The sequence below is a fragment of the Pongo pygmaeus genome, chromosome 4, assembly GCF_028885625.2.
Source record: "Pongo pygmaeus isolate AG05252 chromosome 4, NHGRI_mPonPyg2-v2.0_pri, whole genome shotgun sequence".
In the NCBI taxonomy this organism is placed as follows: Eukaryota; Metazoa; Chordata; class Mammalia; order Primates; family Hominidae; genus Pongo; species Pongo pygmaeus.
The window spans coordinates 30,749,460-30,893,638 of record NC_072377.2 but is presented as its reverse complement, the minus strand read 5'-3'; positions in this window follow the sequence as shown (position 1 = coordinate 30,893,638).

Sequence of the window (144,179 nt, the reverse complement as noted above, 5' to 3'; positions counted from 1 at the left end):
GGAGTGCCATGAGCCTGCTAGAACCCAGTGAACACAAGCTGGGAACCCCACCATCACTAGCAGCAATGCAAACAGCATGAGGTAGAAGCCTGGGAGGGCAAGTTTTCATCTATGTCAGCCTTGTTGCCTCTTCCTTGTAGAGCTGAACATATGTGCTTCTAGTTGAGGTGTCAGAGAAAATGAAGAAAGAGTGAGTGCGAAGGGAGAGAGAATTGCCGGCCCTACTGATGCTTTATGCTAATGAAGTGAAACCAGCAACAAGGTGTTTGTGCCAGAAAATGGCTGACACCTTCCTTCTAGTAGTTTCCTTGACAAGATTATTATGCTTTAGCCAATAGACTATTTTTTAAAATTCTATGCTGTCTCTCTGGAACCTTGTTTCATATAGCAAATGTTCAGCTTTCTTAATATGCTGCATTTGTATCTAAATATATGCCTCATTTTCTAGTTTTAGTCTAAAAAATAGGATAATGTAAGTCACCTAATTACTCTAGCAGATTTGTAGTTTGCTTTTCATTAGATGGAATGAAGATGTTAATAGAGCCCTTGATATTTCTACTCATTTTATTAGGTTTTAAAAGTATATTTATAAACATAAATATCTAACAGAATGCGTTGAATATTTATGCATTGCTTTGCTGCCAAAGTCCATATACATATATCCATGGATTTTGAGATAATTTTCTGAATTGATGGATTTATCCTTATAACACAAGGACTCTTTCTGCATTACTAGCCTTTTAGTTACTAATAGCTGTAAGCTATTAAGCATGAGGAATTAACTCTAGGATGAATTTTGAACACAAAGAAATGCTGGCAGTGCTTAAGATGTATTGTGAAATGTTTTGATGATATACCATTAAATTTATTCCAATGTATATTTATAAAATTGCCAGTGGAAATCTAAGACTGCTTTTTTTTTTTTCCTTTTTAATCATGAAACTTGCCCCAGGTTGCCAAAAATGCAGCCATCAGCATTCCTTCGTGAAGGCAGCTTAGTGCTGTCAGCCATCTTATCTCCCCTGTTGTATGGTTGATTTTCTTCTTGTATCAGTGAATACAAACATTAAAATGGACCCATAATCTTACCTTAGTTACCTAGAAGTTCTCCAGCTGCTTCTGTGATATTTGGAAAGTATCTGCTAAAGAAATTAGGCCCATATGCATAAGAGAACACACTCACAAATTATACATATTGCAAAGTAATATAATTATAATAGATGAAAATAAAATGATGAAGGAAAAAAGTCCAATTAAAGGAAAAATAATTTAAAAAGACTAATATTTTAGTAACTTTAGAAACAGCAGATTAGATCTTGGGAGCTGAACCAAAAATATAATACCTACCTTAGTTCTTAAATCAGGTTATTTTCCACAAGTATATCATTAGCTCATGTTACAGTGTGATCATGTGCATACATTGACTTCTTAAACCATACATAAAAACCTCGGGATATTTTATTGTGATCTTTATACAAAGAACCGGAAGACATTATTTTAGGCACAAAATGACAAAGAGAGGAATAGCAGCTATAATAGTTATGAAATCCTAAAACTTACAGTATATAAATAGGTTTTAACTTTGCTTCTAAAGCAAAGGGAACTTCATAAAAATTTCACAAATACTGTATTGCTGTATTGAAGCAGAAAGTTATTTTTACGTAGTTGAACAAAAGAGAATAGATGAGGATAAAAACCTGAAGTTTTATAACAATATCTTATATACAGCTATATCAATGTGTACCTTATAGTTGCACCTGCTTTAAAAGCCAGGATCCTAATGATGAACAATGAAATTTCTCTGCCTTTTATGAGCTCACAGACTAGTGAGGTAGCACACATGCATAGCTAATTATAAACTTGATTTTACTGTCCTTTTTTTTTTTTTTTTTTTTTTTTTGAGACAGGGTCTCACTCTCTTGCCCATGCTGGAGGGCAGTGACACAATCTTGGCTCACTGCAGCCTTGACCTCCTGGGCTCAAGTAATCCTCCTGCCCTGTCAGCCTTCCAAGTAGCTGGGACTACAGGTGTAAGCCATCACACCTGGCTAATTTGTGTACTTTTTTGGAGAGACAGGGTTTCACCCTGTTGCCCAGACTGGTCTTGAACTCCTGAGCCTTGGCCTCCCAAAGCTCTAGGATTACAGGCATGAGCCACCACGCCCTACCTGTCCTCTCCTGTCCTCTCTTAAACTCAGCAGTGAGCACATGGGTGATTTTATGATTATTTGTTAAACCACCCATATACATCACACACACACACACACACACTGTTTAATATATATGATGTATTTCATAGTACAAACTAATATTGAAAATGCAGATTCTTCCAGAACAGAGCCATGATAGCTAAGTTCTCCATATTTTAATTTGGGAAGAACTACAAATTAGAAAAAAACAACAAACAACAAACAAACTCCTACAGCATACTGTGTTCAGTTACTTACCTATGTCTGCTTAACATCACTGTATGCTAAATTATACATAACTAAATGTCACCCTTATTTTCCATGCACTTATTAATATAATTTATAATTGTCAAAATAACTAGGTTTGGACTTACCAAAATGTACTTGTGTGTGAACTCAGACAGTTATTTGAATTGACTGTGTTTTTTTATCCTTAAAATATCTAGGTGATAACAACTATTACACTGCTGCCTCCTCCCTTGCCCTTCCATCCCTCACTAAAATTACACAGCTTTTTGTTCTCAAATACTTTTCTCAAAGATTGCTACCACAACCTCCTCCCCTAGTGTCTAACTCAAAGTTCCAGGGAGACTCTTCTAGACCTTAAACATTGAGTCCAAACTCCAACTTACCATCACCCTATCATATTACCATTTTAATTTCTTATCAGAGAAGTTAGCACAATCTGAAATTACTTTGCAGTTTATTTATTAATCCTTTATTTCTCCATGGGGCCCCTAAACTCTGCAAGAGTGAGTAACTTGCCTGTGTTGCTTTTTACTACATTACCAGCTCCTAGCCTAGTGCCTGGTACAAAATGGGGCCATGAATACTCAATGAATGAAAGAGTAAACATATGCAACACATACTAAACATTTAACTTGACACAACAAAATTAAATACATGTTATTGTCCTTGCTGGCAAATCCATTCTCCCCAATTCCAGGTTAATCTTCTTAAAATATGATTTTTTTTACATTATTTTATTCCAAACAGATGTTTTGATAGGAAAAACTTAAAACTTTTTATTATGAAAGGTTTTCCAACATGTAAATCTGAATTTCCATCCTCACTTTATCTTTGGTCATGTTCCCTAAGGCTGTGCTCTCCACCAAATTAATCTCTACCTTTTTGCTTCCCACAGTCCCTCTACTTGAAATGCTACTTTCTTATCTCTACTACCTTATAACTCCTTTAATTCCAGCCTTAATCTGATCATGGGAAAATTTTCCTTAGGGGAAGGACCGCTAGAAAATAAGTGGTGTATAGAAGTTTCTCTCCTCTCAAGATAATGCCTAGAATTTGTCCTGAAATAAACAAATGAAGAGTAAAATTTATGTCATCAATTTGAAGCTTAAAAATGTCTAAAGATATTAACATAAAGCACAATTAAAATTTTATAATTTCATCTAAAAGCGTGCCCTAATTATCTGGTACCCTTGGTCATATCCCCATTCTAAATGTCTTCCACTGTCCTCTGAACTTTTCCCAACCCTTACTCCACAGCAATTTCTATCCACTCTGCAATCTTAAAGCATTATTGCTTACAGCAATTGTTTTGACAATTTATTTCTCTATAACTGCTTTCGAGGAATATCCTCTTCTTTTGTATATTCTAAATTAGGCCTTGTACGTAATAAATGCTTAATAATTTGGGGTTAATTAGATGAATTCTATGCCACACCATGGAATGCCAATTCAGTTTTGTAACCTGTCTTTACAAGACAGATACTGATCCCATTAACAATATTGCTTATGTGGCAATTAGCATCATTAAGATAAATTAATGAATCAGATGTCCATTTCTTTAATCTATAAAACTGGCATTAGTGATTAGAAACATTTTTACCAAATTAACCACACTCATCAAATTATTATTCCTATGTTTTTATTCATCCAAAACATATTTATGTAAAAAAAAATTAGATCAGTCTAGGTGATATTAAACTTGTTTCCACTATTAAATTCACTTAAATAAAACCTTCTGTAAATTAATTCCAAAGAAAATATTTCCTAGAGATAAAGTAAACTCCTGCTTATATTAGTATGCTATGAGTTTTTATTAATTTATTTGCTAATTTAATTTGATCAGTAACCACTGGGATTAAACTAATATAAAAATACAGATATATCAACTTGAATATTAATGTTATGTTTTGGTTTAAAAAACGAAAATATTTACAAGGAATTTTTTGACATGAATAACGGACAAAGCTTATCCTGAATTATTGATGGAGATTCATAGCTTCTCTCTACCATAAAAGTCATAACTAACTGAAGAAAATTTTTCTCCCATTACTGTTTTCAAACGTGCCATGTTTGAGTTTCTTTCTCTTGCCACTAAACATTTTAAGCAGTTTCCATGATTTTTTGGTTAATTTTATCATTAAGAGGAAACCTAATTTTGCCTAACAATTGTTAACAACCTAATTATATTCATTGAAAACGCATGTTGTATCTGATTCTACACAGATTTTTCTCCTAATTTCAGTACAGACGGGCTCAAAAATTCCTCTTGAGAAGATGAATAAACTTGTGTTTTGTCACCTTTTGGCTTTTTCCTTTGTGTCTGCCCATAATCTTTTAGGCCTTCTTCTGGGGAAGGTTTGGACCAGAGAAAAAGAGGCAAATATCAATTTGCATGCTATTTCTATTAATATTCCTTTCTTAGCTAGTGTGGATGGGAGGTTATGCTCCATTTTGTGCCAAGCATACAATCAGCTCTATCACAGATTGCCTTTGTTCATAGTTACACGGCCACTCAGGAGCACAGCAATGCCCGGTTCTCAGCCTTCTGTCATTGGTGATACAGATTTCAATTAATTTCCTTACATTTCCCTTCATGCTATGGCCGTTCTTAGTGGTCCATTTCATAATAGGCAACCTCTCCTCTCCAGCAGATGTAACATGTGATTGCGGTGTTGTTAGCAGTATTATTATTGTTAGGCTAGTTTTATATAATGAATTGAGGCATATTTTATCTTTTTCTGTTTTCTGGAATACTTTGTAAAAAATGAAGATGATGTCTTGAAAGTTTGGTGGAATGTATTTGGAAAAAACAACCTGAATCTTGTGTGTCCTTGTTGAGAAGATACAAATATAAATGTAAAGTATCTCTTTTATTTTGTTAAAAGTCAGAGCTGTGCTTGAGCTTTATGTTTTCCTTGACACCATTTTGGTGTCTAACTCTGTTATGAAAGAAATATTTTATCTCTACTTTAATTCTGTCATGTTGTCTTACCTTTCATTATTATTATTTTAAAACCAAAGCTGGGCTCCTAAAGCAATCATCTTTAAGGGTATTTTTCCTGAGTAAGTTTTAAATAAGTTTGAAATTCTTTTGTATGTATGCACAACTTCTGAGGCTTGTATTTCTCTATTCCTGAGAACATTTTCATCATGATTTCATATTTGAGTAACAGTTTGGCTGGCTATAAAATTCTAGTTTCAAAGATATTTTCCTCCCATACTTTGAAAATACTGTCTTCTTGTACCAAACGTTGCTGTGTAAAAATACATTATCGGCTGGGCGCGGTGGCTCACGCCTTTAATCCCAGCACTTTGGGAGGTTGAGGCGGGCAGATCACCTGAGGTCGGGAGTTCCAGACCAGCCTGACCAACATGGGGATATCCCGTCTCTACTAAAAATACAAAATTAGCCGGGCGTGGTGGCACATACCTGTAATCCCAGCTACTCAGAAGTCTGAGGCAGGAAAATCGCTTGAACCCAGGAGACGGAGGTTGCAGTTAGCTGGGATTGTGCCGTTGCACTCCAGCCTGGGCAACAAGAGTGAAATTCCATCTCAAAAAATATATATATATATATATACACACACACATTATCATTCTATGTGCAATCTTTTTTTCCTCTGAGAGCTTCTAGAATTTTCTTTCTCTTTTATATTCTCAAATTTTAATAAAATTGCAAGTGAGGTTTTTTCATTGCTCCCGTTTATTATTTATGGGCGCTCTTAGTTTTATTTGATACATCTGAAAAATTTATCTCTATGATTATTTTTCAAATATTTATCATTTCATTTGTATTTTTACTCTTTCTGGGACTTATATTACCTGACGTTTAGTATTTCAACTCTCTTCTCTTTTTTATTATACTCACTATATGTTTATTCTTCTCTTCTTTTGGGAGTGATTTTCTCAATCTTCTTTCAAAATGAACTAATTTATTCCTCAGATGTATTCATGTTATTATTTACTTCAGCTGTTAACCCCTAAGCACTACAACCTACATAAGGTGCACAAGTAAAACTAGTTTATTTGAGGAGTTTGGAGGAAAATGGTCAAGAGAATGCGTATAGTTCTCTAAACTCCTGCCATCACACTGAAAGGACTCCTTGGACCTGCTTTTTGTTTGTTTGTTTTCTATGAACTGTTATACTCCAGAAAGACACATTAGTAGAAAGAGTAGAGAGAGATCATGCAGGATATTTGGAAATGTCTAAAATTTACAATCTGTGTTACCATCTTGCTGTTCTGCAAAACATTCTTTTCTTGGTTTCAGTTGACTGCTGAGTCAACATCTTCCAAGAACAGTTGCGACTGAGTTACAAACATCACTCAGAGATAGAGTGGCTTGTCTTTCCACACTATCTGTTACGTTCTTTGTTTCAACTATTATATTCCTTTCAGCTAAATCTTTTTAAAATTTCTCTTTTTGTTTCATTTTGCTAAAATCATCTCAGTTTTTAGTACGTTAGATAAATTATACTGAATCTTTGATCCATCTATTCTAATATGTCTGTGTCAGATGGCATGCGTCGTTTGTTCTTTTTCATTTGATGGAGTGAGCTCCTCAAATTCAGATTACTTAGTCCTGTGTGTTTACATTTCCATTGAGGATATTGAGACCCATGCTCAGTATTCAATAATGTGTATAAGAAAAGATCCCAAGGTCAGATTTTAGTAGAGTGGGTTATACATACATTTTTCATTTACTTAAAATTTATTGTTTATCAACTTTAAAAGTTAAACAAGTATTCTAGATTTTCTAGTACAATAGCGTCAAACTCAATTATAATCTATCAATACATCTTCCTGAAACTCAAAAATCAAATCAAGAGAAAATAAAATCACCTGTAGACCATGATTTCATGTTAGTAGGAGACAGGGACTTTCATTTTATTTATGTAACTCTTATTTACATGTAAGTGGGAAAACCGTATCTGAGACTTACAAAAATGTGTACAGAGCCCACGTTACACTCCCATGCATGCTAAAGGCAGCAGGGAAGACAGCATAGTATATTAAGAAGATCCTAGAGGTGAAAATGAGTATCTCACCAATGCCGTTTTATTCCCAGAAGAAGAAGACTTTTCCATGAGTGGAAATACTGCAAGCCGGTCTGAATTCTAATGAATCAAAGTGTTAGGTACTGGTGATTAGAAATTTGGAGAGTCTTCGAGACCACAGGTGGTAGTCTTAGAAAGATGCCGTTTCATGATGACAAACACATTTTGGAGAGGAGAAATGTTTTCTTGTAGGCTTAGTGCTAAAATAGAGAAGGCAATGTTGAATGACCATAATAAAACAAGATTGAAGAAGCAGAAGGTGAGATGCAAAAAAGAAAAGCACTATACATTGAAGAAATGGTGCTTTGTTGTAGCAACAGAAGTGTCTGCTCTTAAACTACAAAAGCTTTCATAAGCTCCCCGGCTACTGCTAGTTTAAAAATCTTAAAAATGAATATAAACACCACCAGAAAATTCATTAACAGCACAGTTGTTATAAGAAAAATGAAAATAAGAATAAAAAATCATTAGCAGAAAATACACAAACATGCACATATGCACATACATACAATATAAAACCATGAAGCAAATTATAATAACAAAACAAGCAAATTTACATAGGAAAGCAAATATAGATACAGAGTAATTTAAACCAAGCCAAGTAAATTTTAGGAAAGATACTTAAGAATAAGAAAAAAAATCATTTCAGAAAATAAGAACAAATTGCAAAGTATGAATGCATATGCTGAGAATTCAATAATAAAAACAAAGAATTGCACAAAAAGATTCAAGAAAATGACACAGGAAAAGAAGTATTTAAAAATAGAAATAAAGTGATAGATGTCGAAGGCAGAAATGATTCAACATAAATATGATTGGACATTCTGAAAAATAGAAATAATCACAATGTAAAAAGAACTAATTTTCATCTTTTTATTTTTATGAATACACAGTAGGTGTATATATTTATGGGGCACATGAGATATTTTGATACAGACATACAATGTGTAATGTTTGCAACAGGGTAAATGCAGTGTCCATCATCCCAAGCATTTATAATTCCTTTGTGTTACAAGCATTCTAATTATATTCTTTTAGTTATTTTTAAATGTACAACAAATTATTTTTGGCTATAGTCACCCTGTTGTGCTATGAAATACTAGATCTTACTTATTCTATCTAAATGTATTTTTGTACCCTTTAACCCCTTCCAGCCACGACTCTTCCCAGCCTCTGGTACCCATTATTCTACTCTTTATTTCCATGAATTCAATTATTTTATTTTTTAGCTCCCACAAATGAGTGACAACATGAAAATTTGTCTTTCGGTGCCTGGCTTATTTCACTTAGCATAAAGATCTCTGGTTCCATCCTGGATACTGAAAATGACAGGATCTCCTTTTTTGGCTTTATAGTACTCCATTGTGTATATGCACCATATTTTCTTTATTCATTCGTCTGTTGATGGGCACTTAGGTTGCTTCCACATATAGGCTACTGTGAATAGTGCTGCAATAAACACGGGAATGCAGAAATTTCTTCAATATACTGATTTACCTTCTTTAGGGTGGATATCTAGCAGTGGGATTGCTGGATCATATGGCAGCTCTAGTTTCAGGTTTTGAGGGACCTGTCTACTGTTCTTGATAGTGGCATTATTAATTTACTCTCCCACCAACAGTGTAAAAGGATTCCCTTTTCTCCACATTTTTGTCAGAATTCATTATTGCATGCTTTTTGGATAAAAGCCATTTTTACTGGGGTAAGATGATACTTCATTTTAGTTTTGATTTGCATTTCTCTGATGATCAATGATGTTGAGCATCTTTTTTATATACCTGTTTTCCATTAGTATGTTTTCATCTAAGATATATCTGTTCAGATCTTTTGCCCATTTTTAAATCAGATTATTAATTTTTTCCTATTGAGTTGTTTGAGCTGTTTACATGTTCTGGTTATTAATACATTGTTAGATTAATAGTTTGCAAATATTTTCTTCCATTCTGTAGGTTGTTTCTTCACTTTATTATATTCTTCATTATGCAGAAGCTTTTTAACTTGATGTGTTCCCATTTGTTCATGTTTGCTTTGGTTGCCCATGCTTGTGGGGTATTACCCAGCAAGTTTTTACCCAAACCGATGTCCTGGAGAGTTTCCTCAATGTTGTCTTTCAGTAGTCATAGGTTGAGATCTTAGATTTAAGCCTTTAATTCATTTTGATTTGATTTTTCTATATGGTGAGAGATAAGGGTCTAGTTTTATTCTTCTGCATATGGATATCCAGTTTTCCAGAACCATTTACTGGAAAAATTGTCCTTTTTCCAATGTATGTTCTTGGCACCTTTGCCAATTTATTTTTGGGTTCTCTACTCTGTTCCATTGGTCTATGTGTCTGTTTTTATGCTGTGCTGTTTGCTTCCTATAACTATATAGTATAATTAGAAGTCAGGTAATGTGATTTCTCTAGTTTTGTTTTTTTTTTCCTCAGGATGACTTTGGCTATTCTGAATCTTTTGTAGTTCCATATAAATATTTGATTTTTTTTTTTTTGGCCGGATGTGGTGGCTCACACCTGTAATCCCAGCACTTTGGGAGGCCGAGGTGAGGATCACCTGAGGTTGGAAGTTCGAGACCAGCCTGGCCAACATGGAGAAATCCTATTTCTCCAAAAAATACAAAAAAATTAGCCGGGAGTAGTGGTGCATGCCTGTAATCCCATTTACTCAGGAGGCTGAGGCAGGAGAATCACTTGAACCCGGGAGGCGGAGGTTGCGGTGAGCCGAGATTGTGCCATTGCACTCCAGCCTGGGCAACAAGAGCGAAACTCCATGTCAAAAAAAAGAAAGTAATGGAATTATTTTTCTATTTCCATAAGAATGTCATTTCCATTTTTTTTGGTGTCCTCTTCAATTTCTTTCATTTGTGTTTTATAGTTGTCAGTATAGAGATCTTTCACTTCTTTGGTTATGTTAATTCCCATGTATTTTATTTTATTTGTGGCCATTATAAATTTGATTACTTTTTAAGTTTCTTTTTCAGATTGCTCATTGTTGGCATATAGAAATGCTGCACACTTTTGTACATTGATTTTATATTCTGCAAATTTACTGAATTTGTTTATCAGTGCTAATAGTGTTTTTGGTGGAGTCTGTAGGGTTTTCCAAATATAAGATCATATCATCTGCAAATAAGGATAATTTAACTTTATCTTTCCCAATGTGGTTCTTCATTTTTTTCTCTTGTTAAATTGTTCTAATTAAGACTTCCAGTAGTATGTTGAGCAATGAAAGTGGGCATCCTTGTATTGTTTCAGTGCTTAGAGGAAAGGCTTTATTTTTACCCAATTCAGTATGATACTAGGTGTGCATGTGTTGTATATGGCTTTTATTGTGTTGAGGTATGTTTCTTCTGTACCCAGTTTTGTGAAGTTTTTTTAATCATAAAGGGATACTTAATTTTTATCAAATACTTCTTTAGCATCAATTGAAAGGATCGCATGATTTTTGTCCTTCATTCCATTGATACGATATATCATGTTGATGGATTTGTGTAAAACTATCCTTTCATTCCTGAGATGAATCCCACTTGGTCATGAGAAATGATCTTTTTAATGTGTTGTTGAATTCAGTTTGCTAGTATTTTCTTGAAGATTTTTGCATCAGTTACATCAGGTATATTGGCCTGTCGATTTCTTTTTTTTAATGTGTCTTTGTCTGATTTTGGTATCAGGGTAATACTGGACTTGTAGAAGGAATCTGGAAGTATTCCTTCCTCCTCTATTTTTTGGAGTAGTTTTAGCAGAGTTGGTTTCTTCTCTAAGTGTTTGGTAGAATTCAGCACTGAAGCCATCAAGTTTCTTTGTTGATTTTCTCTTTGGATGGTATGTCCAGTGCTGAAAGTGGGGTGTAGAAGTCTCCAGCTAATAGTGTAGCTCTAAAACTGTTTGCTTATATGTCTGTGTGTTTCTATGTTGTATGTGTATATATTTACAATTATTGTATATTATATATAATTATATATTATATAACAAATATTATATTCTTTTGCTGAATTGACTCCTTTATCATTATATAATGACCTATTTTTCTCTGTTTATAGTTTTTGTCTTGAAATCTATTTTGTGTGATATAAGTATAGCTACTCTTGCTGTTTTTTGGTTTCCATTTGCATGGAATACCTTTTTCCATCCCTTTATTTTCAGTGTATGTATGTCTTTATAGTTGAAGTGTGTTTCTCATAGGCAACAGACTGTTGGGTCTTGTGTTTAATTCATTCAGTCACTATGTCTTTTGGCTGGAGAATTTAGCCCATTTACGTTCAATATTATTATTCATAAGTGAGGACTTACTCCTTCCATTTTGTTATTTTGTTGTTGTTGTTTTGTGTTTTTCTCTTCCTCCATTCTTTCCTTCCTGTCTTCGTTTTTGTTTTTTTTTTTTATATATGTAGTCTTGCTCTGTTGCCCAAGCTGGAGTATGGTGGTGTGATCTCGGCTCACTGCAACCTCTGCCTCCCAGGTTCAAGCAATTCTACTACCTCAGCCTCCCAAGTAGCTGGGATTACTGGCACATGTCACCATGAATGGCTAATTTTTGCATTTTTAGTGGAGATGGAGTTTCACCATGTTGGCCAGGCTGGTCTTGAACTCCTGACCTCAAGTGATCCACCCACTTTTCCCCATCAAGTGCTGGGATTACAGGCATGAACCACCACACCTGGCCCTGTCTTCCTTTAAATGAAAGTAATTTTCTCTGGTGCTATGTTTAATTTTAGTTAAATCTGCTTAGTGTCCTACAACCTTCTTATAGTTGAGTATTGATATCTTTTTCTAGGTTTGGTACATTCTATTCTCTATTATCATCCCTTTGAATAAAGTTTCTACCCTAATATCTCTTCTCCTCCTCTTTAAGGCCAATAACTCTTACATTTACCCTTTTAAGGTTATTTTCTATATTTTGCAGGCATTCTTTATTCTTTTTTATTCTTCTTTCTTTTGTCTGCTATAACTGTATTTTCAAATAGCCTGTTTTCAAGCTTACTAATTCTTTCTTCTGCTTGACCAATTCCGCTGTAGAGACTCTGATGCATTCTTTAGTGTCAATTGAATTTTTCAGCTCCAGAATTTCTGCTTAATTTTTAAAAATTACTTCGATCTCTTTGTTATCTGATAGGATTCTAAATTCCTTCTCTGTGTTATCTTGAATTTTGTTGAGCATCCTCAAAACAGCTATTTTGAATTATCTGTCTGAAAGATCAGACACCTCTGTCACTCTGGGATTGGTCAGTGGTTTCTTATTTAGTTTGGTGAGGTCATGTTTTCATGGATGCTTTTGATGCTTGTGGATATTTGTAGATGTCTGGGCATTGAAGAGTTGGTATTTACTGCAGTGTTTGCAGTCTGTGCTTGTTTGTGCCTATCCTTCTTGGGAAGACTTTCCAAGTATTTAAGGGTATTATGTGTTGTGATCTAAATCTTTGGTTACTGGAGCCATATCTGCATCAATGAGCACCCCAAGCCCAGTAATGATGTGGCTCTTGAAGCCTCATTGGGGTACCACCTTGGTGGTCTTGGGTAAGATCCAGAAGAATTACCTGAATTACCAGGCAGAGGCTCTTGTTTTCTTCCGTTCCCTTAAGCAGATTACTCTTTCCATGCTGAGATACCGGGAGGTGGGTTAGGGATGACACAGGCACCCCTGTGGTCACCATCACTGGAACTGCAATGGGTCAGACTCAAAGACAGCATAGCACTGGGTCTCACCCAAGGAACATGGTGGCCACTGCTTGGCTACTGTCAGTGTTCATTCAAGGCCCAAGGACTATGCAGTCAGCAGTTGGTAAAGCCAGCCAGACTTGTGTCTTCCCCTTGGGGGTGGCGAGCTCCCCCTGGTCTAGGGCAGGTCCAGAAATGCTGTCCAGGAGCACAGACCCACAGTTGGGAACCTTAGGAATCTATTTGGTGCTCTATTCTATTGTGGCTGAGCTGACAACCAAGTGACTTTGTCACTCTTCCCTCTTCCTTTTTCATGCAGACGGAATCTCTCCCTGTGGCCACCACTGCCCCAGACCTGTAGTGAGCACTGCCTGGCCACCACCAGTGTTCTTCAATGTCCAAGGGCTCCTCAGTCAGCTTTTGGTGAATGCTTTTAGGCATGGGTTATCCCTTCAGGGAAGTGCTCCCTTCTGGCCCAGGGCAGATCTAGAAATGCCACCCAGGAGCCAAGCCCTGGAATTAGGGACCCCAGGAGACAAGCCCTGCAATTAGGGACCCCAGGAGCCTGACTCATGTTCTACCCTACTGTGGGCAAGCTGGTGCCCAAGCTGGAAGACAAAGTTCTCTTTATTCTTCCTTCTCCTTTCTTCAACAAGGAGTCTTTCCCTGTATGCACACACTGCTGGGAGTATGCTCTGTCACACCTGAAGCCAGCACAGCCTTGTGTCTCACCCAAGCCTGCACCGAGTGCTGCCTGGCTACCATTGCAGATTATTCACAGTCCTAGGGCTCTTTAGTTAGCAGGTGATGAATTCTGCCAGAACTGGATCCTTCCATTCAAGGCAGTGGGTTTCCTTCTGGCCCAGGGTGTGTCTAGAAATGTCATCAAGAAGCTAGAGGCTGGAATGCGGGCCTCAACACACTGCCTGGTGCCCTAAGTTTCAGTCACCTCTCTCTAGGTCTGGTCTAAAGACTTTCTCTGTGGGCACAAGCTGAGTTCTTCTCTGTATTTCTTTCTGCTGTGAGAGGGCAGTACTGAGTTTCAATGCAGTCTCACAAGCCCTCTCTCCCAAAACACACAGATTATCTCCCTGCACTATACACTGCTGGGGGAGGGATGGTGAAGGATGGCATTGGGAATTCAAGACAGTCTTTCCCCTCCGTCTTCAGTTTCTCTTTCTTTGCAATGATGTTAAAACCAGGTACTGTGATTACTCATTTGATTTTTGGTTCTTATCAAGGTGCTTTCTTGTGTAGATAGTTGTTCAATTTTGTGTTCCTACGGCGGGGAGAGGAGATGTTTAGAGAGTTCAGTTTGTCCATCTTGCTCCACCTATCAATAGTACCAATATTTAATATTAAATGAATTTCTATGTTTCAGAAATAAAAAAATAAGAAACTTCATTTTGAATGGAGATAGTTCTTCCTTTTTTTTTTTTTTTTGACAGTCTCACTGTGATGCCAAGGCTAGATACAGTGGTACGGCCTTGGCTTACTACAACCTCTGCTTCCTGGGTTCAAGCGATTCTTCTGCCTCAGCCACTTGAACAGCTGGGATTACACGTGTGCACCACCCACCTGGCTAATTTTTGTATTTTTAGTAGAGACACGGTTTCACTGTGTTGGCCAGGCTGGAATTAATGGAGGTAGTACTTAACTAGAAAATTTATCTAGAAAGATCAATTCTGAAAAACAGTTTTTCTATCATTTAACTTGACATGAAGTAAAACGTCCTTTTGGGTGTTCATGCAAAACATCAAAGAAAAGAAAAAGTCAAAAGAAACAAAAAATAAAAACGCCAAACAAGTTTAGTGTAAAATGTCTTAATGATATCCTTCATAATTTATAACTTTGGAGTAACAATTTTTAAAAAATTCAAGACAAACATTTTAAGAATCAAGAATATAGAAAACTATTTTCAACATGCAATAATTTGGTGGATATTATACTCATGAGCTGTTCAGGTAAAATTTATTATAGATGATTTATTACAGAAGAGAATTTCTTTTAACCAAAGGATATTTGGGAAAATAATTTTAAAGGATTGGTGGTGAGAAATTCTTTTCACAGGCATACACATGTTAATTCTATGATTATAACAAAGATTGAAATGAAGATGAAAGAGCAATCTGTAAAAATTCTATAATTTGAAAAAGTAAACCTTACGATCTGTTTTTAACTAGGGAAAGATGCTATTAAAAAGAGAAATTTAATATTGTAGTTTCACTAGAACAATCTGTCTCAACTTTTATGTAAGAAACTTGTGAGTTATTTTTTAGTAGCTATGAACCCCCAGGTTGAAGGTCACATGAACTGAGCATGTCCAGATAAGCCAAGCACATAACCACTTAGGTGAAACCCAAGTGCTCAAATCAAGGAGTGGGGACTGAATTAAGAGGTGGATACTGCATGGCAGGATCTAATATTCAATCAGATCAAGTCCTTTCTTGTGTTGCCCTAGGGAATGTTCCAGTTAGATTATGTCTCCTGGCATCACCTCATTGCAAGATCCAATCAGCTCACACCTCATAACCTTGCTTATAAATCCCAATTCATCCTTCAGTTTGGGGAGACAGATTTGAGAGTTTCGTCTTGTCTACATGCCAATCAACTTGCAATAAAGCTTCTCCATTCTCAAAATCTAGTGCCATGATATTCGCTTCTATGTGCAAATATTGCTTGGCAACAATATTGCTTGTTAACAATATTAGTCTATTGATACTATTTAGATACCATCAATACAATATTAGCATATTGATAATATTCAGATACTAAGTAGGAATAAAATAAGAATAAATAGGAATAAAATAATAATTGATATGTCAAACCAAATATTATAAGTCTAAAAAATAAAAACAAAGGGACGAAAGACATGAAAGATCAGATATAAACTGGTTATATAAAGTGTGTATAGATTTAACTCAACTAAAGCTGAGACTCAGTAATTTATAGAGAAAAGAGGTTTAATTGGCTCACAGTTCTGCAGGCTGTACAGGAGGCATGGCTGGGGAGGCCTCAGGGAAATTACAGTTATGGCAGACGGAAAGGTGAAGCTGCCACATGTTCAAATGGCAGAGCAGGAAAGAGAGAGAGCAAAAGGGGAAGTGCTACACAGTTTCAAACAACCAGATCTCGTGAGAACTCCATCATGAGACAGCACTAGGAGGATGTGCTAAACCATTAGAAACCATCTCATGATCCAATCACTTCCTACCGGGCTGCAGCTCCAACACTCAGGATCAGGATCGCGATTCAACATGAGATTTGGGTGGCGACAGAAACCAAACCATAAAATTCTGCTCCTGGCCCCTCTCAAATCTCATGTCCCTCTGACATTTCAAAACATGATCATGCCTTCCCAACAGTCCTCCAGAGTATTAACTCATTCTAGAATTAACTCAAAAGTCCAAGTCCAAAGCCTCGTCAGAGACAAAGCAAGTCCCTTTCACCTATGAGCCTGTAAAATAAAAAAAACAAGTTAGGTACCTCCAAGACACAATGGAAGTACAGGCATTGGGTAAATTCTTCCATTCCAAGAGGGAGAAATTGGCCACCCCCATGATCCAATCACCTCCCAGCAGGCTCTACCTCCAACACTCAGGATCACAATTCGATGTGAGATTTGGGTCAGTACACAGAGCCAAACCACATCAATGATCTTAGAGGAATATTTACATGTCATCAGAGAATTGTCAGCAAATAGGAGAAAGATGCACACTGGACTGTATTTCCAGATTTTGGTAAGGAAGATCAATTGCTGCTAAGTCTCTAAATGGGAAAGTGTTAGAGCAGTACTGGCAGGTTTTGAAAATAAATAATTCTGAATGCATAATTATGAATGACTCATTGAGGAAGAATTTTGGAATGTATTGAAATATAATCACCTTAAATGTTTGGTGGGGAAAAGCAAGGCATAAATCATAAATATGTAAAGAGACTGATCTGATTTTACAAACAACAACAACACCACCACCACCACCACTAGGTTTAGCTCAGATTGAATTTTTTTGTATAAAACCTGAAAAAGATATAATCAAGAATCAGTCACATCCCAAATGATAAACTGGCATTTATAGGAAATGATGGAAACTAATCAAGAATTTAAAAAGATGATTTTAGCAATGCTAAGAGAAAGAGGAGCCAAAAAGCTGTCAGCCCACTCCTTGAGAAAGTATTAATAATGACACTGGGGAAAGAAATATTATTTCACTCATGTTGTGCCCTCTTTTTATGTTGTTAAAGAAAATATTTTACACTAGAATAGAAAATGTAGCAGTGGCTATAAGTAAGAGGAATTTGAGTCAAAAATAAAGAAATTGTGAGAATGACAAAATTGTTTTTCATATTCTGCACTGGACGAATTAAATTTTGAGGCACTAAAAGATATGGCAGTTAAAATGTGGAATTTTTACTACTAAAAATTAGTCGAGTAGCATAGGAGAAATTAGACTGTCAAAGGCATTTGCAAGCTTTGAGACCAAAAAGAAGGCATATTCTGCAAACCAGAGATCTTGATGCCAGTTTGAATAATTTCCCAGAGTCTATTAATAAAACAACAGTGTTAGAACACCTATAAAGGAGAGTGGTGATGATAAGGAACTAATATAAGCCATTAAATAAGTCACACTAAGCTAGTTCAATTGTCTTTTTTAATATGGTTATGAGACTATAAGCTCAGGGATGTGCTGCAGAGAAAATGAAAATGGCTTTCAGAAAGCTGCCTGACAAACCCTCACATGATATCCTGTTGTGTAAAATGGAGAAATGTACACAGTATGGCAAATTGAGCAAATGAATATAACCAAAGACCCATCAACAGGGCTCAAGTTCAACTCATTTTGACATGTTCTGTGATTTTTCCCTGACTCTCTTCTTTGCCATATCTCTATGAATTGGACGCAAACTTTGATAAGATCCTTACTAAACTTGTGCAGACATGGAGTTGGAAATAATAATAAATATTATGGATAACAAATTAAGCATTCAGAGACAGGTCAAATGTAAAAGTTTGAAATAAAAAAATGGGTAGCGACGGGCAGACAAAAGCAGCAGAGATAAAAGTAGAAGGAGGAGGAGGAAAGAAATGAGAATATTAAAGGCCAAGAGAAAAACAAATTTTAATAACATAATGCTGGAAAAATAAAAATTTTAGTTAGGGGAAAGATTAGCATAAACGAAAACTATACTCTAGACATGCCAACTAAAGCAAAACTATTTTTAAAATAAATTTACCCAAAGATAGATACCCAATGAACCATAACTCCCAGTACTTATATAAATCTCTTCCATATGAATTTGGGCTGGCTCTATGACTCATTTGCAACTGATAAAATGTAGTCAATGTAACATTGAGATGATAACTGGGGCTAGTCAGAAAAAGTCTTGCAGGTTCTCACTGGTCTCTTGGAATGCTCACTCCGGAAGAAGCAATCTGCCATACAAGTCAGCCTGCCTTGGGACCACTATGCAGTGAGGGGTGTACACTAGCCGCATTGAGAGAGAGATGAGTAGACAGGCCTGCCATGAGGCATAAATGGAGAAGCCTCCAGTTGACTCCAGCCTCAGCTGCCGCTTGGTTACAACATACGTGATACCCCAAGCAATAACTGTTCAGTTGAGTCTGTCAATATCTAGAACCAGGACACATCATAATATATTGTTGTAAATTGTTCTATTTAGGCACTCAACATTGGAGTAGTTTCTACACAGAAAAAGATAATTGGAATGATCCAAAACTTGATTTGGACTTAGGCCACATTGATACAATTATGTTCTCATTTAGAGCAAAGATGGCAGGGAGGGGAGCTGTTTCCTATTCTTCTTACTTCAGGTGACACGACACTCAGAGTGTGGTGCTTCATTTTGATGACTCTCCTTTAACAAATTTACTCACAAACTGGATTTCACCAGAAGAAAAGAAAAGAATGGTGAAATGAGCTATTTTGTATAAGAATTGCCAAGCCACCAAGGGTGTTTAGCTTGGAGAAAGAACAAACACAGATAAGGTAAAAACGAATCCCCCACTTTATCCAGGTCTATTGCCTCAATGCCTCTCTTATTTATCATTGAATCAATTCTTCATTGCATTAAAATAAATCTGGATGAACTTATTTTTCTCACTTTGTACTTCTGGTTTCTATCATGGCCTCTTTTGGTAGAGTATGAGACCTCTGCATTAAACAGAATCCCTACTGCAGTTTAATTTGAACAGTAACCAGAAATCACTTGGATATTTTCTCAACCTTTTCTATATAGAACATAACCAATATCTTCCTTCCAAAAACATAGCATACTGCACTAACAAAACTAAATGCTTTCAGACACAGGTACCTAAGAAAAGCTAAGTCATTTGGACTCAGACTGTGATCAGAGAAATAACTCAATGTGCACTGATCCTGCCAGCAGTGAAGTTGAGGTCTGAGATATCGGTTATTAGGTTGCAGTCAGCAGTATCAATTGAAAACAAAATGAATTGCAGGTTACAGTTACCCAAGATGTGTACGAGAAATAGAAGATGAGCAACCCTATTGAGGAATGAATATAGGGAGAGAAGTTTGAATGTCTTTGATGTGTTTTTTCATAGATTGTATTGAACATTATGGTTTGATATGTGCAACAGCAAATGTTGTCATTACGTATCACACTGTAAAGCATGACTTTCCATTTAGATCAAGTGCCTGGTTTCCCAAATTAGTCTTGCTCCATTTTTATTCCAAATTGTCTTGCACTTGTAAAAAGAAATGAAAACAAAATTAGTATGTTGACTCTGTTAGAAGAAGTTCACAAATTCTTCGTTGACACCAGTGACATCAGATTCTTCAAAACTAATTCCAGTAATGGTTTGACTTTTTATCATCCAATTCATTGAATAGAGATTTTATAAGTTAATTCTGTCAATGATAAAATATCCAGTATTATTGTGAATGCTATTATAAATTTATTTAAAATATTAAGTATTGAAGCTACATTTTTTTCCTGGCAATAATAAAAATAGAAAATTTGGAGTACTATTATGATTAAAACTATGATCTTAGAAGAAACAAAGAAAACCAAGAAGACTAAAACCCCAAAACTTTGAGACAGGCATGTATTTGAAGCTGGTTGAATGCTCACATATTTCCTAATTGTATCCAGAAATTTCAATATTCTGGAAATAGAAACTCTGATTTCAGCTCTAACACATAAAGAGCTTAGCAATTGTTATCTCCATCCTTACAACAAGAACATAGTTAAGCAAAGTGAAAATCAGCTTCCTTTAAACTCATCAGATAACTGAGGTGACAGGACAAATTATTCCACTGAACACTGGAGAAACTGGTGTTTTGGTCTATTTGAGCTAATGTAACAAAATACTGTAAGTAGATGGCTTATAAGAAACAAAAATTATTTCTCACAGTTCTGGAGACTGGAAAGTCTAAGATCCAGGCAAAGGAAGATTTGGTGTCCAGTGAGGGCCCACTTCCTGGTTCATAGAAGGCTGTCTTCTCTCTGTGTCCTCACACAGTATAAGGGAGAAGGGAGATCTCTTTCATTAGGACACGAATATCATTCATGAGAATTACAGTCTCATGACCTAATCACCCCCCTAACACACCACCATCAAATAACACCACATTGGGAATTTAATTTCAACATATGAATTTTGGATGAATACATTCAGTCTGTATAATCTGGCTAATAAAGTCAGAGTCAGAATCTACTTACCTGGAGTAGAAGATGCTGGAGCCATAAACTGGTAAGAACATCTAAATAATAATTTTGAACAATTTTCTGGAGGGTAATTATGGACTAGCATGAGAGTGAGAAACCCCTGAAGAATGTATTCTTAGATGGTCTCCACACTTTTGTGAGTTTTAAGCTCAATAACCTAACCATGTCCTTATGCTGTGGAGTCAAGAAAAATCCTTCATGGCTCTACCAGAGGGCTGGGAGAGTAACAATTTTAACATAAGGTCAGAATATTCCAGACAAAACAAGTCTACTCTAAAGGGGAAACATTTTGCCAGACTTATTCCACCTTCAGGAAGAGTAGATACAACACTCCTCCTACACCCCTCTAGAATTCTTGTCTCTCCTAAGGGAATGAGAATAAGAAACTCTCGTGAAGATCACAGCCCAGGGACACAGACTAAAAGACTGAGACTAAATCAAATGATTATGGAGCACATTTTCTTCCAAACATCTTACAACCACATCAAAAGAACTACAGTATAACAACACTGAATAATAGTAAACACAGCTACAAGGTATAGTATTTATATAAGAGGAATGCTTAGTGAAGCCAAAGTTAAGAGGAGAGATACAAATACATTGGAAGTAGTTGAAACCTTAGGCATTTATACTTAGAGCAAACCTCAACAAAGCCCAACTCCTACTCATGTTAACATAAAATTTTAACTAAAGGCCTATTTACTCCAGTTTCTATTACTTGATAAAACATCCCTGAATATCAATAACAATTTACAAGGCAAGCTAAAAGACAAGACAAAACAGTCTGAAAAAAACAAAGCTAAGATCAGAACCAGATTCAGGTATAAGTTACATTTTGGAATTATCAGGCAGGAATTTAATATAGCTATAATTGATATGTTAAGAAGCCTAATGAAAAAAGTAAACAATATGCAAAAGAGATTGGTAATATAAGCAAAAAGATGGAAACCCTAAGAAAACCAAAAAGAAATGCTAGACATGAAAATGACAACAGAAATGAAGAATACTTTTCATTAGCTCACAATTAGATAGGATATGGCTGAGGAAAGAGTCAGTAAGCTTAAAGACATGTCCACGAAAACTTCCAAAACCCAAAAAGAAAAGGAAAAAGAAAAGAATTAAAGAGATAAACAGGAGAAAACATTCAAGAACCATGGGACAAACTCAAAAGGTGTAGCCTAGGTACAATTGCATAATTGAGATCCAAGAAAAAAAAGTAGAAATGAACACAGCCAAAAATATATGTATGTATTTGAAGTGATAATGGCAGACTAATTTTAAAAATTAAGGACACACAACAGCATCAAGCAAGATAAATACCAAAAAATCTACACTGGGAATATTGTTTACACTACAGAAAACCAAAAAGAAAGAAAACATGTTGAAAGGAACCAGGGTGAAGGAAAGACGCCTTATAGAGGAACAAGATAATAATTTTTGTCTGAAACTATGCAAGCAAGAAAAGAATGAAGTAAAATATTTACCATGTTAAAAAAGAAGCTCACTAAACTTGAATTCTATATCCAGCAGAAATATCTTTTAAATGTGAACTAGATTTTCTCAGATAACAAACACTGAAAGTATTCGTTACCAGCAGATCTGCCCTATAAGAAATTTCCAAATACGCTTCTCATAGAGGAGGAAAATGATATAGGTCAAATAGTCAAATCCCTATAGAGAAAGAAAAAGCTTTGGAGAAAAATAAATGAAGTCAAAATAAAATGTTTTATTATTCTTATTCTTAATTGACCTAAAAATCAACTGTTTAATAAGAGAAATGATGTATTAACGGATTACAGCATATGAGTTGATTAGATGGACAAACTAAACTTATGAGGCACAGGAAGTAGGATTTGAACTACTCTGTCATAAAGTACTTCCACTGGATATGAAGCATCATGGTGTTATTGGAAGGTGGACTTAGATTAGTTGTGAATGAATATTGCAAACTCTAGAGCAACCAGTGTTTTTTTTTTTTTTAAGTTAGGAGATAAAATGGAAATATAAAATGGTCAATTAAAACCATGAAAAACAGAAAAAAAGAGTGGGAATAAGGACAAGAACAAGTTCAACAAATAGAAAACGTCCTAAACTTTATAAATATTACAATAGTTAATTTTGTATGTCAACTTGACTGTGCCATGGAGTTTCTAGATATTAGATTAAACATTCTCAGTGTTTCTGTGATGATGATTTTGGTAAAATGAACAAAATTAGCATTGAAATCAGTAGATTGAGTAAAGCTGATTGTCGTTCCTCTTATGGGTGGGCCTAATTCCTTCAATTGAAGGCCTGAATAGATCCAAAATCTAACCCTCCCTTGAGTAAGAGGGAATTATTTTGTGCCTTACTGCCTTTGAATTGAGATATCAGCTTTTCCCCTGACTTTGAACCAGAGCTGAAACTTCAGAAGCTCACAGATCTCAAGCCTGCCAGCCATCAGATGGAAGCTACAGAATCAGCTTTCCTAGTCCACAGGCCTTTGGACTCTGACTGGAACACCACAATCAGCTCTCCCGGGTCTTCGCCTTGCCAGTTCACTCTGTGGTTATTGATACTTGTCAGTCTTCATAATCACTTGAAACAAAACCTTATAATAAATATTTTTGTGTATGTTTGTGTGTGTATGTGTGTGTGTATCTTATTGGTTCTTTTCTCTGGCAATAGAAATGTAATGAAGTTATATCAGTAATCACTTTAAATATGAATTATCTAAATGTACCAATTAAAAGAGAGGTTATCAGAGTGTATTAAAGAAAAAGCTACATTAATTTCAGACAAAGTGGACTTTGGAACAGGAAGATTGTCAGTGATAAAGATGAGCATTATATAATGATAAAGGAATAAATTATTTAAGGAGATATAACAATCCTCAGCTTAAATGTTTCTAACAAGTGATCATCAAATGTGAGACAAAAACTGACGGAACTGAAAAGAGAAATAGACAAATCCAGTGTTACAGCTGGAAATGTCAAAACCTCTGATTTAGTAATTGATAGATCAAGGCAGAAAATCCATAAGGATATATATAGTTGACATGAACAGCACAATCAATCAACTTGATTTAACTGACATTTACAGAATATTCCTCCAACCACAAAATATATATTCTTCTTAATATCACATAAAACATTCATCAAGAAAAACCAAAGTTTGGTGCATAAAAACACTTTAACAAATTTTAAAGAATAGATACCATAGAATGTATAGTCTCAGGCCACATTGGAATTAACCTAAAAATCAATAACAGAAACATAGCTGGAAATTACAAATATTTGATAACTTAAAATATAATTGTAAATAGTAAAATGGTCAAAAAGAGTGCTCAAGAGAAGTTAAAAAATATTTTGTTCTAAATAAAAGTAAAAGGCAACTTATCAAAACGTGTAGTATGCAGTAAAAACAGTCAGTAGAGAGGGACATTTCTAGTGTTTAATTAACATATTAGAAAATATCTAAAATCAACACCCCAAGCTTTTAGTTTATGAACCTAGAGTAAGAAGAACAATGTAAGCCTAAATTGAGCATAAGGAAGAAATGAAAATTAGAGGAGAAATCAATGAAATTGAAAACAGAAAATAGCACAGAAGTAAATGAAGCTAAATGCTGGTTTTTTGAAAAGATTAATAAAGCTGATAAACTTCAATCAAGAATAACCAAGACAAAAGACAAAAAATGCCATACCATGAATAAAAGAGGGGCTATCAAAACTGATTCCATAGACATTAAAAGGATGATAAAGAAAGACTTTGAATAACTCTGTGCCCCTAAATTTAATAATGTAGATGAAAGGGACCAATTCTTGGAAAGATACAAGCAACTCAAACTCATACAATGGGAAATAGATAATTTTAATTGCCCTATATGTATTAACTAAATTAAATTAAAAATTAATAATCTTCAAAAACAAAAACAAAAACAAATCCCCAGGCCCAATGGTGAATTCTAAGAAACATTTAAAGAAGAAATGACACTAATTTTCCACAATCTATTTCAGAACATAGGATGAGGGGGAACACTTCCTAAACTCATTATAGAAGACCATCATTATCTGAATATCAAAATTAGGTATAGTAATTACCAAAGGAAAAGTTTGGGTCAATATTTCTTTTGAATATAGGTGTAAAAAAACTCAACAAAATATTAACGAATAGAATCCAACAATATATGGAAAGAATTATACACCAAGACAAAGTACAATTTGTTCAGAATACACAAGACTAATTTGATATTTGAAAATGAATTGGTATTTTGCACCAAACCAAAAAGCTAAAGAAGAAAATTTATCTATCATATCAATACAGAAGAAATATTGAACAAAATCCAAAGCATGTACACATTAAAAATCTCAGCAAACCAGAAATAGAAAACTTTCTAAATTTGATAAAGAATATCTACAAAAAATCTTACAGCTAGTACCATTCTTGATTCTGAGGAACTGGATGCCATGATCGAGAATAAGGCAGATTGTCTTGTCTCACCACTCCTATTCAGTATCATATTGGAAGTCCTTACTAGTGCAATAAGACAACAAATAAATGATATATAAATAGATGAAGAAGAAAGAAATAAAACTTTCTTCACAAATGATATGATTATTTAGGCAAAAAATTCCAAATCAGCATTTCTTTAAGATACAAGATGATATAGAAAAGCCAATTGCTTCTTTAGGAGCAATGTACAATTAAAATATAAAATTAAGAAATTATATTATTTACCATAACATTCAATAGAATAAAATACCTAGTATTAAATTTAACAAAATATGTAGAAAGCACAGATGTGGAAAGCTATGAAAACCCTTGTCAAAGACATTAAAGGGGATTGAAATAAATGGACACCATGAATTGGAAGACCCAATTTTGTAAAGATGTTAATTCCTACCAAGTTGACCTATAGATTCGATGCAATCTTAGTTAGAATCCCAGGATGCTGTTTTGTAGATAGTGCCAAACTTATTCTTCTAAGGGTTATATGGGAAGACAAACAACCTAGAAAAACCTAGACAATAGTAAAAAAGGAACGAAGTCGGAGGGCTCATATTACCTATCTATATTTACCATAAAGCTACAGTATTTATACTTAATATAAAGGTACACTAATCAAGATAGCAAGGCATTCACAAAATAACAGACATATCAATTAGAGTAACAGAATAGAGAGCACAGAAATAGGTTACCATAATTGCAGGTAACTGATTTTTTGACAGAGGAGCAAAATCTTTTGAACAAATAGTGCTGGAACAATTGAACATCCGTATGTGGGAGGGGAAAGGGTGGGATCTATCTATCTATCTATCTATCTATCTATCTATCTATCTATCTATCTATCTATCTAACCTTTCTCAAAAATTAACTAAAAATGTATTATAGTTCTAAGTGTAAAACCCCAAACTGTAAAACTTCTTGAAGAAAGCATATAAGCACAAAACTAAGTGATCTTGAATTTAGCGGTGAGCTTCCTCCCCAGAAACACATAACTCCAGAGTAATCATAAGTAAAACATCAGACAAATCCAAACTGAGTAGCATTCTACAAAATACCTGACCAGCACTCCTCAAAACTATCAAGGTCATCAATCAAAAAAAGAAGGACAGTCTGAGAAAATGTCACAGCCAGAAGGAGCCTGAGGAAATATGACAACTAAATGCAATGTGGCATCCTGAATAGGATCCTGGAACAGAAAAACAACAGCAGGAAAAAACTGAGGAAATAGAAAAAAAGTATGGAATTTAGTTAATTATAATGTATCAATATTTGTTTATTATTTGTACCAAATTTACCATACCAATGTAAGATGATAGTAATAGGGGAAATTAGGTTAGGCCCATATGAGACCTCTCTGTATTTTGTTTCTAACATTTCTATAAATCTAAAACTGCTCTGGAAATATCAATTATGTTTTAAAATTATAAAAATATGGAAGCTTTCATTGTGAAAATATATAAATGACTATGTGAATATTAATAAGCTGCAACATTTGTCAAAATGCTGATGTAGAACACACAAAAAAATTGTGAAAGCAGTTTGTTTTTTTCCATTATTAATCAGATCTTTACAATTTTGAAACCTATTTTCCGAATGAATCTGAGGGTCCTACAAAGTATAAATATTGCTGTGAGCTCTTGAAATTTGGTTATAATTTCCTCAAAATCAGTTGAGAATTTTTAATCATGGAAGTCAAATGCTATAGCCCCAAAGATTTGGGTTTTGAAGCTTTTCGAGAATTACAATTGTTTTGAAAACAAACCTTGAAATAAAAAAAACTTTCAAATATATCTCTACAAAACCAATAAAATAATTAAATAGATTAAAGAATGAAAACTAAAGAGCAGCAGAATTAATTCTGGATATGTGTAACTGAATTAGGAGGACGCTGTTTGATAAATTAAATTTATGCTTTGTATTACACTAGAATGAAATTGAGAAGATTCATAATTGTGCCCCATTTACTTTTGGTAAAATATATAAAAGAATCATAAATAGATACAGTAATGTCTTTGATTAGTTTTGTCTTATGAAAGTATTTTTGAAATCATTATTTTACATGTAGACAAAAGATATAATCTGTGAAAATATATAAATTATTCTGTGATTTAAATTACGTGTAATAAATGATTAATTGTATGACTATATGCTTCATGGGGGCCATAACGACCAACTTGAGATAACTGAAATAATGTGAAGTGTTTAGAATTAACTATTTGTGGCCAAAAGATGATTAATATTGTTTTTAAACAGTGACATATACATCAGGAAGACATATATTGCATTTGATGTCTTTCATAAAAATAATATTACAGCTGTCATAAAATGTGTTAATGAATAAATATCTTTAATATCTTCTTTAAATCTAAGTTCTATAATTTTATGAAAACAATTATTGTGAATAGATTGATACACTGTGGTTCTAAGTGGATGTACACTTTGGGTGTGAGGAGGTAGAACTCATAATTTTCTTATGAATAGATTTTATTTTTTTATTACTGTCTCTGGATGTTTAACAGTTGGAATGATTTATGATGAGATTACCAACATTCTCAATTCTAGTGGTGTTCACAGCAAGAAAGCTAGCCAGGATTGTGGTTACATATGTGTACAAAATATACAGTCCAAAATATATGTGTACAAAATATATGTGTACAAAATATACAGTACAAAATATATGTGCACAAAATAAGCAAGATTCTGATATCAATGGGGTGAGAAAATAACAATCTCTATTCTGAACAATAGGAAAATTTTCTCTGGCAGTGTCTATATAAAGCTTACAAAATTACTACTGTACAATACAGTAACAGACCTATTTAGGCAAAAATGTGACTTCACATTTGCTTGACTTTTAGTAATTTAAATATTTCTCTAAATGAGTTAAAATGACAAATCCAATTAAATTATTCAAACATTATTTTTTTCTACATTCTTTAAGATCTCTTTCTCTTTGAGTGACCTTGTGAAGACAGGTCCTATAAAAATTGGCTGCAACTTTTTTTACTAAGATGGTGGAATCTGATGACACATAAGATGAGTGTAACTGGAGTAGAAAAAGAAGGAAAAATTGACAGAAGACTTATCTCTTGTTATCACTAGTTTACTGAATCTAGTCTTATAGGAACAAATGAAATATAACAAATTTAAAAAGAGATGAAGATGATAAGTAAAAAGGAAAGAATACAAAAAATAGATGCAGTATTTCAAAGTAGAGAGATTATCATCTCATTGTGATAATGGAGAATACTATTTTAAAAAAGGAATATAAGCTAACTGAATATTGAGAATTTTATAGAATTAAAAAACTGATTAGAATAAATTACTGAAGTAATGAATAGTAAGTTAGAAAAGAGTATGAGAGTAAAAAGTAGGATTTTTGTATAAATAATGGAAAACATTCATTTGATATATAGAAACATTCCAGTAATTCCACATTAAGAAAGAAACAGAAGGAAAAATCAGTGTTCTTTTGAAGGTAGGTCTTGAGGCAAGCATAGCAGAAAAAATAAAAGTGTAGGACCATACATATAACTGTTAGTTAATTAGGATCATCACCAAATAAGATTATAAAAAAATACTTCTAGGAATTTTTCAAAACATTAATAAATAATGTAAATTATTTAAAGAGCAATGACATATCTTTCTAAAATTTGAATTCCCTTTATTACAATAAAACCATTTGGACCTTCATGCAGTGATAGACTTTTTGAGTGTTTGTTTAAAATTATGCATTAAAAATTTTGCTTTAATATTTTTGTTTAAATAAAAACAATTAAGTGTTCACTTTCTACCAGGAAAAGTTAATTGATTTAGTGACAATAACTAAAGGTTAACAAAAGTGACAGTAACTAAAAATGCACAAATGCATATTAAAAAACATGTAAATTGACTACATATGATGTTAAATTTGCTTTTATACACATCTCTTTTTAATCTCAGATGTGTAAGAAATATATCATAGCAATATCCTGTATATAAAAAATATATATTTAAATTTTTCTTTCTCTTATGTTGCTTTTTTATTAATAAAAAAGTATACACACAATGGATATTACAGTGTTCACATTGTCATAATATAAATGGAGAATAAATATTTCATTTAGTGACCAATTAAAAATATTATTAAATATAATTTTCAAATCCACAAGTCTCTTGCACAGAGTATCCACAAAGAAGTCACTTGTGTACCAACTTTGTTGCCTAGTTTGTATCTTTCCAAACTCTGGCCACTGAATCCGTCATTACACATTGTTCAGCCACGGACACTAGAGTTGATGTGACTGGCTATTCCTTCCCCAGGCTAACTCCCTGTTCTATCCTAGTTCTATCTTACTCAGAGCCTTATATCCAAGTTTCTATTGGTGCTCAAAGAATAATGCTGGCCTACTTGCTCAGAAGTGTCCTGTCATGATTTTATGTAAATAGTGGATGCACAGAAATGATTTAGACTATTATAAAGTATTTTATAAATTATAGCTATTTAGTAGTGTCTTTAATTATAGAGGACAAATATAAAATATTGTTTTTAAACTTTTTCTGATTAGTGATCTTGAAGAGGTGTAACACTGCTTATTTTGTCAAATCACGTAAATTTGAATCAAGTAAACTCTATGACTGGTAAATTACTTTTTTCTCCAGATCTGAATCGTATGCCTGTCTTTCTTGCATCCTCAGAAACTGGCGGTTTTTTGCTTTGTTTTTCTTTCCTTTTTTCTCTTATTCACCCAAAGCTTTGGTGATTACCTCTAATTCAATCTTGGAACACCACACCACACTGCAGCTCTTTCAGATTGAGAATCTAATGCTAACATTTCTACATTGGCTGTATGAAAGCACATTGAAAATCAGGCCACCTGTAAATAGAACTGTATAGAATAGACCTGTTGATCTGTGGAATGAATATATGAGTAAAAGAAGGACAAGGTGAGGAAAGTTAAAACAGTGTGGAAGCAGGAAGGATTTCTACAAATACAAAAGTGATAATGAAATTTTCCCCCCTTAAAACTAGGACTTAATTATTTAAGAGTGGGAAACCATAATCAAATAAACTGATTTTTACATTTCTCCTGTATCATTTTTAAGCACAAACTTTTTTATCTTAGAAAAGCTTTAGATATAGGGAATTATTGCAAAGATAGTGCTGACAGATCCCATATACTCCACACCTGTTTCTTATTCATAATTTACATTTGCATGGTACGTCTGACATCATTAATAAACAGATACTGATTCATTGGGATTAAAGTTCACACTTTCCCCAGATTTCCTCATTTTTTTCCCCTAATGGCCTTTTTCTGTTCCAGAATCCAATCCAGGATGCCACATTACATTTAGTTGTCACCTCTCCCTAGGTTCCTGTTGGCTATGACAATTTCTCAGTCTTTCCTTTTTTTTGATGATATTGACAGTTTTGAGGGGTGCTGGTCAGGTATTTTGTAAAACATTCCTCAACTGGCATTTATTTGGTGGTTTTGTTATACACAGGCGAGATAAAGTGTTACCCTCATTACATTATATCTTAAATATGATTTATCACTGTGGATGCTAATCTTTATCACTCAGGTTGATGTTAGGCCCCTCAACTGGAAAGTTACTAATTTTCTTCTCCCTTTCCATACTCTACTCTTTGGAAGAGCTCTACCAAAAATCCACAAGTCTAACAAAAAGTAGAAGTCTTCTGAAGAGTAGAGTATGGAAAGGGAGAAGAAGTAGTCATTGTGTGAAGCCCATATTTAAGGAGTGGGAATTTATACTCCATCATTCTAAGAGAGAAAAACCTACAGAAGTTAGAATTCTTCTGCACAGGGAAATTTTCTATTTCCCACCCATTGATTTCTTTAGTCATCATTTATTTTTATTGGCATACAATCACAGATGTTTAGTTTCTACTTTGTATTAAAATCCTATACAATGTCATTTATTTTGTTGCTCAACTTGTTACAGCTTTGGCCATTGGGTATGCTTTCAGATGGCTCCTGTATATCTTTAGCAAACCCTCATCATTGAAGGGAGGTTTTTTTTGTGGTGGGAAGGGGAAGACTTTCCTAATTCTTGAAGCCAGATGTTGTTCCAGGCTCATTGTGTAAATTTCTTGCATCAGGCCTAGAATCACCTGTTTCTCCAAAGAGCCCTTGTTACTTTTACTGTGGAATGGTATTAGAAACCAAGATTTGGGGACTAGGTGTGCTTGCGACTTCTGGGGTGTGCTTGTTATTATGCTGTCAAGGGGACATATGTGTGTATCCTAATCCACGTAGATACAGATTTCTATAAATATTTCTGTATATAACCATTTGTTTTTGGTATTTATCCTGCTTAATGTTCTCTTCACTTCTTGAATCTGTGGTTTGGAATCTGTCATGAAATTTTGAAAGCTTTCTGTCATTATTACTTCAAATATTTCTTCTGCTGTGTTCTCTTACATTTCCTTCTGGGATCCCAACTTTGTTTGTGCTATACTTTTTCAGATTGTCCTACAGTTATTTGATGTTTTCTTCTACTTATTTTTTTTTCATTCTTTTTTTCTCTTTGTATTTCAGTTTGAGAAGTTTCTATTGATGTATCTTCACCTACTCCTCAGTGATGTCCATTCTACTGCTGAGTTGATTGAAGGCATTCATCATTTCTGTTATAGTAGTTTTGATTTCTAGCATTTCCTTTAGATTATTTCTTAGGTTTTCCATCTCTTTGCTTATATTACCAATCTGTTGTCTCCTTTTTCCATTAAGGCCTTTAACATATTAGTCATGTTTTAAATTCCTGTCTGATAATCCCAAAATGTGAGTCTTACCAGTCTAGTTCTAATACTTGCACTGTCTCTTCGGGCTGTTTTGTTTTGCCTTTTAGATTGCCTTGAAACTTGTTCTTGATATCCAGGCAATGGGATCTAAGGTTAATAGGCCTTTAGTTGAAAATTTACGTTCATATTGGTAGGAGCTTTGTTGAATGTTTGCTGTGGGTAGATCTAAAGGCTTCAACCACCTCTAGTGACCTTGTATTTGTCGTTCTTTTTATCTGTGCCTTACAACTCTTTCAGCTGTTTTCCATTATTATTATACTGGAGCCTTGATAAATTGAGCTAGGTGTTGTGGAGGGCAAGTTTTACATATTTATTTCAGTTAAATCTCAGTCTTTTATTTGTCAGTTGTGTGTTACTTTCACCAGTGTTTCCAGTTTGATGAGACAGAAAGCTTAGGGACTAGTGGAGGGAGAGAATGCTCTTCCTTCATCTGACTGGGGCAAGTCTCTGGCAGCCTTTTCCCCTGGAGAGTCAGCGTTTTAAATGGAAAAGGCTCTGGGTGCACTTCCCAAGGATTGCTCTTCCTTTCCTCCTGCTCCAAGCACAAAGGACTATTTCCTGGATCTTCCCTACAAAAACCTGGTATATTTCCTGAAGATAACTCATAAAAGTGTGGGGACTCTGCTTCACCTGCGCCTTTCAGGATTTTTCATTTATACAGCAGTTCCTACTTAGCATCCAGAAATCTTGCAAATTTACAACTTATGTATTATTACCAGTCTATGTCTCCAGGAGCTTCTCTTTCAGATAATCAGATTTTGAGTGTGACTTTTCTGGATTCATTTGTCTTTCCAGATTTCAGGGTGGTAATTTGCCCTGCAAACTCATTTCTCTGTGTCCAACAACAACAAAAAAAAAACCATTGGTTTTCAGTTTGCTTGCTTTTTTTCATGTCATAAGAATGAAAGTGAGAACGTCTAACCTTGTTACATGTTGGAGCTAAAATGGGAAGTTCCAACTAGCTTTAAAATTCTTTTTTGTTTTCTTCTTTTTCTATGAGATTGCTCAGTTGATAGTGGCTTCTAGTGGAAATAACTATTTCCTCTTCCCTCTACTTACGCTTTATCTTCATCTTCTTTGTGAAAGTTTTTACGTGGTTACTTGAATTTTTAAAAGTATTGCTTTAGTATTATTTTATATTTGACATTTGTACTTCCTTCTTTCTCCTGTTTTGCTGTTGGAAATCTCTGAATTGCATCATGGCAACTTCCCTATTCAAGTGTCCTTTCTTCCAGCCTATAATATGGTAGCTGGGCACTGATTTAAAATAGAAAATTTTAACTCAGGTCTTTAAGTAAAATTAATTCTGTTGATTATTTCCAGGCTTTCTTCAGGTGAATTTCTTGAAATATTCTAATTATGAGGTTTAGGTTTATTTATTTATTTATGCTTGCTTTCTTTTCATTCCTTATCACCATATTTCCATGTGTATAAATCACATGAATGGAAAAATTACTAACACAAATCCTTTCTTGAAATCTTCTTTGATACTTCAACTTAACATTTTCAAAATTATGCTTATAAATAAGCACAAAGTAATTTTTAAAAGACATAAAGTTCTGATCTTTTGTTTCTTTTGGGTCACACTCATATATTTATATTCTATTCCATTAATTAAAAAATATAGAAAAAGAGATTTGAAAATTCATAAGCTCTGATAAGATTTATGCATGTTTTTGAAAGGGACAATGGATATAAAAGTGAATTGTTGCAAAACTTTGAAAAAGTGTCACATTTTTATGGGGCTAAAATTCTTTAGATACTGAAGGAAAAGAAGATTCCAGGCTTGTCCTGTCATGTGTTGTATGGCATCTGCAGTGTGCTTTGTTAGTAAGCTTGTAAGTGAGTAAAACATGCGTTTTTTTTAATCCTCTGGGTAGTACTTCATTACTGCAGTAATGATTACATTGAATCTGTGGTGGCCTGAAAGGGGCAGTACATAGTCTATATTATCTCTGAAAGCAACATATAGAGAATATGTGAATTAATTTCGTTTGGTGGAGATTCTGGGTAAGTTCCAAATGTGGATTAGTGAAATAATTAATTAATCTTTTCAAAAAAATGTTTAAAAATATACAATACAAGCGTATCATTTCAGGTTACTAGTACTTTAAAACTAAATGAAAATGTTGCAATATAATGATATTTCAATAAGAAAAAAGTCTATCTGCAAACTAATGCAGTAGAAAACATACATCCTTATTCTACTTTGTATATCACCTGTAAGAAGGTTAATCACAAAGTACAAGGGATTAATTATATTCAGATTACCTGATACATTGTTCTAGGCAATTACTTTTAAAATCTTTGCAAGAAAGCCCTCAAAATGCAAATAATTTATATTCAGCTATGGTTTTTAAAAATGAGAACACTTAAAAAGTATATTTTATTTTAAGACTTGATATATTTATATTCTGATATTTGACACTTAATTATCTCAGTTGTTGGTAGATTTCACTAAATTTGGTATTGAAATGAAAAAATAAAGCAAATACAAAACTGTGCATAGACACTAAGAAGAAATCAGGTAAAGAAAAATAATATTTTCCAAGTCCATATGTTTTAAATATATTATGTCTGATATAGCAAATATAATGTTAGTGTTTAAAACCTGAGATAAAATTTTCTTAGAGATGTAGTAATATTTTTATAACATACAGATATGAACATAAAATACAACATTCTAAAGAAAAACTCAAAGTTAAGAAGTTAAACTTTTTTAAATAAAAAATGCCAGAAAAGTATAATATCATTCTCAGTGAAACACATCAAATCTAGTATAGAAAAAATCATTTTTCACGAGTTCAATTTTAAAAATTGGAAAATTAATTAAATTGTAATTTCTTTAAAAAGAAAAACTCAGATATTGACAATCAGGCTAGGTTTAGTTCCTAGATTAATATAGTAAATGCTTATGTCAAGTATTATTTTCATTGGAAAATTTTCATTCAATTATTTCCATGTGTTTAGTGAATTATAAAAATAATCTAATTATCTATTCAAACTACAACTGGGCCAGCCAAAATCAATCATAGCAGTAGGAGAGAAAAATGACAATAAATAGGAATTAACTCACACTAAGACTTAATTGAGCTGACTCCAGGGGTTAGATATATATCTCTACATGTAATACGTTAATTTTATATTGCAGTAGCCTTGTCAGGGATGAAAGTCTTGGACCCAGTATTGACTTTTGAAAACAAAAACTTTTGTTTTCTAAATTATAGTAGCAATAAGCAACAAAATATTTATAGTCAGTTGGGGAAAATTTACAGTAATAAAATAAAGTTTTCTCATATTTTAAATAGTTTTCCTTCTAGGAATGCTAGAATAATTGTAGCTCATTTCAACTGGGTTATTCTAAGACTTTGGAATGGGATAATATAGAGGTCCTTTACAAAGAGTATGTAAGTTAATCTTTTAGATATTTCATGGAGTTACTTGTGTATGTATCAGTAATCCAAGACATGATTATATGTGTGTTTGCACATGTGCGTGTGCATGCATGCATGAGATAGAGATATTATCTAGCCTTGAAAAAAATAGTAAATTAGAATTCTAAGTATTACTCAATTTTCCTTTATTGTTTTTTAATTTAATTACCCAATCAAGGAAAATCGAGTAATACTTAGAATTTTATTTTATTTATTTATTGTTTTGAGACAGGGTCCCACTTTGTCACCCATGCTGGAGTGCAGTGGCCTGAACATGGCTCACTGCATCCTCGACCTCCCAGGCTCAAGAGATTCTCTTGCCTCAGACTCCTGAGTAAACGGGACTTCAGGAGCGCATGACCACACCAGGTTAATTTTTTAATTTTTGTAGAGGCGGAGTCTTACCATGTTGCCCAGGCTGGTTTGGAACTCCTGAGCTCAAGCAATCTCCCGTCTGAACCTCCTGAAAGGCTGGGATGATAAGTGTGAGCCACTGCACCTGGCCCAGTACTTAGAATTTTAGATTCATCATCTCATTTTGGCAAGGCCAGAGTGAGGCTGTTTTCAGCTGCTAATCCTGTTACTGCACTTTATTCTGAAGTTTCTCTAAAATAGAGAAGGATGTTTACACATTCTATAGCCAAGAATGCTACATCCATTTTATATCCGCATTCCTTCTAATAGGGAATGCATAATGACCTTTGAATCATTTTAACATTTTTCTGTTTCTTCCTTCAGATCTAAATATCAAAGGATGTTGTAAAGTTATAATCCCATCTTACTGGGTGAAGTAACAAAACTCTTGAGAAGATTCGCTGAAGAGATGTCCATAAACACCTTTGACCACTGTGATGCATTTTTTTACTAGAAAATACTTGTGCAAAATCAGGAAATCAAAACTTACTGCGTTGAATGCCATACCTGTGGAAACATACATTTTGGTAAGAAAAAATTATCCCTAAACAAAAAATGTTTTTTTTTCTTCTAAAATACTAATTAGGTCACAACATCCATTGTAGATAATGTAAAGATATTTGGGACAATTGTTTGCTAATGATCATTTTTCTTAAATGACCTAAATATCTAAAACCTGTGCTATTATGCTTTAATTTACAATAGACAATGATGATCAGTGCAGAGTAATTTGCAGAAAGTCAACTTAATACGAATACAGAACTCAAGAATACACACAGAAATAGTTTGTGTACTCACTGATGCATTTACAGAATCTTGTGTTGACTTTCTGAGATATTCTAGCATAATCATATTTATCATTTGGAATGAAAATAGGAAATTATTGCATATAACTTTCTATTCAATGTGAAATCCTCATATTAATAATATATATAACAGATTTTATTGTTTGTTTAATTTTTATATGGCAAACAAGTAAAAGATTCAAAATGGTATGATTGAAATAAAATTCTATAAGTAATCAACTGCGTAAGTTTAATTAACATTGGCACATATTTACCATATATACAATCCACATCCTTCTAGCATAAACTCATTCATACTTTCATGTTATTCATGCCCCACCTTTTCTAGGAGTTCATTCTTTTCTATCTCTATCTGATTTTTTTTTTTTTTTTTTTTTTTGAGACGGAGTCTCGCTCTGTCTCCCAGGCTGGAGTGCAGTGGCGCGATCTCCGCTCACTGCAAGCTCCGCCTCCCGGGTTCACGCCATTCTCCTGCCTCAGCCTCCCGAGTAGCTGGGACTACAGGCTCCCGCCACCACGCCTGGCTAATTTTTTGTATTTTTAGTAGAGAGGGAGTTTCACCGTGTTAGCCAGGATGGTCTCGATCTCCTGACCTCGTGATCCGCCCACCTCTGCCTCCCAAAGTTCTGGGATTACAGGCTTGAGCCACTGTGCCTGGCCTATCGCTTTCTGATTTCCAACTCCTTCCCTATCAACTCCAAATATGCATAGGCCCATCCTTATTTTAGCAATGCCTTTCTGATTTGCAGGTCTTTTTTCTTTTTTTCTAAACTCTTCAGATAACAGATCATTTTTGCTTCTGCAACATTTTTTTCATCTATCACATTTTAATAATCTGTAAATCTGGATTTAATTTTACATGTCACTCTTAACTTCATTTATTTGGTTCATTTCAAAATTTAAAGAATTTCCTATTGTATTTGAAAATTATCACAACTTCTCTAATAATTGAAATTTTATAGTCTTGTTTTTATTACTCTGCACAATAGTTCCTCTTCTATTCACTGAACTAATTATTTTATTATGATTTACCCAAAGTCTTTGTCCATGGTCCTATGATTCCTAAACCTCCACTATTAGACAAAATGTATACCTGTCTCCGCTCATATTCTCTAATCTCCACAGTTGAGTACTGTTCATCTTGTATACAGATCCAGTCCTCCTGATCTATTAGCTCAATGCAGCTTGTGGGGAAGATAAATGTGTGAAATTGGCTTCATTCATTCATTTATTAATCTACTTATTTTTTCAATGAGTAAATATTTATTGGATGCTTTTTATGAGACAAATGGTTTGTGGTAGGGGGTTACGTTTCAACAATGAACAAGACAAGCACATTCTCTGTCCCTGTAGATGTTTACACATTCGAGGAAAAGAGCCATTTTCCATGAATGGCAAATGTGAAACTTTACTCAAAAAGAAAAATTCAGAGTGAATTACCCCAGGAGCCAAACTTACTAAGAAATCTTAGTTAGCTTAGGCTTCCATAAGAAGATACCTTATACTGGGTTGTTAAAAAACGAAAATTTATTTTTGCACAGTTCTGAAGGCTATAAATTCCAAGATCAAGGTATCAATCCGTTGGTTCCTGATGAGGGCTTGCTTCATGGCTTGCAAACTGAGACATATTTGGGGCTGGGAAAACAGTGGGCCTGTGGTCAGGTAGGGTGTGAAAATAAGTGTTACTCTTTGTATAACATCTATATTTCTGGGTTGAGCATTCCCTGGTGTGTTACCACCAAACAATAAGACAGGGAACATTTGGAAGGGCATGAACACAAAATCCATTTCTGAACATTTTCCTGGTTTTAGTAAGAATGTTTCTATCTTTATCTTGGGCTATATCACTGGATAGTATTGGAAACTAGCTCCCCAGATTTTGTCAGGATTGAGACCCTGATTTGTCATTTTTGACCACTTTTGAAAGGAACTGCTAGAGTTCCATCCTTGACTCCCAGCTCTGAAACTGATTCCTTGCTTTTGCCTATGTGGGGAGTTCAGTAACTGAACCAGAAGTATAAAAATAGAGTAGGTTACTGAGTGTATATCACATTTTGTAGTTATTGTAGATTTACAATAGATCTACAAAAATATTTACAGAAAGATGTAAAGTTAAATTATTTTACCCAGCCCCCAGCCCTAAATATCAGATTATTGCATTTTCATAAACTTTCTCTCCTTGGAACATTTTATACTTCCTGGGTTGTTCCTCTCATTTCTTGATGATTTGGGGCTTCTAAATCACTATCACACCCTCCAATACTACTCTTGCATTAATTTTTGAAAATTTCGGTATTTAATACTTTCAGTACTTTGTTCCTAATTTGTTCTTCTTCAATGATATTATCCCCAAACCCAATTCAACCACTACCTACCAAACTCAAGTACCTACCATCACCATACTATAAAGTTTGTCATCACCAATAAATGCAACCCTGCCATAATCCCAAGTTCATGTGTGTGATGGTTAGGTTTTTGCATCAATTTGGCTACACTCTAGTGCCCAGTTATTTAACCAAACACTAATCTAGGTGTTGCCACAAAGGTATTTTGTAGATGTAGTTAATATCTATCATCAGTTTACTCTATGTAAAGGATAGTACCTTGATAATATGGGTGGACTTCATCGAATCAGTTGAAAAGTCTTAGGAGAAATAATGAGGTTTTTCTAAGGAAGAAGAAATTTTGCCTTAAATCTTCAGCATCAGTTCTTGCCTGAGAGAATTTCCATTCTGCTAGCCTGCCCTGAGGATTACAGATTCCAGGCTTGCCAGAGGCAGTAATCACATAAGCCAATTTCTTGAGGTAAATTTATCTCTCTCTCTCTTTCTATATGTGTGTATGTATATGTATATATTTGTGTGTGTATATGTATATCCATATGTATGGATACTATAGCCATATGTATGTATGTGTATGAGTGTGTGTATGTACACACACAGCCCTATGAGTCATATGAGTGTATGTGTATATATATGTATACACACACATATATATACACACATATATACACACATACACATATATACACACATACATACATATGGCTATAGTATGTGTGTGTTTATATATATGTATAATGTATTATATATACACATAAAATACATATATGTATGTATTTTTCTTCTCAAATATCAACCACCTCCTTTTTCATCCTCTTTCATTTAATGACCTTGCTTCATACTTCGCAGAGAAAACTGAAATAATCAGATAATTCTGAAAGCATAGCAGTTGGTGCTGCTTCCTGGACTGATGCTTCCAATCTCAAGCTGCTAAGTATTGGCTGCTAATTGTTTATCACTCATACACTTCCCCAGAGACTTGTCTTTTGCTACAGAAATCATCTTTTCTGGAAGTGCTTGGGAAGTTATACTAACCCTCTCATACCACTGGCAAATGGTTGTTAGCCAATGACTCACTGATACAAAAGAATGGATGCAGAGTTGCTTTTCTAACCTGGTAGGTTTAGCTTCCGAGAGCAACTGCTAGATAAGTCACTTGCATGGGAATCCCCATTTTAGGCTAGCTTCTAGGGAACTTGAAGTCAAGCACATAGATCACTACCACCATGTACCAGCATCTGTACTCATATATTCTGGTTTTTATCTTGTTACTACAGAATAACTAATCATATTCTTATCTGAAGATATTTCCAATAATTTTTGCAGTGAATTCCATTCTATTGCACAGACTTAGGGCACATTTTCAGTTCTCACCTGTTTCTCTTGCATTACCATGTTTATCTCTGTATGTTACTTTCATTAACATTCTGCAGTTTCTCCTCTTTTAAAAAACTCTTTTTTCTTATCCCATTTCCCCAGCTGCTATTGCTGTTTATTTTCTTCCTTTTTCAGTGCCTCTCAGAACTGTTGTTTGCATCTGATGTCTCCAACATTTCTTTTCCAATTTTCTCTTAAATCCTGCCCAAACATGCGTTTGTCTCCAGTCTTCCTCCACAACTGGTCAAGCTCACCAGTGATCTTCAGGTTGCTAAACGCTGTGGTCAATTGTCAATTCCACACCACCAATATGCAGCATTTGATATAACCGAGGGTTTCCTTCTCTTTGACACTTATTTTTGATTAAACTCCCGGGTTACCATACTTTTTTGGTTTCCCATTTACCTCTTTGTTTGCAACATTTTTATTTCTGTTGCTGCCTCCTCTTTTTCTTTCAGATCTCTTGACGTTGCGGGTCCCAGACCTCCGTCTTCCGATTTCTTGTCTTGTTCTCCACACTTATTCCCTTGGATGACACCATCTGTGTTACTGACCATTGAAATTATACCTCCTACCCGTTTATCTCCCCTCAAATTCAGACTCATTTATTCTTTATCTCATCTCATTTATCTGTTTCATCTACACTTAATTGTTTTACCAATTATCAAAAGGTAAAATACGCTGCAAGTGAAAACAACCCCAAAAGTAATTCGAATTATTTTCATTCCTTCTGCACGTCCATTGTGGAGCAGCTATGCCAATGCTTCACATGATCTTCTCCACACGGAAGCCAACGGAACGGCCTGTAGACTACTGCAGTTCTTGCGGCAGAGGAAACTATGCAAGAAGAAATGAGCGCTGCCTGTTCAATCTTCTGCCAACTAGCTTGAAAGCCTCTCCTTGCATTTCATTGGCCAAATTATGTCACTGGGCCGAGAACAAAAAAACCCCCATGAATTTGTTAAAATATAGGGAAATAGGGCCGGGCGCAGTGGCTCACGCCTGTAATCCCAGAACTTTGGGAGGCCGAGGCGGGCGGATCACGAGGTCAGGAGATCGAGACCATCTTGGCTAACACGGTGAAACTCCATCCCTACTAAAAATACAAAAAATTAGCCAGGCGTGGTGGCGGGCGCCTGTAGTCCCAGCTACTCGGGAGGTTGAGGCAGGAGAATGGCGTGAACCCGGGAGGCGGAGCCTGCAGTGAGCGGAGATCGCGCCACTGCACTCCAGCCTGGGAGACAGAGCGAGACTCCGTCTTAAAAAAAAAAATAGGGAAATAGATAAAACATTCTGTGAGAGGTTTTTAACATAGCACTTATATCCTACGACAGAGTAAAAAAGAACATGATGGAATTTAACAATATAATTAACAAGACTAAATTTTACGTGAAAAAAGTGTTTGGACCTAGCAACCCAAAATTTTAAATAGAAATTGATTGTAAAATTAATTGCAATAATACTTTAATATATTTCAAAACATTTTATTTGCGACTTGTCACATTACCTAAACAAATACACCGGAAATAAATGATACAAGATTTTAAGATTTTATGGCTTAGTATTTAAGAAGTAATTTAGTAAATTTGTATTTTATCTAATAAGCTAAAAAAAGAAATACTGTATATAGCATACATAAATGATATAATGTAATATGACAACAGAATATAACAAATTTAGATAATGATAAGAAAAAAATTTATTAAAATTATAAGGAGTTGGCCAAATATACTTAGAGGAATAATTATAATTGTTAGCAATGGTATTATTTTTAAAATGTTCATTGAAAATGCCTGCCAAAAATAATGATATAAAATAAGGAAACAAACGAAGTAAGTATCCAAAATAAGATTTTAGAATAGGAGTCAGCCCTATGGATATTATAAACAAAAAGTTTATAAACAATAACAAAAAATACGTTAGAAAATAGAACAAAAGATACACCACAATCATCAAACAATACAAAGAACTGCTACTCATCTGCTTCTCTACACTTTCATAATCTGAAGCATAGATATTGACATTCTAAGTTATTCTTTATTTTTTTTTTTTTTTTTTTGCTTTTTTCAGTATCTTCAATAATTTGAAAGCAATAACACAGAAAAAGAAATGCCAAGAATTCTAAAATCCATATTCCAGGCCCAATATTTTTTTTTTTCAAGTCCTAGAGATAAATGATTGAACACAAAATGTAAGGATAACATCTTCATCAGTCAGGAGTGTGTTTACCTATAAACAAGAGAAAACCCCTTCATGTAACAATTGCTCTGGCTGTGGATGCTGCTTCTATGATCCAGACAGGAGGAAGAGATACAGGGTGTAGGACTGCAGAGCCAGGCCACTCGAATATGACTAATTGTAAAAGACTTTTTCTGGAAATCTCCATCAGTATTCTTAAATAAATATTATGACCTAGAGTTGAGTTACTTGGCCACTCTTGCTTCAAGAAAATCTAGGACGTTTATTATTTTTAACAATACTACAAAAAACACATTTTGTTGTAACTTTAGTTTCAGTGGTTTTTTTTTTTCTTTTTTTTGAGACAGGGTCTCACTCTGTTGCCCAGGCTGGAGTACAGTGGCACCATTTCGGCTCACTGCAACCTCTGCCTCCCAGGTTCAAGCAATTCCCCTGCCTCAGCCTCCCAAGTAGGTGGGATTACAGGTGTGCATCACCACACCTGGCTAATTTTTGTATTTTTAGTAGAGATGGGGTTTCACCACGTTGGCCAGGCTGTTTTCGAAATCCTGGCCTCAAGTAACTCACCTGACTTGGCCTCCCAAAGTGCTGGGATTACAGGCGTGAGCCACCGCACCCGGCCTAGTTTTAGTCTTTTATAAAGGAAAACAGAGAATGAATGTTAAGTGGCAACCAACGGTTTCATTATAATTACTTCAAGAATTTCATGTAATGGTTTTGTAATGCCATGTAAACCATAATTATTATGGGGTAAACCATTAAAATGAAATTATTACTTTGCTGAAAATAGCAGCATAAAAAATTAACAATTTATTATAATTACTTAAGCTATTTATAAGCTTTTCAGACATGTACTAAGTTTAAAAATATTAGCACACCTTGTAGGAATCCTAAAGATAATAAAAATTCTATTCTTAATAATAAAAATAGAATAATGTGAGGATAAAACTATAACATAAAAAGAGCATTCTTAAAGAAATGTCTAAAATCGTACTTGAGTACATTTAGAATTTATTAACTTCTGGTTAAATACAAGTGAGATTAAAATTCAAATGCTCTGTTATTGTTGGGGGGAAAGAAGTAGAAAATATTTAAAAACAAAATTGTTCTAAAAGAATCTGGGATAAAATATGAAACAATAGAAAATAAAATGCCAAAAATATATGTAACAAGTACCAGCTCTTACCATGGATTAGAAAATCAGAATAGACAAATGAAATAAATCAAGTTAACATAATAGAATTGGAGTGAATGGAAAGAAAAACTAATATTCATCAAGTAAATATTAGATTTGAATAAAAAATGTATTTTATTTCTAACATGTTCTTTTTCTAAAAGTGAAGGCTATGGGCCTCCAATTAAAAAAATGTATCTGTGGATGAGATAATTTACATAGAGGTTTTTTTTAACATCTATCTTTGAGTTTATTTTTTGGCCAAGGGCCACCTTAATCCATGGCACCTGTAAATTAATGTAATCCCTATTATTGTAATCCCTAAATGGAACAATGGAGGTGGAAACTTCAGAATTTTTACAGAAGGACACAACTCTTGTAAGAAGTAATCTAAGAAGGGTTTGCATATAAATGTATATAAAATTGACTTCAAAAACACAATTGCCTATATTTAAATAAATGCAGGACAAAGGGGGAAGGAGGGCTAAAGTCTTTCCTTCCCAACCTAACTCTAGACACTGTCACTAATAACTGAAACTAATTTACGTCTGATCCCAGGGACAGAATTTCTGAATTCCAAAAGAATTAGGATTATTGACAACCCAAAATGACCTTTCTTTTTACCCGTTTTATGTCTCTCTGCCGCCCTCAGCTGGTAACACTGATGCTTCCTCTACAGCTGATGAGATTTATCCGTGGAGAAGAAATGAATACCGTGCTTTTTGAACATTTTCGTAACTGTCTCACATCAGCACATGCTAAGTTGTCAAAAATGACTTGAAAGGGTAGATTTATTTTTTACAATAGTCCTTTCAAGGAAAATATTTACAAGTGATGAACATGGCAAAGTGACACCAGAGCAGAGTTCTTGTCTTGTGAACAGTAACACTGAAACGACGACCACCAGCATAGTGGCAGAAAACAATCTCAACCTCTGTGTTCTCTTGTGATATGAAAAAGTGGAGAAATTGCAGAGACATCAGCAACAGTTAGAATGAAGAACTTTCAGAATTCTGTGTTAAAATTTGTGGTTCAGATATTTCATATCACGTAGCAATATCTCCTAAAACCACTTACTCCCTCTGAGAAAGTGAAACCTCAGAGACTAAAATGTAGAAATATTTATAGCTACAGATCTCATAGACCTTACTATCTTAAATGTCATTGAAATAAAGATCAGGAGACAACACATTATGCTATGTTTGAATTGTTAGTGGATCCTCATGGTTATGTTTGAGGTTGTGTAGTTTATGCTTAAAAAATTGTCTTTTGGTTTATAACATCAAAAAGCAGCCAGTTAGTTTTCATCAAGTTCTTCATTATTTTTAATTAAATACTTTACTAAGGGCTGCAAAAGCTTTAGCCATGTTCAACTTTAATATATTATTTGCAATAGCACTTGAGAATGTATTTATTTCTTCAGCTTTAACTTTAATAAAATCTCATGGTTTCCATCAAAACATTTTGCATCGGATTAAAAAATTTTTAGAGTTTCTACAAAGTAATGAAGTGTAACATGTATCTCATAACTCATCCCAATCTCCCGAGAGTGACCATCTTCAGGTACTCACAAACAATAGAAAAAACAACCAAATCATAGTTGTCCCAATGAGGAATGCAAAGTTCTAAAGTAGGCCAGGTGCACTGGCCAATGCTTATAATCCCTGCACTTTGGGAGGATGAGGCAGGAGGGCTGCTTTAGACTGAGAGTTCAAGTGTAGCTGGGGCAACATAGTGAGACTCTGTCTCTAAATTTTTTTTTTTTAATTTTGCCAGGCATGGTAAAATACAGGCACATGCCTGTAGTCTCAGTTACCTGGGAGGCTGAGGGAGGAGGATTCCTTGAGCCCGGGCAGCGGAGGCTATAGTAAATCATAATTGCACCACTGCATCTAGCCTAGGTGGAAAAAGGAGACCCTGTCTCAAAAAAACAAAAACAAACAAAAAACAAAGGTTCCAAGGTAGGAGAGAATGGTGGCAATGGCAGCAAATTGGGAGAAGTATAGCAAAAATTTACCCAGATTTTTAAGCGTGGGAGAGATGAAAGTCAGGGATATGAAAGTAGCAAAAATATCTGGATTGAAAGGTGAGCAGAGAAAAATAACCAGGCGGTGAAGTCCCTCTGATCCCAGAGAAGACTTATAGTGAAGCTGCAGTGTCCAGTAAAGGAAACTAGTGAGCCAAAGCCTGAGATTGAAAGCAGGAGACAGTATCCAAAATGAACTAGGAAGTTATACCAAGAAGACCCATGCAACTCGAGAGAGGCGAATGCCAGGGGCTAGGAACTGGAGGAGAATTCTGGAGAAGATTGCAGTAGCTCAGGACAAACCTTTTCATATGGGCTGTTGACCAGGCACTATAAGATAAAAGGCAAAGTAAAGATGAGTTTGGAATTTCTGTCTCAGGTTGTTGCCAGTCCTAATCCCCCTGCTTTTAAAGCAGCCTCACCAAAGCTGACCAGGGAGCAATATATGTTTTAATAACTTTTGGAGGTTATAGCATGCTGAAATAGACATAATTTATATACTGTTTTGTTTTATTCTCAACTCTCTTCTCTTCTCCTTCCTTTCTTCACTTCTTTCTTCTCCCATACTCTCCAGTCCCACAGTCTCCTTAAAGTGACAGAGTTGAGGGTTGCTGCAGACATCATATGGCCACAAATATCTAAAATATTTACTGTCTGGGGCTTACAAAAAATGTACTCTCCTCTAGTCTAGACGAGATGGTTTTCAAAAGTCTGTCTTAAGTCTTTCTGAGGTCTTAACAAAGGCTTTACAATCACCCCCATGATATGAGCTTTACCTTGAGGTTTTGTTTCCATAGTAGTATTCTGGATATTGACTTTACCATTATGTTATTTCCTACTTTGAACACATTTTTGCTAAATGGAAAGATTATAGTGAAAAACATTTTTATTTTCTAGCCCAGAAAATGCTGGCTTCTTTATATTTTGGCTAAATTCTGCTTAAAGTAAAATATTTCAAGTTTTACTCTACATTTCTCTCTCTCTATTCCCACCTATCATATTCAGTTGAAATAAACCAGCTGACACTTTTGATATTCTGTTTGGAAATACCCCAAGTTAGATTCCCAGATCTAAGATTGCTTTTTATTTTTCATGTTTTCGCAGGGCACGGTTTTGCTAAATAAACTTTCTGTCACGTATGTGATCTTTATTCCAGGTTCTTATAAATATTTTCTTAGTGTCTTTCGTTTTCCTACTAACAGTCTTCTTGATATCTTTCTAGCTTCTATTCATAGCCTAGTCAAAAAGCTAACGTTGTACCTATGAATCCATGAATTTAACTAGATCTGGTACTTGTTTGGGGGTAAGTTTTTTTTTTTTTTAAAACAAAAAACAAAAAACAAAAAACAAATCCTTCTTGTTTTTACATCAATATTTTTATTTCTTTTCAGAGAATTTCAAGAATCCATGCTTATAAAAAAGTACTGACTTCACCTAGGTTTTAAAAAGTTGTGATATATCATTATGTATTCTTTTTCTGTGATCCTTATATTTTATTGTATAATAGAAAATTATTTCTTAAAATCTCATAAGCAACTATGTCAATTAAAAATATAATCCTTTAGGTTGATTTATCAAATCTGGTGTATGAGTGAGTCAATTCAAATATTTTAGCTTTTAACTTTATTCATTTCCTTTTCCTATATATTATGGCTTATTTCATGTTTTGCCTGGTGCACTGATTTAAATGCTGAATTTGCTTATTCTGATTTTTTTCTAAAAATGTAACTGCTTAAATTTTATTCCACTGCTTAATTTGGCATCATGAAGCATGAGTTTTAAGTCATGCTGAACAACTTTTTAAGAAAATTATTGCTTTGCTTTTCCAGAAAAGTAAATAATAAGATTTATGTCAATGTATATCTCCTTGTACCTTATGCATTTTGAGGGATTTTTGAAATCTGTATTTCATTATTTGATTGATGTTGCTTAAGACACATTCACTAGGTATGGTTTGGATAGCGCTTTGATTTTATTGACTGTCATTTTATCATCGATTGTCTTAGCCTTAAACAATGCTATTTATTCCTGTTGAAATGAACATGGTTTCAAGTTGTTATAATTTTCTGTAATTTAAGATGGTTTCTAAAATGTCAAAAATGAAAATTGTGTCTATTAGAATCTTAAAAATCAACATCTTTATTGTTCATTTTGAGAGAACACATAGTTAACTTCTGCATTTGTAAACAAATTTAAGTATAATTTAAAAAGGAATTTAAATTAACTGATTATTTGTGATATTAATTACAAATTTAAAAATATAATGCAATGTGATTTAAAATGATATACTCATTTTACCCTGACCATGAGAACTCGTATCACTATTTCTATGTTTTGAAAGATATGAACTTTCTCATACATGAGAGTTGTTGGTATGATTTATATTTATGTGTACACATTATGATTTCCCACTAACATTAAGATGTTCAATAGCACACACATCATTTGTATTAATCTTGGTTTTTCAAGTGTAAACATCGTATTGGTCGGTCCACTTGATCAATCAGGATTCTACTGAACAGTCCATATGTGTGATAAAGCTTCTTGAGACACAAAACTTCATCAACATTTTCCAGAATTGGTGTTTTCTACTCTAACCTCTTGTCTGAATTCTATTCCCGTGAATGAGTAATGCCTACTTCCTATGTGACTGCCACTATTCTCAAACTTATGAGTAAAACATAGAATAGGGAAAAATACACAACAAGCAGATAAAATCGCTGTGTGTTATTGTGAAAAGGGCCAGCCAGCAACTGCATAAATCTCTAATATTTAGCCACGGGCAAACCTATGAAGAATATTGAAGCAGGAAGAGAGATCTGCTTCTGGCAATGGTAGAAAACATCTTCCTACTGAGGTTAACAAGTAAAGCAGAGGAAATACTTTCAAAAAAAATCTATGTGAAAAAGCAAGGGAGTAAGGATTGTGATACCAAAATTCCAGAGCGAATAGATGTCAAGTAATCCCAAAATTCAATATGACTTTTCTCATCAAGGCACTTGATGATTTAAAATCAGAGACTAGAAATCCAAAGGAGTGATTGTAGCTTTCAGCTAACTCATGGTGATGGAAAACAAAAAATGGTGTTCACGATCCATTAAAGATGATGGGCCCTACTGAAGACCTCAACAGACACCTCTTCAAAGAAAATATATAGATGGTAAACAAGCATATGAAAAGATGCTCCACATCATACGTCTTTAGGGAAATGCAAATTAAAACAACTGTGGGATACCACTACACATCTATTAGAATGGCAAAAATCCAGAACACTGACAACAACAAATGCTATTGAGAAGGTAGCACAATAAACAGTCTCACTCACTGCCAGTGGGAATGCAAATTGACACAGCCACTTCAGAAGACAGTTCGGTGGTTTCTGACAAAACATAGTCTTACCATATGATTCAGCAATCAAATTCTCTGGTATCTAACCAAAAATATTAAAAATTTATGTCTACACAAAAACCTGGATATGGATATTTATAGCAGCTTTACTCATAATGACCAAAACTTGGGTGTTACCAAGATGCCCTTCAACAGGTAAATGGCTAAATAAACTATGGTATATCCATACAATGGAATATTATTCAAAGCTAAAAAGAAATGAGCTATTTGGCTATAGAAAGATATGGGGTGACCTTATGGATATTACTAAGTGAAAGAAGCCAGTCTAAAAGGGGTCCATACTGTCGGTTTCCAATTATATCACTTTCTGGAACAGGCAAAAACCACCCAGCCATCCCATTACTGGGTATATACCCAAAGGACTATAAATCATGCTGCTATAAAGACACATGCACACGTATGTTTATTGCGGCATTATTCACAATAGCAAAGACTTGGAAACAACCCAAATGTCCAACAATGATAGACTGGATTAAGAAAATGTGGCACATATACACCATGGAATACTATGCAGCCATAAAAAATGATGAGTTCACGTCCTTTGTAGGGACATGGATGAAATTGGAAATCATCATTCTCAGTAAACTATCGCAAGAACAAAAAACCAAACACCGCATATTCTCACTCATAGGTGAGAATTGAACAATGAGAACACATGTACACAGGAAGGGGAACATCACACTTCTGGGACTGTTGTGGGGTTGGGGGAGGGGGGAGGGATAGCATTGGGAGATATACCTAATGCTAGGTGACGAGTTGGTGGGTGCAGGGCACCAGCATGGCACATGTATACATATGTAACTTACCTGCACGTTGCGCACATGTACCATAGAGCCTAAAGTATAACAATAATAATAATAATAATAATAATAAAAAAAAAACCAAGGAGAGAGTAAGAAGATCAGGAGTCTCCAGAGTTTGAGGTGCAGGAAAGAGGGATGAATAGGCAGAGCACAGAGGATTTTTAAGGCAGTCAAAATACTTTGTATGATAGCATAAAGGTGGATACATGTCATTCATTATACATTTGCCCAATCCCACAGAATGTACAATGTCAGTATTGAGCCCTAATGTGAACTAGGGACTTCAAATAATTATGACGTGTATTAGTCCATTCTCACACTGCTATAAAGAACTACCTGAGACTGGGTAATTTGTAAAGAAAATAGGTTTAATTGGCTCATGGTTCTGCAGGCTGTACAGGCTCCTGCTGTTGGAGAGGCCTCAGGAAACTTACAATCATGGTGGAAGGTGAAGGGGAAGCAAGCACAATCCTCACATGGTGGAGCAAGAGACAGAGAGAGAGAGAGAGTGAAAGGGGGAAGATGCTACATACTTTCATACAACCAGATCTCATGAGAACTCACTATCATGAGAATAGCAAGGGGGAAATCTGCCACCGCAATCTAGTCATCTCCCACCAGGTCCCTCCACCAACATTGGGGATTACAACTCAACATGAGATTTAGTTGGGGACACAGAGGCAAAGCATATCAATGTGTCAGTGTAGGTTCATCAGGTGTAACAAATGTATCACTCTGAGGGGGGATGTTGATAATGGGAGAGGCTATGCAAGTGTGGGGATGAGTATACAGGGCATCTCTGTATCTTCCTCTCAATTTCCTGTGATTATAAAATTGCTCTTTAAAAAAGTATTTTAAAAAAATGGTGGTCTTTAATAATCACTGCCAGGCTTTCAGATGGAACCATGAAGTTCTAAAGGTGATTGAAGAATTGACCAGTCCCAAAAGACATTGAGGTTAGGTTCCAATGATCTCAATCTTTATTTGGAATATAATTGGATATCCATATCCAGATGCTTTATTGAAAAAAAAAATATGTTCTCTTTGACTATCCTGGAATTCCTTTATTGATGCTATCTAAAAAAAACCCCAAATTCCACAAGACAACAATTGACCACAAATCATGTTTAATAACTGACAAGAGAAAAAAATCCGTACTATATTTAGATAGGGCAGAACTTTAAAATAAATGTAATTAAATTTTCTAGTAATTAAATGACATTGCTAGGTATTTCAGAAAATAATTCAAAAGTATTGAAAATGGCTAATGGAAAATCTAGAAATAAAGCAACACTAACTGACTATAAAACCTATTCAGATGATAGAGTATTAGTGCATCAGAAGGTATGTTAGCAGAAAATACATTCACTGAAGTAAAGAAAGACAAAATGAGAAAAATATATAAGAGAGTGTAAGATAAATTTGGATTAAGGAGAAAAGTATTAACATGTATACAATCAGAGTCCAGAAGGAGAAGAGAGTGAGGATGGGTTAAAAGTACATATAAAAAAAAATTAGGTGAGAGTTCTGAATTTTCTTGAACCACTAGAAATAAATGCAAAATCCTAAGCACATTACAGCAAGTGTGCTGAAAACTAAAGGCAAAAAAGTTCATGCAAGTAGTCAAGGAGTAAAGACATATTGTCTTCCAAGGAGCAAAACTAAGATAAACAACCAATTTATTAACAAAAACAAGGAATGATGTTGTAAAGTATTTGAAAGCAAATTACTGCCAAATTAGATTCTTTATTCATGGGAATATTTATTTTGGAGGTGGGTAGAACATAATCTGAGATTTCATATCAGAGAGAAATGGAGAATGATGAGATGATACACATATGTGTAAATCTAAATATATACCACTTGCATTAAACAAAGCAATAACATTTATGACATTTTAAACATACAAAATCGAAATATATGATAGTAGTTGTACAAAATACAAAAAGAAGTTAAATGGAATTATATAGTGCCCTAAGATCCATCATTACCTGAGTAGTTATTAAAGTAGACTAATAAAATGAATAGCTAAAAAATCAAATAAAGAAGAAAATGAAAACACTTAATAAAGCTTAAATATATCAAAAGAAGAAGAAGAAGGAGAAGAAAAAAAGAACAAAGAGTAAGTGTTAAATCAAACAAAGCAGAAGGTAAAGTTCGACCTAAATACTAATTCATCAGTAATGACAGAATAAAGAAACAGTTAAAAGATCCAGTATGTAATACTGGGGAATGCTAAATTATATACACTTACAATAGTCACACAAAAAATATAGGAATATGTAAAGGGAGACAATAAAGAATAAATAAAATAAAAGATTCCACCCAAACAGTAACAAAAAGAAAGAGTGAGTTATACTAAATATCAGACAAAAAGCAAAAAGCATTATTTTAAGTTGAGACATTGGAAATAACAAAAGTGTCAATTAACCAGGAAGATACAATTTTCTATATATCTAATTATACAGTATTACATGTATACAGCAGAAAACTATTGACTAAAAAAGATTTAACAATTCTGAAATCAGTAAGATATTTTAAGCTCTCAGTGAAAAAGAAAGCAGTAGAAAAGTCTGCAAAAATGTAGAGGATTTGAAAGCATAATAAACTAAATTGTTTGACGGTCATATACAGAACAATTAAACTCAAAAATTGCAAAATACATATTCTTTTTAAGAATTCATGAAACACTGATGAAAATAACTTGTACTGAGATATAAAGCAGGTCTCAACATATTTCAAAGTACTGACAACATACATTATGCTCTCTGACCACAGTTAAGGTAAAAACTAATACAGAAAAGTAAACAGAAGATCTTTATATATTTGGAAATTAACAGATACACTTTTGAAGTCTGTGGCCAAAAAAAACACCTCACAATGGAAATGATTTAATATTTTTAATAAGTGAATAATAAAATGCTACATATCAAAATTGGAAAAATGTCACTAAGACAGACCTTAAGCATAAATGTAGAGCTGAAATATACATTTTATAGATAAATAAAGGCTGAAATCAAAGTTCTAAGCAACCGTTTTAATGAGTTAGCAAAGCATCTGCAAATGATCCCTGTAAGGAGAAGGGAGGAAATAATAAACATAACAATTACTGAAATAGAAAACAAATTAATAATAGAAACAGCTAACAAATACAAAAGTTGATGTGTTGAAAAGATCAACGCAATTCTAAACCTGTAGAAAGAATGCTTCTAAGAAAATGAAAACAAACAAAAATGGGTATCAGGAATGAATCAGGGACATTGTTACATCATAAAAGCCTGCCAATATTCTTCAAATATACTCTATTCTGGTTATATTAATTTCTGTAATCCCAATTAGCGTTACCTGTTGATTATCGTGAAAGTTAAAACAGGGCTTCAAATTTTTTTGACACTTATTCCGTTAAGCTGTAGGAATTTTGGTCCTTTCTCCTTGAATTTCACTGAGCTTGTGAAGACTTTGACCTACAGAGTAGGGTAGGAGTGATGTCATGTTACTTCTAAGGGCAAGTCATAAAGAGCCCAGCAGCTTCCTATTGTTTACTGGGAATCGTTACACCAGGAATATGAAATCACCACGTAAGCAGTCTGACTAGAAGCCAACTCCCCGTGCAAAGGACGTGTTCAGTTGCTCTGGCCACAAGCCAGCTGTGCTCACCTTCAAGTCACCCTAGACCAGGTGTTGATGAAAGAGCCTCCACACGACTTCAGCTCTGAGCTCAGGGAGTCACCCGCAGTTATTCTAGTCTTCTCAGCTGAGGCCCAGATATTCTAAAGCAGAGAAAAGCTTTATTTCCTGTGTCTCTGTGTGAATTTAGGAGCTTAACAAAACGGTTATTGTTTTATCCCTCTAAGTTTGGAGGTGTTTTGTGATGAAGCAATGGATAACTGAAAGACTTAGCACTTTGGGAGGCCGAGGCTGGTGGATCACGAAGTCAGGAGATGGAGACCATCCTGGCTAACAGGTGAAACCCTGTTTCTACTAAAAATACAAAAAATTAGCTCGGCGTGGTGGTGGGCGCCTGTAGTCCCAGCTACCCGGGAGGCTGAGACAGGAGAATGGCATGAATCCAGGAGGCGGAGCTTGCAGTGAGCCGAGATAGCGCCACTGCACTCCATCCTGAGCTACAGAGCGAGACTCTGTCTCAAAAACAAAAACAAAAACAAAAAAAAACAAACAAAAAAAACACCTAGAATCAGAGCATAGCCACTTAAATGATCTCCTGCATCCATTCTGCCATTACATCACTTATAAAATGGAAATCCGAGTTAAATTTTAAAATGGCAAGTCTGATTGTATTTCACCCTTTTACCATCTTTAATTGGACTTTCAATGCTCTAAGCAAAACCGAGACAAATCTTCATTGTGGCTTACAGAACTTTCTCTGGTTTCTACACTTGCTTATCCTGTATATACAGATCAGGTGAGGCTACTTTGCTATATACTCTTACAAAATACATATTTTTAATCATTATTCTTACTAATTATAATTTTACATGCATTTGTGAGATTATGTGACTAGTGCTGTTCTCTTATTAAGCTCTAAGTCTTTGAGGGCAAGGACTATTTCAGGTTCTGGTCATGATTTTATCCCAGGCACCCAGCCCATTGCCTAACCTAAAGTATGTGGTCAATAAGTACTCCTTATTGCAGATGTTTTTGAAAAATAGTAACCCAGAGAAAATCTGAAGTGGCATTTTAAAAGGACCTGTTTCAGCTCAAAAAAGGAAGGCTTAAGATGCTAGAAAGAGAAGAGAAAAAATGAAATAGAGAAAAAAATCTTAAATCTTAAAATCTGTTTTTAGTAAATACTTGTTTAAGTAAATACTTGTTTGCAATTTATGTGAGAATTTGTGTGAGAAGATCGAGCTAGGGTTAGATCAATTGATCATTGAGCAAATATAATTCCAGGACTCCTAAATGAAAAGTAGAGGAAAACACAATTTGCCAAAATTTGTGCAGGAGAGGAGTTAAGATGGAATTCATAATTTTTAGAGAAGGGAGATTTTGACATCTGCTTCAAACGAACAAGACTCCCAAACAAGAACAATTTTGATACTGTCATTTATATGCCTATCACAATTACAACCATATAAAAAGATGCATGTCTATGGCATAATAAAATACTTAAACTTGCCAAATGGAATGAGGCAGGAGTGTCAATCAAAACACTCACTATATTATGGAATTTTTTTTCTTGTATTAATGACACTTGATAAAAAAAAGAAAACAGGAATCTATGTGACAGAACAAATTTTTAAAATTAAGCTGGGTGCACTTTTGCTGAAATACTAATTCTAATAAGGATATAGAAAAATTGGAGTTTTGAACATAGGGCACTTTGCAGTTAAGGTATATCACCTGAAGCCACTGAGAACAACAATATAGGAATTTTAAAGATTCGTAGAAGTGACAATATAGTTAAGATGATTTAACATGACTAGTTCAAGACAGATGTGTCCAATAAAACATTGTATTTATCATATCAATTGGATATTTATTTGATGGAATCTATTTTGAAACAGTAATGAATTAAAAGTTAAAGAAAATATGAAATCAAGGTGAAGCATGTCACAAATGTCTTTGTGATGATTTCCTGTCTACAATTATATCACCTAACTTACTGAACGGTTTGTCAAGTAACTAAAAGTATGAAACTACCCTACTGATTTATTTCTACTTATTTGGACAGAAAGGAAAGACTCTTCTGTGGAATGAGCTGTGGTTGTGGGAATAGAAGGGAAATCCTGCCTAGACAGTGAGTGAAGGAAAAAGAAAATGAAAATAGTTGCCAGGAATACAGGAAAATAAAATAAATTAAATGATTGGTGCCCTACATTTGAAAGGCGTGGTGTTGGAATGCTTTTATTTGTGGAAGAAAATAAATATAATTTCTCGTTTCACCTCATCCTCATACTAGCACAGTGGCATTATTGTTATTGCTGGCATTATTCCACTTGCAGTAATGGTAATTGTAGCAGCAGCAGTAGTACTAGCATTAATAACAGTAATTGTAGTAGTAACAGTAGTAGTAGTTTTTATAACAACACAAGTGGTTTTCTAGTACTGGTTTTCTAGTACTGGTGGTGGTAGAGGTGGTAATTTTTATTATTTTTATAGAATTCAAATTCATAGCAGGGATCAAATGATACACTTAAAAGGCTTGATTGAAGACAGTTTCATGAAGGATTATCTATAGTTTCATGGACCGAATACATGGAACCAACAGGAGACAACCAAGAGACTAGCAACATTAAAAGCAGTCTTGAGCCTGGTCCTAGGGAGGAATGTGAACTGAGTGAGTGAGAGTTAATATCATAGATGAGCCACCAACAGGCCTGTGACTCAAGACAACTGATGTTAGCTACTTGATGGAGGCAACTCAAGTGTAGGGGTGATAAATACTTCAAATACTCTCTCCTGCTGTCTGATGTCCTGGAATGCCTCCCAAGGGCAGCCAACAGAAAGCCAGGGACAAGGTTGCTCAAGCATTGCATTCCACAGACAGCAACCTCCCAGGGCATGAAACAGGACAGAGAAGGGTAGAAAAGGAATTTGGAGGAGCAATGGGAGAATGAAGAACAATAGACTGCATTTAGTTTGCAGTTACTGTATATCACATGCTGTTCAAGGTCATTTGCATACATTATCTGATCCATAATCAATATTGTTATTAACCTTGATTTACAAATAGTAACAATCTCATAAAATGGGCTGATAATACCCCCATTTCACGTACAGGTCAGATTTAGATTACTTTGTTTAAAAGTTTCAACATTACCCTCTGTAAGAATTCAAGCCTCAAATTATGAAGTTCTTCATTTTAAAAGAGTTGCTTCCCTTTGTGTGAGTTAAGGATAATAAAAAACGGAGATAGAATTGACAAATATTTAGTTGGCTAAAGGAAGCTACAAAAGAAATTAGGGGGAGCTGTAGTACTAAATTGAAAGGGGAAAGAAAGTAAAGAAAGTAAAGCTTCATATAGACAAGTTCAGATACAGCAGTTGAGTTTCTTAGAGAGTCAAGGTTCTTTACTTTTCTGTATAGAAGAGAAGAGCACACACACCACGTTGTTTCTCCATATAACACCAAAGTGCTCTAAGAGCTCAGTAATCTAAAAATAAAACAGAAGATCAGAACACAAAGTCATGATAGCAATATCAGATCCAGGCACACAATTTTAGAAGAAAAATAGTCATATCAGCAGCACAGACTGCTTATTTTATTCTGGAGCTATATACATTAATGGTGTCTATATCCCTGAGAAAGGCATGGCCCTCTGCACTTTCCTTTGAACCCAAGGGTTTTTTTTTTCTTCATTTTCTTTATCCTATTTCCCTTTGGTTTGAGGTGCTAGGGAAATGAACTCTAATGATCTGCAATGGTAACCTTAAGCGGCACTTGTCAAATATGATTTGGTAGGTGAGAAAGCAAGAACAAAAGCAGCAAAATTTAGTAGAAAGAGCAGTGAACTGAAGAGCAGGTGACCTAGACAGCAGATATAACCAGTAACTAGCTGTGGGATTTAAGAATTGTTTTTTACTCTCACTCTGCTGTAAGAATTGTACCTCCAGGCTGTCTCCATCCTCAGAATAACCTGTAGTCCAAAAGTTCATTTTGTCAGTGTGTTTTCAAGAGCACAAAACACATTTTCCCATAGCAACACTCTTCCTAGGGAAGCCCACGGTGTCTTACTGATGTATGCCTTTTCTTGTAGCCACTTGATTGTATTTTATGTGTTTTTAGAAGTGTCTTTTATTGTGTTATGTATGGTAATGGCAAGCAGGTACCAAGCTAGCTAAAATGTAATCAGCTTCAGCAACATACACCCATTGGCATGTATGTGCATACACACACATTCATACACACACAGGATGCACTCTTTTTCACCAAATTTAGATAAAAGGAGACTCAGAATTTCATGAGTGATTTAATGACACACTCTTGGGGACATTACCAAGTGCCTTTAATCAGCATAATATAGTACCAACATAACATTTCTATTGTAACTGCCTAAGGGGTTCTTGCTGTCAGCTGCATAAAGAAAGACAATGGCATTGTAGTAGAGAAAGGGTTTAAAAGACAGAAGGCTGGCCACACCACATGGAAGGTGGAATTCTTAGTCAAAACTTCTCTAAAGCTTCTAGGTTAGGGGTTTTTCACAGGCAGTTTAGGGGAAGGTGTGGGAATGGCCAGGTAACAGGTGTCTGCTGCTGATTGGTTGGGTGGAGATGAAATCACTGGGGGTGGAAGCTGTCCTCCTGCAGGCTGAATCACTTCTGGGTGGGGCCATGAGAGTGGGGTTGGCAGTCCAGGTGGAACCATCTGCTTCAAGTGGAACCATGGGTATCAGACATGCAAAAAACCTGGAAAGATATCTCAAAAGGCCAATGTACAATAGTGGTATTATTTGCGGGAGTAATTGGGGAAGTTGCATATCTCATAACTTCTGGAATAATGGCTGAAAGTCCTTTATGTCTGCACCTTAGCAGGACTCAGGCACCCCTCTTCCCCACTAGCCTGATGGCCTCCCATTAGCTTTGCAAAAGAGGTTGAGTTTTGGGCAAGGTCTGTTATCATTTAAATTAATGCCTAGATGTCTTCCAAAGTTAGATTGGCCCAGTAGCCCAGGAATAATTAAAGGAAGGCAAGATGGGGGCAAGGGGGTGGGATAGTTCAGTTCACTGTTATAATTTTTCTCACTGATATAATTTTTTGCAAAGGCAGTTTCACTATAACCAAAGTAATGAAATAATAAAGATTATATCTATTGAGGATAGAAAAGAGAGAAGTTTATGAAAGCATCAATGCTGGTTTTTACTTTTTTCCAAGACCTAAATATAAAGAGAAATATCTAAAGTATTTTTGTACAGTGATGTCGATAGCCAGGTGATTTAGTACATTTTTAAAGACACTCAGGAAGTCAGAAAATATAGAGCCAGCTTAGTATAAGCCATGAATCCTTTCTACTTCCTTTCCCATGAGATTCCCCATCTGTGTACTAGCTTTGATCTGGAGTCACAAACAAAGGCTATCTGTTTATTCAAGAGATCAAATGCTACTTTTGGTGTAGACCCTGGGGAAACTCAGAAGAAGGACATAAGCTTTGGGACTACATTGATTTTCAAAGTGTTGATCTGAATAATCCATGACATATTTAGTTTCTTTGGCTGTTAGAAGATGTACACAGAGGTGATGAACTCAGAGGGCTTTGTTCTCTCAGCATAAATCCCTTCTTTTCCTTTTGCTGTAGTCTTCTTTATATTAACAGAAAATGCTCTAAATGGAAAAGCTCCAGTTACACATCTTGCCAATAATATGGTAACTGTACCTAGTGTTTCTCTGATTTCTCTGTTTTCGATGATTGTTTTAAAACTAGATACATATTCCTGAGGTCATTGCTGATTCTAGTATGTCACACTTTGAACTAATTTTTCTCCAAAAATTGTTAATAAAATGCACATATTTTAAAATAGATTTTTAGAGCAGTTTCAACTTTGTAAAAAAAATTAAGCAGAAAGTAGAGTTCCCATAATCCATCTCTCCCCACAAACAAAATTTTCATGCTTATTAACATTTTGCATTGGTATGATATATTTATTACAATTGATGAGCTGATACTGACACATTATTATTAACTAAAGTTCATAGTTTTTATTAGGGTTCACGCTGTGTTATACAGTTTTATGAGCTTTGTCAAATGTAAAATGGCATGTATTCAACATTACAATACCATATAGAATAGTTTCACAGTCCTAAAAATTATCTGTGTTTCACCTATCCATTCCTCCCTTTCTCCACTCAAACTCTTGGTAGCCAATGGTGTTTTTACTGTCTCTACAGTTTTGTCTTTTCCAGAATGGCATATGATTGGAATCATATAGTATGTATCATTTTCAGACTGGCTTCTTTCACATACTAATTTAAGGTAAAAAGTTGAGCATTTAAGATTACTGTATGTCTTTTTATAGCTTCGTAGCTCATTTCTTTTAAGCTCTGAATAATATTCCATTGTCTGGAAGGGCCACAGTTTATTTATCCACTCACTTGTTGAAGGACATCTTGGTAGCATCCAAGTGTAGGCAATCACATCTGTATGCAGATTTTTGTGTGGACATAAGTTTACAAGTAATTTGTGCAAATACCTAGGAGGACAGTTGCAAAATCAGATGGTAAGATAATGGTTAGCTTTGTAAAAAATTGCCAATCTGTTTTTCCAAATAGCTGTACCATTTTGTATCCCAAGCAGCAATGAGAGACAGTTCATATTAATCCACATTTTTGCTGGCATTTGGGCCTGTAATTGTTTTAGATTTTATTAAACATATATTTTCAGAATTTGTTCTGCCAGTCTGTGATTTGGGTTTTTATTTTCTTAATAGTACAATTTTCAAGAAAGAGTAATTAATGCTAATAAAGTCCAATTTATCTTTCTTCATGAATCATGCCTTTCTTACGTTTCTTAAAAATCACAACCAAATGCAAGTTACCTATATTTTTTTTCTTATCTTCCAAGAGTTTTATAGTTTTGTATTTGCATCAGGTATATGACCCACTTTGAGTTAAATTTTGTGTAACAGCTGAGTCTAGGCTCATTATTTTGCATGTAGATATGCAGTTGTTTCAGCGCCATTTGTTGAAAAGACTGTCTTTTCTCTATTGGATTGCCTTTATTCTATTGCCAAAAATCAGTTGATTATATTTGTGTGGGTCTGCTTTTGGCCTCCTTATTTTGTTCTATTCAACTATTTGCCTATTCTTTTACAAATGCAAAAATGTCTTGATAATTTTAGCTTTATAATAAGTTTTGAAGTTGGACAGCGTCAGTCCTTCAAACTTGTTCTTCTCCAATATACTTTTGGCTCTTCTGGGTCTTTTGCCCCTTCACATAAACTTTTGAAATAGCTTGTCAATATCTACACAATAACTTGCTGGGATTTTGATTGGGATTTGGTTGACTCTGTAGTCAACTTGGGAAAAAAATGACATCTTAACAATATTGACTCTTTTTATTCATGAACATAGGGTATCTCTCCATTTATTAGGATCCTTGATTTCTTTAATGTGAGTCTTGTAGTTTTCCTGCCATGTATCAGGCACATATTTTGTTAGATTTATGCCTAAGTAGTTCTTTTTTTTAATAGTGCTAAGGAAATATACATACTTTGTACTAGCCCTTTCATCTTTATAAGCTATACATAGATTTAGTCATAGTAGTCTAAAGATTTTTAAATGTTCTTGTTTTCTTGTTTGTTTTCTTTACTCAAAATGAGTGTTTACTAGCATATTTCCTTTCATATTTTGAACTCACATTGTTATCAATTCTGCATTTGTTGAAATCCTTATATTTACAATAATCTCTTCATGAAAAGCCATATCTGCTTAAGCTTATACACAAAATCCACTACAACTCAGTTCTTGGGACAGTATAGGATATTAAAGATAAAATCTTTAATAAATTACTATATCTTGGTGAAGTTGCAAACTTTTTTTTTTTTTTTGGTCTGGAGTGCAGTGGCACAATCTCGGCTCACTGCAACCTCCGCCACCCGGGTTCAAGCAATTCTCCCGCCTCGGCCTAATTTTTGTATTTTTGGTAGAGATGGGGTTTCACCATGTTGGCCAGGCTGGTCTGTAACTCTTGATCTCAGGTGATCTGCCTGCCTTGGCCTCCCAAAGTGCTGGGGTTACAGGGGTGAGCCACCGTGCCTGGCCTGAAGTTGTAAATATTTTTATAAAAATTTACCTGAAGTGTCATCTATGCCATTATTTGAGAAGAGAAAATAATATGTTTACCAAAATGTCTATATTGATAGATTCATATATAAAACTAAATTATTATGGAGATAAAGAAAATCTTAAAAATGATTGGTATTTAGGTAAGTACAACTGAAATCTAAAAATATGATGTAATTTTTGGACAATCACAAAGAAAGTTATTCTGAAGAATGTAGTGGAAATCCCTCCTCTTTACGGCTAAATCAATTATTTTTTCACTACACAACAGTACCTTCAAACCTTTCACGCTATCTTGACTCTATGCTTTGGAAATAACTTAGTAACATTCTATGCCACTGGCAAAGATGTCCCTGGTAAATAATCACCACATTTTTCTACCTAACTCTTGGGGTCCTTTTCCATCCCTCAGTGACCTTATTCCAGACAGGTTTTGATTTATGGCTGAATATATTGTTTAAATATACAAGGATATAAATTTGATCTAAAAGAAGTAGTAAGCAGATATTGTAATTATATACTCTTCATCTTAGTATCTTTTGGAGGTCAAAAATGGTTGCTCTTTTTAACATACCTGACAACAATTCGTGAAAACACTGACATCTACTAAACTTGACCTGGAGGGCTTGTATTCATTCTCTACATTTGCTCAAACTAAATTAATTCATGGGAGCAATTGATGAGATAAAAAGACTCAGAACATGTATTTAAACCAAAATAATGAAGTCTTAGAATCGTTGTCAGTGAATAAAGAAGTCCCTTATATTTTCATTCAAAAGAGGTCCTGGTTAATTCTAGAAAATTGACACATTAGAATACACTGTGGATGTCTATAATACTACTCCATTAGATCTATTGTTAGAAAATTGCACTTTACATATCTAACTCCACACACATTGCATAAATTGCCAGGTTTTGAGATGACCTTTATTTGTCTTTGTGGGGTTTCATAAAGCTTTGCTAGTGTAATACATTGCTTTGTCTACCCAGCTCTGTGTTTAAAGGTTTATTTGATCAGATTCTGGAGGAAATGCCTTGTATAACATCATTTGTGTGTTTCCTAAGTAAAGTGCTTGAATTTGTACTTGCATATTTCTTATCCATTTCCTTTTTGTATGACATTGGCATACTTCAGAGAAAAGACAGTTTATAGTGTATTTGATTACACAGTTAGACATAACAGTTTAGCACAATATGCTGTAATGAGGACTACTCAGAAAAGCAATTTAGTCCCGATCTTGTCAAATTAAGTGTGTATTGAATGTATAACTCACCCTCACCATAAAGAGCTATTTTGAGGCAAGAGTGAGCAAAAGAAAATGATTATTTGTTGTCATTATTTTCTTTTAAGGAGTAGATTGGTAGAATCAGTTGAACTGTCATGAGACTAATCTTTCAATAATTTTTTTTTGTAAGACTGTGGGTATGGTGGGTAGTATGGATAATAATATTAAAGATGAAATAAGCTTGGAATGAAAACAAGAAGAAAAAAGAGATGATATATAAATAAACGGATGTTTGTGTGTGAAGCAGAAAGGAACATTAAAGGAATGTTAGAATAAAGAAAGGCAGAGGAGTCATAAAGAGTAATGCACTCTTATTCTTTGCCTACCAGGTACTGTCATATTACTGACGACCATTCCAAAATCTGACCTCACAATATCTGTACTCTAAAAAGTTTAACTTATCTCTTTCGAGTTTTTTTTTTTATTTTTTATTTTTATTTTATTTTATTTATTATTATTATTATTATTATACTTTAGGCTCTATGGTACATGAGCGCAATGTGCAGGTAAGTTACATATGTATACATGTGCCATGCTGGTACTCGATTGAGCTAACAACACAACTCTGCAAACTCTATCTCCCAGTATAGTCATCTGGCTGTGATCACAGGTGGCTTTTGATATTTGTGGGATATGTTGTCTGTGTGGGTTTCAACTGGGTTCTAGAAATTATCTCTTCTTTTCTTCTACCACATTTTCTGTGCATATCACTTATTAATAAATATAAAAGATTTTAAAAAGTGTTTATTTAGTAGTATGTTACTTTGATCATGCCAGAATTTTCTTAGGGAAGAATCAAATAATTATATATTCAGTAAGGTTTCCTATTCCAACTATGTTAATTTTTGTGATTGTCAATATTATCAAGGGTGTGGGAAGCAGGAATTCTTACATAATGGTAAAAGATGTGTAAAAGATGTCGAGTTTATTGAGGGCAATTTGTCAATACCCACCCAAACTGGAAAAGGTACCTTTCCTTGATAAAATAGTCTAATTGAATTTACTTACAAAATATAGTCATTAATATTTGCTGAATACATGTGCAAACATGCTCATTAATATTGCTTTAATATAAAACAAAACTAATTAATTGGTTTCAAGGAAATTATCTATCAAGTGTGTATTAGTTAAGCAAATTATAGCACATCTTTATTCTGCTGCTGTCAGAATAAATGAAGTAGATCTGTAACAGCTGTTAGGGAAAAACATCTAAGATATATTATTCAGTGCAAAACACAGGCACAACTCAGTGTGAAGAGTTTAGCCATTTGTGTGTAATTATGTGGCACCACTTTAGGAATTCTTGATACTATCCAAATCTGAGTTTATATATTTCAACTTTCTGTTGTAGCTTACCAGAAAGAAGTAAAATTTAACATGCTAGGTTTAATGTCTGTTTTATATCCATAAGTAAATGAACAAACAAAATAAATAAAACATCATAAAGGATATTAACATACCTGAGGAGGGAAATCCTAAGCTATGTAGAGTATTCAAATTGTTTGACTTATTCCCCGTTAATGCAGACATAGTTGTAGGAACTGGGAAGTATAATTAGTCTTGATCTCTTTCAAGCCTTATCATAAGGTACGTGCCATATTCCAATTTAACACATTTAATTTATCTTAACCAGTGGCGAAAACTTCCACAAGGCTTTTCCCCTTTATTTAACTAAAGAGCTTTCCTCATTAGAAACCAAAATAGTCATTTTTTTTTGTAATGATATCTATGTTATTTTGAAGGAGTAGGCTAAAAGAGTGGGCTAACCCATGTGAGTCCAACAGATATGCTCTACCTCTAGAGAACAATGTAACAATAACATTTATCATGTTTTTCTCAAATATATTTATAAGTCCTTTCTCTTCTCCCCTAGAGAGGAAGATTCTCTAGGGCAGAATGTGTCTCTGGGTCCTTTGAGGCTCTTACGCAGAAGTGAACACTATTGACTCCCTATTTGGGAGAAAGATTTTGATTATTGAAAACAATGCCCTGTGCAATTAAAGGGCAAATAGCCTCAGAATAATCTGCTGCAAATTTGTGTTTTAGAAATACTTCCCTGATATCAGTATGCACAAAATCCATTTTGTTCAACTATTTAAAATTGTGTTTCTCGTATGTTTAAAGTTTCTCAATTTATCCTATATACATTTTACCCTCATTACAGAGGCCTCTTCCCAAATTTTGAGGACTGTGCTGAATTTAAGAATTTTCCATTTTCTTCATTTTTCTGAAACCCTCTGCTGACCCATGTCTAGTGGTATACAGGTCATCGCATAGCCTACGGGAACTTCCATATGATTTCTGTCCCTAGTTCTATGTTTACACCTGCACATCCTGTTTTCATGGAAGAGGGCCAGATAAATGACAGTCTGCTTTCTTTGGCAGAGATGTATATTCACCTTTTACTTTGAGATCTCCATGAATTCACTGATGAACCAAGCTGCCACCTAGAGCAGAAAACATAATCACTGACAAATAATAGTGTTCTATTAATTGTGCTATTTTTTTTCTCACAGACAGCCTCTCGCTGAGAAATGATTGAGAGCAAGTTGAACTATTTCAGAAGCTGTAGAAACTATTTTAGGTGACAAGGGCACCATTTGGTGCACTGAAGTAGTAATTTACTAGTGGCCTAAGAAGATCTAATGAAGCTTTCAAAGGCATATGACAGACTTGAAAGGATTATGTACCAAAAATTATTTTTTAACATAAATGAAAACATCAACTAAAAAACACATATGATCTGTTCTGAGGAAGCAATCTAGAAACAAAATTTAATGGGTAAGAAGAGATTTGGGAAGAAATGAAAACATAAAACAGATTTAGAAAGAAATGCAGAAATTTTTCTACATATATACATATATATACACATTATATCCACATAAATTCATTGGCATATGTGAGGGAATGTGTGACATAATTCGTTTATATTTAATATAAGGTTTTAATTAAATTTATATTACAAATTTCAGAAATCATCACGAAAACTGTCGTTTTTTATACTAGATAGACAAGTTATAACTATATAGTACAGAACTAAATTATGGCATAGAGAATTACATTTTGAACAAGATATTTTTCCTAAATAAATTGATTCATTTAGTCAGTAATCAAGTTAATATTATTTGAAAGTTGTCAAAATGCATAAAAACTGGCATACTGTATAGAAACACTGTTTCTAGTTTATTACAAAAATTATGCACTGTTTAAGTTTGAAGAGAGAGTTTTTCTAGGAATCAAGATTTCTCCCCAGCAGTGGAGAAGTACGAAGGATTCTGCCCTTTGTCAATCTAGATCGGCTTCTTCATTCTTCTCCCTGGTCTACTCATGAAAGCGGGATCTCCATGGATGAAATGCACAAGGTCTTTTCTTTGTTTGGCTAAGGGAAGCACTAGCCAGAAAACAGAGGAAAGGAAGCAAAGTCAAGGTATTTAATCTTGCTCCTCTCTCCCTGCATGGTTAGTTCTTTGCATGAAGGCGACCCTCTCTAGATTTAGGGGACTTTTTCCATACTAGGGGACATCTCCACCGAGGTCACCCTCTCCACACAGAGTGCCCACTTCCCAAAAGGGTCTCTCTCCCCACAACCGCCTCTCTGCTTTGGTTCTGGTAAACACGTGGCCCCTTGCCTTACCTGTTCAGAGCAAAAGCAGTAACTGCAGCAACTTTCATCAGACCCAGGGCACAGCATTCTTTCTTGTGGTATCTTATATTTTGCTTGTACTTTTAGAAATATTTTGTGTATTAATTTTTCCTTAAAGAATACCAACCTTAGTGTGCCATTTACTTAATGCCACAATGCTAATTCAAGTTATGTTTCTATTTAACCTCAGGGTGGGAGAATTTACAGTGGAGGTAATTGAGATCTCATAGAGAAAATAGCCAGAAAAAGCAAGAGTAATCAATGAAAGCCTTAACAGACTTCAGATTTGATTCACTAAGCAGCACACTAAAAGGAATATCAGTGAATTCCCACTAAAGGTCTTCAATGAGAAACACTAGGTCTTACATTATTTTGTATTTACAATCTTGATATGCAGATGCTTACCTGTGGTCCTTTCTCGTTTTGCCACATCTCCCACTCCATTTTTACCCAGTATTTACCATTTTGTTTCTGTTCCTACAGAAAAACTAGGCAGACTTTTACTTGTTTGGATGGTTAGGTTTTAGCTTTTTGCATCTCTGTAAATATTGAATCCTGCCTTTCTCTCTTCTACACTCATTGCTCCAATCCACCTGTAGTTGGAATGGTCAGCTTCTCTTAACGGTAGTCTCATCTCGCTTCTTCCTCACAGATACCAAAGGAGAAACATTCTAAGATGTGGTCTTCCTTTATTATTTCTCAGCTTCTTTTTATATCCAATCATTATTTAACAGTATTCCCCCAAAAATGCATAAAGATAATGCATGTGTTGATTTTTAACACAATTTATGTAGATTCCAAAAAGTTATATGAAATGAATTTACAAATATTTACATTTTTCATAAGGGCAACCTGAATTTTGGATGTGATGTGCTTAATAATAACTCTGAAGGAGGATTGGAATTAAAAATGGATATATGATATTCATGAAATATTATAGATATTCCCATTAAAACTGTGAAACAATAAAGGCTGATTTTTATTAGCTGAATTGTTCTAAAAGTTCATAAGTGCAATTACATAAGATTCAGAAATAAGAGATATAAATATGAATCTTAGAATGTAAAACATATAAAAGATATCTACAATTGTACCCAGTGTCTTTTCTATTTTAATTCCTTTTTACTCTTCTACTACTTTCTTTTGGGTTAAATACACATTTTTAAAACTGCATTTTAATGTATAGTGTTTGCACTATAACTCTGCATTATTTCTTTAGGGATTGCTCTAAAGATTGCAATCTACAATTTAACTTCCACAATTTACATGCAGTTACTATTAAAACAGTTCACAGAAAATTTAAGAACCTTGCAACTAAAAGGTTCATTTATCCCCCTTTCCTTACTTTAGCCTGTAGTTGTCATATGCATTACATTTACATACACAACTGCACAAAACTATTTTATGAGTTGTTATTGTTATTCCTTTTGTATTAAACAGTTAGAAACTATAAAGAAAATAGTTTATTTTTGTATTTATTCATAGATTTATCATATATGGTGATCATTTTTGTTTCTAAAGATTTGAGTTTTCATCTGGTGTCATTTCTTTTCAGTCTAAACAGTCTTTTTTGGTTGTTTCTGTTAGTGTATCTCTTATGGCAACAAACTTTGTTAGTTTTATTTTATCAAAAAATATTTTCATTTGACTTTCATTATTGCTGGATGTTTTCGCTCTACAGAGAATTCTCAGTGATACTGTTTCTCACTGTTTCTACAGATACGACAAATGTAACCTGCATCCTGGACCTGCTGAATGTGATAGGCTGCTTTCTCTGTGTTTCGAGATTTTCTCTTTATTTTTGGTTTCCATCAGTTTGACTATGATTTTGCTAGATGACATTTTCTCTGTATTTATCTGCTTAGACTTTGATGAGTTTCTTGAATCTTTAAAGTATTCCCCTAAGTTTAGAAGACTTTTGTCCATCTGTCTTCAATTATTTTTTTTATCACCTTATCTTTTAGTTCTGGTGATTTACTCCAATTATACTCTTATTAAACCTTTTGATATTGATTTAAAAGTTATTGACACTGTTAACTTTTTTCATTTTGTTGCTGTTCTACATATATGATGATGTTTGTTGGCCCACTTCCAAATTTAATGACATGTTTTCTGTTAGGTTCAATCTGTATATAACTCCATAGATTTAGTTTACAGAATATATTGTGTTCTATAATTTTCATTTGATTATTTTTCTGTTTTTATTTCTCTGCTGAGGCTTTCTTTACAGTCATTAATTATGACAATGTGTATAATAGCTTCTTTAAAATACTTGTTTGCTAATTCTACATCTGAATCATCTCAAAATTAATTTACATTCAGAACATTTTCTGTTGATAGGGGCCAAATTCTCTTTTGTTTACATGTCTATTAAATTTGACTTGCATTCCCAATTTTGTAAATGACATTAAGCAGAGATCCTTGATTTTCCTTTGTTCCTCTGAAAAGTATCTATTTTCTTTCGTAGAAAGTTACTTTGACTGGACTTGAACTGTAAACTCTGTATCCCTCAGATGGGCAGGAGGTGGAACCTCTCTTCAATTATTTTATTCTTAGCTAGGCTGTTCATTGTCTGCTCAATGCATGCATAGTTTAGAGGTTAGCTATAATTTACACAGAATCTATATCCAGAGGCTATACCTCTGTGGCAAAATAAAATATCCTATGTGTTTTAGTTAGTTAGTTAGTTTTAGTTAGTTTGTTTGTTTATAGAGGCTGCCAACATTCCTTCACTGTGGTTTCCTTTCTCCATCTTCAAAGCCATCGCTGCTGCACCTTCCTGACCCTGTCCTATACTTCTACAGTTACATCTGTCTCTGATCTTAGTTAGGAAGGGCATTTCACCTTTAAGGACACATGTGATTAGTTTGGGTTTACTTGGATAATTCAGGATAATCTCCCATCTTAAGGAACTTAGCCTTAATCACATCTGCAAAGTCCTTTTGCTATGGAAGGTTACATATTCACAGGTTCCAGGGCTCCCGGGATTATCACATTTCACACGGGTATATTTTTCTACCTACCACACCACCACCCTACATATGCTTTTTACAAGGTGATGCAGAAACTCGCTCATCAACAGGCAGTGGTCTATATTCCTTCCCCTTAAATCTGGACAGGCCTGTGACTCATATGGAAGTGATGCTATATAACTTTTGAAAGTAGCTGGTAAAAAGTAATACAGTTTCCATGTACTATTTCTTAGAAAGCTTCTTATTGGAGCAAACCACATGCTCTGAGACTGTGTCTTCTGGAAAGAAGCCCCAGTTGAGATCTCAATCAACAGTTAACATCAGGTTCCATGAGTGACAGTCTTTGAGATGACAGCAGCTCAAGCCACCATATAATGCCAACCCCATGAGATAACCTTGAGAGAGTTGCCTAGTAATGCCCAGGCAACTCCCAGAATTGTGAAGGAAGAAATATGATTGTTGTTCTTTTAAAATAAGTTTTGGCTGTATTTTTTATTTAACAATGATAACCTTAATACCTCACTGGCTTCGTTCTTTCTGTGTTTTTCCTCTTACACTCCAGCTGCTCTGTTTACGCCAAATTCTGCCCTCTGGTTTCTCAAGCCACTAAAACTGTAGGTTTGTATTGTTCTCCATGGTGCCAATTGTGGCCTGCTTTCAGGCCAAAGGCCAGGACTCATGAAGTGTCATTCCTTTCTTTCAAGTGCAGAATCGCCACTAGATTCTGTGCTTTGTTCATTTTCTAGTAGCTTCAGGTGATTGTTTTGGTTTCTCATTTTATCCAGAATTTACAGCCGTAGTGCATGCACGAGGCTTGGTCTCATAGAAGCATCTATGTCATTGTCAGAAGGGGAACAATTGATAGGAATAGGTTTTGAAACATGCTCACTAATTTGTCAAGTTTCTATTTTAGAGTATTTCAAAAATAAAGAGATATATGTATGTTCCAGTGTATCTTATGTGTATATCACATCCATTTTATTTTATCAAGTCTTAATAGGTTTATTAAATCAAAATCACTTTGTTGTATTTGCCCTCTTTGACTATACTTGCATTTCTAACATAAATTTTATATGGTACATTTAGAAATATACAGTGTTAGGTTAAAGCTGTTAGCAATCTATTGGGGAATTTTCATTAATATTTATAAGTGGGGAAAGCTTTTCATTTTACCTGAGTATGTGTGTAACTAATTGGAATGTTACAGAACAGATGGCAGATTCAAAACTGAATTAAATGATTTCCATTTTTTTTCTGAAAAAATATCTCTTTACAAAGGTTCAAATAAATATTAATTATTTTTTTCTGAAAGATTTAATAAACATGATTTCAAATCCATCTTGGCTAGATGTGACTTTAGTTGGTGCATTTAATTTCCACTTCAATATTTTTCTATCCATTTTTGTCTGCAACTGTTCGCTTCAAATGGGGATATCTTGCCTGAGAATTATTTTATAACTGTTTTGTTTAGTTGCTAAGCATTATCAGATAATGATTTATTTATTTTTCCACTTTGGTCAGGGTTTAATTCTGTACTGTACCAACTTTTAAACATTATTTTTTTATGGCACTTAGCATGTTGTTTAGCTTGATGAATTTCCTATGTATCCTAGACAGATTGTATATTCTCTTAGTTTAGGAGGAGTGATTTATCCATAGTGTGAAGCTGCTTGATAGTGCTTTTCAAGTTTTTTATATCCGTATTGATTTGTTGGGTAATTTCTATATCAATTAATGAGACAGGAATGTTGACATCTTCAACTACAAATGGAGATGTGCCCATTTCTCCTTCCTTTTATTTTTCTGTGTTATTGCTTCTATATATTTAGAAGCTCAGTTATTGGAGGTACCCATATGTAAAATTAGTGTAGTTGCTTGTTGAATTGATGCTTTTATCAATATAAAATGCCTCTCTTTGTTCTGGTAACATTTTTTCTTGTGAAGTCTACTTCGAATTATATTACACAGCCACTTTAGATTTTTTATAATTAGTGTTTCTGTGGTTGTTTCATTACTTATTTTTAACCTATCTTTATTTTCATATTAAACATTGCTTTCTTATAAACAGCATATAATTAGTTCTTTTTAATGCAATAAGGCAATGAATACTATTTAATGAGGGTTTTCAGGCCATTTGTATTTAATAAAATTAACAACGTTTTGTTTGAAATCTATTATTCTAGTCATTTTTTTCCTATTTACCACCTTTCTCTCTTTTTCTGTTTCTTATTTTTCTGCCTTATATTAGATTAAATATTTTGGATTATCTGAGTATGTTTTGATCAATGAGTATTTCAAATATTTTATCTCCACTAAAGGCTTTGTAGCTATAGTATTTTAGTCACTTTTTTTTTTTTTTTAGTGATTACTTAGAACTTTAATATATACTTTTTAAACTTGTCAATATATTTCTTCAACTAACATTGTACCATTTTATGTCTAACTTGATAATTTTAATGATTATATTTCAATTTTTTCCTTCCTTTGTGCTATTTAATATTTTAGTACTATATCTGTCTTGTCTCCTATAATACATTATTTTTAAGTTTATTTACAATTTATTCTCTTTCACAAATTGAAAATTGGCATAATTTTTAAATTTATTTCTCTACATATTTACCATTTTGGGCACTCTATTTCTTTTTGCACATCCACGTTTTCTTCTGTTATTCTTTTCTTTCTCTTGTACTTTAACATTTCTTGTAGTAAAAGTCTGATGTTAGCTAATTATATTTCAGCTTATTATTTGAAAAGCTTTTTTAAATCTTTATTTTAACATATCCTTTCAATGGATAAAGAACAAATGTTATGTCTATACAATAAAAATGTATAGTTACTTGACAATATTCTTTTCTTTAACAGTAAAGATAGTATTTTCATGCCTTCCTGAGTGGGTAGTTTCTCACCAGAAGCATGTGTTAAATTTTATCTTTGTCCTTCCTTTTTGCTTGCAGATTGAATTTCTTCCATATATGGATTTTGAAGTTTTGATTATTCATCAAATTTAGAAAATGTTTGATCTTCTTACGCTGTCCTTCTTGGACTTTAATTACACATCAACCACATGCTATCATCTCTCAGATTACCAAAGTTTTCATTCTTTTTTCTGTATTTTTTTCTGTTTATGCTGAATTTTGAATAATTCCCATTGCGTTGTCTTCAAGTTTACTAATAATTTATTATTCAAGGTCTAAAAATGTAATTAATCTATCCAGTGGATTTTAATTTTATATACTAACAATTTTTAAAACATTTTTCATTTTTATCTTCGCTAGTTTCATGTATTTTTTTGATAAACTTTTAGTATGTGTTTTATTGTATTTGCTTATTCTACCTTCTCTATTATTTCCAGGTTTCTTTCTATTATTTCACTCTCTTGGTTATTTTTCATAATTTGCTAGGTCTTAGTAAGTCTAATACTTTTTTATTATTGTTGCTGAATACTGAGTTTTGTATACTTTAAAAAAAGGGCTTTTTTTTTTTCTTTTTGGTAAACGTTCATTTACTTTCAGTTCTATATTATCATTATAAGGTTTATTTTAGTGTTTTTTTTTTTTTTTAGGATTATCTAAAACAGCATTTACTCTCTTGGTAATTTATCATCATTACATAGGCATGACCCTTCTGGGATTTCTAGTGCATGTTACATTTGATTACTGAGGACTGTCTGATCTGGTAGAAACAGAAATAATTCCCAGCCTTTTGTGAACCCTGGAAACCAATCAGCTCCTAGCTTGTCGTTTTCATGACCTTGTGGAGATTTATCCTATACACAATATCTTAGTATTCAATAAATTTCAAAGAAATGCAGATTTTGAATCTTTTTCTTAACTATTTCTCTTTCTTCAGAACTCTATCCTACAACCTCCAGCTGTATCCATGAACTCTGATCTTTGTCTTCTCAGCTGAGTAAGACTGTCATAGTCTATTGATCTTATTTTCCCCCTGCCCTATGGCTCAGAATAGAATATGCCTTGTGGCATGAAGCCTGGACAATCTTAGGATTCACTTCATACTTTTCCTTCTCTCAGGAGTCACAGACATGTGTCCTCTGTTGTTAAACACTTGAAAATAATTGTTAAATATGTTTTGTCCTGTTTCCTAGAAGTTTAAGACGTGAAGTCGAATCCTATCCCTTTTAGTCCATTATTGCCAAGATAAAAAAAATTGATTAAATATGTTTCTTAAATAATTTTAATTAAATTGTGAAAAAAAGAAGTAAACAAACATTTTCAGTTTACTAACATAATTTGGAAATACTAAATTCCTTTTTTAATTTCAAGAGGTAAAATCCATGCCTATAATCTGTGCTCATGATAAATTTCAGAGAATAAATTAATGCTGTGTGTTCTTGAGATCAATCACCCATTTTAAAATTATGAGATTTCTGCATCTGGGTTTTTTATCTACTAGACACATGCAAACACATCAATGCAAACATATGCTTGTGGAAACCATGGCTTATTTTGTTTTCTAAATATGCAAGCCAACCTCAGGCTATTTAGACAAAAAAAAAATTTCACTCAAATTATTTTAGAGAATTACATACATTAACTGGTAATCTTTTTTATTGTGTAGACAATTCAATTAGAATAAAAATGCAGCAAAGGTAAACAAAATGTATTTCCTTGAAAGCTTTAATAGAGAATTCAACAACTCCAAAATTTCATCTGTCAAATAAGATATAGCATGTCATACTCTTTAGGAAACTCATGTACCTATAAAAAAATTAAGCATGAAGTTTAAAACGATATTGACCACATAAAGTTAATTTGCCAATTAATACACAAGTGTAATTACTTTTATCTCTGTTCTATGACAGCACATTTCTTACCCATCTAAATTGCAGCCTTGCCAGTGGATAATAAAGATAGGTTAATTTAGATAGGTTAATTTTTCTTCATTAATACATAATTGTAACAATTAAACAGGAGAAAAAGCTAAAATCTTACACGTGAATGATCTTTGAATTACATAAAGTGAAGCTACACTTTGTCAAAGAACTGCCAAATGTTTTGTGAGGACTTTTCTGATGTGAATTGAACTTAATACGTAATTCTGATATACATATGATCATTGAGAAAAAACACACTTTTAGTACTACTTTATTAAACCATGTAATAATTTTTATTGTTTCAGAAACAAATTATGAGTATAGGACTTTTCCTTGTCCTTCCCTTTTCATTCCTCCAGACTTCTTCCGAGGAATCTGTCATTCCTCACACACCACTCATTCCTTCAACCATTGGTCTTGCTTCCTTGTGCCCTGCCCATTCTTCTAAGAAACACAACCTATTGTTCAATCATACTTGAGCCTTATTGTGCAGATTTCAGTTATTTCAATTAGGAAGCATTTTCCTTTTAAAAAATTTTTAATTTATTATTATTATTATTATTTTTTTTTTTTTTTTTGAGACAGAGTCTTGCTCTGTCACCCAGGCTGGAGTGCAGTGGTGTGATCTCGGCTCACTGCAACCTCCGCCTCCTGGGTTCACGCCGTTCTCCTGCCTCAGCCTCTCGAGTAGCTGGGACTACAGGCTGGAGTGCAGTGGCGTGATCTCGGCTCATTGCAACCTCCGCCTCCTGGGTTCACGCCATTCTCCTGCCTCAGCCTCCCGAGTAGCTGGGACTACAGGCGCCCGCCACCATGCCCGGCTAATTTTTTGTATTTTTAGTAGAGACGGGGTTTCACCATTTTAGCCAGGATGGTTTCGATCTCCTGACCTCGTGATCTGCCCGCCTTGGCCTCCCAAAGTGCTGGGATTACAGGCGTGAGCCACCGCCCCCGGCCGGGAAGTCTTCTCTTAAAAACAATCATCTTCAACTCTGGTTTGAACAATACTTTTGTTTTTTAATTAGCATAGGCATCAGTGGTTCATAGGCAGGCAGATATTAGGGCTGATTGAGGAGAGCTTCTGCCTGCTATCATCACTTGCTTACTTTTTCTCCACATTGATGAAAAATGGCTATAGCATTTGCAGGTATATGTAAACGTACAATGTCTTTCTCTTTCTTGAGAAGATGAAAACTTTTTCTAAGGCACCCAGTAAACTCTTACTATCAGTGTCAAGACTTGCTTTACAAATCCATGTCCACCTAATTTTTGTCAGCCAGATTTGAATTATCAAACTGATCCACTGGAGATAAAACGTATAATGTGACTCAATAATTGGAGATGAAATAGATACTGTATATTCAGTCACTGGAGGTGAAATGGCTACTGTGAAATCAATCATTGAAAGTGAGTGGATATTGTGACAATTTCCATGGCTACCACTCCACCCTTTATTAAGTGAAGGGGCATGGGAAATGAAAATGTGAAGGCCCACAGGCTGGGAGGATTTAAATCATACATGAAGAGAATACTGGAGGGAAGTGAGAGAGAGAGAGAGAAAAAAAAAAAGAGAATTCAAATTGTAGTTTGGCTGAGTTGATTGGAGTATTTTGGGAATTGCAAAGGGGAAGACTATTACTAGGCAGTATGGTGCAGAATACTCTAAGAAGTTTGGCTGTGGTTTGTATTTGGCTATGGTTTATATTTGGAAAAAATATTTTTGGGTGGCCTAGAGAGACTTGAAAAATCATATTAAAATTTTGTTAAACAATTATTTTGTTGAGTTGAATCTCTGTAAAATATCCCTTTCATTTGATTGTCAGCAAAAGTTGTTTTTTACTGGTTTTAAAATACCAACAATTAGTTAAGAAAATAAATACATAATTGGTAGATAAGTTATCCCATATGCATAAGTTTTGTACTTCAAATTAAAGGCAAACTTTTGAGATATCTAATTTGCTAGAATTTATACTCCTGAGTTTGTGAATTAAAATGATATAGAATAAAATCTAGAAAAGAATCTTGGGAAGTACAAAAATTTGCTAATGGTTGTGTCACCAATCTATGACAAAGTTAGAAAATGAAATACTCAGAGTCTAAATCCAATGTCGTCAACTTAAAATGAAAATATTAAGCTAGGAGATTCCAGAAAGCTTTCCTAGAACACTGATATTTGCTTCTAATTGTTCATTCATTCCACAAATACCCATTTAATACTATCAACATGCAAATAACTACCACGAATTTGCTATATGGTTCTAAGACATTTCTTAGATTGTTTCACTTTCACAAATATAAAAACTATATATATATAAACTAATGTTCAGAGAATAGAGAATGAACAATTAACATCATGGAAATGTTATAAAAGAGTTTAAACTACAAATTACATATGTTTTATTTAAATATTTCATTGAAGCATAAAATGTGCAAAAAGCACACCAATTATAAATTTCACAAATGACAAAATATCATAAAGGAAATACAACAACTAATCAAACATAAACTAAGGGATATACTTTGTAAACACATGTGCTCATTTTCTTTAACTATATATCTAGAAGCAGAATTCCTGGGTCAGAGAGTAGGAATATGTTCAAGTTATTAGAAACTGACAAACAGTTTTTCAAAGTTGGTAAACAAATTTAATTTTTCACCAGCAATGCATGAGTTTCAGTTGTTCTGCATTCTCACCAACCGTTGATGTTACCAACTTTTAAAATTTTTGCCAGACTAGCTGACACCTCGATTTTAGCTGTGTGAGACCCTAACAGAGAGCCAGACGAAAGAACTTGGCTGTCTGAGCTCTCAAAATATGAGATAATTAATGAGTGTTGTTTGAAGCTGCTAAGTTGGTGGCAATATTTTTATAGTGGCACAATTCAAAATGAATACGATCTCAAGCAGAAGTGCATTATGGGGAATACTTAATATAGTTCTTCAAGTTGGAATCATATCTGATGTGAAGCTGAATTTACAGAATTAAAGAGCTCTGGAAATGGGAAATATGTGGGAAATATAGAAAACGATTTTCTTAAGCTTTTAACTTTTTAAAATAATAACCTACTGTTTAAATCAAAGTGATAAGTTGTGTTTGAAGATTATGAAGAATATCGATGACACAAATAAAGATAAGAATAAATATGACATAAGTAGCACTTAGGATGGAGTGGGATATGTTATACTGTTGCGATCGGGGTCCATCTTGTTTTATTTCTTTTTTGTTATATTTGCAGGATGATATCCTTTTGTACAATTAATACTGATTTTTTTCTTTTCTGTTTATCTTTAGTGATCAGCAGTTTTGTAATATTGTTCTTTGGTGTGGCTTTATTTTTGTTTACGGACCTTGGAGTTGGTAGAATTTATTAAAGTCAAAGATTGCTGTTTTATATCATTTTTAGAAAACTGATAGCCATTATCTTAGTATATTGCATGTCCTCATTTTCTTTCTCTTCTTTTTCTCAGATTACAATTGCATACAAATGTTACAAATAATCTCCTTTCCAATATTATTTGTCTATGAAATCTGCTTTGTTCTTCATTCTTTTTTCTCTTCATGTTTAAATCTGGATCTTTTCCTCTAGTCTACACTCCAGATTATTAAATTCTTACTTTTGTCAGTAGTGTTGATGCCAGTTCTTAAATATTTAATGTATGCTTTCATCTTTATGTATTTTATGGTTTTTTACTTTATATTTTCCAGGTTTTTACCTTTTCTTCCAATTTCATAAGGGTGATCTTTTAACATCTGTCCAAGTATTGCCATTATCCGGAGACCCAGAAAGTTATTCTTAAAGAAGTTTTTTATTCTATTGTCTTAATTTTTAGTGGCATTCTTTGAATGCTGATTTCTGTGTGTGTTTATCATATTACCTGAAAATTTACCTAAAAACTTGTGGCTTTGATGGTATTTTCCTCTAGAAAGCATTTACTTGTTTTCTTGCTGACAGCTTGGTTAGAGGTGCAAACAGCCCTTTGTCACCATCAACTAATCAAATATTTACATAATTGGAAGTTGGGATTCAGTTCCTGACTTCAAGTTTTACCCAAACCCTTGGTAATTGCTGAGAATCTTCCCTTGTTGTAGGGGCATGAACCTTAATATTTGTCCTAATGGCCTGGTGAGTGTCCGGAAAAGTTTGCTCATTTCTGCCTTTGAGTCATGCCATGGAATTTAGAAGATACCCATGGAGTAAACAGCACCACATTCTCTACCTGGTTCTCCCCATCACTCTTACAGACTGTGGCAACTTTCTCATGCCATTGAACGCATACACTTTTTATGTTTAATGCCAACTATTTTAGTTGTTCTCAGTGGAAGAGATGACCTTAAGCCATCTAGTCCACCATTTTGAGAATGAACAATTGATTTTTACATATGCTAACGTTCCCTAATATTACCATAGACAAATATTCACTACTGAAGATGTGAGACCACACACATTAAATGCTTCTAGTAGTTTTGGGAACATCATATCACATTCTTAGAAAGAAAATAGAAATAGAACCTACTCTTAAAATGAACAATATGACCTACAATATTTCAAAAATGTGAACTAAATTGGTAAACAGGTTTTGGTCACTAATTTTCACATAACTGACCTGCTGACATTACTTATATTTTTATAATTCTCTGTGTGGATGCATGGGTGACATTACATGTAGAATTAAATCATTGTTTTGTGAATTTTATTTTTGTGAAAAGCAATAACAAATATAAACTATCTTGATCTTTAAGTTTTTCATAGGTTATATCAGTATATAAAAACTAATTTGCTATGAAATAAATACATCATGTAAAAATAGCTTGATATATTACCATACTTATAAGCCTGATTTCCACTTTATTGGAATATCAATTATAAATCTTTCCCTTAGTATTTGTAGTGCTGGTTTCATAGCACATGGAAACATGCACGTTCCAGAATAGGATAAGACCCCTGGAAGACCTTGTCGAAGAAGTTGAGAGCAATGAGGACCTTGTCTGTTCCAGTAAGTGCTTTGTACCATGAACAATAGAATTAAGAAAATTTGCAAAATGATTACATATACTTTCCTTTTACTGACAAGACAAAAGGAAAAAATTTGAGCATAAAGATATATGGAACTTCAGGCTGGGCTCAGTGGCTCACGCCTGTAATCCCAGCACTTTGGGAGGCCTAGGTGGGTGGATCACGAGGTCAGGAGATCAAGACCAACCTGGCTAACACGGTGAAACCCCGTCTCTACTAAAAATACAAAAAATTAGCCAGATGTGGCAGCACATGCCTGTAGTCTCAGCTACTCGGGAGGCTGAGGCAGGAGAATTGCTTGTACCAGGGAGGCAGAGGTTGCAGTGAGCTGAGATCGTGCCACTGCACTCCAGTCTGGGTGACAGAGCAAGACTCTGTCTAAAAAAAAAAATATATATATATATATATAGATAGATAGATAGATAGATAGATAGATATGGAACTTCAAATTTGATCTATAAAAATGTTTAAAGGGTTGTAGTTCATGTAGAACAAGCAATATTAGAACAGTTTCACATTTTTAATTTATAATGTGTTACTAAACACATAGTAACAACTTTTACAAGTATTCTGATTTTAAAATGAGGAAAAGACCTGAATAAATATTTCTTAAAAGAAGACATAAAAATGACCAGCAAGTAAAAAAAAAAAATGACCAGCAAATATATAAAAAGACGCTCCACATTACTAGTCATCAGGGAAATGCAAATCAAAACCACAATGAGATATTATCTTACTCCATTTAGGATTGCTATTATCAAAAAGGCAAAACCTAACAAATGCTAGCAAGGATGCAGAGACAGGGGAATGCTCATACGTTGTTGGTGGGAATATTAAGTAGTATAGCCATTATGTAAAACAGTATAGAAATTCCTCAGAAAGCTAAATACAGAATTACTATATAATCCAACAATCCCACTGTTGGGTATATATCCAAAAGAAAGACACTCAGTATATCAAAGAAATGTCTAAATGACTATATTTTTTGCAGCACTATTCACAATAGCCAAGATACGGAATCAACCTAAGTGTCCATCAACAATATGAATGGATAAAGAAAATGTGTCACATGTAAACAATGAAATTTTTTTCAGCCATAAAAAGGAGTGAAATCTTGTGATTTGCAGCAACATGAATGGAACTGAAGTTCATAATCTTAAATGAAATAAACCAGGCACAGAAAGGCAAACTTCGTATGTTCTCACTCACATATGGGAGTTAAAAAAAGTGGATGTCATGGAAGTAGACAGTAGAATGGTGGTTACTAGAGGCAGAGAAGGAAAGAGGGTGTCAGAGATAAAGGGAAGTGAGTTAATGAGTGATATAGTTTGGCTCTGTGTGCCCACACAGATGTCATGTTGAGTTGTGATCCTCAGTGTTTGTGGAGGGGTCTGCTGGACGGTGAGATAATTATGGAGGCAGACTTCACCCTTGCTGTTCTTGCAATAGTGAGTGAGTTCTCCTGAGATCTGGTTTTTTTAAAATGTGTAGCACTTTCCTCTTCTCTTTCTCTCTCCGGCAGCCATCTGAAGATGTACACAGTTCCCCTTCCTCCAAGATTATAACTTTCCTGAGGCCTCCTCAGCAGCAGAACCTGTATATCCTTCAGAACTGTGGGCCAATTAAACCTGTTTTCTTTAAAAATTACCCAACCTCAGGTATGCCTTTATAGCAGTGTGAGAACAGACTGATAAAATGGGTATAAAAATATTGGTAGGTAGAACTAATCAGTTCTAGCATTCAACAGCACAGTGAGGAAGTTACAGTTAACAATTATTTATCGTGGCCACGGCAGGAGATGACGAGGATGGGCAGAACCTTTGTCCTGCATCCTCAGTGAGGTCTCCAGCCTCTCATGCTCCAAGCTCCCTGTGGGGAAGAACGTGCTACTGCTGGTGATTAGAGACTTCCAAGAATATGTAGAGCCAGGAGAAGACTTCTGGCTTCTCCCCTGAGAAGAAATACTGCATCACAAGAAGACAAAGATGACAGTGTAGTTTTACCTCTGGGTGCGGATACACTTACACATAACTTGGGCATTCCAGTACTAATAGTTTGCACAAACATCAAGTTCAGGGAGATTCCAAGATGGCCAAATAGGAACAGCTCCAGTCTACAGCTCCCAGCGGGAGCCACACAGAAGACGGGTGATTTCTGCATTTCCAACTGAGGTACTGGGTTCATCTCACTGGGACTTGTCAGACAGTGGGTGCAGGACAGTGGGTACAGCCCACGGACCGTGAGCTGAAGCAGAGCAAGGCATGGCCTCACCTGAGAAGTGCAAGGGGTCGGGGAATTCCCTTTCCTGGCCAAGGAAAGCCATGAGAGACAGTGCCTGGAAAATCGGGCTACTCCAACCCTAATACTCTGCTTTTCCAATGGTCTTAGCAAATGGCACACCAGGAGATTATATCCCACACCTGGCTCAGAGGGTCCTATGCTCATGGAGCCTTGCTCACTGCTAGCACAGCAGTCTGAGATCAAATTGCAAGGTGGCAGCGAGGCTGAGGGAGGGACGCTCACCATTGCGAGGCTTGAGTAGGTAAACAAAGCAGCCCAGAAGCTCGAACTGGGTGGAGCCCACCACAGCTCAAGGTGGCCTGCCTGCCTCTGTAGACTCCACCTCTGGGGGCAGGACATAGCTGAACAAAAGGCGGCAGAAACTTCTGCAGACTTAAACGTCCCTGTCTGACAGCTTTGAAGAGAGTAGTGATTCTCCCAGCATGGAGTTTGAGATCTGAGAACCAAGAGACTGCCTCCTCAAGTGGGTCCCTGAATTCTGAGTAGCCTAACTGGGAGGCACCTTCCAGTAGGGGCCGACTGACACCTCATAAGGCCAGGTGCCCCTCTGAGACGAAGCTTCCAGAGGAATGATCAGGGAGCAACATATGCTGTTCTGCAATATTTGCAGTTCTGCAGCCTCCGCTGGTGATACCCAGGCAAACAGGGTCTAGAGTGGACCTCCAGCAAACTCCAACAGACCTGCAGCTGAGGGTCCTGACTGTTAGAAGGTAAACTAACAAGCAGAAAGGACATCCACACGAAAACCCCATCTGTAAGTCACCATCATCAAAGACCAAAGGTAGATAAAACCACAAAGATGGGGAGAAACCAGACCAGAAAAACTGAAAATTCTAAAAATCAGAGTGCCTCTTCTCCTTCAAAGGAATGCAGCTCCTTGCCAACAATGGAACAAAGCTGGACGGAGAAGGACTTTGACGAGTTGAGAGAAGAAAGCTTCAGAAGATCAGTAATAACAAACTTCTCCAAGATAAAGGAGGATCTTCGAACCAATCACAAAGAAGCTAAAAACTTTGAAAAAAGATTGGATGAATGGTTAACTAGAATAAACGGCATAGAGAAGACCTTAAATGACCTGATGGAGCTGAAAACCATGGCACAAGAACTACTTAATGCATGCAGAAGCTTCAGTAGCTGATTCGATCAACTGGAAGAAAGGGTATTAGTGATTGAAGATCAAATGAATGAAATGAAGTGAGAAGAGAAGTTTAGAGAAAAAGAGTAAAAAGAAATGAACAAAGCCTCTAAGAAATATGAGACTATGTGAAAAGACCAACTCTACATCTGATTGGTGTACCTGAAAATGATGGGGAGAATGGAACCAAGTTGGAAAACACTCTTCAGGATATAATCCAGGAGAACTTCCCCAACCTACCAAGGCAGGCTAACATTCAAATTCAGGAAATATAGAGAACGTCACAAAGATACTCCTGGAGAAGAGCAACTCCAAGACACATAATTGTCAGATTCACCAAAGTTGAAATGAAGGAAAAAATGTTAAGGGCAGCCAGAGATAAAGGTTGGGTTACCCACAAAGGGAAGCCCATCACACTAACAACAGATCTCTCAGCAGAAACTCTACAAGCCAGAAGAGAGTGGGGGCCAATATTCAACATTCTTAAAGAAAAGAATTTTCAACCCAGAATTTCATATCCAGCAAAACTAAGCTTCATAAGTGAAGGAGAAATGAAATCCTTTACAAACAAGCAGATGCTGACAGATTTTGTCACCCCTAGGCCTGCCTTACAAGAGCTCCTGAAGGAAGCACTAAACATGGAAAGGAACAACCAGTACCAGCCACTGCAAAAACATCCCACATTGTAAAGACCATCGCTACTAGGAAGAAACTGCCTCAACTAATGAGCAAAATAACCAGCTAACTTCATAATGACAGGATCAAATTCACACATAACAATATTAACTTTAAATGTAAATGGGCTAAATGCTCCAATTAAAAGGCACAGACTGGCAAATTGGATGAAGAATCAAGACCCATCAGTGTGCTGTATTCAGGAAACCCATCTCACATACAGAGACACACATAGGCTCAAAATACAGGGATGAAAGAAGATCTACCAAGCAAATGGAAAACAAAAAAAGCAGGGGTTGCAATCCTAGTCTCTGATAAAACAGACTTTAAACCAACAAAGATCAGAAGAGATAAAGAAGGCCATTATATAACGGTAAAGGGATCAATTCAACAAGAAGAGCTGACTACCCTAAATATATATGCACCCAATACAGGAGCACCTATATTCATAAAGCAAGTCCTTAGAGATCTGCAAAGAGACTTAGACTCCCACACAATAATACTGAGAGACTTTAACACCCCACTGTCAACATTAGGCAGATCCACGAGAAAGAAAGTTAACAAGGATATCCAGGAATTGAACTCAGCTCTGCACCAGGTGGACCTAATAGACATCTATAGAACTCTCCACCCCAAATCAACAGAATATACATTCTTCTCAGCACCACATCGCGCTTATTGCAAAACTGACCACATAGTTGAAAATAAAGCACTCCTCAGCAAATCTGAAAGGACAGAAATTATAACAAACTGTCTCTCAGACCACAGTGCAATCAAACTAGAACTCAGGATTAAGAAACCCAAAACCTCTCAACTACATGGAAACTGAACAACCTGCTCCTGAATGATTACTGGGTACATAATGAAATGAAGGCAGAAATAAAGATGTTCTTTGAAACCAATGAGAACAAAACCACAACATACCAGAATCTCTGGGACACATTCAAAGCAGTGTGTAGAGGGAAATTTATAGCACTAAATGCCCACAAGTGAAAGCAGGAAAGATCTAAAATTGATACCCTAACATCACAATTAAAAGAACTAGAGAAGCAAGAGCAAACACACTTAAAAGTTAGCAGAAGGCAAGAAATAACTAAGGTCAGAGCAGAACTGAAGGAGATAGAGACACAAAAATCCCTTCACAAAGTCAATGAATCCAGGAGCTTGTTTTCTGAAAAGATCAACAAAATTGATAGACTGCTAGCAAGACTAATGAAGAAGAAAATAGAGAAGAATCAAATAGATGCAATAAAAAATGATAAAGTGGTTATCACCACCGATCCCACAGAAATACAAACTACCGTTAGAGAATACTATAAACAACTCTACACAAATAAACTAGAAAATCTAGAAGAAATGGATAAATTCCTGGACACATACACACTCCAAAGACTAAACCAGGAAGAAGTTGAATCCCTAAATAGACCAATAACAGGCTCTGAAATTGAGGCAATAATTAAGAGCCTACTAACCAAAAAAAGTCCAGGACCAGATGGATTCACAGCTGAATTCTACCAGAGGTACAAAGAGGAGCTGGTACCATTTCTTCTGAAACTATTCCAATCAATAGAAAAAGAAGGAATCCTCCCTAACTCATTTTATGAGGCCAGCATCATCCTGATACCAAAGCCTGGCAGAGACATAACAAAAAAAGAGAATTTTAGACCAATATGCCTGATGAACATTGATGCAAAAATCCTCAATAAAATACTGGCAAACTGAATCCAGCAGCACATCAAAAAGCTTATCCAACATGATCAAGTGGCTCCATCCCTGGGATGCAAGGCTGGTTCAACATATGCAAATCAATAAACGTAATCTAGCATATAAACAGAATCAAAGACAAAAACCACATGATTATCTCAAGCAATGCAGAAAAGGCCTTAGACAAAATTCAACATCTCTTCATGCTAAAAACTCTCAATAAATCAGGTATTGACGGGACATATCTCAAAATAATAAGAGCTATTTGTGACAAACCCACAGCCAATATCATATTGAATGGGCAAAAACTGGAAGCATTCCCTTTGAAAACTGGCACAAGACGACAGGGATGCCATCTCTCACCACTCATATTCAACATAGTGTTGGAAGTTCTGGCCAGGGCAATCAGGCAGGAGAAAGAAATAAAGGGTATTCAATTAGGAAAAGAGGAACTCAAATTGTCCCTGTTTGCAGATGACATGACTGCATATTTAGAAAACCCCATCATCTCAGCCCCAAATCTCCTTAAGCTGTTAAGCAACTTCAGCAAATCTCAGGATACAAAATCAACGTACAAAAATCACAAGCATTCTTATACACCAACAACAGAAAAACAGAGAGCCAAATCATGAGTAAAACTCCCATTCACAATTGCTTCAAAGAGAATAAAATACCTAGGAATCCAACTTACAAGGGATGTGAAGGACCTCTTCAAGGAGAGTTAAAAACCACTGCTCACCAAAATAAAAGAGGATGCAAACAAATGTGAGAACATTCCATGCCCATGGATAGGAAGAATCAATATCATAAAAATGGCCATACTGATCAAGGTAATTTATAGATTCAATGCCATCCCCATCAAGCTACCAGTGACTTTCTTCACAGAATTGGAAAAAACTACTTTAAATTTCACATGGAACCAAAAAAGAGCCTGTATTGCCAAGTCAATCCTAAGCCAAAAGAACAAAGTTGGAGGCATAACACTACGTGACTTCAAACTATACTACAAAGCTACAGTAACCAAAACAGCATGGTTTTGGTACCAAACCAGAGATATAGACCAATGGTACAGAACAGAGCCCTCAGAAATAATACCATACATCTACAACCATCTGATCTTTGCCAAACCTGACAAAAACAAGAAATGGGGAAAGGATTCCCTATTTAATAAATGGTGCTGGGAAAACTGGCTAGCCATAGTAGAAAGCTGAAACTGGATCCCTTCCTTATACCTTATATAAAAATTAATTCAAGATGCGTTAAAGACTTAAATGTCAGACCTAAAACCATAAAAACCCTAGAAGAAAACCTAGGCAATACCATTCAGGATACAGGCATGGGCAAGGACTTCCATGTCTAAAACACCAAAAGCAGTGGCAACAAAAGCCAAGATTGAGAAATGGGATCTAATTAAACTAAGGAGCTTCTGCAGAGCAAAAGAAACTACCATCAGAGTGAACAGGCAGCCTACAGAATGGGAGAAAATTTTTGCAATCTCCCCATCTGACAAAGGGCTAATATCCAGAATCTACAAAGAACTTAAACAAATTTACAAGAAAAAATCAAACAACCCCATCAAAAAGTGGGCGAAGGATATGAACAGACGCTTCTCAAAAGAAGACATTTATGCAGCCAATAGACACATGAAAAAATGCTCATCATCACTGGCCATCAGAGAAATGCAAATCAAAACCACAATGAGATACCATCTCACACCAGTTAGAATGGTGATCATTAAAAAGTCAGGAAACAACAGGTGCTGGAGAGGATGTGGAGAAATAGGAACACTTTTACACTGTTGGTGGGACTGTAAATTAGTTCAACCATTGTGGAAGACAGTGTGGCGATTCCTCAAGGATCTAGAACTAGAAACACCATTTGACCCAGCCATCCCATTGCTGGATATATACCCAAAGCATTATAAATCATGCTGCTATAAAGACATTTGCACACATATGTTTATTGTGGCACTATTCACAATAGCAAAGACTTGGAACCAACCCAAATGTCAATGAGTGATAGACTGGATTAAGAAAATGTGGCATATATACACCATGGAATACTATGCAGCTGTAAAAAAGGATGAGTTCATGTCCTTTGTAGGGACATGGATGAAGCTGGAAACCATCATTCTGAGCAAACTATCACAAGGATGGAAAACCAAACACCACATTTTCTCACTCATAAGTGGGAATTGAACAATGAGAACACTTGGACACAAGGTGGTGAACACCACACACTGGGGCCTGTCGTGGGATGGGGAGTTGGGGGAGGGATAGCATTAGGAGATATACCTAATGTAAATGATGAGTTAATGGGTGCAGCACACCAACATGGCACATGTATACATATGTAACAAACCTGCACGTTGTGCACATGTACACTGGAACTTAAAGTATAATAATAAAAATAATAAACAATTATTTATTGTATATTTCAAAATAGAAGAGAATCGTAATGTTCACAATACAAAGAAAAGACCAACGTTTGAGATGATGGATATCCCAATTACCCTGATTTAATCATTACTCATTGTATACATGTATAAAAATATCACTTGTACTTCCCTACATATGTACATCTCTGATAAACTAATAAAAGACTCAAAAAAAGTTAAATAGACCTTTTCTTTTATGTCATAATATTGTTTTATTTTGAGAATCTAGTTTCTCATTTTCTTTTCCTTCCCTCCCTTCCCTCCTTCCTTCCTTCCTTCTTTCTTTCTCTTTTTTCTTTTTCTCTTTCTCTCTTTCTGTCTTTCCTTCCTTCCTTCCTTCCTTCCTTCTTCCTTTCTTCCTTTCTTCCTTTCTTCCTTTCTTCCCTTCTTTCTTTCTTTCTTCCTTCCTTCCTTCCTTCCTTCCTTCCTTCCTTTCTTTCTCTTTCTTTCTTTCTTTCTTTCTTTCTTTCTTTCTTTCTTTCTTTCTTTCTTTCCTTCTTTCTTTCTTTCTTTCTTTCTTTCTTTCTTTCTTTCTTTCTTTCTTTCTTTCTTTCTTTCTTTCTTTCTTTCTTTCTTTCTTTCTTTCTTTCTTTCTTTCTTTCTTTCTTTCTTTCTTTCTTACAGAGTCTTGCTCTGTCGCCCAGGCTGGAGTGCAGTGCCATGATCCTAGCTCACTGCAACCTCTGCCTCCCAAGTTCAAGAGATTCTCCTGCCTCAGTCCCAAATAGCTGTGACTAGAGGTGCCCACCACCATGCCCAGCTCATTTTTGTATTTTTTGTAGAGACAGGGTTTCACCATGTTGGCCAGGCTGGTCTTGAACTCCTGACCTCGGGAGATTGGCCCACCTCAACCTCCCAAAGTCCTGGAATTACAAGTGTGAGTCACCGCATCTGGCCTAGTTACTCATTTTCATATAGTTAAATATATCAATCTTCATTTGTGGCTTTATCCTTCCCTGTTGAAGATTACAAAAACACTATCCTGTATTTTAATGCTATGATAATTATACAGTCAGCTTTATCATTTATGCAGTAATAGATTAATTGTTTAGACAGCTGTTGATGTGTATTGAAATGATTTTTAACTAAACATAAATTCTATCACAAAGATGATAATTCTAAGTCATACATGCAGAAAAGCCAAAATACCTGTTTCCAACAATGTTCATTCACACTGTGGCAATAATAAGCAGCAATGAAGTAACACTTTTTTCATTTTAAAGACATTCTTGTTGATTAAATGCAGAATACTTCATGACTTTTTTAGAAAGAATGGTTTTATTTAACAGTATTTATATGGATAGTATGAGAGTGGACACACTCTGGTACAAGGGAGACATAAGTTATTTCGTGAATATGTGCCGTTTGGTTAAAAGACCATTAGAGTCATAAGGATGTAAATTATTCAAAATGTAACAATTTAATATCACACGGTAGAAAAGAAAGCAGTCTTGGGAATTTTTAATTTATATAACTGAAAACACATATTATAAAAATGTTAATCGTAAGCTAGAGCAATATTGTTTGTATACAGTTAACATTTACAGTTAAAAATATCTGTTGATGCCAGCTTCATCCTAGTGATTACTTTTTATGTAAGTACCCATTTGGTGTGTATTTACTGCAGCCTCTGGTTAGGGACCAGTGTCTGCAGATATCTGACGGTGAGCACAATGATAACAAATCATTTCTGCACACTCAATGCAAGCGAGATGCCAAGAAAAGAACTCTTGCATATGCAGTTCCACTCAGATTCAAAGGATTTAAATCTATTCACTTTTTCAGCTGTGATCTAAATGATAAATTCCAAGCAAATTTCTCAACTGTGATTTAACTGAATGATGAAAACTTTTCTTGGGAGGAATCCATGATTTACAGAGCTTAGCACCAAATAAAATTTCTTAGAAGTGAGAATTAATCATTTTTGGTAGGAGTTTTTTGGTATGAAAATATATCCTCCTTTTTTTTCATACTACCCCAAGGCAACCTCTCATTGCTATCCGTTGCTCACCACTGTGTGCAGGTGCCTCCTGGCTTAAGCACCTTTCACAGCATTGGCCATAGAAATGGCAAACAATCAATGACTGTTGACTGTGATTGTGAAAAAACTGACTGGAGTTAATATTATGGGGGGAAATATACTATCTCTTCCTGATCACTGGTGCGTATCATGTTATGCTACTTTCTATTCTGAGGGACAATTGTCTGTGGTGGAATAATCCTTTGAATTATTTTTTCCAGTCCAAAGGGAAGGAATTATGTCCTAGAACACATAAGCATTCTGCAATTTCTAGCTAATGTAATGAATCTAATAACTAAAGCTATTAGATTGAACAAATTTTTCCTGTTATGAGGATTTGGTACTTTTCAACAGATGTCATCTTTAACATGGAGTAACTAATGTATGCCTGTAAACTTGGGTAACCAGAGGAGTAGGTGGCTCATTAAATACTTTGAATTGTGGATTGTCAGGAGAGCTCCATTGTCAAAATTCTTTACTCTCATACTTACTGTTAGGCCTAGCGTATTAAGGGTAAATAATAAAACTTAATTATACATATAAATTATTGACCCCAGTGCTGTCATGTTACAGATTAAGAAATTTTACGTATTAGAGTTTTAGTAGCTAGCAGAATTTGAACTGAAGCCGAATTCCCACAGTCCCTGTTAAGGCCACTGTCTACCAATTTTGATAACTTCTTAGATTTGTTTTAGACCACTCTATTCATTTATTTACACATTTTTCCATTAATTAAATAAAATTAGCTGGCATTTACATTCATAAACCCAACATCGTTGAGAAATATAGAAGATCATAGTGGTACTATATTATAATTGATGCACTATGATGAAATAGCCTAGCAGGTAGTTTTCCAGAATACAACCACCTGAGAGCAAGCTTTTTTTAGGAGATTAGCTTGATTCTGGAAGGTGTGGTTAGTACCGAGTGTTGAGCAGTTTGGATCTTTAGGTTCTGCCTTAAAGAGTCAGGCTGAGATAGTAGTCTATATTCAAAGGGAAAATGGGGTCCTCAGTTAGTACTCAGGAAACAGAAAAACTCAAAGAAAATGAAAGACCAAATGTAGCCCTGCAAATTGGAATCAGCATGGTTAGTGTTTTTAGACATTGTTCAGTGCAATGTTATTTTATGGAAATGCTTTTAATAAAATAGAGTTATTCTTATAATAAAATAGAAACTCTTATAATAAAATGAGTTAATGACAATGCCATTCAAGAAATACTTTGCTTTGTTACGAAATAAGACAAGTATGTTAGAGAGAAAACAAAATGTTACATGTTTAAAGGAGTCAGAAAGAATGGAATATGGGGCAGCTCCATTATAATCTTACAGGACCACTTTTGTATATGATGTTCACTGTTGACCAAAATGCTGTTTGTGGTGTATGACTGTATTTGTATTTTTTTCCTGAGGGAACAAGGGATGCATCACAGAGCAAATAGGAACTCATTCTTATATCATACAAAGATTACACTAGCTGCAGTTTGCAGAATGTATCAGACGGGGGCCAATAAGGGGTGAGGAAAAGCATATAGGAGTCTGTGTAGCTATCGTTGAAATCAGATATCGGCCTAAACAAGATATGGTGGTAGGATGGAACTATGTGGTTGAATTTAAGACATATTAAAGCAGGGAACTGCACAGAGTTCAGTGCCTGATTAGGTAGAGATAATGAGGGAGACAGACTGGAATTACGAATGACTCCCATGTCTTTCATATTTCTGGCTTGAATAGAGGAACAAGGAGCAGAGTCCGGCTGGGGATGAGATAATGTGTCCAGTTTGGGATCTGTTGGTTTGCAGCCATCGTTGGGCCAACTATGTAAAGATGATATGAAAACATTGAATATGGTCTGGAGCTCTGAAGACATATCTAGTTTGTATGCTTGTATTCATCAGGTTTTGTTGTAGTTAAAGACACATGCATTATATTTTTATGTGGAATAACAAATTAACAAAAATTTGGCAGCTTAAGAGAACACTCATTTATTATCTCATGGTTCTACAGATCAGAAGTCTGTGCAGGGCCTAACTGAGTTTTCTGTCTGGGTTTCACCAGGCTAACATTAAGGTGCTGGCCAGGATTACAATTTCATTTGAGTCTCAGAGATCTCTTCCAATTTCACTTTTTGGTAGAATTTAGTTCATTGAAGTTGTAGGATTGAGATACCCATTATCTTGCTAGTTGTCAACTGGGCCTGTTCTCTGTTGCCAGAGATCATTCACCGTTTTGTAGTACATGACTCGCTCTACATCAGAAAAGTTTGTTTCTTCAAAGCCAGCAGTAGAGACTTTTTTATTTTGATAAACTCAAAGTCAACTAATGAGGAATCTTAAATATATCTTCAAAATCACTTTGTCTACATAATATAATCATGAGAGAATGATATTTCATTATTTCAAAGCTCTGGCCCCACTCAAGGGAAAGGGTACACCAGGAAACTGGAATCTTAGGGGTTATTTTAGATTCTGACTCTATAGTATGGGTGTAGGCTAGTACCCTTAAAGGCGGAAAGCATCATCAATAAAGGGCAATGTTAAGGGAAAAATCTGAGAAGAATAACACGTAAGGAAGCTTGACAGGAAAAAGAGTCTACAAAAAAATTGTCAACAGAGAAAGCAATATGACAAAGTCAGATATATGATTAGACCCACTGTCCCTACATTCTTAAGTCTATTCATCACTTACTGTTACTGCCATGACTTCTTGCCTTCTTTTACAAGTTCCTTAAAATACCCCTGGTCTTGTCATTAAATCATGACTAATATATGATATTTTTACAAAATAGTAATTTGACTGGTTACAAATTATAAGTTAACTTTTTAAACCCCGAAGACTATTGTCGTACCAAATAATAACTTCAACCTCTTTAGACCTTGAAAAACCTGCATATTTTGACAATTTGTGTAAAAGAAGTTTTTTAAGGGGGAGACATTTGACTGCCTGTTGAAAATCTACCTAGGGAATTCAGCAATGCACTCAAACTACTAGGTATGAAAAACTATACTTATCTCTGTTTTTTTGTTAATCTGTTCTGATAGGTAATATATATTATTCTCCCATATCATGTGGGCCTTTTATATTTTATATTTTTGAACATATTTAATCTCAACTATTAGACCAAAATCCTAGGGGGCACATTTCATTTCTGATTCATTTTTTCCCATAACTAGCACAATGTTAAGAAGCAATCAAATATTAAATACTTGTTGAATAAACAAATGAAGAGAAAAAATGGTTGTTTCAGTTTATAATATTACCTCTAATATATTACTTGTTTTATGTATTTTATTTTATAAATCAACTTCATATTTATTTAATTTTGGATAAAGTAACACAGATATAAAAGTGAACTATATTCTTGGTAGAATACAGCCAATATATTTCTTTAAAGTATAAAATAAATTTTGAGGACATTTAATAGGGTGGGTCCATGAGCAAAGACTGACATGAAAAAGTGTTGACATAATAAGCCAGTGTCTGCTTAGTGAAACTTTACCTGGAAAAGAAAAGGTGATTTCAAACTGACAGAAATGGAAGCAGTGACCCAAATTAGTAAAATAAGGCCAACTTTGAATCAGGATATAAAAAGTTTATACATATATATATATATATAACTAATTTGGGTCTTTCCCTCTCTCTCCCTATATATATATATGTGTGTATATATATATGTGTGTGTATATATATATATAGTGAATTTCAGAAGTGAGAATGAAGAACAAAGAGAAGTGTAAGCAATAGAAGGCCAAATACAATTAGATGTACATCTAAAGCTTCACAAGAAACCAGGAACAAAAATTTTATTATATGTCTCTAGAAAATACAAAATATCAGACACAGTGCAAAGGAACTTAACTGGTAGATGTTTGTACAAGATCTACATCTCAAATCAAAGAAACTAACATATCACATTTGTAATAAAATAATTTTTTAAAAAGGGTGTACAAACCTATGCAAAATATAATTAAAGTATATTTGCTGTTTAAAGAGCACTTAGCAGATAACTGAAATCACTAAAGTGTGATGCTAAAAACCATATTATTAATGATTATGTTATACAATTATTAATTATTCTAAAAGTGTATTATTTTCTAAGAAAAATAATGATGTAACCAACAAAAACGATGTTACACCTTCTGCTTCATATGTCCTTGCCCTACATGTATTTCAATATATAAAGAATTTCAGTATGCTAAATACAACAGAGTTATGGCTGAACTAGCACAATGAACTGCTTCTAAAATTTTGAGGCAAATTTACACTGGGTGAGATCTCTGATTCTTCTGAGTTTTACTTGACAGTTCTATCTTTTCCTATCTCAGTATCACAGTCAATCAAATTAATATTTACCACATCTGACTAGTGGCCTTTATTTTATTTAGTAATGCATTTATTTATTTTTATTTCTTCTTATTACTACAATAATTTAGCACAAGTATCATGTTAAAATGCCTACTTCACCTCCATCGGTTCTCTCAGCTTTCTATTACATATACTGCTTAAAAGAACAATTGTTTTCCAATCTGTTCTCTAACACAAAAAAAAGTGGTGAAAAAAAGAAAAAAAAATGTGATTTTTAATTTCTCTGTGAAATATTTCCTGTTTATGAAGAGCGGTATTTAAAATAAAAGCTACAAATTCTGGTATAGATAACTGAATCTTGAAGGGAAAAATGTTTTCTTGGTTAAAAACAAATGTGATAATGGGCATTCATTTTTTAAAAAATTGTAGTTACTTATTTATCAGTGATTGTAAATATACAGTTGAAGGAAGAAATTTGTTCAACTCTATATGCTAAATATAGCTATGTGTTATGCTCTGTTAGTGATAATAGAACACTTTACATAAAGTTTGGAGTGCTGTTAATTTTCTTCAAGAATTATGAAAAAGAATAACTCATTGCTTATGATTTGGGAAGTTTCTAGCTTTCCCAGTAGTCAAGAAAATCTTTGACTTCAAAGATTAGTTCTAAGGCCAGGTCTTCACCTGATTCAATCGTTGCAATGCTCCAGTAGATTTTACACTGCAACATAATCTGTATAACCAATAGATTTGCATTTAATAATAGAACAACTTCTACAGTTCAATCCATATGTGTATATATTGTGTCTACATATAATGTGCATATAAACATTAATTGGCTTTTCATAAGCAACATCTCTGTTCTCCCTAAGATTCAGTCAATTTATAAAGGCAATTATGATTATGCCAGGGAATCAATACAAATTTTTCATTTTAAGGCTATAAACTATATTGTTTTGTTATGTTCTACTATTTTATACTGACACATACTGCATTATAACTTTATGTATGTCTTTAAGGGAATAAAAATGTTTTATTGAATTTTAAGTAATTTCAAAAAATTATGACATTTTATGTGTTTCTTCAAGTGCATTTTTATAAACCTTTCCCTCTCCGTAATATTTCCGAAATTCATGTGATTACAAACATATTTATAGTAATTAAAACAGTGATGACACTTTATATTTGATGTTTACTTTTCTATAATTATATATGTCATAAATTTTATCTAGGAACACATTAGCATTTAATTTTCCAGATTTTTCCTCATACTTTATGTACAATTTATTATAACAAATAGCACTGATTAATTAATACTACAGATAGATGACTTTTATTATTAGTATCTTATAAAACATGATCTTAAACAGCTATCTCTAGGTTAAAAGGCTACAATTTGATGAAAAATTTCTTTCAGATAAGAACTTTTAGATTATTTATTCCCACTACCTTGACATAGCTGTATGTTAATAAAACTTCATGAATAGTAGAAAAATAAACCTCTATAAATTCAATGTAAGAAATAACCATAACAATCGTATAAAACATATTTATACTAGAGGTTCAACCATTTTATGTATAGTAATATTTAATCATATAAAATGTTACTATAGATATGTTTTGAAAGGTAATTGCACATTAGAATTTAGATTCATTTGAATTTTCTGAAGTCAGGAGCTCTTCTATTGCACTTGTCATGCAATGGAAAGGTAAAATTTGCTGGTTTACAATTTTTAACTACAAGTTTTCTATTAACACTATCTTTCTATACTTTATATGGACTGCAGTCTATACAAATGTATTTACAAAGACTTTAAAGGTAAATTCCACAAGAAATTAAGATTTCTTATAACAGAATACTTATAATTCCCCTTTTTCTGCCCATTGTGATCTTATTCAACTTCTACATGTACTATAAACAATAAATATTATTACTATTATTTCTTTTAACAAAGTTCTTTTCAATCAATTTTTAAAAATAATGCAATTCACCTTTTCCCCCCCAAAAATATTCTTTCTTTATGTAGTACAGTATAATCTTTCAACGCTCTACCTGGTAATTCCATTTAAGAAATCACCATTCCCAGAAAACAGCCATGATTATAAAATGAGAATGTTGGATGCCTCACTTTATGCTCAAAGTAGAAAAAAAGTCAGTTATCTACTCTCTGAATCTTGTTATGTAATTATTTGAACCTCCTCAAAGAGTTTGTTGAATCCACTAGGGCTAGGTGATAGTTGGTGGCAAAAGTACTGCAAAATTCATATGCAGATATTATTCAATGAAGCCAGCACTACAAAGGTAAATATATGAGATATGATGTCCAAGCTGTTATTATCTGCAAATACAGTAATCTGATCATAATGAAAATGGGATTTGCTCATTTTCTCCCAAATTATTCCTTTATCTTGCTCAAGAAGCCTCTTTCACTGTTTTATGAAATTTTTTATTATAATATTCTGTACCTTTTCACTTAAACTTTCCTTCAAAGTATTTGTCATAAGCGAGCCAAAACCTTTCAATGTAGACACTCTATACTTGGCAGAATTCTTCACTGTGTCTTTAACTACTAGATAGTAACAAGCATGCTTTAATGATTGTCTCATCATTTAATTTCTGTCTTACTGATTCTATAGTCTATAGTTAAGGCATTTTTCCTGCCCTATCACTGTTTCTTAAGATGAAGGTTAGGAGTTGACAAATTCAATGCTCTCTACTGATTCCAAAAAATCATGATTGGCCCTTTCAATATTTCACCACCTTTTTGTTTGAAGTTGACACCAACCACTTCTATAGCAATGTTTAGAACTAGACTGATGTTATCTACTCATCTCCTTCCATTGTATTCAATTATTACTGCCACTTGGATGAAAAGTTCCCATTTCACTCTGCCAATATTTTAGGGATTTTAATTCCTATCGTTGATGTTATTTAAATATTTTAATTACTATGTTGATGATTTTCTCAATTCTTTAACCCCAGGCCCTTGTACACCTGAATTATAGTTTCTTTAATCTTTACGGTACTGAAAATACAATCCTTATAGTTAGACTTATCTTTGGATCTCAGCATTGTGTAAAATTACTCTAGCTCTAAGGGTTTTAACTCTGAAATTATAACTACAATCCTCCAGCTTAAAACTCTCCTCTCTCTCATCCACTCTTCTTTGTTTACCCTTATCACATTTCATAGATTCTCAGCATCTGTTTCATCTTAACTGTCTTTCAGAGGACTTTTACTTCTGTGGAGTTAATTATTTGTTTTGGGTAAAATCCTACTGATGTATTTCATTCATGTATTAGGAAACTAGACATTGAGGGAAGAAAAAGCAAAGTTTCCCAAGATTCAATGACAAGTGTATTTTGGCAATATTTGGGCCCTTGTTAGCTCTCAAAAAACCCTTTCTTAAACTCAAAATGATGGCTGGCATCCCCCAAAACAGTTGCTTCATAACTCTTGCACTGTCTTCAAATGTAAAAATCTATCAGCCTTTATAATTCTATGTAAAAAAAATTATTGCGTCTTGTTTTCCAGAGAATAATGAGTCAATTCGGTGAAGTTCTCTCAAACACATAATTTTAGTACCTACCTTACCAATTCTAGAACTTCCAACTTTTGTCTGTCTCATTAGATTGCTCCTTGGAAAAATAGTGGTTACACTGTCTTCCACAAAAACCACAGCGATTATTCCCTATTATTATTCCCAACCAAACTGACATTTTACAATTATGCTTTTCCTTCCTTCTTTACTAGATTATCCATGTCATTCCCTTCAAGTGAGAAGTTCTTCTTCCCTAATTATACAAATTGTATCCATCTTAATATTCCTGACTAATACCATTTCTTCCATGAAGATTTCTATGATACTTCTAGTTGAAAAATACCTCTTTACTTTCTGAACATGGTTTGAATATTTTTGGTTTTCACTTATGATTTTTTACAGTTTAGAATTTATGTAATCTACATCTTATGATATTTGCTAGAGTTTCAGTGTCCTCAAGCCTGACTTTATACTTGATTATTATTATCTACCTTTCATTAGCTGATGCTACTGTACTTTCTCTTTAGCATGCTCAATACTGTTATTAAGAAAAATTTAAAGATTACTGTTGTGGAATATTGTCTCTGGATTACCCTTTACATCTAAAAATAACTTAAATATTTGCAGTTATATAGACAAAGAAATAGCTTGCAAATGCCACATGCAGGAACTGTGGCTTCAAATCCTGCATGTACAATAAAATCACTTCAAGTAAAATGAAAAACATGAATATAAGTCAAACAGATTAGTCTTCCGTTGAGCAATGTTTAATAACTTATTTTGTGAATGATATGAATCACCTAGTGATTTATTTTTCAACTTAGCGAAAAAGATACATAACAGTAATTCCTTATCTTTCGTGAAATTGTGTTTAGAGTTAGTTCCAGAGATTTATACAAAAGCCAAAGATCAATGTTCCAGTTCAAAATATCGCTTGCTCACAATCCTTTAGTATGTAGGGAGGTGCCTGAAATGCTGCTGGGTTTCTCTGTTCTGCCATGAATGAGAATAGAAACCCACTGATGTGTTTGCCTGTACCTTATGTGCCAAAAGTGAGGGCAATTTTACAGGTGCAATTAAAGTAAATAGTTTCATGCCAAGGAATGGGTGTGCCCTCTGCTTGGCTTATAATATGGGAGATGAGGCGAGTTAATCAAATTAAGTGTTGGTCTGGGTTTGAGATTTATGGTTGATATGGTTAAGCTAAATTCTCCACAATTTTGAAGTTCTTTATTAACACTGTATTTAAGGTAGAGGCTGGTTTGTCAGAGTGTTTTTCTTTATTTATTTTTATTTTCTTTCAATTTCTATTGTATCCTCTCAATTTTAAGCTCCCCTTTGTGCTGTGCCTCTGAGAGTCTGCTTTTTTATTTTAGTTGTTACTCCATCAGTTGCTAGCCTGGCCTAGTGGTGGGTGACTGGAAATGTTCTCTAGCCTCGCAGTGGTGATGGAGAATGTTCCTGCTCTTCTGATTTATCCTTAGTCATGGATAACTGGTCATGGCCTTGTCTGAGGTGATGGGGGCTATTCAGTGCCCTTGCTCTTCCTCTTGTAGAGTTCAGGGTCAGGTACTTTTGCCTGCTCCATCCCCAGGAGCAGAGTGTTTTTCGTTCCCTGTTTTAGGTGCAGTTGGTTTTCATCAGTGCCTTAAGGATGACAGTGTTGTTACTCTTCCCTCAACAATTTAAGGCTATCAATTTGCCTATGTTTAATAAATTGTTAATGTAAGCTCCACAAGGAAAAATTGATGAGTAACCATGATCCTGCCACTCAGAAGGTGATAAAATGGCTTCAAGTCATACGGATCAGAGGAATTTTCTGTCCTGATGTGATTTATTTGTAATTTCTTATAACGAGCTTTTATGCTGAAAGGAATACTTTACTTATGCTTTGCCTGACATCCTATTTTTACTCTTACACATAATTATAAGAAATGCCATCTCCTTAAGTGCCTCTCTCTCTAATAGGGCTTATCTTTATTCTAAATCCAGATATGCCATGAAAGTCAGCAATGAGCCGTCCACATATACCTGATCTTGATTAATTATCTTCACATTGTTACTAGCTCTTATCCAAGAAACCCCCCATGTTTAAAGGAAAGACCTGACAGATTTTTCTTTCAAAATCTTTCTATCCTTACCTCAATCTTAAATGAATAATGGAAATAACGCATTATCCTGAGATTTTTGTTCTTTGAATTTTAGGACAATGAAAATGCCACTCAGGGTACTGCAACCTGCAGCAATGAATTCCATCATGCATTGCTGCCTAAGGTTTTATGCTGGAGGCGTGTCCCGAATTGGTGGGTTCTTGGTCTCACTGACTTCAAGAAGGAAGCCGCGGACCCTCGCGGACCCTCGCGATGAGTGTTACAGTTCTTAAAGGCGGCTTGTCCGGAATTTGTTCCTTCTGATGTTCAGATGTGTTCGGAGTTTCTTCCTTCTGGTGGGTTCGTGGTTTCCCTGACTCGGGAGTGAAGCTGCAGACCTTCCCGGTGAATGCTACAGCTCTTAAAGCGGTGTGTCTGGAGTTGTTCCTTCCTCCCGGTGGGCTCCTGGTCTCGCTGGCTTCAGGAGTGAAGCTGCAGACCTTCACGGTGAGTGTTACAGCTCATAAAGGCAGTGTGGACCCAAAGAGTGAGCAGCAGCAAGATTTATTGCAAATACCGAAAGAACAAAGCTTCCACACTGTGGAAGGGGACCCCAGCAGGTTGCCAGGGCTGGCTGGGGCAGGCTGCTTTTATTCTCTTACGTTCCCCCCACCCCCCCACATCCTGCTGATTGGTAGAGCCCAGTGGTCTGTTTTGACAGGGCGCTGATTGGTGCGTTTACAATCCCTGAGCTAGACACAAAGGTTCTCCACGTCCCCACCAGACTCAGGAGCCCAGCTGGCTTCACCCAGTGGATCCCGCACCGGGGCTGCAGGTGGAGCTGCCTGCCAGTCCCCAGTCCCCGCCCTGCGCCCGCACTCCTCAGCCCTTGGGTGGTCGATGGGACTGGGCGCAGTGGAGCAGGGGGCGGCGCTCGTAGGGGAGGCTCGGGTCGCACAGGAGCCCACGCGGCGCGGGGGCGGCGTTGGGGGGCGGGGATGAGGCTCAGGCATGGCGGGCTGCAGGTCCTGAGCCCTGCCCCGGAGGCAGCTAAGGCCCGGGGAAATATCGAGTGCAGCGCCGGTGGGCCGGCACTGCTGAGGGACCCAGCACGCCCTCTGCAGCCGCTGGCTCGGGTGCTAAGCCCCTCATTGCCCGGGCCGGCAGGGCCGGCCGGCTGCTCCGAGTGCAGGGCCCGCCAAGCCCACACCCACCCGGAACTCGTGCTGGCCCGCAAGCACCGCGCGCAGCACCCCTTCCTGCCCGCGCCTCTCCCTCCACACCTCCCCGCAAGCTGAGGGAGCCGGCTTCGGCCTTGGCCAGCCCAGAAAGGGGTCCCACAGTGCAGTGGTGGGCTGAAGGGCTCCTCAAGTGCCACCAAAGTGGGAGCCCAGGCAGAGGAGGCGCGGAGAGCGAACGATGGCTGTGAGGACTGCCAGCACGCTGTCACCTCTCAGAGGTACTGTCACTGACACACCATGGGATAAGATGACTATCACCAGAAAATTAATGATGGCTTTTTAAACATCAGAAGATTGGCAATAATGTCACACTGGTAATTGATTTTTCTCTTGCCACTAAGAAACAAGTAAAGAAAAGGACTTGCATTTTAATGTTGCGTTAGCTCAACGTTAGCTCAACATCTTTTTAAACTCTCTACCTGGTTGAGGAATGTATTGTAGTTCTATAGTAAAAACTGGCATTAAAACGTACTGATATGTATTTAGTATGTTGCAATATCTTGGTTCAAGCTTCTGGCTCAGGTGATGGTTCCCATAATAGTGAGTAAGCTTCCCATACTGTTTATTCAGTGGTTGTTGACACAGGTAGTTCTTTATAACAATCACTGTCTTGGAAATTATGCCCAGGGAGGGGATAGAGACGTTGGATAAACCTATCCACTATATCAAGTAGCTCACAATGTGGCTGCTTGTCATATTACCCTTCACAATTGAGTTATTTTTAAAACATGTTGATAGGTTTATCTTTTTCCTCATTTCATTCCTGCATAAATAATATAATTCTTATCATAACTTTCCTTTAATGCATGTTCCTAATCGTAGGAAGGGGGTGAGGTCAAAAAGAAATTGGGATGAGGACATAAATAATGATGTTAACATTTCCTTTACTTAAATACAGTTTTCTTTTCGAATTGCTTTGTACATAGTGAAAAGCGGCCATCCACCTTTGATATTCCTCATAGTTATTACTGGATTGCATTTCCATATTCGTGTATATCACTCGTTATATACTTGCAAAGCCTAAGAAGACTATTTTGAAAGAAGATGTTGATCTCATATTTCTATAAATTAAATTCAAATTTTTGCTAACTCTTATTTATCTTTGGAATAAATTGGTTAAACAAGATTATTCAATTTTCTCCATTTTATTATCATCCTCCTAATATCTTACAATTTTTCTTTTTTTATCTAAGGTTATTGTCACCTTTATGGTTCAGTAAGTGGTTGTCACCTTATTGGGAATTGCAATGAGGACAGTAAGGGAACATCTAGACTCACTTGAAACCGTAACTGCATTCATCTCAGAGTAATAGCCAATCCATCATAGAGGCTTGTCCTACCTGACCTGAAATATATTTTGTTTTGGGAAATCCAGATTGGCCTGGTAGTTAATCTGAGTCACTTGTCATTCTTAGGCAAAGATATGAGAACTATTGGAGCTATTCTCAAATCAAGATTTACATTACATAAACTAATCTTTACATAATTTTGATAACCTTTCTTATGTTACAGTTTAGAGTTGAATACTGTGACAGAGAATAGAAATACCTATCAGGGTTGAAAGAAAAAAGTGAAATAAAGTTTAAACAACTAAGTTGAACCTAAACTATACTTTATTTCTAGGTTAGTTACCAGATCACTAAATGTAATCAAATTATCATTTTCTTGAAGTGGACTTACATGAGTAGCTAGCTTCAGTATACAGCTTGAATAATTATCAAGGTTAAATACATAGAAAAGTGCTGTGACATAAAACAGTGTCGAGTGTCTATAAATTATTTGGTGTGACCATATCTACTGACTACCAAGTTATCTTCTTTGCATAAATGGTTAGGCAGAATGCCATCAAAACCGCACAGTGCTAAATGGAGCGAGCTTTTAGTTTCCTTTTTGGCAAATGCAATTTAAACCAGATGATTTAGTAGTGAACAAACAAAAGCAAAAGACAAAGAAATTAACAATAATAATACTTCAGTGCTTAAATTAGTGTTTGTGGTGGTTCTATTTATCATATTGTGGTTAAAACTATCTATCAGAATATCACTTCATTTTGTGCCTGAGAGTTGAGGCTAATTTCCTTTAAACAAAACAGCAATTAGAGCAGCATGCCATGTCTAATCTCTGCTTCAGGATAACTGGAAGAGACTTAGAAGCAATAGGAAGAAACCCCATTAGACAAAAAATAAAATATAGTTTGAGTTCAACTTAGTTGTTTAAGTAGTTTTTATTTGTTTTGTAAAGGGAGAAAATTCAAGCAATATATTCAAAGTAGTGAAAAAACTGAGTTCAGTCTTTTCATCAACTAAAAACTGGTAATGAATATGAAGGTGACATCATAAAATAGCAGTGTAGATACACCACTTTTCTCTTTGTTCACTTATTCAAAAAGATTTATTAAGCTTCCAAACATTCAAGGCATCAGCCTGGTTACTACCAACACTTTAATGTGGCTACTCTTATCTAGTCCCTATGAACACTTTACGAAGTGGGTCTTTTTATTCTCCTACTTTGAAGACAAGGAATTTGCAGTGCAGAGAGATTAAATAATTCCCTTGTTCTCACTGTTCGGAAGCCTGAACTTAATCACTTTATCATGCAAAATGATTTAAAGCAATTGTCAATTAGAGAGTATGGCATACGGCATCACTCCAATACAAAAACTGGATAAGGACACAACAAAAGAAGAAACCTTCTGGCCAATATCTCTGACGAATATAGACGTAAAAATCTTCAACAAAGTCCTAGAAAACCAAATCCAGCAGCACATCAAAAAGATAATACACCACAATCTAGTGGGATTTATACCACCATCAACTGAATGAAGAACAAAAATCGTATGATCCTCCAAAAAGACTCAGAGAAAGAATTTGATAGAATTCAATATCCTTTCATGATAAAAACTCAACAAATTAGAAATACAAGAAACATGCCTCAAAATAATAAAGGCCTTTTATGATAAACCCACAGCTAACGTTATACTAAATGGGGAAAAGTGGAAAGTCTTTTCTCTAAGAACTGGAACAACTCAAGCATACCCATTTTCACCACTCCTATTCAACATAGTACTGGAAGTCCTAGCCAGAGCAATCAGTCAAGAAAAAGAAGTAAAAGGCATTCAGATTGGAAAAGAGGAAGTGAAATTGTCTCACTTTGCTGATGGTATGGTTTTATATCTAGAAAAAGCTAAGGACTCCACCAAAAATCTCTAATGAATTAAGTTGTAGGATACAAAAGCAACATACAAAATTAATAGTGTTTCTATGTATGACTAATGATCTAGACAAGAAAGAAATCAAGAAGGCAATTGCATTTACAGTAGCTAAAAATAAATAAAATAACAAGGAATAAATTTAACCAAAGAGGTAAATAATCTTGGCTGGGTGCTGTGGCTCATGCCTGTAATCCCAGCACTTTGGGAGGTCAAGAAGGGCAGATCTCCTGAAGTCAGGAGTTTGAGACCAGCCTGGCCAACACAGTGAAACTCCGTCTCTGCTAAAAACATAAAAAAATTATGGTGGGGTGTGGTGGCTTCTGCCTGTAATCCCAGCTACTCAGGAGGCAGAAGCAGGAGAATCACTTGAACCCTGGAGGCTGAGGTTGCAGTGAGCTGAGATCTCGCCTCTGCACTCCAGCTTGAATGACAGTGCAAGACTGCATCTCAAGAACAAACAACAACAACAACAACAAAAGATCTACAAGGAAGGCTACAAAACACTGATGAAAGAAATTAAATATAACATGAACAAATGAAAAAAAATCCCATGCTCATGGATCAGAAAAGTTAATATTATTAAAATGATCATACTGCCCAAAGGAATTACAGATTCAATGGAATTCCATGAAAAATACCAGCATCATAGCCAGGTGCCCTGGCTCTGGCCTGTAATCTCAGCACTTTGGGAGGCCAAAGTGGGTGGATCATTTGAGTTCAGGAGTTCAAGACCAGCCTGGCCAACATGGTGAAACCCCATCTCTACTAAAAATACAAAAAAATAGCAGGCATGATGGTGAATGCCTGTAATACCAGTTACTCAGGGGGCTGAGGCCAGAGAATCACTTGAACCTGGGAGCTGGAGGTTGGAGTGAGCCAACATCACACCAGTCTACTCCAGCCTGGGTGATAGAGTGAGACTCTTCTCAAAAACAAACAAAATAAACAAACAAAATACCAACATTATTCTTCACAGAACAAAGCTTGAGGCATCACATTACCTGACTTGTGGTCTTTACTACAAGACTACAGTAAACAAAAGAGCATGGTATTGGTATAGTGATAGACACCAAGACGAAAGGAACAGAATGGAGAACCAAGAAATGAACCCATTTATTTACAGCCAACTGATTTTTGTCAAAACTGACAAGAGCTTGCACTGGAGAAAGGACACCTTCAATAAATGGTGCTAGGAAAATCAGATAGTCACATGTAGAAGAATGCCTGGACCCTATCATTGACTATATACAACAGTCAACTCAAAGTATATTAAACAAAATGTCCAAAACACTAGAAATACAGGAAAAAAGGTATTTAGTGTACCTTAAAAATATATACACCCACTATGTACCCACAAAAATTAAAAATAAAAAATTTTAAAAATCCATAAAAAAAAGACAAAAAGCCAAGCATAGAAAAAATGCTCAACATCACTAAGCATCAGAGAAATACAAATGAAAACCACGATAAAATATCATCTTACCCCAGTCAGAATGGCTTAAAAAGACAAAAAATAAATAAATAAAAATAACAAATGTAGGCAAGGATGCTGGGATTGGGAACTGTTAGGCACATTTGATTGGAATGTAAACTAGTACAGCCACTATGGAAAACAGTATAGAGATTTCTCAAAACGTTAAAAATAGAATTGCCATTCAATCCAGCAATCCCACTCCTGAGTATTTACTCAAAGGAATGTACAGCAATATATCGAAATGCTACCTGTACTCGCATGTTTATTGCTGCACTATTCACAATAGCAAAGATATGAAATTAACATAAGTGCTCATCAATTAATGAATGGCAAAGGAAAATTTGGTATGTATACATAATGCAATGCTACTCAGCCAATAAGAAAATAAAATAGTATTATTTGCAGTAACATGAATGGAACTGGAGGTAATTACCTTAAGTGAAATAAGCCAGGAACAGAAAGACAAATATTGCATGATCTCAATTTTATGTGGGAGCTAAAATATTTGATCACAAGAACATAGAGAGCAGAAAAATAGATAACAGGCTGGGAAGGAAAACTGCAGGACGGTGGTGGATGAAAAGAAGTGGGATAAAGGGTACAAACATACAGTTAGAGGGAAGGAATAAAAGTTTGATAGCAGAGTAGAGTACCAATAGTTTAAAAATATATATTGCACTTAGGTGATGGACAGCCTAAATAATCTGACTTGATCACTACACATGATATTTATGTAACACAATTTTACACATATCCCATACATTTGTACATATTTTTTTAAAAAGAAAAGTGAATATTTAAAAAAACAGCGTAATGGCAAAATGGCATAATGATTTATCTTAGATATTCTGAATCTCTACAAATGTTCTAGTAGGTCATTTAGTGACTTTCAGGATCAACTATGTAGCAATTGGAGATTCTGAGGGGACCATGTTAGGATCTCATGTGGACCTGGTTCAGAAGGAGCATGAGGGAACTATGTTTCTTCAGCTAACAGAATCATTTAGGATTAAGCAAACACGTTCAAATGTAAGTAAGTTCAGAGAATGAGGAAGAGAAGTTCAGATACAATAATAAAAATTCTGGATAACTTACCAAGGTTCAATCATAAGTGTTAAAACCTTAAAACAATTAATCAAATAAAAATCCTGGTTGCCATTTCATGCAGAAGAGACTACATATGAAGATTGCAGAAATGTTTTAACCAAACATATATAGGACACATTTAGTATCTTCACAACCATAGGTAAGACTCAGTCTTAGAATGTAAATAAATATACATTTGATTATCTGAAGTGATACTTCATAGTGGTCAGGAAGCTTGTAATTTCTGGAAATATTTTAGAAAGTTGTAGAAATAATCAGTTTTAAAGCCAAGTTCAAGAAAATACTACAATTGCATGAAGTTTTTATAAATGCATACAAGTAAATTTTAGTTAACAAATCCAAATTCAGGCATCGAATGTTTTAACTGCATTACCTTCAAAGTATGATTTCACTAGAAATGCCATTGCAGATATAGCACATATGTGTAACAATTTTATTCCAATATCCTATTAACAGCTGCCAAACCATATGGAATATATTTTATATCTGAATTTTTTATTTGGAAAGTTTTGGTTTCCTAAGTCAGAAGAGGTCAAAAATAACTATGTATATAAGATTCAGCTGAATGTTATTTGTTCTTTCTTTATTCCCAAGGGTCACACTCATGACATAATAGTGAATTTGTGTTAAAATATTGTTCTGAGAGGAATGTTGACATAAGATAATGTGATTTATGCTTCCCATCCATCATATTGACAGATTTTAGACAGATGTCGCTATTTGTCAAACATCGTACAAAACAAGGCAAAATCCCGTAAAATCATAAAAACTATTTGCCTTTATCACCATCTCATTCATCTTTCATTCCTATAAAAATTTTAGTGTTAGAAATAATGATCGATTCACTAGGAAATTTCAAAATGTTTTTATTAGACAATTTCCCCCTAAAGACACTTAGCACTTGTCACTCGGTTGTCATTCCAATAAAATGTGGTATTTTAATTTCAGACAAATCCATAAAATGTATTACATATGAACAGTCCTAGCATGCTTTGAGTGATTTTGTTTTAAATAAGTAAAACAAAATAAATATCAGGGAAATAATGTAAGATGAGTCATTTTTCTTTTAGCAAAACTTAAAATGTGTGACAAAAAGCCCTTCCAATTTGTTAAAATTCTCTTCAATGTGTTCAGACTGTGTTTTATGCATATGAGGTGCAACTTTCTGTTTGATATATACAGACGTGCATTAATGAATCACTAAATGCACAGTATCAAGCTTCTGAGGCAGGTGGAAGAACATTTGAAACCATCTAAGAATAGCAAATAACTGTATTATTTATTATGCAAGATAATATCATCAAAGTCACCCACAGAATAATTATTAGTAGCCATGTGTTTTTCTACCTACACAATTCCAACCTACACAATTTTTGCTTTCTATTTGTCTGTTTTTACATACTCGATGTTAACTTCACATCTGTAGAGTACATGCATAAATCCTTATTTATTATATATATTGTTTGCTGCAGGTTTTAGACTGGGATATTCAACCTGGAGAAGTTGTATTACACCCACTGTATGTTCAGAAATGTATCAGATAAGAATCTTGGGAACAGAGCAGTTTCCTATTCTCTAGGCCAGCTAGCAACTTTGAAAACATTTATCAGTTACAACTTACATGTAATTCTTTGTATGAATTGTATTTTACTGATCTCTACAAATAATACAAAAACTGCTTGAAACTGTAACCCAGCATTCCAGAAGCTTATATTTTAGTTTAAAAGAACGTAAAAGATGTATGCATGCAAAGCTTTTAAATAACCATTCAGGTTGGTGTATTATCGGGTGCTTAATGTATAAAATCATAATATTAAGGCATTTCTTCCAAGTATGATACATATAGCTCTCCATCAGTTTTACCCAATATCATTATTAAAATTGAAATTTCTTATAAACAGAATCAAATAACCCCAAGTGACTGTTTGAAAATTACTGATTAAGGGTTAAAGAAAAAAATATAAAGCCTATTATGACTTAGTATTTTGTTTTCTGTGAATAGAAAATTAGAGGCATCAGATTCTGAGGTTTATCCTCAAAAGTTTTCAGTAGTTTACAGAAGGGTTACCCAAGCCACGAATCTTAATTTTTAAAACCATTCCAGGTGCTTTAGTGCAAAAGTACCAGGAACAAGACTGAAAAATATTGAAGTAAAATACAGAGAAATGTTCGACAGTAAATGATATCTCAATAACTGTGAGAAGGCACAGTGGGCTATATTTTGAACACAGATATGTGGTTAATTACCTTAATTTATAGGAGCTAATATGGGTACATGGAACATGCTGGAAAACATAGGAACCTGTCTAAAGATGCACAGCAAATTATCATGGATATAGAATTTAGATCGGTACATGGTAGACATCAGGCAGATGGTGACATTGCCTTTTATTTTTCCAGAAGGATAAGCTTCTCTTTGTAAGTTCACCGTTGTGGAGCCCACCCAAATGATGTCTTTTCCACTGTTTTTTCTTCTATAGATAACGCCCTCTAACCCAAGTCTTGCTGTGCTCATGGCTCCTGGGGGGCAAAATGTTGCTCTTCAGTTTTTATTTTCTTTCTTTTTTTTTTTTTTTTTTTTTTTTACAATTACTATCGGATTTATTAAAAAAATGTACAGCATATATTGAGTGCTTATTTTATACCAAAGACATTTACCTGTGTGATCTCATTTAATTATCACAGCAACCTCATGAAGCAAATATTCCCATCATTACCATTTCATAACTAGAAAAAAAGAACTTCAATAAACTAATACACTACAAATTAAAAATGTAGTATTGCTGAATGTATTAGGGTTCTCTAGAAGGACAGAACTAATAGGATAGATGTCTATATAAAGGGGAGTTTATTAAGGAGTATTGACTGACACGATCACAAAGTGAGGTCACACAATGTGCTGTCTGCAAGCTGAGGGTCAAGGAAGTCAGTCCAAGTACCAAAGCTGAAGAAAACCTGGAGTCTGATGTTCAAGAACAGGAAGTATTCAGCTTGGGAGAAAGATGTAGGCAAGAAGACTAAATGAGTTTAATCTTTTCATGTTCTTCTGGGAGATTTTATTCTGGCCATGCTGGCAGCTGATTAGATTGTGGCCACCCAGATTGAAGGTGGGTCTGCCTTTTCCAGTCCACTGACTCAAATTTTAATCTCCTTTGGCAACACTTTCACAGACACACTCAGGAACAATACTTTGTATCTTTCAATCCAATCAAGTTGACACTCAATATTAACCACCACACTGAAGGTAAGTTGTTGATTTCAGTTTTGGTTCTTAACCTCAACTAGCTGTTTCCCACCAAAATATACATTTTTTAATATCTGGCATACAAAGGACAGAATCTGTTTGAACACTACTCAGAACACAGCTAGGTGTTAAATACATTAGGCTCACTAGAGTATTCTTGACTGGTGGCGACCTATAGACCACTTTCTACAATCTATTCATTTGTCTCCTGGAGAGCAGGTTCACATGATTCACAGCATGGTTTCCCATTTGTAAAACTCACCTTTATAAAGTTTTTGGTATAACACATTCATAGAAAATATAAGATGACACCGTCATTAGGCCTATAATAGTTTAGACATTAGAGAAAATACTATTACTTATAACTCAACCAAACAGATAATGACTATGTATATTTTAGCTAATTTATTCTAATATTTTCATATGTATATCATCGATTTTATATTATAGTTGAGACTTTAGTGTGCATTCAAACATTTTATTTTAATCATCTAGAAAATATAATTTTAATGGCAGAATAATACTCTAATAATGCAAGCCTTATAGAAGCACAATGTTGTATATTTATACAGTGTATGAGTATAATTTTTATATTAAATGAATCATACTATTTGTCATTGTAAAAATATTGAATATAATTTTACTTGATCTTAACTTAATACAAGTAAAGCTGAATAACAATTTTGGTAAATATCCAGGGATGGTTTTATTTAAAAGTTTCTCAACAATATAAAAATAATATGTAAAGTATTTTAAAATATTATTCAAATATTATAGCAACACTGAAACCAAGGGGAAAATATTTTTTGCTTCAGAAACCAAAAACAAATATATGTATATATCTTAGCCTTTTCCTTGTTGAGAGGGCTTCAACCTGATTCAAACTCTCATACAACACAAACATTCTTCCATGTTCAGAAGTTTTAATTTTGTATTGCTAAATCTATATACTCTTTTCATTATGATTTACACCTTTGGGGCCTACTTTAAAAATCTTTCTCTGTACCCAAGTTTCTAAGTATATTCTCAAATTTTTTTCCAATAATTTTAAGGTTTTGTTTTCACATTTGGGTCTTTAATCCTTTCAAAATATTATCTGTGCATGGCATCATTTTTTAGCATGTTTTTGTTTCTTTATTGTCAGAAAGGTTTTTAAATATATTTGAGGTTTTTTTTTTCATTTTTATGTTTATTAGTAACCAAGTGTTGTCTACTTTGAGTCTTACATGTTTCTCTTCTATATATATCTGTTATTCTTATACTTTCTGTTTCTTCTGTATGTATTTTCATTAGGCCTAATTAGCACTTACTTAACTATAATTTCATATCATTTATTTTACTTATTAATTTTAAATATTCAATTATCTCTATGTTCATAACATTTTCTTCCTTTTCCAATTATTCCTTCATCTTATTTTTTCATCATCTTGGCCTGATAACATTTTCCTCTCTGTTTTGAAACTTCTCATTTCTTCTTGTACATATATCTTTGACATTGCAAAATTAAGAGTTTATATTGTTTGTAATATATTTCAGGACACGAAAAGCTGTTTACAAATGTCATATTTTTCTTAAACTGCATTTTGATTTTTATTTTTTGGTTCCTTTTCTATTTAAGCTTCTTTTTATATTTTTGGCTGTTTTTCTGACTAGGACCACTGTGGGATTCTTTCTAATCTTCCTTTGAAAATGACTTTTCACTTTATTTTCTAAATAATTGTAGCGTGTGTGTGTGTGTGTTGCCTAGTGTGTATGTTGTAGTGCATGCACATGTGCGTGTGTGTGTGTGTGTGTTTCTGCCTGGTGAGGGAATACAGGGTTCAGAGTCTGGGCTATGTCAACCTGCCTCCCCACTTGGATTTCCCCCTAGCTTTCACTTTCATGTCTATATGGCTCACAGCAAAATTTTCTGTCTCCTTTTCCTCTGTTTCTTTAATGGTCCAGTTACTCCTGTGCTGGTAAGTTAGGTTATAGGGACCTGTATTTCTTCAGTTGTGGCCCTGAACCAGCCATATCTTCATTAACTAGAAAATGCACATTTGTGAGCCCCACCTTGCACCTACTAAATCAGCAATGTTGTGTTTGGGGCTCAGAAATCTGTGTTTCAATAAATTCTACAGGTATGAGCATAATTTGATGCATGTTAAAATTTGAGAACCACAGATAATAAACATTAGAATTGTGCTGCGTGTCTCTATTTCCCTCCTCTCTAATTCTACATCTGCTCTAGAGTTTCTAACTTGTCTCCTCCTCTTAAACTAATTCTCCTTCATGTGCCCAATTAATGCCTCTAAATTGTATTATTTTATTCAAAGATTGATGGTTATGTCTTTCTCAGTAAAACTTACTTTGGAGGAAATATATAGCATGCTCCAGGTCTAAAGTGGAACGTGTTTAGCCTTCAAATAGCATTCTCACCTAGGTCCAGATTCTCTTAACAGAATTTGTGTTTGAAAACTGTAACATTTATATTGTTTCATATATGATGAAAGGTTTCTTTTGTTTGTTTTATTTTTGTTTCCTTTTCTGTTTCTTATTTCCCTTCAACTCTGCCATTGGTTATTCCAAAAACCATTGGAGAAAACATGCAATGAAAACCAACAAAATAAAAACATAAACTTTAAGTGTCTTGCCATTTAAATCCAAAGGTACAAGTAAACAAAAAATGCCAAGAAATATTTCATCACTTTTGCTCACAAATTTTAAATAAATAAAACTATATTTTAATCTTAATGTAGAACATTAGAGACATTCATAAATTTTTATATGTATACAATACATGCAATAGTTTAACTTGTTTATAAGATACACATTTAATTGCCAAGAATAATAATTTTAAGTATGTTTAAAATTAAATGTATCTATAATATGTAAGTATCCATCCTGTGAGGTAGTGTGTCACATTAGTTAAAGCTAATAGTTCTTCTTACATGAATCCATAATGTCATAGAATGATCTTTGCTTAAGTAAAAATGAAATTTCAATGGGTAACTTCTTTATGCATAAAAACAATTATCATCAAACAGGTGTTGTTCCCGGAATAAAATTTTCTAAGCTAAGACAAGAAATAAGTTTTATAATGACTAATACAGTCAATGAATATTGGCAAATGGAAAGCCTGGGAGTTGTTTTGAATATTTATGGAATTTGCAAATATATATATTAACCAGAAGGTCAATAGTTTTAAAAAATTGACCAAAGACTTGATATTTATGGTAATGAAGTAACTATCTTGTTAAAATGCTTTGCTTAAAAGCAAACTTTCACAATACTGTAAGTACTCTTTAATAAATAATAGTCATCATAAACTTAACAGTTTATCCTTTAAAGCTAATGTTTTCTGATAACAGAAATCTTCATAGTCCCATAGCAGTTGATTAATTTCAATAATGAGTAGCGACTTTGGTAGTTAATCCTCAAAGCATGCATTTCATATTAATATTCTGATTCTTTTAAGCAGAAAATTAACAAATTTTGTAATCCAAGGGGAAAATAAATTTATAATTATTTGGCAAACAAAGTGTCTTTCCACTAAAATAACCATAAATTTATCTCTAAGCCAAGATCTTTTGTTGGCCATTTATCATTACTGGCTCATAACTGGCTTACTAAATTTTATTTTGGTCTCCATGTTCTCTCTTTCTCTCTATATATGTCTCTCTCCTTCTCCCCCACCCCCACTTTTCTTCTTGTATTTATGCTGATTAATATTGTTTGGCAAGTTAGTTTTTGTATGGGACCCTGCTCAAATTTTGGAAAACATAAACCATATTTATATAGGAAAAGGTCATTTCTTCCTTAATGTCCATCTCAAAAATAAAAAAAAAACAACTCTATATCCTTCATAATAATGGATTACTTTTCATTGATTGTGTATTACGTCCTAACCTCTGTACTAAAGACTTACTATCTCACTGAGTTTTACAACTTTTAAAGCAATACATTATTTATTTTATCCATTTTACGGTCAGCAAATTTATAGTAATTACATCACATAGCAATATGCTAGAGGTAGTAAATGTCATATAGGGAATTTGAATGGTGTTGTATCTCAAGAGCCATCACAAAAAGAAGGATAAATAATTTTCATAAAGTCTTGTATTTTTTTCTAATGATAGAAATATTTCCAAGTCAGCTACTTTTCCCATTTCTGACAAGAATGACAAGAATATTTGTTTTGCCTTTCAGGCAGTTTCTTTTTTAAAATTTTTATTTTTATAGATTTTAGGGTACAAGGGCAGTTGTGTTACATGGATATATTGTATAGTGTTGACGTCTGGGCTTTTAGTGTACTCATCAACCAAATAGAGTGCATTGCACCCAACAGGTAGTATTCATCCTTTACCCCCCTCCTATCTTCTCACCTTATGGAGTATCCCATGTCTCCTATGTCTATTATTCCACTCTGTGTATACCCATTGTTTAGCTCCCACTTATAAGTCGTAACACGTGATTTTTGACTTTGTCATTTCTGAGTCATTTCATTTAGGATGATGGCCTCCATTTCTATCCATGTTGCTGCAAATGATGTTTCTTTTTTTTATGGCTAAGTAGTATTCCATTGTCTATATATATCATATTTTTTAGAACCAATCATCCATCGATGGACACTTAAGTTGATTTCATGACTTTGCTATGGTGAATAGTGCTGTGATGAATATATGAGTACAGATGTCTTTTTGAAAAAATGTTTGTTTTTTCCTTGTGTACATACCCAGTAGTGGAATTGCTTAATCACAGGGCAATTCTATTTAGTTGTTTGAGAAATCTCCATACATTTTTCCATAGATGTTATATTAATTTACATTCCTGCCAACAGTGTGTAAACATTCTCTTCTATCCTCATCCTCACTGACATCTATTTTTTCTGGCTTTTTAATAATTGCCATTCTGACTGATGTGAGATAGTATCTCAGTGTGGTTTTAATTTGCATTTCTCTGATGATTAGTGATGCTGAGCATTCTTTCCATGTATCAGTTGGCCATTTGTACATCTTCTTTCGGGAAATGTTTATTCGTGTATTTTGACTTTTTTAATGAAATTGTTTGTTTTGTTTTCTGATTAGTTATTTTAGTTCCTTTCATATTCTGGATATTGATTCCCTCTTGGATGAATAATTTGAAAATATTTTCTCTCATTCCATAGGTTTTCTGTTTATTGATTCTTTTGCTGCATAGAATCTTTTTCATTTAATTAGGTCTCATTTGTTTATTTTTGTTTTTGTTGCATTTCCTTTTGAGGACTTAGTCAATTTAGTCATAAACTTAGTAATAATTTTTTTTGGCTAGGCCAACATCCAGGAGAGTTTTTCCTAGATTTACTTGTAGGTTTTTATAGTTTCAGCTCTCACATTTAAATGTTTAATCCATCTTGAGTTAATTCGCATGTATGGTGAGAGATAGGAATCTGATTTCATTCCTCTGCACATGACTCTCCAATCTTCCCAGCACCATTTATTGAATACAATGTCCATTCTCAGTCTATATTTTTGTCAACTTTGTCAAAGATGTATTTGATTTACATATGTAGCTTTATTTCTGGGTTCTTTATTCTGTTCTGTTGTTCTATGTGTTTATTTTTAAGCCAGTACCATTCCATTTTGGTTATTGTAGCTTTGTAGTATAATTTGAAGTCAGGTAATGTGATACCTCCAGCTTTGTTTATTTTGCTCAGGATTGCTTTGGCTATTTGGGCTCTATTTTATTCCATATGAATTTTAGGATTGTTTCTTCAGTTTTTGTAAAACATAGCATTGTTATTTTGATAGGAATTGCATTGAATTTGTAGATTGCTTTGGGTTGCATGGTCATTTTAACAATAGTAGTTCTGATCCATGAGCATTGGGTGTTTTTTCATTTGTTTGTTTCACCTATGATTTCCTTAATCAGTGTTTTGCAGTTCTCCTTGTAGAGATATTGCAGTTTCTGAGTTAAATGTATTCCTAGGTATTAAAAAAAAAATTTTGCCGGGCGCGGTGGCTCACGCCTGTAATCCCAGCACTTTGGGAGGCCAAGGTGGGTGGATTGCCTGAGGTCAGGAGTTTGAGACCAGTCTTGCCAACATGGTGAAATCCCCATCTCTACTAAAAATACAAAATTTAGCCAGGCGTGGTGTCATGTGCCTGTAATCCCAGCTACTCTGGAGGCAGAGGCAGGGGAATTGCTTGAACCAGGGAGGTGGAGGTAGCAGTTAGCTGAGATCACGCCACTGCACTGCAGACTGGGTGACAGAGTGAGACTTCATCTTGAAAAAAAAAAAAATTGTTGACCTTTGCAAATGGGATTGAGTTCTTGATTTGATTTTTTCCGCTTGATTGTTATTGCTATATAGAAATGCTACTGATTATTGTATGTTGATTTTGTATCTTGAAAGTTTACTGAAGTCGTTTAGCAAATCTGAAAATCTTTTGGAGGAGTCTTGGGGTTTTCTAGGTATAAGATTATGTCATCAGTGAACAGAGATAATTTAACTTCCTCTTTTTCAATTTGAATGTGAGGCAATTTCTTTATGTATCCTATGCCCTCTGAAAGAAAGCAAATTCTTGTTTAAAGCTCTCTGGCTTTCATTATATTCCTAATCAGGGATCCGAACTGTGAGACAATTTTGATAAGAACATAGTGCATTATATTAGAAAAGCTGAATTAAATTAAAAATGTCTTACACTACTTTAGGAATTCTTGCATGTTTCCTAACAATAAAAATTTTCAAATAACAGAGGATACTTCAGATTAAAAACATTAAACTGTTATTCATTCAAAAATGTGTAGAGCTCTCTTTGATTGAAATGAGACTTAATTGAATTTCAGCTAAAAGAAGTATTTTATATCTTTTTATACTTTACTAGTTAAAAATTAAATTCAGTAATAAAAAAGCCTGAGTAGCTACAACTTCATTTAAACTGGACAAATAATTATCTCTTTTCTGTGAATAGTGCAAAATCTGCATATTTTGTGATATACTATATTGCTATTTTCCATTCCACTTATTTCCATTCACTGAAATAAAGTATGTTTTTATCTCTTCCTGTGGCTAGGCTATATGTGTTCACAATTTCAATAATTAAGGAAACATTAACCAAGTGAGTGGAAGTAGAGAGGGCAAGAAAATGAAATAGAAAAGGAAGATGTCAATGTAATGTAATGGAGGTGCAGGAAGGTGAATGCACAGACCAGTTTGGAAGAGATACACAATATGTTGATGACAAGCCATGTTCTCTCAATATTGGCTGACCTTGTTGTGGAAAGCTCTGACTTGGTTTGGTTGTAAATTGGGGGCAAAGATCTTTCTCATCTTTAGAAGATTCAAGAGGTAAAACAATCTATTCTTCCTATCGGTTGTCTATATTAACTTCCTCTATGCTCTACTTGCCAGTTCGATGCAACATATTAGTCACTAGATCAACTTCTGATTAGACAGGGACTTTGCAATTAACCTTACATGCTCTGCAGGTGATAGATAGATAGATAGATATAAATAAGAATAAGTGTTTATTACTAATTCCTTTCTTAATATTAAAAAAATTAAAGAAGATCCAATCATATCTAACAAAATAAGGCATCTATAAGTTAGATGAAAAGTAGTTTTGATGCAAATATTAAATCATATTTTTCCTGATATAAGAAGATATTTTTGATACATATCATTGCCTCAGAATCCCCCACAATAAGGTTTTATTCAACTTGCTTTACTATCCAATTATGCATAGTTTCATTTAAGAAGTTTATTGAAGCTGATCATCAGATATTTTAGACAGAATTTTTGTTGGAAATTTCAGACTATTTGCAATAAAAAAATGAACTAAGGTCCCCAAATATTTGGTTAAGTTTTAGGGACTGTAGTTGTTACTAATATTTCACATCATCAACACTTTTGCAAAAATGATGTGACCAGCAAGTCTTAGAAATCCACAAGGAGCTACTCTTATTGTTCAGTTCAATGTGAATGTAGAAATGACGGTAATTGAGGAAAGATTTCCAGCGTTTCTGCAGGGGTTTCTAATTGAAACCAACATTCTTTCATTCATTTCAGATTCCTCAAAGGAGACTTAGTATAAGAAAGCTTTCATAATCATGTATATTTCCACTTGTATTACTCAATGGGTAACAATATTAAATTATACATTATTACAATTATTATATTTCAGAGTTTATTTCAGAATACAGTACATTCTTGATATTCATGTATAAAAGAAATATGGAATCTAAATAAATGGACCTAGTGAGGGGGCATTTAATTAAAAAAATGTGGGGCATCTGAATAAGAATCATTCATAACTAAAAGTCTAGGCAGAAAAGAAAACATTGCTTAGAAGGCATGACTAAAGACAGTGAAAGACCATGTTTAGTTTATAAAGATTAAGCCTACTTGAAGAATGGCTGAACATCATCAGTGATCAGGGCACTGTGAAAAACAATCTCTTAGGCAACAGAAACAGAAACACCAATGAAGATTGTTAGCATTTACTGAATGTTTATTATGTGTCATATTGCCAGTGTTATTTATTTTAATAATATTTGTAATCCTATGTAATAGGTATATTTTCTTCATTTAATACGTAAAAAATGGAAGCTTAAGAAAGTCCAGTAACTTGCTTAGTTTATTAAGCAAGTTGCTAGGAAATGACAGCATGACTGTTCCAATTGCTATGGAGCCTGCCTTCCTCTCAGTCACTATGAGGCCTCCTTTAAAAATATAAAAAATTGTATCCAGAAAGATACTTGGGAGGAAGACAGTACATTGGTAGGAGATAAAGTCCATGGTAATTCTTGGTATTATTACCAAGGAAGTGATTCATGCTTCTAAGCATGAATAACAGCACACATTGTTATTTGTTTTTAAAAAGTTATGTTAATATCACTTCCTACATTTAATGTTATTTCAGATACATTATTTTATTGAACATGGGATCCATGAAGTCAAATATATTAGCCATCACTATTGGCAGTAAAGCAACTGTTCCACTTGATGTGATGTAATAGAATGACCCCATTGATCACTGGTTTTCCACAGGAAAGAGCTAAAGAATCAAAATGGAAGGATAAAAAAAATTGTGGCAAAATTATGGTAGCTCTGTTTGTATCCACTCTATTCCTCAGAGAGAAAGAGATATGGCATTATTTCCAACACTGATACAATGTGTATTATTCGAAATTTGCTTGGAATCTGAATGACCATTTGACTTTCAGGCAAATTTTACATTCCCCTTTCCTCTGTTTGGAAATTGAAACGTTTATGTTATTACATTATTCAGTTATGATACATTAGTTGCCTGACTGAAAAAGAAAAGAATATTCTTGCTCAACTGAAAACCAATGTACCCAACTTATAATTTATTAATCTGAAATAATTATACAAAGTGTGAAGCCATTTATTATAATTGATTCATCATATCAATTTTTCTTTAAATTGTTTGATATAATGTGCATTGCAAGAATAACTTTTGCTGTAAGTGTCAAATTTTCAAGAAAATAGACAACAATACATATACATTATTTAGCTCTGAGCAAACATCTGAAATCATTTAAGCAGAGAGAATTTCTATATTCATACATGAAAAAATAAAATGAAATATTAATAGAAAAATGAAGAAGAAGAAATATGAGTCACTTAGGAATATGGTAGATAGAGAATTTGGAAATTCTCCTAATTACCCTCTTTCTAGGTGATTCTACATACCTTTCAAATGCTGGAAGGAAAGTAAGTCACACTTAGAATGACTAATTTGCTTTAACTACTCTTAGACTGGACATAGTTGCGGCCCAGGAGAAAATTACTGCGGTAGAGAATTACAAAGCTTTCCTTATCTCAGGAAATACACATTGTCTAATTCTGAAGGGAGCATCTGAACAGAAAAAGTGAAATGTTTCTCTGGAAACTACTTATATTTAAAATGCATTTAGCTAGATTCAATTAATATTTTAATAAATATGTGATTTCATGACGTGAGCTAAGTAACAGAATACAACTATATTAACAAATGCTGGATAATCTTGTTTAATTTACATCATTAAATTAGAGAAAAAAAGAATATGTAAGTGCAATTTGCCTGGGCCTTCTATAAATTATTTCACTGTTATCCTAGGAGGTTTAGCACTGTATCACACTAAGAGAATGGTGTCTACACTGCAACCACCTTGTCTTTCTTCTAATTCTTTCTTCTAACCAGCTGCACCATCTCTGAGGAGTTCTTGATTTCTCTTGTATAAAATGGACATAATAACGGTTCAATTTGTTAGGGCTTTGGAGAGGAAGGAAAATGAGTTTTGAAAAACATCTTATACAAATTAAGCATCCAGGAGGTATTAGATATCATCAGTAATTTTGCCTATTGCTATAGATTGAATGTTTGTGCTTGTCTTAAATTCATATGCTGAAATCCTACTCCCCAATGTGAAGATACTAGGAAAAAGGGCCTTCAGGATTGGATTAGGTCATGAGGGTGGAGAAGGGGAGTCAGTGCCCTTATAAAAGACAGAGAGCTGGCTACTCCCTTCTGCCATGTGAAGTTACAGTGAGAAGTTGGCAGTCTGAGACCCCAAAAAAGTTCTCACCAGAAACTGACCACTCTGACACTCTGATCTCATATTTCCAGAATCCAGAACTGTGAGAAATAAATTTTTGCTATCCAGTTTATGATATTTTTTAATAGAAGCCTAAATCGGTTTAAACATCTATATTTTGTGAAAAGTGAAAAATTGAAACATTTCAATCTATAAACATAGTAAAATAAATTGTAATTTTCAAAACCTATTGTAACATAGTTTAGCTTAATTATTGAAACTCTTTCCAATATTATGTAATTTATCTAAACTTTATGGAGTGTTGTTACTAGGTAGAGATCCAGACTTACGTTGAATCTCTGAGAGTTTCTATGTGGAGTTTAGACAATGAGCTTTCCCCATCTTACAACTGAAAAATTTACAAGTTATCTTACTACCTATACAAGCGCATGATTCTATGATTCTAAGCAGAGTTACCATGGCATTAAAATGTATAATGGTTTTGATATCAATGCAAGTGGGCTACTACTGTCTAAATTTGGAGAAGATAAATCCTTCTAACTAAGCTTCTTTTGTCCTAAAAAAGAAAAGTAAAAGTAAAACAAACCTTAAAACAACACTTCATCTTAGGAAATATATACAGGAGAGGAAAATGTAAAGAATGAATATACTGTTGAACATACTTTTTTTTTAATTTCCTAGGATATTTTATATTTGATTTAAATTAAAAGTGAATCAGTGGGACAATTGCACTCTTCTTTGATTATAACAGAATGGAAATTTTCAAGAATTGAGACAACCACAGTATATAACTAAATAATATATTTTAGAAAAATTAAGCAGAAAATATATTGAGATCTGAGCAGGGTAAGATGCGACAGGCTCTAATACAGAGGCCCATTCATGTAAGTCGTTCTTGATATTTTTTCAAACAGTAAAATTTCCTTTTTGAGTTAAAAATTTGTTGTGAAAGAACAATGAAAAATTTCCTTCAACTATGTAATTGATTGAAATGCAAAATAAGTTTTAAATAGTCTTCAATAGAGAACTATATAATTATATTATTTTCAGCTTTAAAAACATTAGTCAGTTTTTGGTTATGTGAAATTATCAGTATGATCTCTCTCTGACAGAAAAATTAACATTCATTAATTTTTGCTTAGGAATTCACTTAGAGACACCCGTGACGATGAATAAATACTATAAAGCATCTTCTTTTACACAGAGATAGAAAGCTAAACTTTTTTAAAAAATCATTTATATTATTGTACTGTTTTCATTTGATTAAAAAAGAATTATTTTGTACAGGGTCTCCAAAATTCTGAAGGGTTACTAATTTTCCTACCCCCTTCAAACTTTTGTTTTACCCAACACAGAAAGGAAAAATGTCGGAATTAAAAAATGTATTAGTACTGTATTTTATCAAGTAAGAGATAGTAAAAGATAGTCATATACTTTTTGTTTTATTATTTTGTTTTCTATTTCGATTATTAGTGAAAACCTAATTTGTACATAAAATGAACTACTTTTGTTCTCTGAATATTTGCAATTAATATTTTTTATTGAATGCTGTGTCCCTTTTTGCCTACTTTTTAATGTTATACTGTTTATATATAACTCAGTTGTTAGTTATTCAGGAACCTGTTTTGGCATTATTTCACAATTTCCTTCTTGAGGCAGAATCTAACTCTGTGGACTACTTGAGTTTGGTATGCGCACATATCCATAAGTTCAGCTCTACTCTTCATTCTTATTTGCTACATCCTTTGTTTGGGCTCATCTCATCAATTTTTTTTTTTTTTAATTTAGGAGAAAAACTCTGTTTTAAGGCCCTCAGATTTTGAAGTTTGTTGCACTTCATTTATTACAATCGCCGTTTTTAAATATTTTTAAATCTGGAAATAGTAACTGCCCATTGATTTAAGCACTTATGATCTTCAACAAAATTTTATATTTTATCCATACGTGTCTTGCACATTCAAATAAATTCATTTCAATATAGTCAACATTTTGATATCCAAATGAGATAGTTCTATTTAATTTTAAGTTAGCTCTTGTAGATGCATGGAAATGCTCTAATTATTTAAATTAATTTTATTCCTAGCCACCTTACTGAAGTAAGTGGTATATGTTCTAACTTATATGGTATAGTTGTTAAAGGCATAGACTAGGCAAATACACTATTTGTGTCCAAACCCCTGATTTCTCACTTTCTAGCTATGTGATGTTGGATAAACTGTGCCTCTATTTATTCATCTATAAAATTGAGCTAAAAAGCATAACTGCTTTATAGTATTACTTTTTTAACCAAATGATAATTCATATAAACCATCTGACACATAAATGTTATTATTTTTGGATAAATTTTGATCTTTACATTTCTAGAGTGAAAGCATAAATGAATAAAAATAATCTCTCTCTTTCACATAATAAATATTGTTCATTATTTCTTACCTTATTACATAGGTTTCTTGGAAGGGTGTAAGAAGTGAATGTATCCCTTCCTTCCTTCCTTCCTTTCTTCCTTCTTTCCTTCCTTCCTTCCCTCCCTCCCTCCTTCCTTCTTCCCTGCCTCCTCCCTCCCTCCCTCCCTCCCTTCCTTCCTTCCTTAAATTCCTTGTGGTAAGAACATTAAACATATTATATACCCTCTTAATCAAATTTTAAGTGCACAGTATTGTTAACTAGAGGAAAACTTGTGCAAAAGATCTCTATAACTTATTTATTTTGCATAACTGAAATTTAATACCTATTAAACAGCAGCTTCCCATTGCCCACTCCCTGGCAAACACCATTCTATTCTGGTTTTATATATTTGATTACTTTTGATACCCGATATAAGGGGAAAAACACAGCATTTGTCTTTCTGTGACTGGCTTATTTCCTTAGCATAATGTTCTCCCGATTCATCCATGTTGTAATATTTGACAGTATTTTCCTCTTTCTTAAGGCTGAATAATATTCCATTGTATCTGTGTACCACATGTTCTTTATTCATTTATTTGGCAATGGGCATCTAAGTTGTTTCCACATTTTGGCTGTTGTGAATAATGTTGCAAAGCACATATAAGTGCAGATATCTTTTCCAGTTCCTGGTTAAAATTTTATGAAACCACAAAATATCCTGAATAAACAAAGTAATCTTGAGAAAGAAGAACAAAGCTGGACACATCACACTTCCTGACTTCAAAATGTACTGTAAACCTACACTAATTGAAATAGTATGATACTGGCATTCATAGAGACATACAGACCAATGCAACGGAATAGAACACCCAGCACCTACATATGTATCATCAATTGATATTTACGTGAAAACTTTCATTACAGCATGTACAAAAATGAATTCAAAATGGATTAAAAACTTAAAGATACAAAATACTGGAAACTGTAAAACTCCTAGAAGAAAACATAAAGGAAAAGCTTCATGACACTGGTCTTGGCAATGATTTCTTGAATATGGACTGAAAGCACAAGCAACAAAGGCAAAAATAGGCAAGTGGGTCTACATAAAACTAAAATCTTTTGCATAGCAAAAGAAACAATGAACAGAGTGAAAAGGTTACCTACAAGATGAGAGAAAATATTTGCAAATTATATATGTGATAATGGGTTAATAAACAAAATATATGAGTAACTCCTACAACTCAAGAGCAAAAAACAAAAGCAAACAAAATGAAACAAAACACACATAATAAACTGATTAAAAATGGGTGAAGTATTTGAACTAACATTTCTCTAGAAAAGACATACAAATGACCAACAGGAATATGAAAAAATGTTTCACATTACTAATCATTCGGGAAATGCAAAGTAAAAAAATCACAATGAGATGTCATTTCACATCTGTTAGGATGACTATTATAAAAGAGAGGATAACTAATGTTGTAAGGATGTGAAGAAATTGGAATGCTTGTACACTGTTAGTGGGAATGCAACATGGTGCAACCTCTATGGAAGTCAATATTGAAGTTCCTCCAAATATTAACAATAGAACTATCATATAATCTAGCTATCCCACTTATGAGCATACATATTTTTTAAAAAGTGTGTATCCTACATACCCCAAACTCCAATTCCTGTCAAAATACCAACATCATTTTTCACAGAATTAGGAAAGCAATCCTGGCCAGAGACGGTGGCTCACACCTATAATTCTGCAATTTGGGAGGCAGAAGTGAGAGGATTTCTTGTGCTTAGGAGTTCAAGACTAGCTTGGGCAGCATGGCAAAACCCAGTCTTATAAAATATTCCAGAATTTGCGAGGTGTCATCGCATGCACTTGTAGTCTCAGCTACGAAGTAGGCTGGGGTGTGAGGAACACTTGAGCTTGAGAGGTCCAGGCTGCAGTGAGCTGAGATTGCACCGTTGCACTCCAGCCTGGGGCAGCAGTGAGCAGTGTGAGATGCTGTCTCAAAAAAAAAAAAAAAAAAAGATAGTGGTGTAAATAAAAGTAGACACGAACAAATGAAACAGCATAGAGAACCCAGAAATAAAGCTAAATACATAAAACCAACTGGTTTTCAACAAAGTATACAAAAACATAAATTGGGGAAGGACATCCTACTTAATAAATGATCCTGGGAAAACTGGCTAACCACAGATAGGTCACCTTAAACAAAAATCAACTTAAGATTGATCAAAGATTTAGGCCTAAAGCCTGAAACCATGAAAATTCTAGAAGATAACCTAGGAATTACTGTTCTGAACATTGACTTGGCCTTGGCAAAGAATTCATGACTAAGACCTCAAAAGCAAATGCAACTAAAACAAAAATAAATAAATGGGACATAGTTAAACTAAAAAGCTTCTGTTCAGCAAAAGAATCATCAGAGTAAACAGACAGCCCACAGACTGGGAGAAAATATTTGCAAACTCTGTGTCTGACAAAGGAGCAATATCAAGAATCTACAAGTAACTCAAATCAGAAAGAAAAAACTAAATAGGCTCTTCAAAAAGTGGGCAAATAACACAAGTAGATATTTCTGAAGAGAAGATATATAAATGACCAACCAGCATATAAAAAATGCTCAACATCTCTGATGATCAGGGAAATGCAAATTAAAACCAAAATGAAATACCACCCTACCCCTGCAAGAATGGCTGTTATTAAAAAGTTAAAAAAAACAAAACCCCAACAGATGTTGGCATAGATGTGGTTAAAAGGGAGTGCACTAAGAGGCGCACTGATTTTGCTTTCTAGCAATTTGGAGATTAAAATGTATCTTATCAATAGCATCTTGGATTGAAAAACTCTACTATATGTCTTGGAATTTTCACCTTTTAAAAATTTTAATAAAAACTCCAATAATATAACTTTATTCTACTTGCTTTTACCCAAAGAAGATCACAAGGGATAAAGTGGACTTTGTAACCAATATAACCAGATCTGATATTTAAATCTTTTTCAGTTTGATTTTAGAACACTTTACCCCTTTGTCTCTTGGGGTTCTTAAATGGGAGCGGATTATCTGGCTTTTCCCGAGGTCACAGAATAGCTATTTTAGTTCCCCTATTTTTGATATACTGCTTCTCATGCTTTGCTGCAGTACAACCTGATAATTCCAGGGTGGATATGTGACAAGCTATGTTTAACTGAACTAATCTACTCTGGCAAGGATGTTTAAGTCTTTTAATTTGCTGCTCACCTAGGTTTAGATTTTTAGCATCTTGCTATGCAAATTTTATTTGTCTTTCAGAATGTCTCCTTGAATATTTAATTTTTAGAAGAAAATTGGATGCTGATTTATACTGTTAATGAAAACCACATTATATTAAAATAAGTAAACTGCTGGATATTCAAACATGTTAAATAGTCCATGTAGGGAGGTTCTGTGGAGGGTAATCAGGCAGGATATATCTGTTTTTTCCTCTTAGTTCTATGATGTTATCGGTGTCATCAAATTTTGTGTGATTTTTCCTGACCTGCATTATATTATACACAGAGAGCTATCAATTATTGTTATAGATACCTGTACATTTTTATATACAATGAGTGGTTAGTGAGGCTGCATTTTCTTTCTATTAATGAGCATGAGGAACTTAAGACTCTATGAATTGATTATGTTGGCTGAAGAGATGAGAGTAACACAATAATGACATGATCTTAGTTGTTATTGATGTATATTCACCAGAACATTGAAGCCTTAGGTTAGGTGACTTTTTCCAACTTTCTATATATGGAGCAGGGTCTTTTTATACTTCTATAAAGAAATAGCCCAGAGAAGACAACTGCTTACCCTAGTGGTGATCTATAGAAATCATGTAAGTTATGTATTCAACATAGTCTTTATTTTGTAGGTCTCATCAGACATCTTGGTTAAGCAGCTTCTTATTAAAGATTTATTCGAATCTTGGGACATGCTTTGAACAACAAAGACAAGATTATCATAATTACAGCAGCTGTAGAGATACCACTATTTGGTGGAGCCACGATTGAGTTGATCAAAGGGTATTTATCTTCTTGACTCCCTCTTTGGTAAAGACCTTTTTTTTTTAATATACATGTGCATTGTTGGTGGTTGTGGGGTGCCTAGTTCTCCATTCAATTGGCTTGCAAGGCTTAAGTTTCCTCCATACTATTAGGACATGTCTAGACCAAACTTAGGCTCTGAGATATCACAGGCATTATATAATGATATACCTGGTCTAGGGAATCTTGGCCCAGATTTTAGCCAAAATGGTGCTTCTTTTGCTCATATTTTATAAGACAATAAAAGACCATTTCCAGGTGGAGTAGACTTACATTATTATCAGTTTGGACAGTGGCATTTAAGTGTAAACTGCTTATGATTCTCACATCAATAGTATAATGACACCAAAGAACTTAACAGAAGATGGATTGAAACTCTTTGTGTACTTGCTTACTTTGCAACCTGCCCCACCAGTCAACTGGTGATTTCAAGTAAAGCACATATCAACCAAACTCTTTTCTTGCTATGATGCACACAAAAGACACAAACGTAATACTTCCTTGTTTGAAATCTGTTGTCTGGGGACCATGAAGTACAGAAGGTGTTGTTAATTGTGTTAGATTCTTTTATTCTTTTGTTTTTGTTTTCCCAACATATCTGATTATCGAAACTGTGACCTTTCTTTTTTTTTTTCTTTTATGATTATGATTATTATTATTATTATTATGACCTTTCTTAATTGTCAAAAATTGGGCTATTGCCTTACAGAATGAAGCTATGCACACAAGGTTTGAATATTCATTCTCAGTGTTGTTTGCACAATAATGAACAAGTTTTCCAGCAACCAGATAGCACTTTGGTATCAGTTAGATGACCAGAGAAGAAATACATATTGAATTTTAGTCTATCCTCCTATTCTAATAGATAACATATATTATCTGTTTTTTCAGACCCTTGCTAGACTTTTTATTTTATGTTTTAAATCTTTGGCTTCCAGATGGCTAATCTGAAGTTATATTTGTATCCTTCATGTGAGCAAGGTGTTCTTGATCTAAATAAATACATTTGATACAATGTATGCTTATTATTTTATAACCGTAGTTCAACTTTACCTAATACAGTACATGCCCATAGTAGATTTTCAAAAATACATATTGAATTAATCAAAGTATTACTAACAAAGGGCTTCCAATAATTTGGATGGAAGAATTATATAGATAGTTACTCTTCTAAAACCCTATGCTTCATTTTTATCTTTTCCAATCGATTTTTTTTTTCTCAGTGAGTCTCAATTATTTATCTCAACTTTGAACTTGGGTTTTTAGCAAAATGAGCATTTTAATTCTTTCTAGTTAGCATTTCACTCAGGTTGTTTATCATAGGAATGCTCCCAAATGCTTCAGGGTTTAGGAAACCTATTGGTTAGATATGATTTCTGTTTCTTTTATTCACAACTTATTCCTGAATCCAATCATAGATTGACTATGGAAGAGGGGCTTACCATGAAGAAGGACTTTTGGCTACCACGGTAAAGTCTCTGCATTTTCAAAGACTTGAATAGTTTCTGAAAAGAATCATTTTAGTGTTCATTATATCAAGGAATTAGGTTTAATCAAATGTATTAGTTTTTTTTATTTCTTACTCCATAGTGGGCACATTTAGTGGCATCGTTTTCTGTTATGTGGGTCTCTTGATCAGATGTCACTGAGTCAACCATAGTGTATGACCTAATTATTGTTGGTCATACAATTGTTGAAGAATTCTAGAAACTAAAGCTTGACTCAGGCAGCACTTTCAGCATTACTTCATGAGTGGAGGTAGATATGTACATAAATGTAAATAAATAAGTAGATTCTAACCTCAGAAAGGACAAATAACCAATTATTCTGGGATTTCACTGTAATATTGGCAAACTTTTAGAAATATAGAGAAGCCACAGAAATTCCCTCTATTTCTTGATACAATTTATGTCTATAGATATATAAAATGTTTTTCTTCCAATATTATTTACTATTCATAGACATATTTAGATGTATCCCTTTTCCATCTCAAGTAAAGAGACAGTCACAAAGACACTTTAAAGAACGCTTCTATAAATGACTCAACCACCTGTGTGATGAACTGGTTCCACTATGGATATGAGAGCCCCTGTCTATCCCTTATTCATATTTGATGGCTGAGTAAAGGTCACAAATGGATACAAAATTCAGTCATGTAGTGTGGGGGAAGTACAAGACACTACTCTGTAGGAGTTCACAGGTCAAAGAGAAGTGGCCAGATGAGATGCCCTCAGGCACGGAGTGCCTTCTGTTGTCCTTGCTGACTGGAATCTAGCTCAGTCAAGAAAATAATTTACCAGATGTAGGACCTCAGGATAGAGCAAAGATCTAATTATCACCACAATCAAAGATAATGCTAATGTCACTCAAGTGGGAACAGTTCCAACACTCATTTTTACTGAAAGGTGAATTTGTTTACTGGCCCATTTTGAGAAAAAATATTCTAGGTTTTTCAACTTTTTTTTCAATAATGTTTTTAGTATTCGGCAGCACTTTTTCAACTATTTGGCATCTATTTTAGTTATGTGTTAGTAGTGACTGACGTAATCCAATAGAGTGTACAAAAGCTGAGGCTAATAGTGTGAAGTAATAGGATAGGGATGTGTGAGACGCTTAATAAATATAGATCCCTGTAAAATCTGAATATTTTTCTCCTAGTCTTTTTGTTTTTTTATAGAAGTAGTTGTGTTAGAGATGAAAAGTAAAGCAAACACCAAAATGTCCAGGTAGAAATTACAAAATCGCTGTTTGATCAAAATGTGAATAAAGAGGGGGAACATTCTAGGACAGAAACCTATGTATTGGGGCTAAGGTAAAATTAGAAGCCAGTCTCTCCTATTGGCCCTGATACTTTTATAATGTTATTAGTCTATGTGAAGTGTCTAATATTCTAGGTATTGTAAAGACTGAAACTTGTACAAATTTGGAGACCTTCTTTAAGAAAGTAGTATAGAATTGTAAAATAAAGGTTAGTTTGTGAATACAAATTAATAATTTTATTTATTTATTTATTTACTGAGACAGTGTTTTACTCTTGTTGCCCAGCGTGGAGTGCAATGGCGTGATCTCGGCTCACTGCAATCTCTGCCTCCCAGGTTCAAGCGATTCTCCTGCCTCTGCCTCCTGAGTAGCTGGGATTACAGGAGGCTGCCACCACACCCAGCTAATTTTTTATATTTTTAGTAGAAACAGGGTTTCACCATGTTGGCTAGGCTGGTCTCAAACTCCTGGCCTCAAGTGATCCACCCACCTTGGCCTTCCAAAGTGCTGGGATTACAGGCATGAGCCACCGTGCCTGGGCAAATTAATAATTTTAAATGCAGCCATATAACATTAACATTAAAATATATAGAAAAATTACATAGTGTTTGTTTTCATTCATTTTTAAATACACCTCTATAATACTTATTTTCCTCTCACATCTCTGGATAGTTACTCTGCTTGCTTCTGCAAAGAACAATAATTTTGATTTTATTTTTTTTTTATAGAAATAATGTAGAGGTAATTATATCTCTTTACAACTGGCTGAAAGAAAATTGCATTTTTGTTTAATATTTGGAATTTATAAAACATGTTGCTTTACACGTATACTTTCTGTAGTTAGTAAATTCAATTGGGGGCACTTTCTAACAAATATTTAAAAAAGAATATATAAAGCAAATTATATAACTGGCATTTTTCATTTATCAGGCATTTTTTTCTAACAAGAGAAAACTTCCATTGTGACCAAGTATTGATAAGAACTGAACCTCCCGCTAATTATTTTCCACAGGCAAGCTGCTAGCTCTGTGAATTCAAGCTCCTTGACTAGACACACCAGCACCCTTGTGTTGTGGTGCTGTTAGAGTAAGTAGATAGGCAGATCTGAGAGGGGCAGGATAGGGCCTCAAAGAATGTCTGGTGATGGTCAGGTGAGTCTTAAGCAAATGTAAGCATGCTGGTGATGGGAAGCGAGAAATTTCCTAACAACAGGAGACATCTTGAGCTTGTGGACAAAAATTTCCTGATAAGAACTTAAAATGGCGGAATTTGACCATCCTCTGAGGACATATCCAGGCTTGCAAAGTAAGGGGCAAAATGGCAGAATTTGACTTTCCTCCGGGGTCTTGTCCAGGCATGCACAGTAAGGGACAAAATGGTGGAGTTTGACTCATATATGACTTTCCTCTGGGGTGCTAGACCAGTAAGGGAAAATTGCCCTAATAGGGCATGTGCATAACTTCAGCCACCAAATGGCACATGTGACCCCTCCCAGATACTGGCAAGTCATTGTTAATGCAGAGATTCGCCAAGAGCCCACTCAAGGGAAAGGACAGGGGAAGGAAACCAGGAATAACTAGGAAATAGTAACTCTATAAGAGCCCTGAGCCAATAATCAGGTGGGATGAAATCTTTTGAGCTGGCTGCTAGGTTCTTTTCAAGTGTGCTTTTCTTTTCTTCAATAAACTCTTGTTTCCGTCTTAAATCTACTTCTGTCTCTTGGCTGAATTCTTTCTCCCAAGAGGACAAGAACTGAGGACTGTGGAGCCTGCCTAGGCCACCTTCAGTAAAAGAGTTATGTAAATGGACACAGTGATGCTATAAAGAGTTCTGACAGAAATTCTGGTGACAAGACAGTTAGCAATAAACTATACATGTAAGTGACTGTATACTCTAATCCCAAACTAAATATACCTCTAACCCAACATCCCTTTAAGCCTGATCCCCGAAGTCTCCTGAAGCCACTCAAACACCAACTAAGGCAAAGTGTGAAAAGTTGGGAGGTCAAAGCAAGAAAGAGATAGTAGTCTTAATCTACAGCAAAGAAAATAGTGTATATTTGAAAATTTTGCAAAAGCAGAGGGACATATGAACACATGGCAAGGGCCTATCCAACACCTTACAAAGGATTTATAAAAGTAATGGTTGCTGAAGTTTTTCCTTATTAGCTTTATGGTAAATGTACCTTTAACTTACACTGTATTAACAAGATCCTGAATTATGGAAGAATTGTAAAATATTGCAATGAAAACAGGTTTTCTGTTTTTTTTTCCCTCTCACCTTTTAAAATATAAATTTGTCAGAATGTCTTTTTATAACAAAGCAGGAGGTGGTATATGCTCTAGATTTCAGGATGCTAATAACAGCATCTTGATAATATAAAAAATACTCTTAATTTTCTATGACCCATACTGGTTGTTGACCTACAGAAAACTGATCTTTAACTCCATCTATGATCCCCTTGAGGATCTAGATGATATAATCTCATTTCCAAATTATTATTCTGTGACTTTGCTTATTATAGTTTAATTGAAGTGATTAAGACCATTCAGAGATATACAATATCCAATTTTAATTAACACAGACCTTCCTTTTGGGGCATGAGGGGGCCCACCATTGACAGAGATTTTGAGTAAAAGCAAAAGCTTCACTTTTAAAAGGGGATGGTTGACCCTACATTGTTATATTCTAGTTATCTGTGAAACATCTTATTATACTTTTAAAAGATTATGCATCAGAATGCTATATTTTATAGCTTCATGCAGGAAATAACTCACCCTCATATTTAAGATAAGAGAAGGTGAACATGTGGAAACTGAATTCATTTGAGCTTGAATTTTCTAATTAAACCCTAAAATCTAGACTTCTTTCTTTGAGTGTCATGAAATAAATTATTTTCTTATTCTACAATAGGACCCCACATTGACAAAAATAAGTCAAGCTTTTAAAATCTCTAATCAGACATTGTAACTTATTACTAATACCTGCCATACATATAAGTTTTAGGTTCTGGGAACCATCCTGCTATAATAATAAAATTTTTTAAAAACTGATTTGGAAAGAAAAAGAACAACAACAAAAAAACTAATTTGGAGAAGTTGTGTTAGACATATGTTACCTAAAAAACTATCATTGATGTCCCATGAATGAGGTTGGGTTATTTATGAATTTTCCCAATGAAACCATTGCTTCTAACTAGCAAGTTCTTTGTTTTAGTCATCTGTCAGAAGAGCTGCTCCATTTCACTTTGCCTAGAGACTTTGAATTGATTTTCTATCAATACGTATCCATGGGATATTCAATTCATATGATCTTGTTGACAAGATTTTTTCCAGTTTTACCACCATTTCCATATGTTTATTACATACTTTTTAATCTTGCTGAGGACCAGGGGAAAATACCAATAAGTAAAAAGAAGAAAAAAGAAAAAAAAAAAAGAAAACCTAGTCTAGGACTCTAGTAGTGCTATAAATGAAAACCTGAAAGGACTGGGAATGTCAAAACATCTTCAGTTTGGTTTAAGTGCATCTTGGACTGAATAAAAGTGAAAAAGAGAGCAGAAAGGAAAGAAACGAAAAGAAAAAAACAACCCTGGAGAATTCAATGAATTCATGGTTTTGAGCAAAAACAAACACGGAAGACAACTGGTCCTATATAATTTGACTCTTGCTTACCTCTAAACTCTGTATTAGTTTCCTAGGGCTCTCATTTAAAAAGTGCTACAAACTGGGTTAAAACAACAGAAACTTCATATTGTATTATAGTTCTAGAGTGTAGAAGTTTGAAATCATTGTGTTGGCAGGACCAACCATTTCAACTATTAATTGAAATTCTCTCTTTAGACTTCAAACTCTAAGAAGGCAGGAAATACTTTACTCATTACTTTGTCTCCAGAGCCCTGGTTCCAGTTAGTAAATGTGCAATAAATTCATCAAATTGTTACAGTAGAGTGTGTGGATGCTCTGATAAAAGCATTGAGAACAAACATACAAGGAAAAATAGAAGCAATCAGGGCACAATGGCAGAGGAGAGAATGTCAGAGGCAGCAGCATTATAGCAATGTCTTACAGGACAAATAGGGGTTTTCTCCATGTAAGAAAAAAGAATGCATTCTACTGACAAGTAAGTGTAAAAAAAGCATTAGGGATACATTATTTGGGAAAAAAGTTGGTAGAGAGATATTCAATTTATAAGCAGCCTTATGGAGAACTGGTCACAAGTGTGGGCTATGAAGAAGTTTTACTAAGTTGCAAAACAAGTTTCTTTACTTCATAGTTATGTGGTTTTGGTTAAAAAAAGTTCCCTGTTTTTTCATCCACAAAATAGAGATCATATTAAAGCTAACTTTTGAGCTCTTCTAAGGATTTTGTTTATATGTGTAAAGTAATGAGAATGAAAGCTGTATACTCACTCGAAACTTGTAATCTATTATTATTTTAGCCAGGTAGAAGATACTTTCAGTGTTGAAGTTCTGCTTTTTATATTAGCAGAGTAACATTTATTACATTAATCCTACTGCAAATAACTGTTGTAAACTCCAGACAAATTATAATGAATAACGGATTGAAAGCCTTGCAGAGACTTTTTATTAGAATGAATAGCAGATTAAAAGCAGAAAAAATGAAACTGGATTCTTGACACAAAGGAATCACACCAGGTGAGATTTATGTTTATAAAATTTTTGCTCTGGGAGAACTTTACAATTTTGTAGTACAAAGTAGGTAGAAATCAAAGAGAAATTTGGTCTTTTTGGCATAAGAAATCAAAGGATGGAGTTTTGGGGTGCTAATTTAGAGATAAATTGTAGACGGATAATCCAGAAATAAGGGAGCCCCAGAAAGAGAATCCCTATCAGGTATATGTAAATTCCCCTGAAATGTATGGCAGATCACAGAATTGTGCATGCATGAGCAATTCTTCAAGGAGTCAAGGGGAAAGTGACTACTATAAGGCTGAAGTAATTTCCCAGAAATTTCATTCCTGCCCATTGCTGGAATTGTATGTTTCAAGTGCCGCAGAATTTAGGAAAATGTGACAATCCCTTATTCTCAGTGTTTACCATGTGCTGGGCCATAAAACAGACTTAATAAATTTGAAAAAAAAAAACTTACAGTATATGTTTTCTGTAAACAGTGGAATTAAAACAGAAATAGGGGCCAGGCATGGTGGCTCAAGCTTGTAACCCCAGCACTTTGGAAGGCCAAGGTGAGCGGATCGCTTGAGGTTGGGAGTTCGAGATCAGCCTGGCCAGCATGGTGAAACCTCATCTTTACTAAAAATACAAAAAAAAAAAAAAAATTATCTGGGCTTGGTGGCTCACGTCTGTAATCCCAGCTGCTCAGGAGGCTGAGACAGGAGAATCACTTGAACCTGGGAGGCAGAGGTTGAAGTTAGCTGAGATCATGCCAATGCACTACAGCCTAGGTGACAGCAATAATCTGTCTCAAAAAAAAAAAAAAAAAGAAAGAAATAGAAAAGATATTTCAAAATAATTATTAGAAAATGAAGACAAACATCTCTAAATAAACCACGAGTATAAAAAGAAACCACAAAGATAAAAAGAAAATATATTGACTGCATACAAACGAACACATAACATATCTAAATTTGTGGAATGTAGCTAAAGCAGTTCTTAGAGACCATATCTTCAAATACTTTATTAGGAGAGATTTTAAAAATTAGTTTTCTCAGAGTATACTGAAGGAAGTTAGTGTTACCAGAGACTGAGGTAGTTAGGAGGAATGGTGGGCTAGGCAGAAATGGGGAGAAGTTAGTTAAAAGATCCATAAATATAGTTAGATAGGTAGAGTAAATTCTAGAGATTTATTGTACAGCAGGATGACTACAGTTAATGATGATATATTGTATTCTTAAAACATACGAGGAGCCCACAAATATAACTGTGTGAAGTAATGCATTTGTTAATTAGCTAAACATTTCACAATGTATGTTGTTAAATCAGGTTTAACGTAAAGCTTCCTTTTTAAATATTTTAAGTTCGACCTAAAGGTTTCTCTGTACATCATGAAATATAACAAGTGGAGACACAGACTGTAGCCCACACCTGTGCCAATGACTGAGTTTTGGCCGTTAAATGTAGCTGACTGTTTGAACCATGTTCAAATAAGGCAAACACTGAGCTGTAACCAATCCAGTTGTTTCTGTACCTCACTTCCATTTTCTGTACGTCACTTTCTTTTTTCTGTCCGTAAATCTTCTTCCACCATGTGGCTACGCTGGAGTCTCCGAGCTTATTCTGGCTCAGGAAACTGCCCAATTCTTGAATCCTTCATTCCTCAATTACACTCCTTTAAATTTAATTTGGCTGAAGTTTGTTTTTTATCATTGTGTATCTTAAAATATCATGTTTTTCATGATAAATACATACAATATTATCTGCAAATTAAAAATAAATATAGAGGTTAGAAAATAAAAGAAAGTAAACACAACAAATATAGAAAAAATACTGTATAAAAAAGAACACAAGTCAGTTAAATTGAAAAACACAAATAGTATTTTGGATAAACAAAGAAGTAAAAATATAGGTCTCTAAAAAGATAGGGTAAAAAAAGTAAAAATATAGGCCTTTAAAAATATCAAGAAAACGGAAAATCTTTAGTTTTGCTAACCAATAAAAAAGATAACAAGTGATCAATATTAGGGATTATATAGGGACATCAATTTGCAGCTTGAGGTCATTGCCATCATAATCAGGGAACATTATGTACAAGTTAATGACAATGAATTTAACAACTTAGATAATATAATCTAATTCCTTAAAAGATACAGCTTTAAAAAGCTAGGGCTAATTTAATTAGGATATATAGATAGCCATATAATTACTAAAGAAATTGAATGTATTATCAAAAACCTTCTGTCAACAGTGGAATTAAAATAGAAATGATATCTCAAAATAATCAAGTATTAGGAAATTAAGCAAAAATACTCAAAGCAAAGTTTATTTCATTGGTTAATTCAACCAAACATTTAATTAAAAAAATGCCAATTTAACAGGAACTCTTTTAGAATATTAAAAAAAAGACAATTTTCAGATTATTTTATGAAGCAAACATATCACTAATACAAAAATCTCACAAAGATGTTACAAGAAAAGGACATTAAAGACTAATATTCCACATTAACCTTGATGCAAACATCTCTGTAAAATAATAGCAGTTTAAATGCAGAACTGTCCACTCATGATTTGTAGTGAACATTGTGCTAGAGACCCTAATCAATGACTATTTCTAGAAAACAAGTCATAATGATCGTAAAGCAGGAAGTAAAACTGTTTATTTATGAAAGATATTAACCAATACTAAAAATACTATATTAACCAATACTAAAAAAAAAAAAAAAATTTAAAGCTACTAAAAGAAACAAGTGAATTTTGAACCAAAACAATCTGAAATAAATAATAATATTGGGAATTCATATTAATCTGATTTTAAAGCTTACTCTAAAGCTATAATAACCAAGGCCATGTGGAGATTTCATTTATAGAGGAATCAAAGTAACTCAATGATTAAATGACACCTTTTTATAGCATATAATGCTGAAACATTGGAAATCCATATCAAAAGTAAAGATATTATGAACTCTTCCACATACCACAGAGAAAAACTAATTGGTAATAGATCATAAGACCTACATTTAATAGTTAAAGTTGTAAAACAATTTAGAAGAATAAAAAAGGAGGTAATCTTTGAGACTTTAGGGTAGGCAAAGAAAGAACAAACAAAATACCTTAAAAAGATAGGGAACAAAATAAATATAAAAAAGATAAGCCACAGAGCCACAGATTGAGAGAAAATATCACAATACATATATCTGACCAAAATTCTTTTTTCCAGAATTATAAAACATTTACCTTAATAAGAATACTGTATTAATCTGTTCACACATTGCTATAAAGAAATATCTGAGACTGGATAATTTATGAAGAAAAAAGATTTAATTGGCTCTCAGTTCTGCAGGCTGTACAGGAAACATGATCCTGGCATCTGCCTTGCTTCTGGGGAGGTCTCAGGAAACTTTCAGTCATGATGGAAGGCCAAGGGGATGCAGGCATGTACATGGCTGGAGCAGAACCAAGTGGGGAAGGTGCCACATGCTTTCTAACAACTGTATTTCTTGTGAATTCTATTATGAGAACAGCACCAAGGGGGAAAAGTTGCTGCCATGATTGGATCCAATCTCCTCCCACCAGGCTTCATCTCCAAAATTGGGGATTATAATTTGACATGAGATTTAGGCATGGACACAGATCTAAACTATATCATTCCACCCTTGGCCCTTCCCAAATCTCATGTTCTTCTCACAGTGCAAAATAAAATTATGCCTTCCCAACAGTCTCCCAAAATCTTAACTCATTCCAACATTAACTCAAAAGTCCAAAGTCCAAAGTCCCATCTAACACAAGACTAGTCTTAGTCTCTTCTCCCTGTGAGCCTGTAAAATGAAACACCAGTTAATTACTCCCAGGAAAAAATGGAGTTATAGGCATTGGGTAAAAGTTCCCCTTACAAAAGGGAGAAATCCACCAAAAGAAAGGGACTACATGTCCCATTCAAGTCTGAAACCCAGCAGGGCAGTTATTAAATCTTAAAGCTCTAAAATAATCTCCTTTGACTGCATGTCTGACATCAAGGGCACTGATGCAAAGGGTGGGTTCCCAAAGCATTGGGTAGCTACACCCCGTGATTTTGCAGGGTTCAGCCCCCAAAACTTCTCTCATGGGCTGGCATTGAGTGCCTGTGGCTTTTCCAGGCACAGGGTGCAAGCTATTGGTAGGTCTACACATCCCAGTGTCTGGTGGCCCTCTTCTCACTGCTCCACTAGGCAGTTTTCCAGTGGGAACTCTGTGTGAGGGCTCCAACCCCACATTTCCCCTCCACACCATCCTACTAGAGTTTGTCCATGAGGGCTACTCCTCTGTAGCAGGCTTCTGCCTGGACATTCAAGCTTTTCCACAAATAATCTGAAATCTAGGTGGAGGCTCCCAAACCTCAATTCTTGCATTCCGTGCACCTGTAAGCTTAATATCACATAGAAACTGTCAAGGCTTATGGCTAGCACACTCTGAAGCAGCACCCCAAGCTATATCTGTCCCCCTTTTAGCCATGACTGGAATGTAAGGAGCAGTGTCCTGAGACTCTTCAGGATGGTGGGGCCCTGGTCCCAGCCCATGAAACCATTCTTCCCTTGTAGGCCTCTGGGCCTCTGAAGGGAGGGACTGCCATGGAGGTTTCTGGAATGACTTTGAGGACTTTTCCCCATTGTCTTTGCTATCAGCATTTGCCTTCCTTTTAGTTATTCAAATTTCTGCAACTGGCTTGAATTACTCCCCTGAAAATGGAATTTTATTTTCTACCACATAGCCAAGCTACAAATTTCCATACATATTAACATAGGTTGTTAGAAGGAGTCAGGTCACTTCTTGAGTGCTTTCCTACTTACAAATTTCTTCTACTAGATACCTGAAATCATCTCTCTCAAGTTCAAAGTTCCACAGATCACTAGGGCAGGGGCACAATCCAACAAAGCTCTTTGCTAAAGCTTTAAAAAAGTGACCTTTGCTCCAGTTCTCAATAAGGCCCTCATCCCCATCTGAGACCTCCTCAGCCTGGCCTTCACTGTCTATATCATTACCAGAATTTTGATCACAACCATTTAACCAATCTCTGTGAAGTTCCAAACTTCCTCTCATCTTCCTGTCTTCTTCTGAACCCTTTAAACTCCTCCACCCTCTGTCTGTTATCCAGCTCCAAAGTTGCTTCCACATTTTTCAGATTTCTTTATAACAATGCTGTACTACTCAGCACCAATTTTCTGTATTAGTCTGTTCTTGTATTGCTATAAAGAAATAACTGATATGGGGAAATTTATAAAGAACAGAGGTTTAATTCATTCACAGTTCCGCAGGCTATACAGGAAACATGATGCTGGAATCCTCTCAGCTTCTAGGGAAGCCCCAAGGAACTTTCAATTATGGGCGGAAGGGGAAGGAAAAACAGGCACATCTTACATGGCCAAAGCAGGACCAAGAGCTGGGGGGAGTGGGAGGTGCCACACACTTTAAAACAACCAGATCTTGTGAGAATTCTTTCATGAGAATAACACAAAAGGGAGAAATTCACCTCCATGATTCAATTACCTCCCATCAGCCCCACCTCCAACATTAGGGATTATAATTTGATATGAGACTTGGGCAGGGACACAGATCCAAACCATATCAAATACCAAAAAATAAAATCTTCACAAAAGCAGAGTTCAAATGGGTCATAAGCACATAAAATGATGCTTAATGTCATTAAGTTGATGGGAGTTCTAAGTGATACAATTGCTTTGGGAAACAATTTGGAAGCTTTTAATAAAATCACATACACTTACCATTTGATCCATAAATTCTCCTCCTACATATTTACCCAAAAGGAAGAAAAATATGTCTACACAAAGGCTTCTGTATGAATTTCAGAGCAGCTATCTCTGTAATGGCTAATATCGGGGAGAAAAAAATGTTCAGTGTGTGAATGAGTGGAAAATTGTGGTATTCCACTCAGCAATGAAACAGAATCAGCTAATGCTGTGTGCAAAGTATAGCTTAATCTCAAGTCATTATGTTGAGCAAAAGAAATCAGACACAAAGAAGTACACGCTCTTTAGGATTCCAGTAATATGAAATTCTATGACAAATAAAAATTATTTATTTATGTTGGTAGCAATAAGAATAGTGACTATCTGTGTTGAGGTGTGGCCAATACAAAAACAGGAGTATGAGAGAAATTTTCAGGGTAAAGGATATATAATATTTTTTTACTGGGTTCCTGGATGCATTGATTTATATATACATGTCAAATCTCATCAAACTATATATACTAACAATCTGCACACTCTACTGTATTTGAATTTATATTTAACATTTAAAAAAGAATTATTTCCATCTTACAAGAAAAGGATGGAAATTCATGCAAGGAGCAGCATGAGACCAGCCTGGCCAACATGATGAAACCCCGTCTCTACTAAAATACCAAAAATGGCTGGGCACGGTGGCAGGCACCTGTAATCCCAGCTACTCGGAAGGCTAAGGCAGGAGAATTGCTTGAACCCAGGAGGGGGAAACTGCATTGAGTCGAGATCGTGCCACTGCACTCCAGCCTGGGTGACAGAGCAAGACTCCATCTGGGGGGAAGAAAAAAAAGGAGCATGGATGATTATAGAGGAAGTTCAAGTCTATGTGTTACCATAAAGAAGAAACAACTGTTATAAATGGTAATATTATTGTGAAATATGTGGCATTAATTATACTTTATCAGGAAAACATTTCCGAGAAGTAAAGGCCAGTGTTTGTGTTGATTTTAAAAAACTTGGATTTATAGTTTTTTTCCAAACCAAGAATAACTGTTGATGCTACAAGATGATATTTAGTTATCTGTGTTTTGAAATTTACTCATATTTGTGATGTGAGAATGTATTTTTTGGAATATTAATTTACCAATTGTTGTAAGAGTTTGATATTATTTTTGAGTTATTTGTTAGGTGGTTAGCACATTTTTTAAAATTTGCCTAACCTTTTGAATATGGAATGTTCTGGAGAAAAAAATAAATTTTGTCCAACAGCTGCATTATCAAAAGGAAAGTAATCAATTTGTGGCATAAGTTAACCAGTCCGTCTTCTAAATAGAATCAACTTTCCACAAAATACAATCTATGAATCTCTGTGAAGTTTCAGTGAAAGTGTTTTGAAAGCTTCCCAACAGTACGCCTATAAAAATGTATGAAAGATATATTTGACTGGGAGAATGACTGTTTGAACTTGGAATCCAAAAGTCGATAAACATTACAAGTATTCTTCTTTTCTTCATGGAATTTCATGGCCAGAACAGTGTCCTGGGTGACTGAAAAAGCTGTGAGAAATTAAGACCAAACAATAGCTTTTGAGATTGAATCCTATCCTATATCTCTCCCATCTCTTACTCTCACAGAGGTGAATACGAGTCCCAGAAGTACTTATTCCTGTTCACCAGGTGGAAATCACAAGCCTTAATAGCCCACAGTCTAGCATGTATTCTCAACTGCAGAAATAAGCTTTCGGTCAATAACTACCAAATCATTGAGGTGTGTGCTAGGACCATCTAAGGCAACAAATTGTTAGGCTCAAGGAAAAAGAGATATTTAAAATAAATTTGTTCAGAGATTAAAATAGGGTGTTACATTTACAAAGAAAATAATTGGCAATTAAAAGAAGAATTTATTGGAGGGTTCGGAAATAAAATATATAATTCTAAACTAAAAAATAATATGTGGATTGGGTAGTAGAATGCATATAACTAAACAAATATTAATTATGTGAAAAATTAGAGAGAGAAATTTTCCCAACACACAAGACATCAGAATAAAATTGAAAGTAAATAGAAAAAAAAAAAGAGAAGAATAGATAGAGAGGCACTAACCTTTCTCTGGCAGTGTTTCAGCAGTAGAGAATAAAGAATAAGATAGTGTTACAATTACTGAAGACATGAAAGCTAAGAATTTTCCATAATGAAAGGAAGACACAATCCTCAGATTGAAAGACTTCAATAAGCACCAGCCAAGCTGAAAAAAACCCTACAAATTATAAAATATTACGATTGTTTTTCAAGAGAGAAGGAAAATCCCCAAAGCTGGCAGAGTCAAGACATAAAATACCTACACAGCAATAAAATTCATACTGACTTCAGAATTACTGTCATCAGTACTTGGATCAAGAAAACAATGAGCATCTTCTACAAAGAAATAAAGAAAAATAAACTTTGATTTAATGAATTTATCTTCAGACAAATTGCTTTGCATCCCACAATTTGAATAATGAATAAAATGGTCAAAAGGTGTTTAGTAAATTTATCTTTAACAGACTATCCCTGAAGGACTCTGGATAATGTCCTTGATGGAGGATGAATGGATAAATTCAGAAGAAAAAAAGTAGATACCAAAAACAATGGTAAGCAAATAGAATAATGAACTTCTTTCTCTACAGGTAAGAATGTAAAATAATACACATTTTTGTACTCATCTAAAACAAAAATTAAAAAAAAATAGAACATGTAGAAAGAAGTAAATTTGTGATGAGGTTCCTATCTTCTGAGGTTAAGGTTTGTATGTTCTCAGAAGTGTGTCACAATGATTAGATTTGACAGGGGATGACCAAATCAAAATGTCAATGGTTTAAATAGGGAAGATATATATTTATCTCGCACGAAAGTCCACAGAACTATTGTGATGTGTCTTAGTCAGGGTTCTCCAAGAAACAGAACCTAAACAGAGAAATAGGATACATAAATAGATATGTAAAAAGATGAATTAAAAGAAAATGGCCCACTTAATTATGGAAACTGAGAAGTCCCATGAGCTGCCATCTGCAAGCTGGGTGCTGAGGGTGCAGCTCCAGTCCAAAGCTATAAGCCTAAGAACCAGGAGTTCCAATGATGTAAATCCCAGTCCAAGTCTGAGCCCTGAGAAGCAGGGGCATGAATGTTTGACAGTAAGAGAAGATAAATATCTCATCAACAGCAAAGAAAGAAAAATCTCTTTCTCTGAGCTTTGGTTCTGTTTAGGCCCACAACGGATTGGATGATGCCCACTGGCCTTGGTGAGGGTAATTATTAATATCATTACTCAGTCTATCACTTCGAATACTAATCTTTCCAAAGCATCCTCACAGCCACACTCAGGAATAAAAGTTTGGCAGCTACCTGGGCAACCCTTAGTTCAGTCAAGTTGACACATAAGATTAACCATCACATAATGATTCTTCTCTTTTCTTCCCTAGGGATCTAACCTTCCTCTCTTTTGTCCTACCCCGTGTGTAGCATTCCAAATTCCTCTCATGATTTAAAGCATTGACTCCAGTTCCAAATATCTACTTATAGCACATCCATTACAACTAGGAAAGAAAAAAAAATGGAGTTGAGGAGCATAGGCCACTAGCCATTTGTCTTATAATAAATTGGACACAGGATACTTTGTCTTAAATCTGTCTCTCAAGATTTTAGTCGCATGGCTCAGCGACATTGACTTACACTGTGGTACAGGTGACTATTTATCATTCTAAAAATTAGAGGGTATATCACTATACCCTCTAAGAGAAAAATAATGGTTATTGGAGAACTAACAGCTCTCCCCACAATGTAAATGCCAAAGAAGATAAGGAATCAATAGAATAGAGAAAATATTTAATCCAGTGGGAGACTGGAAGCCAGGGATGGGGTAAAAGAGAAAGCGTGGTAAGTAAAAAACAAAGAAGGGCAATGCAAATTGCCTCTCAGAACATGACTAACTCTTTAATATTAGTTGTTTCTCCTGCAGCA